The following is a 144,179-nucleotide window of genomic DNA, read 5'->3' on the forward strand; positions in this document are numbered from 1 at the left end:
ACACATCCATACCCGAGGCAGGATTCGAGCCTGCGACCGTAGCGGTCGTCCGGTTCCAGACTGTAGCGCCTAGAACCGCACGGCCACTCCAGCCGGCGCTGGAGAACAAATGAAGCCTTGAGCGCTAAACACTTGTACTGTTTTTCTTAAGTAAGACGGACGCAGATTTGTGGCGGTCTGATCTAATTTTTTACTAAATAAATAAAAACGTGTTCCGTCTAAGTTTGAGTGAAGTGTAAAAAGAAGAACTGTTATAACTTATCGTGACGACGCACGTGCGACTCAAGAGGACAATGGCTATATAAAAGAGCGCTCAATGGACATAAAAATCTACCGTCATTGTAGTACTAAGCATAAGGTACGATATATGGTTTAGTTATAATAAATATTTGTTCTGGAAATATTGAATCTTTTAGCAATGCTCATTCCTATCGTCTCCTCAGTATTATTTTCATTTTAATTATGCATTTTGCTAATATTACAGACACCAAGATCAGCAGTCCAATGTGCGTGTTACATTGACAAAAAGAAAACTTTTTTATCGTCATCTTGCATCAGCTTTAATATTGAATTTCCCTTTTGTGTGATATTATAGTTGTTTTTGCGCCCTTAAGAACTTTCAAGACCCTTAGGAAATTGTTTTGTCATAACAATAACTTCACAACCGCGTATGATCGTATCTACGATCATGAAGTAATTAGAAAGACGATAATGCAATTTCTTAATCAATAGCACGCTAGCTGTGACTGCTTCAAGCCACGCGAAATTGCAAGTAAAGACTATTCACATTTCGTAATGCAATATTTTATGGTCAATCCATGATTCTTACGCCAATTGTGACTGATAAAACAGTAAGCGAAATCTCAAATTCCAACTTTTCCGTTGAATAACAACATCATTTTTATTTTGTTACATCACAAGATGCAACGGGACAATTCTGTCTTCCCGTAAATAGAATTTCTATACACATAACTTCCAGCTTCACCTGGTGCGTGACGCCTGAAGATATCGTGCTAATGAGTAATGATCTGTAATTACTGCCCAAATGGGGGCTCCAAACCAAATGCAAAGACGCCCCAAGTGATTTTACTGTGTCGTCTGAAGTTACTCACGAGTATCACCATCAGTTGCCCCTTGTTCCTGTTGACGGTACCCCAAAACGGCAACAGTAAACGGTGAACTCTTTGTATCTCTGGATGAGGATCTCAGCCGGGTCACGGTTCATCTCTTAACCGGCCATGGACCATACTCTACTCGTGTCATAATCCATTCATCAGCTGCATGTAAGTCTCGGTCAGAGTGCTGATTGTGTCTGTAGAGAAAGAGATACCCCAGAACACAAACTTTTGTACTGTGATCGCTGGGCGCAGGAAAGACGATTATCGCGCTCACACGACGATGTAACTTAATCGCTTAGAGATCAGACATTGCGGACCGTTCCGAAAGACTGTGCAGACAGAGTGTCTAAAGCGCTGCGTAAAGAGTGCTTGCAGCGGCGCAGCAACGAGCGCAGGCGACAATGACTCCACAGACAATAACAGCCAGACACATGAAAGTAGCAGCGGTGGCAGGTCAAACGACAACGCCACAGGTACAGACAAACAAACATAGAATAAGGACCCAATGTGAAGTCACAGAAGTGTGACGAAGACAAGTGTTCTTAACACTCTGATACTGCATTGTGAGAGAAATGGAGGACAGCATTTGATGCTATGTAGACTAACCTAAAGTAGATGTAGAATCACAGCATTTGATGTAGAGACGCTCAAATTATTGCTGACGCACTCGCCCTCAAATGGCCAGTAGTCGTAGATGGGGTGGAGGCTCCCCAGGGGCGAGAGGCCCATGGCTAAGGCCACCAATCCCAGTCAAAAGCCAAGATAACCACAGTCCCGTGATCCCGTTTAAAAATAAACAGCCTTTAACGTGTATCTACGGTGCATCAACGTTGACAACAGTCAGCAAGCCGTCTTCAGTCAACCGTGCATTTGACAACGGTAGACTCTGTGTACTGCAATGGGAAGCGCCCTGGAGATGCAAAGTTATTAACAGACATGAAATTGCATGGACAATCGCTGGTGAGTGACTTCTTTGTCACATGCTCTCACTTCCGTGTTTTCCGTCAACAAGCACAAGTGTTTATACCTACCTTTTTTTTACGCAGGGGTCCGTTCGTTTATTTGGCGAATAATGTAAAATAAAAGAAGAACGCCTAATATCTTGAAGGGATAGATCTTGAACTGGTGGGGTCATATTCATCTGTTCTTGAATATAAAACTGACGGCTGCAGTTTACAAGAGGAACATGCAATTTGGTCACATGTGAAGGCATAATTTGATTCTACTCTATTTACATGTGGTCAGAAATGGATGAACTTTCTGGGTTCACCTTAAGTATAGCAAACGGTACACGATGCCTTGAGTGTGAGTGTACTTCAGATTTTAGTTTTAAATTGGAAGGTGTTATTGATATACAATTGAAATATATATAGGGCTATCTACATTCACCATTAGAATTGTTTTGTTTGTTTTAAATTGAAAATCTAATGCCATACTACTTTTTACTAAATGTTATATCGCAGGATGCCTGCAAAAACAGGACCATCAGGTTCTGGGACTGTAATTGACAATGTGTACAAGAAGAGAGTAGAAATACAGCAGGCACAATTATATATGAAGAAGGCAGAACATATGGAGGAGTTGAAAATAAAAACTTCGAAGAATCTCACCCTAAGAAAAATATCAAGATATTGGAAGAACAAAAATGCCGATAACGTGTGAGTTTTTTGTGTGACATTGAATTTTTTAAAACTTTTTTACTGTTGTGTGGTATCACAATGTAATAGAGTTGTCTCGCAGTTCAAATTGTTTCTCTGTGTTTATCTCATTAGTGATAACTGCTATCATTCTGATTGTTGCCTGTCTAATATTTACTTATAGCTTATTTGACATTGAAGTAAGTGCCATCCAACCACATAAAATTACGATTATTCATACTTACTTTACTTCCTCGTGTCTGAAACTGTAAATTTTTCGGCCCAGTACTGGGCTAAGTCAAAAGCTTCGGGCTTCCTTTGGCAGAGGTCACTTAGTGAGCAGCGTGCAGGACTATATCGGCATGTGAGAAGATGTTCCATGCTTTGTATTTCTCCACAGTCGCACTTGTCGTCATCAGCTTGTAATAGGCTTCGTTTTATCAGACTGGCAAGGTGTTACACCAGTTCTGATACGGTTTAGCATTTTCCATGACCTACAGTCTCATTCAACGACATTTGCTGACCGTTCTGAAGTAAGGTAACAGACAAGGGGCTCATGCAAACTCTAAATGACAGCTGATAGCTTTGTATTAGCCTTTTAAATCCGTAAAGGTTACTGTACAGTGAAAGCCGCTCATCAGACCTCTTTTTGAACGCTTGTTATATTCATGAGCTATCCTACAAGACTAGGGACTGCTGAAACCTAAAAAGCTTCGCAGAAATTTTCCAGTGGAGTAGGCTTCATGCATCCTGTGTCTAGCCTACAGGTTTGTTTTGGTTTATGTACAGCTTTGCGTGTGCCGATGTAGACCAGACGGGGCACGCGTACTCAGCTGCGGAAAAGCAAAGTGCTACAGCTGTGATTCTGTGCACAGAAGATATAGCGCCCCACTTACTGCCAGTTAGCTTTCTAAGGATGTTACTCCCTGCAGCTATCTTATATCAGATTTCTTTCCAGTGAAGCTTGTATGTGATGGACCTGTAAAGCGTCACTCGGAGGTATGTCGGCTATTCTGTGCGCTCAAGGGTAGATCCATTCTAATTAACGTGCAGCTTTCTAAGTATTTGCTAGGCGCGTGTGCAGGATTATTCCATAAATAATGCGCAGGTTAGCAACACTGCTGTTTACGTAAGTCAGCAATTGTAAGCTACAAGTCATTTGCAGCCTTGTACCCATAATGTGAGGGGCCAGTTTCTAATTACATTACCTAAGGATGAAAAAAAATAACAGTAATAAGATATGTTTATCACTCTAACATTAAACTGAAACTGATATGCACTATATATACAGTAACAGTTATTTACGTGACATCCATTGTAGTCAGGTTGTGCATTATTTACACCGAAAATATCCTAACACATTATTTTATGAAGGAAAGTGCTCCAAACCATAACTTCGTGTGAGCCTTTTTTCTACCACTAGTCTGGCTCTGCTGACGTTTATAATGGAAACCCTAACGTGTATCACAACAGTATTTGTAGCGACACATTTGTCAGTAACACATGACTATGATGATGCACTCTTTTCTGCAGTGGTGAACACAGCATTGTGTGCCTTTTCTAGCAGTACGCTGTACCTGCTAATGTTTGTAATAACCTTTATCACAACAGTATTTGTAGTGAGATAGTTTTCAGTAACAAATTGTTATGATACGGCACTCTTTTCTGCAATAGTTAGCATAGCATTATGTGCCTTTTCTAGCAATACTCTGTACCTGCTAATGTTTATAATGGTGACCCATAACTTTTATCACAACAGTATTTATAGTGAGGCATTTTTCCGTCGCAGTTTGCTGTGATGGGGAGCTCTCTTCTCAAAACGTGAGCATTAAAGATGTGAAAAAACTTAATCAAAATCAGTGACGGGAGGTATTCTCCTCCATAATAACTTAAAATATGATACTTGTTACAGAAAGCCCATTAGCATTACAGTTCCACTTTAATATCTTGAAATAGCACACTCCTTAACTAATTACAGCTCATGTATTCCCAAAATGTTAAATGTTACTACTCGTAAAACTCCAGTATCTTTTGTGGCAATGTTAACTTTTTTTGTGGCAGTTTATAAGTACAGTTTTTTCTTAAATTGCTTCCAGTTTTCTAATACTACGCATAGTCGTACATAATATTGTGAAAAGTGCTTTATAGGCATCACTGGCTAGAACAAATAATACTTTAAATCAGTTCTTTGTACATATTTTTTGCCGTTCATTAACATTTTTCTAGTTATCTACAATCTTTCAGCAGCACACACGTAGGTTTGAAACAAATTACACTGTAAACAAAGAAAAGTGATTCATAAATAAACAATCCCAGACTAACATTTTATGTAATTACATAACTGATTATTTATTTTGTGCCTTGTACATATTCACACATTTAAGCTAATCCACGCAATAAGACTGTATTGATAGAGAGCAGAAGTGTGATAAAGTACTCTCAAAACCGAAAGCATCTCATTATAAGTAATGTGCTCTCTTAATATTGTTAGATTGTTGGATATTCATAAATTTGTTGTTTTAGTAGAAAATTAACAGATGTTTAGGATCTGTAGTGAACATACTACAAAACTACCCCATTACATTTTATCCATCTCTCTCTTTCATACTCACACTCTCTCTAAATGCAGTGGAATTACTCGTTATCAAACTTAAATGCATACTCAGAAACTGAACATGTATATAAATAACAGAACACTGCATTGCTTTCACAACCAATGTGACATGAGAAATACATATTTAATAAATAATTAAGGGTCCGTAATTATTCCGTAGGCTGAACATCCTCTACCTGACAAGCCACAACCTCAAATTTCTCAATATGCACGCAGTTCAGTGAGTACTTTTCGTTCACGCTCAGTGGATAACAGAAGAAAAATATATTACATGCTAAAATAAATGGAATAGTTAAAAATACGGCGAAATCCGGTAATTATAATCGTAATTTTCTATTCTGAACGATTTCTGAATTTAACAGTTACCTTGCTGAAAACATTCATTAATTATAGCGCGAGGAACTGCACTTCTTGCTACTGTGTCATCGCGGTACATCTGCTGTCCAGAGAACAGCGGTTCGTTATCTCGTATGTCGAGGCCTCTCTCACCACGTAACTGATTCCAAAGTCGAGCAATTTCTAGATCTTCTGGTAGCGTTTCGCTGCTCTTAAAAATGGTTCAAATGGCTCTGAGCACTATGGGACTTAACATCTATGGTCATCAGTCCCCTAGAACTTAGAACTACTTAGACCTAAATAACCTAAGGACATTACACACATCCATGCCCGAGGCAGGATTCGAACCTGCGACCGTAGCAGTCGCGCGGCTTCGGACTGAGCGCCTAGAACCGCTAGACCACCGCAGCCGGCACTGCTCTTACTCGCCGGCCGAAGTGGCCGTGCGGTTCTAGGCGTTGCTGTCTGGAACCGTGAGACCGCTACGGTTGCAGGTTCGAATCCTACCTCGGTCATGGATGTGTGTGCTGTCCTTAGGTTAGTTAGGTTTAACTAGTTCTAAGTTCTAGAGGACTAATGACCTCAGAAGTTGAGTCCCATAGTGCTCAGAGCCATTTGAACCATTTTGCTCTTACTCCTGGCAATGTTACGCAAGACAGCCGTACTCATAATTATTCACATTGTTTTCTGTGGATAAAATTTTATTTCTGTGGATGAAATGGTAAATCTTCTTTTCCAAAAGCCGTATTTTCTCTCAACGGTGTTCCTAGTTTTAAATTGAGAGCTGTTATATCGCTGTTATGCTTAATTTTGTGAATTTAAAACTAGAGTTAACAAGTGCTATCTATATGCGTAACCACTACCTCCCAATAAGTGACCTTGTGGTATTTCTCCGTTTTCAAATTGAGCTCTGCGAGCGCAGTTGAGAAATATGGTGCTGTCGTGCACAGACCCCGACCATCGAGCGAGGATACCTCTTATTAAAAAATTGTGATCACTAATGGTTTGACAGTTAAAGGAAAAATATGATTTCCTGTTGCGGAAAAGATCCGCAGTATGTCCTCCAGGAAACTGAATTATTATATGGGTACAATCCAAGGTACCAAGAAAACCAGGAAATTCGTGCAGTTTACTAAAGTCATATTTCACAGAGCGGACTTCTATTGAAGGAAACTTTATAAAGCGAGGATGCCATGACGTCCGATATATCATTGATGATTTTGTGTGGTATGTTCCAATGGCACCAAACTGCTGAGGTCATCGGTCCCTAGGCTTAAAAACCCTGTGCTGATGTGCAATGTATGTTATTACTTTTGTTCCGAATAACAATGTACAATGCACCAGTTGAATATGCCCGTAAAGTAATCAGACGTCTATTCATCTGCGAAACTGAGCTTTTCTGGACCACCGTTAAATGTAACCTCCGCCAACTCCCTCGTTTTACTTAGATCGAAGTTGTTGCACCAGAATTTTGCATTCAACAGTGTTAGATGCTTTCTTAAACTGTGGTTAACTTTTAATCGACGTTGGTGCACTCGGACATCAGTATCTTTCTGAGACACTCTCTCCTGCACAGCATGAGTGGTGACGTTCTGTAAATCTAAATTGTTGTATGTGTTCGTAATTCTTTTGCCCTTTTAATCCATAATTGTTAATTCTAAGTATTTCCGATTTCTAAATAGTTTTAAGTTTGGAAGTATTTAAAACTGCGAGACTGTCAAACTTTGTTAAAATAAGAAGAAATCAAACACGCTACGTATGCTGTATATGTACAATTTAAGATGGTGAAAACTCGACCTGTGTAAGTAATTAGGTGGCAGGCCATTTGAAAATGGCAACAAATAAAATAAGAAAACAGTCCTAACTGCCTACGCTGCCATGCAGATGACCAGTAACGTAAACATCCTGCTGCCGAAGAAGAGCTTCACCAATGGTCAACGTAATCTTGTATGATGTGCCTTCTTATTTACATATACTGCTTAGTTTCTAGTTGTTTAACGTTTAAATAATTTTTTGCTTCTTTTAGGCTGTATTTCAGCAAGATCTTCACCAGGTCTTGAAAGCCCAAGGGATATCTACCGGCCGTCGTGTCATCCTCTACCTTGCGGCGTCATGCGGACGTGGCATGATGGAACGTGCGGTCAGCTCGCCGCTCTCCCGGCCGTTTTACAGACTTACCACACCGTGAAGTGGCCACTACTTAGTCAAGTAGCTACTCAGTTGTCGTCACGAGACTGAGTACACCCCATACCAATCTTTCCAAGAAGGAAAACTCCCTGGCAGTACTGGGAATCAAATCCAGGTCTTGTGCATGCCGGCCTTCTACGTCGATCACTCGCTCACTGAGGCGGTTTATGATTTATACTCAGTCCCAACACAAAAAATCATGTTGCGCATTCTCGCTATTTTTGCAGTTCTATAAGATATGATGCGTATTACGTTCTTTTGCGAAATATCTTACTTTTCCTTTATGTGTATTTATATAATGTTCATACATCCTTCCACTTAGCAATAACGACAAAACTGTTTTCATGTTTTCAGGTCACATATGGAGAACCCTCGTATGTAGATTTATTAATGGGAAGAGAATCTACGTGCAGGTAATGTTGCCTATATACATGTATTCTCCTGACCTTTTACTTAACATAATAAAGCACCATACGTTCACTACATGTACCATATGCTGATTCACAGGTATGGACAATAATTTATTTTGTATTATTCTGAAATACGCTTTATAAAGTAGAAGACACGATTTTTTAATTCCGTATGTGTAATTTGGTTTTTATGTTTTTCATTGCAGCTTCTAAAGATCCAGTCATAAGTAAAAGTTTTTTGATTGCTTCTGACAGAAAATAAAATAAATTATGATCGTTTCTGTTTAAAGCTTTTGGAAATACCCTTATTGTTCGAGCACCTGCAGCTCCCTTCCTTTGTACTACATAAGAGCCCTCAGCTCTTCTATCTTCCAGGCAAGTTGTGGAGTTCAGACAGGGGGATTAGTGGAGCTTTTCTCAACTTTTTCTCGGTGCAAATTTCACTAGGTGCAGATTGCAAGATATCATATGCGCTCTGTGCAAATTTTGGTAGTTATCTCCACACGAAGAGAAACTTGTGCAGTCCCTCGTTCTGAGAAACTCTACCATTGTGATGCTTTTCTGTACGTCTAGAGAAACGAAAATTCAAGATGATTAAATTGAGAGTGAATGCGTCTGCAATATCCATCTCTTTGGCCACATTTGTGTCCCATATTTCTAGTTAGGATGGACGCCACCAGACAAGTTACATAACTGTCAAAAGCCATGTCTAGTTAATAATCTCTTCAGAGTGCATGTTGACCCATCTGTGATCTGAAACTAATTTACCAATCTAATGGTCAAGTGGCTCTGAGCACTAAGGGACTTAACATCTGAGGTCATCAGTCCCCTAGAACTTAGAACTACTTAAACCTAACTAACCTAACGACACCACACACATCCATGCCCGAGGCGGGATTCGAATCTGCGACCGTAGCGGTCGCGCGGTTCCAGACTGTAGCGCCTAGAACCGCTCGGCCACCCCGACCAGCTTTCATGGATGGCTCCCTCACTTTCGCTCAGTATATGTTAATGCAACCACACGTTTTACCACACCATACCACTCACGAGCAAAACACGCCTTCATCCCAGAGCAGCCCAACAGGAATAGACCGAAGCAGGACGCCCTGTTTCCCTGCAAAGCAAGCAAGGTATGTGTGGTGACAATTCCCTTGGTAGACAATGTCCGAAGCCACACACGCCTCAAAGACCTCATGTAGATACACCGTGTAGCCGAAGCAACTGTGAATACGCTGAAATCGATCTGTTTACAATGGGAATTGCAGCAAAGGTCGCTCACGAGGGGAAAAAAAGCAGAACGTAAGGAAGATGGCCGATTATAATAGATACCGTTCAGCTTCAGTGTATTACTCAGTTTTTAAACGCGTGCAACAAAAAATACGTACAAGTGCTGCTCAAAATGCAATCTCGTGTCTCACAACAACGAAAACAGCAGAAAATGCCGGAAACAGCTTGAGGCAGTCTTTGCACAAATCCCAACAAGTCAGTCTGAAATCGGTGACTACAGTGAAACACCGACTAGGAAATACCATGTCTTCGTAGACACATTTTCCATAAGATAAAGCATTGTCCCCTACTCAAGTTGTGCCTGGTCTTGGTTTATATGTGATTGTTCCTTCGTGTTTTCACTTCACCACCATATCAGCAACAGTCGACATCGATAGTTATAAAAGATTTCAAATGTCAGTGATGGACTTGTTGCTGAGACGGCATCCAATGACCAGTCCACGGTCTAAGTTACTGACCTCTCCTGGCTGGCTTCTACCGCTTCTCTACTCTCTGTCTCCTTTTAAATTGGTGGGTCTGCCTCTCGTGATATCTAGTGGTCATTTCCATATTACGAATGAATATCCAGACACCTCTGATCTGATAGTTTATTAGGGTTAAAGTTTGGTACGCAGACCGGGGATCTACCACAGCTAGCAACTACCAAGACGCTACACTACTCCGTCTATCTCTGTCATCTGCAGTGACCCAGTTATCCAATAGAAGTGAACCACACCATGCCTACAATAGAGGCTTTTGTTTTAAGTACGCAGCCACCGTTCGATAGCGTCTCATGCACTATCTAGCACACAGAGACCACAACTTACAGAATTCAAATCCCTTATATTTAGATATTTAACAGCTGCATGGAAGGTATGTACCTTGAAGAGTCTCCATATTAGCCCCTTCATAATGTTTATATAAAATTTAACGTTATTTCACGTGACCTTTAGCGCCTTATACTTCCGGTGTATTCAGTAAACATGCCAGGAGAAATAGTTGGCAGTTGAGCATGCTCCAGTCAGCCACAACTGCATACTTTCGCTGAATTCATATTTATCTACGTCTATTTTATATCCATGGTTTGATTTATCGCACATCTAATCGTAGGCTTCCTGTACCTTCCTCACAATTAATTAGAATGCATTTATATTGTACCGCTGTATTTCTTTTCCATTTCTACCATCTTAGAAAGACAGATTGAGTAATGCATATCTATACTGAGTTTTCAGAACGTCTAGTGGAGGGTAAACTTTTTGTCTGCTACTGTGCCAGTTTAGCGAACTCTGGTGTAAACATAGAGAGTGGCAAAGAGTTTTCGTTCCCTTCTATTCGAAGCGCTGTTGTACTTAAGCTGGCAAGATGCGGTAACGGTGTTCTCTGACAACACCCTCTACCTATGTGTGGGGACCCCAATTCAGCCTGGGTGCTGGACACTCGGTCCTGGGATTTTGAAGAGAGTGGTTGCTCGTCTACAGTAGTGAGTGTGGTACTGAGTCTGTGTAAGTTTCAGCCAAGTCGAAGTTTTAATCCTTTTCTTTTCTAGCTTCAGATGTTTACAATCTTGCAATATATTTCATTCGGAATGGGAAGTGGTAGTTTTTTTGTTTGTAATTGTTCGATTTTGCTAGTAGTTACTTTGTTCAGACAGAACTTATAAATGTGGAAGCGTAGTATGCGAACTCTGCTTAGTCCCGGTTAAACTTAGTGTTTCCTAGTGTGAATATGCTTCTTATGTTATTTCTTCTTCTGTTTTGTTAATTTCGTCGGTATTCCGTAATTTATATCTGTTAATACGTGTGCCTTTGTCTGCTCAGTTCCACTTATTCGTAACTGTTTTGGAGAATCTTCAGTTCTCAGAATCTGTTTCATCTTGCAATTATTCCATGACAATTTAATTATACTGGTACTTCTTCCCACGGATTAAAGGATATATATATATATATATATATATATATATATATATATATATATATATATATATATATATTGTCTGACTTTGTGTGGCAAGGGCCACATGTTTGAAAACGAACGAGCCTTCAGCTCGTCCGTTTTCGGTAGTTATTCTATACTTTTAGAGCTTAAATTACATTGACTTCACGTTTGTGCTGCGCTTTACAGACATTCCCGATCTGATCTGCATTTCAGATCCTAATTCTCGTTCAACTCACAGCCTTGAGTTTTCGATATTTTGGGTTAGGCCTGTGGAGCAAGCCTTTTTCCGACTACGTGTGTTTGTGGTGGGTGTTTCAGTTCTTCTAGCTCCTTTTCTATCTACTGTGTGGTATTAGTATGAATTTGAAGTGCGTATGATTCCTTACTACAAAGTGATTCCTATTTTATGAGGCACTAATGATTTACGAGCCCATCAGGCAAGGTATTTTATTAGTTGTTGCACTCACGTGGTTATTTAAAGCAGGCATCAGAAACCGTTATGTTTTTATATATAAGTGTAGCCCTTTTCTAGTTTGATTAAGTAAAATAAATGTTAAATCTAGTTTAAATTAAATTTCACTGTTAATGTTTTATTCCACATATCCCAATCTCTGTTTCATAGGATACATTCTACAGCGTTTGTCCGTTGTGCAATTCATGTAGGACGGTTTGTTTAATTGCATGTTAAGTAAGATTTCACTTTCATAAAGTACATTACCTATTAACAGATCGACTGCCTGACTGAGAACAGAATGCACATTCCCGTTTGATGAGAGAGCTCCAGCCCCCGTGCGGTAAATTAAAATCATTAATTTTTCGCAAAATTTTGATAGATACAGTTCATGATTTTCACAGCCACCCTTCACAAATTATACAGATTCCTCTCAAGCTTTTAGAGAAAGCTTTCTAAACTGTACTGTGGAAAAAGATATTCACAATTCTTAGAAGGTTAAGTCTAAAGTACAGATACAAATTAATTGTTAAAATGCGTGGTGAAACCTTCAACCGTCATTTATTTTTCACAGTTCGCTACTGGTTGCGGCCAGTGACCATTGTCAAGCTTAGCTGGCATAAAGAGCAGGAAAGTTATACCATAATTTGAACAAAAATGATTTGCTCTTTTAAGCCCAACATACTACGTAAAAAATTTCTCACAATAATAACCGTGTAGGATAGTCCCCTTCCAGAAGCAAGTCGACATCGACAGACAGTAACACAGTGATAGCTGAAGGTTTCACTAAGAATTATAAAAACTATTCGGCGTCTGAATATCCCCACCCGCAAACATACATAAACACAAATTAACTGTGTACGACATTTTTAAATCCGAATGGGAACAATAAAAGTGGAACGTCACGAAAGACCAAATCGTATTAAGAATGGAACGAGAAAGGGTTGCAGCCTACTACAAGTTATTCAGTTTTCATGTCGGAGAAGTAACAATGAAAATTAAAGATAATTTCAGAAGAGTAATAATATTTCAAGGGGAAAAATTATCAATGTTGTGGTTCGCATATGTTATAGCCCTTCTGGATATACGAGGTCTGTTCAAAAAATTCTCCAACTTTGTCCACGCTTACCTTTTACCTATTGTGCATGGTTTCCTTCGAAATGCGCGCCTCCACAACTGATACACCGCTCTCAACGCCTGTTCCACTCCCGAAAGTAGTCTTGGAACTCTGTTTTGTGGATAGCGCGAAGCGCCGACTGCGAATTTTCTTCTATCTCGTGTATCGTTACAAAGCTTCGTTCTTTCAACGGGGTTCTCAACTCTGGATTTCGTTTTTTGTGTAACTCTCATGCACCAACAGGGATGAATGTGCGGGTGCGTTATCGAGTTGCAAGAGTCATGAATTGTCTCTACATTTCAGGACGCTTCCTTCTCACCCTTTTCCGCAGGCGTCGCAACACGGCCCGATAGTACCGCTGATTAATAGTTTGTCCCTGTGGCACGAATTCATGATGAACTAATCCTTCAAGGTCAAAGAAAACTATTGGCATGGCTTTGACATTTCATCTGACCTGACGAGCTTTTACTGGTCTTGGAGAACCTTTCCCGAACCGTTGTAAAGATTGAACTTTGGTCTTATCATCACAATCGTAGACCAACGTCTCATCACCAGTTATAATTCCATTAAGGAACATCTCGTTCTCATTTGCACGATCCAAAAGCTCTTCACAATTGCGAAGCGAAGGTTTTTTCCTAGTCTTGGCTCATGAACCGTGTGACGAACTTGGCAGCAGCGCGATGCATTACAAGATGCTTTGTTAGGATTTCATGACATGCTCCGACTGAAATGTTACATTCATCTGCACTCTCTTGGAGAGTCAGTCTTAGATTCGCACGCACAATTAAGTTGACTTTCCTGACATGAGCGTAGTCGGTAGACGCCGAAGGGCGTCCTGTAGCGAGGGTCACCTTTAACTTCTGTCAGGTCATTTTGAAACCGCGTGAACCACCCGTAACAACTGGCACGGCTTAAGACCTCGTCACCGTAGGCTTCCTGCGTAATTTGGTGTCTCTCTGCAAACATTTTCTTGAGTTTCACGCAAAACGTAATACAGTCGCATTGCTCCTCTAACCCTGCCACCTCGAAATTCGAAAACTGTCCGACACAACGTTCTACTCAATGCAGCACTGAACAATAACTGAGAGACATACAACAACGAAACTTACGACAGCGATATTAGAAATGTTCCGGAATTTTTTGAACAGACAACGTATGTTGGGAAAGTTCAGTTGACTTGTTGAAAGGCATGGACGACATAAATAGAACGTAGAATGTCTTCATCATGAACCGAGCACATACAAAGGATATAATAGAGAGGAGAAAGGATGAAACCTCCCCTTTGAAAAATAAACAATGCATTTACCTTAATAGCGTTCAAAAGTCATAATATGTGACATCCAATTAAACAAATTTCCTTTTTCTGACGGACACACGTCCAGATCGTGCTCACACAGTAATCTCTCAAAACTCTGGCATCTCTCTCCCCACATTCACCAGTGCTGGCGGCTCACCTCCAACTGCCCAACGCTACACGCTGTTCACATCCAACTGCCCAACACTACACAAGCGAATATTCCAACAATGAGTCTAACCAGCCACAGACTGCACACACCCCAATCAACGATTTTCATACAGATCACTACGTGGCGTTATCAACATAAAATGAACAGCCTACTTACAAGGAAAAGGGCTACTTGATTATAATCATTATTGGTGACAACATGTCCGTGGAATGAAGGAAAGACTTGTCTTGTCACAGCCGCTAACGTCAGCCGAGGTTCTTAAGTGCGTATTGAAATGTCCTCTTAGAAAAATTATGCATGACTGTCCTTAAACTGACACACAATATTTTTAGCGCAACGCAATCTGACTTTCAAAAATCCCTACAAAAGAATGGCCCTGACTAACATTAACCTATACCTTTCACAAATCACTTACCTCACCAAAAATCTTCCTTACTCGAACTACTGCAATACAGCGAGCGCCACTACTGCCAGCTAAATAAAAGATTCAAACTACTGAAGGCACTAACTACTAACAGGCATAGTTAGCGAATGAAAGATTTTGATAGAGAACAAACAATGTATTTACCTTACTAGTGTTCAAAAGTCATAATATATATAGCAATTCATGACATCCAGTCCTACAAATTTCAAAACTCCGCCATCTCTCTCCCCACCTCCACCACTCCTGGCGGTTCACCTCCAACTGCGCAACGCTACACGCTGTTCACATCCAGCTGCCCAACACTACAATGGCAGACAACAATGCAAACTAGCCATAGACTGCACGCAGCACAGCCTGTGATTTTCATACAGAGCGCTACGTAACGTTGCCAATAAGAAAACATAAACAGCCTACTTACAGTATGTGCCAGTCGCTTGATAGAATCGGAGGTGTAAGATGAATCAAAGTGGAGACGTGACAAACTGCCAGAGACGTTATGTGTTCGGACGTCCCCACGACGACACCATGAATGAAGTTGCTCGATTTGTTAGTATACCAACTCGGACTTTTCAAGATATCTACATGGAATTATAATGTGTACGTCTGGCAGCACTGGAACACAAACTATGACCAGCGGCCATAAGAAGATCCAGTCCGGCAGGGACTGCAGTCGGATTTGAATCATTGTCAGTGGCAATTGTTTTAAAACGGGGCAGCAGTTCCTGCTGTCAGCGAATGCAGATCCAGTTCGACCACTTGCCGGGTGGACACTGCAGTGAGAACTGCATGCAATACGCATTTGAAGCTGGATACCGCACAAAGGGTGATATATAAACATAACTGGTCAACGTTAATCAAAAAGGTAACGTCGCTAGTCAATGCATTACCGAAAAAGTTAACTTTGATAAGTGTCAAAACGTTAGTTTCCAACAGTACTATTGGAAGTTGAATTTAATCGTTCACTCGTAGTAGTAAATTTCATGTTGTGGGTGTAGTGAAATGAACAAGTGAATCAAACGTATTACCGTTGCCGGAATAAAGAAGTTTAGGTAGGACATCGAAGATAAATAAAAAAGTTCTCATCCGGGACTAGGTCTCTTTTAGGACACAAAATACGCCCACAGAAAAAAGTCGTTCGAATACAGTACTCGAGGGTATAGGGGTATAATACTTAATAAATGAACTTACTACTACTGGCTCCGCTCTCCGCTGCCGATATCTGAATGCCTAAGATTGATTCTTCTTTTTGGCATTCCTCGACCAGACCCTGTCTTCACTATTTCTTCAGACTGTAAATACCGCAATTCATATGCTCTCCTTATGTGTTGTTTCAAACGGTTAAGTCTATAAGTGTCATCCACAACTGTTGGCTTTTTAGACAAGCACAGTATAAAATCGAAAACTATTTGTTCACCTGGTCTGGGTACAAAATTAGCGTAACCTCTCAAATGCGCCACAGATTTTCATTGGTATAGCCAGGATTCGTTTCCATGATTTAATTTGCACAGTCGATTCACTAACAAAAAATAATATTTAACGTGACCTCAATAAAAAGACAACAATAAACAGCCACCACCTAGTTATTCTCGCTTGCATTCGATTGCTTGCATCCACCGCGCGCTCCCCGTCGCAGCCACCCACCTGCACCGGTGACAACACGATTTTAGCGTGCGCTACGGCGTCATTTTTGTCGTAGGTAGTAGGTATCTAATTAACGATCAACGTAGTCAAAGGAAGTTAGCGTAAGTTAAAGAGCCCGAAAACGTTTTTTTAATTAACTTAAAAGTTAATCCATTACCTTAAAAGTGAATTTCGTTAATCAACGATTAACAGTCTTCTGTCCAACTATGCACTCGAAGCTACACGTCCTCCTCAGGGGCCAGGCTACCCAGAAACGAAAAATGAGCTGACTGGAGCATTGTAGTGTGTTTGACGAGTCACGTTTTTGCTTCTTTTCAAACGAGTAATGCGCAGTGAACACTGACGGGTCCATCGAGACGGCTCAAAGTAGGCACTTAATCCGCAACGTTCGTAAGTGTGGTTCAGGCTAGAGGTGGGCCTGTGGAGAATTGAGGGTGTTCATAAGCATCAAGAGTTCGGCCCACGCGTTCAGCGTACCGTGAACATGAATCGAAATGCTTATCTCAACATTCTTAGTGACCAAGGGTTCACCTTTCTCGTACATCTCCAAGATGAGTGTGCTGAGGGTATTCCTGATCTCAATGAAAACAACATGCGTCTACACAGGCATCTTACCGCATCTCAACTAGCCCAGTAAATTAGCTGACTTCAGTCTCATAGAAAATGTCTGGGACTACTTGCAAAAGCGAGTGAAACTTGGCAGCCAACATCTCTGCAACTTGGAAGCTCTATGGGTCGAATCGTCAATGAGCACGTTTGGACGGCTGTGGGTCCCTGAACAAATTTGTGTACAATAGGTTTCTTTATAAGTAACTTTTCTGCTACCAGTCAAGATTTCCTTTTATTCATACGAGTATTTCACAGGACGCGTTTCAGGAAATGATTCGCATTTTCAAGTGTGTTTTCTACTTGTACTATGCCATTTTCACGTGAAGTTTTTGACGTGTGAGGTTTTCCTTTATTTAAAAAACATATACTATGTACAAAATCAGATTGTTTGTGCCAATCCAAGAAATGAACAACTAGATAGAATCGCGAATTATAAAAAAGTGAAACTAAGTTAAAGCAGTAAGTAGCATAGGAAAACTTATGAAGCACAAAGCAGAGAAACTATGAATGAAAACCGAAATAATGCAATTACACAAAACGAAGGACTTGCTACTCAGACAACTACTCAGCACGCAGATAGAAGCAGCAAACAGTATGGAACCAATATTTTATGACAACATACGCAAGCACATCCAAGGAGTAGTTTACTATTTGCAATACACATAACAAGAAGCTGCAGACCTTGACATTCAAACAAAATAACGGATCCAACCTTGTAATTATATACAAAGTGGTGAACACATACACTAAAATACGTAACAGTTGCTACTAAAACGCAGCAGATGCTGCAAAATTAATCTCAAATACAAAGGCAGAAACAGGTCACAAAGTAAGCAAGCTTCATGAGAAAGAAAGGAAGAAAAATTTAGTTCTAAATGTATAACAAATAACCCTAAAATCCATAAATAATAAACTGGAAAAAAACAAACCATATCAAAAAGTCAGCCCAAAACAGTATCTTAGATCTGATGAAAGAAAAGGAGCACATAGACAAGCACATGAATTCCTTGCTGCTAATAATATTCAACACATCAAAAAAGGCCCAACAAAACAATTTCAAAGTAAAATTAATGAACAACAAAAGAACACAAATTTCCTGTTAACTGAAACTGAAAAGAAATATCTTACATGCATGAATCCGAAGGCAGCACACCTAAGAGCACAGTCAAAGATACATGAAGAAGGAAATCGATACCTCCCATGGTAAACCCTATAAACAGCCCATCATACAAGTCCACAGCTTGTGCTCTAGTCCTAGCATTGTTACCTCTGGATCACAGGGTCCTCGATTTGACTCCCAGGCAAGTTGGAGATCTTCTCTGCCTCAGGTCTGGGTGTCAGTGATGTCCTCATAGTTCCATCATCATTAGTGAAAGTTGCTAGATTGGACTGTGTACAGATTGGGCATCTGTAAGGGTGCTGATGGCCACATAGTTAAGTGCCCCACTAACCAAAACATCACCAGCATACCAATTGCCAAAGGAACTGAATAACATACTGATGAAAAATTATGCATGCAAAACAACATATTCTATAAAAAATAACATGACACTTGCTAAAGAAGTAAAAGGAAAAATACTCCCCCAAGATGCCCAGTTCTTATCAATTTACATGTATAACAAATACATTATCAACATTTACTGAAACATACCCATACAAGAAACTGTATAGTAATCCAAAGGAACCTCATGGAAATAAGGAACTTGCATGAACAGAGATTATTGACTTCCTGGAACTCCTCCTGCTGACTCTGAATTATAACTAATTTACCTTTAGTGGCAACATTTATAAGCAACCAGATGGCCTAGCAATGGTGTTATCTGTATAGGTACAAGAGCTGACATATACATCAATCACTTGAATCAAAAGTTATTTAGCAGCCAAGAACCCTTCCTAAATATAAATGAATTTCATAGGAGATATGTAGCTGACATACCACTGAAATAACAGCCATGCTAATCTGTTTCAATAATCTGCATTAAGAAAATGTGTTTAACTGGAACAGAACAAAACAAAAGCATCAATTACCTGGATCTAAATATTACAAGAAACAGCAACATACAAGTATAAATATTCAAAATTTGCAGGAAAAATACAATGACCAAAACACAATCACAGCAACATCTTGATTAGATTAGATTAGATTCAGTTTTCGTTCTATAGATTCAAAATTCAGATGATGCTTGTGGATATGGAACAAGTCAGGAAATCTAAATTAAAAAATATAAAATATCTGAATATAATACCCACTACCCTGATCATTTGTCAGGAGATTGTCAAAATATGTGAATATATTACAGTGAAGTGGAAATTTTAATATTTACAGAATTTCTAACTTGTCATAATGAAACATTGTTATGCACTTTTAATAAATTTATCACGCACAAAATAACTAAACTTGACTTGTAACCAGGTGCTGTCAAATCTGAAATATAGCAGAGATTTTTGTTTGAGTTGGTCTAACAGTCGTTGTGAAGATATTCATATACACAGTAGAAGGAGTTTCCCATCATAAAGTCTTTCAAACTCCGTTTAAACTGTGCTTTATCTGTGACCAAGTTTTTAACAGTTGCTGACAATTTATTGAAAATGTGTGTTCCTGAATATTGGACCCCTTTTTGGACCAAGGTAAGTGATTTTAGGTCTTTATGTACCTTGTTCTTATTCCTAGTATTGATATTATGTATTAAGCTATTGGTTGGAAATAGAGACATATAACTTGCAACAAATTTCATGAGGGGATAAATATAATGAGAGTTAGTGGTTAGAATACAAATAATGAGAGTTAGTGGTTAGAATACAAATGTCCTTGAACAGGTTTCTACATGTTCAAGGAGCTTTGTATTCCACATGATATTCTTGAATTTACATCGCAAATTAGTCTTATTGCATTCTTTTGCAAGCTAAAACTTTTTCTCAGTTTGACATGTTACCCCAGAATATGATCCCATGTGACATAATCGAATGAAAGTAAGCAAAGTATGCAAGTTTTTTGTATTTATACCTCCTACATCTGACATCATTCCCACTGTAAATACAGACTAGTTTAGGTACGTTAGCAACTCTGTAGTATGCCATTCCCAACTGAATTCATTATCTACATCCACATCTACATCTACATCTACATTTATACTCCGCAAGCCACCCAACGGTGTGTGGAGGAGGGCACTTTATACGTGCCACTGTCATTACTATCGAGTTGTAATCCCAGTGAATTAACACTGTCGACCTCTTCAATCTGTATATCTTCATATCTTTTAAATATTCTGGAAGAAAACCTCTTACAGGTTCTGCACTGCATATAGTACGTCTTCTCCAAGTTTAATGACAGTGAATTAGCTTTAAACAATTTATTAATGCCAGTGAAAATTTTTTTAGCAGCCACATCTAAATCTGTATTTGACTTGCTACTTATTGCCATATTTGTACCATCTGCAAACAAAATAAACTTTACATCTGGATACATAACAGATGAGATATTAGTAATGTACATAAGGAAAAGCAAATGACTCTAGACGGAACGTTGAGGGACCCCACATGTAATTAATTCCCAGCTAGATGAAGACTAACTGCCTACTCCACGGGTATTTTACAACGACACTCTTTGTTTCTTGTTAATTAGGTAAGACTCAAACCATTTTGCAGCACTGCCGCTGAGACACCATAATATTCTAATTTGCTCAGGAGAATCATACAATTCACACAGTCAAACTCTTTCTACAGGTCACAGAAAATACCAGTGCCTCTAATTTGTTGTCTAATGAACTAAAAACATTCTCACCTTATATGTAAATAGCCTTCTCTATATGGAACCCCTAAGGAACCCAGATTGTGACGGACAATATATATTATTTCCAGTCAGATGTTACGGGACTCTAGAACAGAACCTTTTCAAATACTTATCAAAAAGCCAGCAAAAGGGAAACTGGTCGATAGTTCAACAGTACCTCTTGATCCCCCTTCCTGTTAAGAAGCTTAACTTCACCATATTTTAACCAGTCTGGAAATGCTGGGGTGATAAGAGATTGATTGCACAAATAACATAGCTTGCATGAGCCCTCTTTGATTAACTTCATTGATGTGTTATTGTAACCACTAGGATATTTTGATTTTAAGGAGTTTATGATGGATGCTACTTCTTTGGCAGACATGAGTGTCACTTCCATTTTACTGAAGTTGTTTGTAAATACTGGTCTCAGATACTCCATTGCACTGTTTACTGAACCTGATAACACCTGTCTGTCAGTAACAGAAACAAATTACTTGTTTAAGAGGTTTGCAACACTACACACCCTTGTTACTAAAGTCTCATTTAATTTTAGAGATATCTGTCCCTCTTCCTTTTGTGGCCCCACCTGTCTCTGCCTTCACTATATCCCACAGAGTTTTTATTTTATTGCCAGATATAATTAGCTTTTTCTCATAACAGAGATGCTTACATTTATGGATTATTTGCTTCAATATTTCACAGTACTTTTTTTTGTAATGGGTTACAGTGCTAACATCAGAACTGTTCCTAAATAGTAAATACAGTCTCATTTTTGTCCCACATGATATCTTTATTTCTTGTGTAATCAATGGTTTGGTTTTAGACTTCTGTTTGATCTATGTTTAGGACAATACTATTTTCAAAAGAGGAAGTATGTTTTGTGTCAGAAGTATTGTAAACATTTATGCAGTTTATGTCTTTGAGCAATCTCCTAAAATTCTCAATTTTTGAATGATTTGTTACCCTCCTGTATTCAGATTTAAGTCATCTAAGTGCTGCTTTGAACAAAATCTATTAATATAATTATTTATGAAATTAAAAAAGTTCCTGAGAAATGTGACAACTCGTTTTTCCATCTTTTCTCTATAGAAGTAAGAAGCTAATCTGAATCCAGTAACATTTAACATATCTATATCAGTTGTCACATGATGTTCAGAGAGACAGATTGTATCAACTGGTTTGCTCAACTCTAATTCTTCAACACAAATAAGCAACTCTTTCTAGCTTACCCCTGAGTCCTTGGATATTCTAATGCAATAAGGATAATTGATTTTGTGCACTGGCTGAATGACAACTGGATAAACCTGGTTCATCTATAAAATTTTTTATATCATCAGTTTCAATCAGGACCTGTTTGCATTAATTCTGTACATTAAAATTTGCTTTCTCGCTGAACGTTTTATGACTCTGAATGTCGTTTTCAGCCTGCCTCAGAACATCTTTTGTTTCTGCGCTACCTAACCCCAAAAAATCACCTGTTCTGTCACTTGTAACTGCTGGTACTTTACTACTTGTGATAGTGACCCCCCTTAAGCTATTTGCTGTTAGCCCAGATAGTATTTCCTGCCCTTTCCTGCTGAGGTGAACGCCACGCCTCGTGTACTCCCACCTATTGATACAGCCAACAGGAAGCACGCCAAAGTGAGACCCCCTACCTGATCCAAGTAGCCGTTCCACCTCTAAATGAAGTCTTCTAACAGAAGAGTTTAATCGAGGTCAGTCATTGCACCTCAGATCAGGCACAAGCTCAACACCTGTATGTCTCGTTGTTGAAGCTATCTATACCATGTCACCCTCAACCGAATAATGCTGTTGCTTGCCCCACCCACTGTTACCACGGTGCCTTCCTTTGTGAAGTCTTTGCAAAGAGTCTATCCTCTAACACCTGACCCAGACTTGCACTAGGTTTAAATAAACTTGTGATCTGCTAACCTGGCCTTAGTTCATCCTGCAACTGTTGGCCAACACCTCTACTATGTGAAGTACCTAACAACAAAACTTACTTCCTCTTCACAACATTTTCAGATTTCTTACGTCTCAAACACGTCTTGAAAGTTTGTTGTATCCTGTTTGCTGTTACATCTGCTTGTTGCTCATCAGTTTCCAACTGTGACAACAGGTCAAATATGTTTTCCACATTGACAAGAAAACTGTGTGGGGAAGTCCCACTCCTGTTTCTTCTATAACGTATTGTCACTTCCCATCTCTCATTTCCTTCTCCCCCCCTAAACCTTCTCAGATCTTGTTTTGCCTTATCTAACTCCACCTGAAGGGCAGCTATCTTCTCCTGTTCCACTACCTTCCTACCTATATAGCGAAACGTACACAACCAAAGAGCCTTGTTTATTTTCCCAATTCCCACGCCGCTACAGTCACCCACATGGAAGAAACTGGAACAACTCTCACACCACACCTTGGAACTAACAATTCTATGCCAAGACGTACCCTTTTCACTGATGGCAAACAAATTTTAGCTTTAGTCTAAATTAAACAAGAATAACATCCTCGAATACTCAATTAATACACTAAGTTTCTGAGAGAGACCTAAAGTTAGGTATTAATTCAGAACTTCCAGATAAATAGAAACGATTAAATCTGTGTTGTTTATGTGATGAAACAAAAGTAAACAATGAACTGAGCCTACAGTATATGAACTTCTCACTTTGGCTACTTATTAGAGAATCAAATGGATAGTGTGTATGAATACACTGACAATACAAACTATGCATTATTGAAATAATCACGTAAGTTACAGAATAAGATAGCGTAAATAAAACCTAGTCCAAAATTCACTTCTATGAAATGTATTCTTTTTCGAAAAATACACAAATAAATGAAAAACCTTCATCAGGTAGCTTACAAGGGGTATTAATTTAACTTATTTATGATGTAATATTGACTTAATTAATTGTCATTACACAGTTAAACACTTATCTTTACGAGAGCTCTAAATGTGCATGAATCGTCAACCAAATTTATTCGACACATGTTTAGTTTAAGACAATAGAAGATGGAGGACATCATCAACCCAGCTAAAAGACGTCACCTGGACATCTATAAGCAGGCAGCATACAGATCAGTGGTACACAGGGCAACTAAACTAGCTCTGAACAAAGAAAACATGCAACAAGAAATACATATAGTTCAACAGACTGCAGTTGCTAATGATTATACTGGTTACATGGTTGACACAGTCCTAGACACACAAGCACAAAGTGCACTACCAAAGAAAAAGACAAAAAAAGTGTATATAGCATCCCGTACATTGGCAATATATTACAGAATATTGCAAATATTTTCAAAAATCATAATCTAGAAGTTGTTGTTGTTGTTGTGGTCTTCAGTCCTGAGACTGGTTTGATGCAGCTCTCCATGCTACTCTATCCTGTGCAAGCTTTTTCATCTCCCAGTACCTACTGCAACCTACATCCTTCTGAATCTGCTTAGTGTATTCATCTCTTGGTCTCCCTCTACGATTTTTACCCTCCACGCTCCCCTCCAATAGTAAATTGGTGATCCCTTGATGCCTCAGAACATGTCCTACCAACCGATCCCTTCTTCTAGTCAAGTTGTGCCACAAACTTCTCTTCTCCCCAATCCGATTCAAAACTTCCTCATTAGTTATGTGATCTACCCATCTAATCTTCAGCATTCTTCTGTAGCACCACATTTCGAAAGCTTCTATTCTCTTCTTGTCCAAACTATTTATCGTCCATGTTTCACTTCCATACATGGCTACGCTCCATACGAATATTTTCAGAAATGACTTCCTGACACTTACATCAATACTGGATGTTAACAAATTTCTCTTCTTCAGAAACGCTTTCCTTGCCATTGCCAGCCTACATTTTATATCCTCTCTACTTCGACCATCATCAGTTATTTTGCTCCCCAAATAGCAAAACTCCTTTACTACTTTAAGTGCCTCATTTCCTAATCTAATTCCTTCAGCATCACCCGACTTAATTAGACTACATTCCATTATCCTTGTTTTGCTTTTGTTGATGTTCATCTTATATCCTCCTTTCAAGACACTGTCCATTCCATTCAACTGCTCTTCCAAGTCCTTTGCTGTCTCTGACAGAATTACAATGTCATCGGCAAACCTCAAAGTTTTTATTTCTACTTCATGAATTTTAATACCTACTCCGAATTTTTCTTTTGTTTCCTTTACTGCTTGCTCAATATACAGATTGAACAACATCGGGGAGAGGCTACAACCCTGTCTTACTCCCTTCCCAACCACTGCTTCCCTTTCATGTCCCTCGACTCTTATAACTGCCATCTGGTTTCTGTACAAATTCTAAATAGCCTTTCGCTCCCTGTATTTTACCCCTGCCACCTTTATAATTTGAAAGAGAGTATTCCAGTCAACATTGTCAAAAGCTTTCTCTAAGTCTACAAATGCTAGAAACGTACGTTTGCCTTTCCTTAATCTTTCTTCTAAGATAAGTCGTAAGGTCAGTATTGCCTCACGTGTTCCAGTGTTTCTACGGAATCCAAACTGATCTTCCCCGAGGTTGGCTTCTACTAGTTCTTCCATTCGTCTGTAAAGAATTCGTGTTAGTATTTTGCAGCTGTGACTTATTAAGCTGATAGTTCGGTAATTTTCACATCTGTCAACACCTGCTTTCTTTGGGATTGGAATTATTATATTCTTCTTGAAGTCTGTGGGTATTTCGCCTGTTTCATACATCTTGCTCACCAGATGGTAGAGTTTTGTCAGGACTGGCTCTCCCACGGCCGTCAGTAGTTCCAATGGAATATTGTCTACTCCGGGGGCCTTGTTTCGACTCAGGTCTTTCAGTGCTCTGTCAAACTCTTCGCGCAGTATCATATCTCCCATTTCATCTTCATCTACATCCTCTTCCATTTCCATAATATTGTCCTCAAGTACATCGCCCTTGTATAGACCCTCTATATACTCCTTCCACCTTTCTGCTTTCCCTTCTTTGCTTAGAACTGGATTTCCATCTGAGCTCTTGATATTCATACAAGTCATTCTCTTATCTCCAAAGGTCTCTTTAATTTTCCTGTAGGCGGTATCTATCTTACCCCTAGTGAGATAGGCCTCTACATCCTTACATTTGTCCTCTAGCCATCCCTGCTTAGCCATTTTGCACTTCCTGTCGATCTCATTTTTGAGACGTTTGTATTCCTTTTTGCCTGTTTCACTTACTGCATTTTTATATTTTCTCCTTTCATCAATTAAATTCAATATTTCTTCTGTTACCCAAGGATTTCTACTAGCCCTCGTCTTTTTACCTACTTGATCCACTGCTGCCTTCACTACTTCATCCCTCAAAGCTACCCATTCTTCTTCTACTGTATTTATTTCCCCCATTCCTGTCAATTGTTCCCTTATGCTCTCCCTGAATCTCTGTACAACCTCTGGTTCTTTTAGTTTATCCAGGTCCCATCTCCTTAAATTCCCACCTTTTTGCAGTTTCTTCAGTTTTAATCTACAGGTCATAACCAATAGATTGTGGTCAGAGTCCACATCTGCCCCTGGAAATGTCTTACAATTTAAAACCTGGTTCCTAAATCTCTGTCTTACCATTATATAATCTATCTGATACCTTTTAGTATCTCCAGGGTTCTTCCATGTATACAACCTTCTTTCATGATTCTTAAACCAAGTGTTAGCTATGATTATGTTGTGCTCTGTGCAAAATTCTACCAGGCGGCTTCCTCTTTCATTTCTGTCCCCCAATCCATATTCACCTACTATGTTCCCTTCTCTCCCTTTTCCTACACTCGAATTCCAGTCACCCATGACTATTAAATTTTCGTCTCCCTTCACAATCTGAATAATTTCTTTTATTTCATCATACATTTCTTCAATTTCTTCGTCATCTGCAGAGCTAGTTGGCATATAAACTTGTACTACTGTAGTAGGTGTGGGCTTCGTATCTATCTTGGCCACAATAATGCGTTCACTATGTTGTTTGTAGTAGCTTACCCGCATTCCTATTTTCCTATTCATTATTAAACCTACTCCTGCATTACCCCTATTTGATTTTGTGTTTATAACCCTGTAGTCACCTGACCAGAAGTCTTGTTCCTCCTGCCACCCAACTTCACTAATTCCCACTATATCTAACTTCAACCTATCCATTTCCCTTTTTAAATTTTCTAACCTACCTGCCCGATTAAGGGATCTGACATTCCACGCTCCGATCCGTAGAACGCCAGTTTTCTTTCTCCTGATAACGACATCCTCTTGAGTAGTCCCCGCCCGGAGATCCGAATGGGGGACTATTTTACCTCCGGAATATTTTACCCAAGAGGACGCCATCATCATGTAATCATACAGTAAAGCTGCATGCCCTCGGGAAAAATTACGGCTGTAGTTTCCCCTTGCTTTCAGCCGTTAGCAGTACCAGCACAGCAAGGCCGTTTTGGTTAATGTTACAAGGCCAGATCAGTCAATCATCCAGACTGTTGCCCTTGCAACTACTGAAAAGGCTGCTGCCCCTCTTCAGGAACCACACGTTTGTCTGGCCTCTCAACAGATACCCCTCCGTTGTGGTTGCACCTACGGTACGGCTATCTGTATCGCTGAGGCACGCAAGCCTCCCCACCAACGGCAAGGTCCATGGTTCATTGGGGGGGAATCTAGAAGTTGGGTTTCCTATATCGAATAAACCTCAGCAAAACTAATGCGTAATACAAAGTGTAATCATGACCTTTGTATGTACAAAATAACAAGCCAGGAATGCTCCACGTTCTATCTAGGAGAAATAGGCCGAAATTTCAATAACAGTTACACAGAGCACATAAAGCCTACACTCACAACAGACACACAACATCAGCAATATCTACACAGACACATAATACAGGACACCCATTTCGAAAGGCTCTCCACCGACTAGGTAAAGGGCATAAAATGGGTTTGTTAGAAGAACAGGAGATATATTCACATTACAGAAAATATGAAGACAAAATATTAAACGAAAAACTTGAAAGCAAATTCTTCAAACACTTCGACAATATGCTTAGGTAACAATACTAACGCATGGAAATAAGAACCATTGTAAATAGATGTAAACATATTGTAATCCATACTGTTAAGATAAATACCTTCTGTACAAAAGCATACCCTACTCAGTGGAAACCCTGTAACATTATCTCTGTTAACTTTAAATAAAAACATCTTGGTAGCAGTTTGTTTATGTAGGTTATTATAGAGGTATACTGTGAACTGGGAGTTGTGCCTCATGTGTTACAAATGTGAGACTCTGCACAAATGTAGCGTAAGAGAACTATAAGTACAAATTCTTCGAAATGTCGCCATTAACTACATATAAAAATCGAAAATTAACTAAAATTACACTTTTCTAAGTATTGAAGTAAAGTCAACAAAACCTCACAGATCGAAAATATTACATAAAAATGGCATAGTACAAAGAGAAAACACACTTGAAAATGGGAATCACTCCTGCAACGTATCATGTAATAAATGAATAAAAGAGAATTGTGACTGGTAGCAGAAAAGTAATTTATAAGAAAATCCATTGTTTCTCAGTCGCAGGCTTTCAGAAAACAATTTATAATGGGCAAAATCAAATGTAAGGACTCTGTTCCTCTTCGAACTGAGGCCGTCGTGAAGACTAGATGAGGAGTTACAATGAAAGCACATGGAATGTTCTGTTATAGAAGAACGTTAAATACACTACTGGCCATTAAAATTGCTACACCAAGAAGAAATGCAGATGATAAACTGGTATTCATTGGACATATATATTATACTAGAACTGACATGTGATTACATTTTCACGCAATTTGGGTGCGTAGATCCTGAGAAATAAGTACCCAGAACAACCACCTCTGGCCGTAATAAAGGCCTTGATACGCCTGGGCATTGAGTCCAGCAGGGCTTGGATGGCGTGTACAGGTACAGCTGCCCATGCAGCTTCAACACGGTACCACAGTTCATCAAGAGTAGTGACTGGCGTATTGTGGCGAGCCAGTTGATCGGCCACCATTGACCAGACGTTTTCAATTGGTGAGAGGTCTGGAGAATGCGCTGGCCAGGGCAGCTGTCGAACATTTTATGTGTCCAGAAAGGCCCGTACAGGACCTGCAACATGCGGTCGTGCATTATCCTGGTGAAATGTAGGGTTTCGCTGGGATCGAATGAAGGGTAGAGACACAGGTCGTAACACATCTGAAATGTAACGTTCACTGTTCAAAGTGCCGTCAATGCGAACAACAGGTGTCCGAGACGTGTAACCAATGGCACCCCATACCATCACGGCGGGTGATACGCCAGTATGGCGATGACGAATACACGCTTCCAATCTGCGTTTACCGCGATGACGCCAGACACGGAAGCGACCATCATGATGCTGTAAACAGAACCTGGATTCATCCGAAGAAATGACTTTTTGCCATTCGTGCAGGCAGGTTCGTCGCTGAGTACACCATCGCAGGCGCTCCTGTCTGTGCTGCACGTCGAGGGTAACCGCAGCCATGGTCTCCGCTCTGATAGTCCATGCTGCTGCAAACGTCGTCGAACTGTTCGTGCAGATGGTTGTTGTCTTGCAAACATCCCCATCTGTTGAAGCAGGGATCGAGACGCGGCTGCACCATCCTTTACAGCCATGCGGATAAGATGCCTATCATCTCGACTGTTACTGATACGAGGTCGTTGGGATCCAGCACGGCGTTCCGTATCACCCTCCTGAACGCACCGATTTAATATTCTGCTAACAGTCATTGGATCTCGACCTACAAGAGCAGAAATGTCGCGATACGATAAACCGCAATCGCGATAAGCTACAAACCGACCATTATCAAAGTCGGAAACGTGATGGTACGCATTTCTCCTCCTTACACGAGGCATCACAACAACGTTTCACCAGGCAACGCCGGTCAATTGCTGTTTGTGTACGAGAAATCGGTTGGAAACTTTCCTTATGTTAGTACGTTGTAGGTGTCGCCACAGGTGCCAACCTAGTGTGAATGCTCTGAAAAGCTAATCGTTTGCATATCACAGCATCTTCTTCCTGTCGGTTAAATTTCGCGTCTTTAGCACGTCATCTTCGTGGTTAGTAATTTTAATGGCCAGTAGTGTATGAAATGTGGATTGGTTTATTGAAACACTTTCTGTAAAAAAAAAATTAACAAGTTGGTGAGAGACCTGATAAGGTGTCCAGCAGTACTTAACGTGGCGCAGCATGAGCAGTAGAGGAGAAAAGTAGTAGTGGTAGAGGAAGCTTAAAATACGAGAACGTATTATTGGGGAGGTTGGATGTAATAGTTACGTAGAGGTGAAAAGTTTAGCTTAAGACAGTGTAAGATGGAGCACATCATCCAACCAGCTAAAAGACGTCTTTCAATAAAATTTGTTTTGCTCTTATTCCCCGTCATTATAAAACACCGAAAGAATTACAGCGCCGACGTTTCGACCGCCTTTGAAGTGGTCTTCTTCAGGGCGAGTACGCTAATCGATTCTGAATGCACTCATGACTGTGTTATAAAGTATTGTATCGGACATCAGGTGACAACTGATGTCACGTGCTGGTATGTCACTGAATAATTCGAAGTAAGGATGGCTCTGAAATGGCGGCTATACGGTAGACTGTTGCTTGTGTCAGGTGCTAGTGTAACAGAGGCACAGTCTACCGTACAGTGCCCTTTCACAGCCATCTCGACTTCGAACTATCCAGTGACATACCAGAACGTGACGTCGGTCGTCACCTGATGACCGATACAGTATAACACAGTGATGAGTGCATTCAGAATCCATCAGATTACTCCTCCTGATGACGACCACACCAAAGGTGGTCGAAACGTCGGCGCTGCAGTCGTTCTACTGTTGCGGCGTTGTCGCGACAGGCTCAATCCTTACATTTGTCGAATGTGAAGTCCACTGTAGTTCTCGAGATACAGTGATAGTAGTACACCGAAAACAAACAGTCACGCAGAAACTGCCAATATCCTCTTCCGCCTTGCAGGGGCTGGCGAGCTGTTGGGTGGCCTCAGTGTTAGGGCGGCCGCCTCACACAGGCTGACAGGGAGGCGGCGTCCGGTTTTCATTACGAGCCGGCAATTGAGCGCTGCGCCCAAACAGCGCGCCTTCCGGCCAGCAATCTGCCGCGCTGACCCGACCTGGCGCCTCCCCTAGGCGCAGGCTTGTTGACACACGGGGCCGCCTCCCGTGGCTGACACAGTCGCTGGCGTTGCGCTTGCCGCCAATGCACCGCAGAGGAACTATCTGAATGGGACGGATATCGGTAGATGTGATATACAAATGACTACAATTTCGAAAAAATAGTATGATTTACTCAGGAGAAAGAGTTTCGCAAATTGAGCAAGGCAAAACGCGTTGCTCCACCTCTGGTCCTTATGCAAGCGCCTCCTTCACATAGTTGTTGCATGTCTTCCTGAGGGGTATCGGGCCAGCTTCTGTCTAATTTCGAGTTAGATCGTCAAAATTCCGAGATGGTTGGAGGGCCCTGTCCATAATGCTCCAAACGTTCTCTGTTGGGGGACAGATCCAGCGACATTTGTGGCTAAAGTAGGCTTTGGCAAGCACGAAGACGGTCAGTAGAAACTCTCGCTGTGTATGGACGGGGATTACCTCGCTGAAATGTAAGCCAAAGATGGCTTGCTGTGAACGGCAACAAAACGGGCTGTAGAGTAAAGTCTAACGTAACGCTGTGATGTAACGCCGCCGTGGATGACAATCATAGCGTTCCTGTTATGAGATGAAATAGCACCGTAGGTTGTGGGGCCATGTTGTGAGCGACATGTTTATATCCCATTGCTGTCCGGGGCGTTTCCAGACACGTCTTCGGCCTGGAATCCCGTTGACTGGAATAGAACCGTCTCCGGTGAGAAGTCCCGGATCGAACTGAGCCCTGATGTCCAGCGAAGACGCATCTGAAGACATATTCGTATTTCTGTTCAGATTACAATTCGATTTCACCATGACTTGGCATTCTTAATCTCAGTTTATAGCCGTGATTAGCATGTTTCAGTGTGTCAAGATATCATATATTTTTCAATGCAAAACGTTTTCTTGTTCAGTTTTTGTTTTAATTTGAACACTTCACGACGACGAAACAGTTTTCCCCCAAATTAACCAAAATAAATATATTCCTGGTGCTGAATACTCTAAAAAATACTGGTTTTTTGTAGTAATGTCTAACTACCTACATATCAAGAAGGTCGTTAATGTTGAAATACACCACTTCAAAATATTACGGTTCTTATTTACCCTACAGTTAGAACATCTTGTCCAACTTAAGCAACTGAAGGTCCAAATTAAGCAATCCGTTTCCCAATTCGGATCATTTACATATCTGGTGGCTGTAATTAAACTTTCCCTATTTAACACGTTATAACACGGAAAATAATTACCGAACGGGTACCAAACTTGGTTTCATTAATGTTAAGGACATGGGGAAGAGAAATAATGCAGAATTAATTCAGTTGCAACCTTTTTAATGTTCTGCTACGGTACATCATTACTATCATTACGTACGCTATCTTTACTACTACAAAATGGGCTCAATATGGCGCTGACCAGTGTCCAGAAGAGTCTGAAAGAGCAGTACGGCATTCTGCACAGCAGAAGCATGTCCGTACATACGCTGGCTACGTCTCTTGATATGCTGCGCTTCAGATCAGTAAATGTGTGAATGTTCCCCTGCTAAACCCTGTCCCTCAGGTAGCCCCACAACCAGAAATCACATGATCAGGTGACCGTGCCCGCCAAGCATTTGGAAACGTTCGGCTGATAATTCGATCATTTCCAAATGTGTTTCGGAGAAGCAGGTGAACTTCACGAGCGATCTGCAGTGGGGCCCCACCTTGCAATTAAACTGTTCCGTTCACTGCGTCTCTCTCCCGTAGGGCAGGTATGACATACTGGCGAAGCATATCGCAGTAACGCTTGCCAACCACATTGCACGTCTTTGGTCTTTGAGCGCCAACCTGTTCAAAAAAGAAAAAAAATGGGCCTATGATGAACGTAGCCGTTAAGCCACACCATACGGTGACATGTTCACCATACAGAGGAACTCCATGCACAGTGACTGGAGGTGAAGATCTCCGCACTCGGTAATTCTGTGTATTCAGTTCACCCGTCAGAAAAAAGTGAGCTTCGTCTGTCCATAGGATGGTCCAGGGCCAGCCCTCGTCAACTTGCGAGAAAGTGGAGAGCGAAGTCAAGACGTCGTTGTGTATCCTGTGGTGCAAGCTGCTTTACGATATTGATCGTGTACGGATATCATTTGAGAATGGTTCGAAGCGCCTTCCATACAGTGGACCACAGGATGTTCAGCTGTCGTGACGCAGCACGTGCACTACCTGACGATCGCGAATTACGCGCAGCGCTGTCTGCCATAGCAACAACGATTTCATCAACCATCCGTGGTGCAACCGATCGTCGGCCTCTTCCTGGAGCGACGCCCAGTTGGTTCAAATGGCTCTGAGCACTATGGGACTTAACACTGTGGTCGCCAGTCCCCTAGAACTTAGAACTACTTAAACCTAACTAACCTAAGGACATCACACACACCCATGCCCGAGGCAGGATTCGAAACTGCGACCGTAGCAGCAGCGCGGCTCCGCACTGAAGCGCCTAGAACCGCTCGGCCACAACCGCCTGCGTGAAAAGTATTAAGTTATGCAAACATCTCAGAGAAGAATTGTATTTACATTTACATTTCTGTCCATCTAAACAACCAAAGCTCTCCACAATGCTTTGAGACTTGTTCCAAAATGGAGTTTTGTTTTGTTACATGTTCTCTGCAGTTCTTAGATTCTAAACGCCTTCTTCCTGCCTTTAATGTTCCCAAAATGTGACGGTGCATGTGATGCAACACGACAGAAAGTGGAGCTTATGACCAATGGAAACATTTTTATTTTTTACTTCTACTCTTCCATTTATGTTTTCGTTCATCCTTTCAATAAAAGAACACCAAGAAACTATGATTTATGTGCTGAAATGGTGTTTAATTTTTGTCTTCTTCTACTGGACGGGGCCACAGATTACGCCATAATCGCAGGAGAATACATACGTGTCGTATTAACCCACATAAATCTACCTGATGAGGCATGTTTCATAACACTCAAATGCGTCGTGGAAGTAAATAAATTAGACTGGATTTAAATAATGCCGATGTAACTCCAGTGGCAGGCACTACAGCAGCGGCACTGTGAATCACATTGCGGTTTATAATTAATATTTCGAGAGTGTACGTTCCTAGAAGAGTCAAATGTCTTGTGAAAATATCACGTTAGAGAGATTCGACCCCACACTGAGTCTCTTAACAACAGTCTTGTTCCCGTGCACCAAACTCAACTGGCACAACGAGGGGGACACGCCGTAGGGTTACCTGAAGAAATGCTTTTTTTGCTTTACGTACAAACACGGAAAAAGGAGCTACGAATTATGCAATATGTGGTAGCTGCAGCGTTCAAAATGCGTACGTCAGAAATGTTGAAGATATACACCGTCAGATAAAAGTATCGAGGCACGCTTTTCTGATGGGGATTGCGATTGTTGTGTGCGGATGCGAGCCGAGTCGGTGACACTTCACTCTAAGCTTCAGGCTGTGATGGCTTCGGTTACACAGCTTGAGGCTGCAGTAGCTGGGCACCACTGTTGTGGGCCGACCGTGGGGATCCAACGGACGTCCAGCACGTCCGAGTCCTCGGGTCAGTCCTCACCGGTGGCCAGCCCAGTTACTGCTCGCACTGAGCTTAACCCCTTACCTGTTGTCGAGTGGGATGTCGCCCTGGGGCATCGCAGGCGGCGAAAGACTTCCCAGGCGGCTGCACTTAAGGCCTCACTGGTTTGTCTGACAAACAGGTTCCAGGTTCTGTCTGTGGCTGACACAGTCGCTGGGCCAGATGCTATCGCCTGTCCTGTTTCAGAGAAAACCTCTCAGCCTGCAAGATCGGGACAATCACAGAGGGTGGGATTATTGATAGTTGGGAGCTCCAACGTTAGGCGCGTTATGGGGCCCATTCGGGACACGGTTTCCAACAAGGGAAAGAAAACCAATGTGCACTCCATGTGCATACTGGTAGCAATCATTCCAGATGTGGAACGGGCCATCCCAGATGCCATGAAGAGCACAGGGTGCAGCCAACTGCAGGTGGTTGCTCACGTCGGTACCAATGATGTGTGTCACTTTGGATCAGAAGAGATTCACTCTGGTTTCGAGCGGCTAACTGGCTGCCATTCTTGCTTGCAAGATGAAAGCAGAGCTGACCATTTGCAGCATAGTTGACAGTGGATTACTCCTACTAACTTTCTTCAATATTGGTGTGATCAGTGCAAGTTTCAAATCTTTGGGTAGGGATCTTTCGTCTAGTGAACGGTTGTGTATGATTTTTAAGTATGGACCTCTGGTACAGAGCCAAGTGGAGGGTCTGAATCAGAGGCTCAGACAGTTCTGGGACCGCGTACGCTGCAGATTCCTCGACCTGCGCCAAAGGGTGTTTGGCTTTCCGGTTCCTCTGAATAGATTAGGAGTCCACTATACGCAGGAGGCAGCTACACGGTGTAACCTCCCCACAAAAATAATAATTAAATGAATTTTAAATATTGTAACCTCTGAATAAAATTGGTTCCTATTTATAATCCCCGTGCAGAAATGCATTCACATTCAATGTACTCACAAAATTCTTTTCTCATATAATGTTAAGTTTGAAACAGAAAAACTCCTAAACCCCGAAATAAAAATATTCAGTAACCTGGTAAACTTTACGACGACAGCAGCGCTGCGCCACGGCCCTGTACTCTGAATAAGAAAGCAAAAAATTCTTACCTCAATAAAAACCGCGAATATATCTGATCTTACCTAAAAATAATTTTTTTTTCTTTTTTTTTTTTCCCCACAGATCCGTGCAATGCTGGCCTATACTTTTGTGATTCGTGAAAGGAATGATCATGCATTGGATAAATTCTTTAAATTGAAATGAATGTTTTTTTTTAAAAAATTACTTTATATTATAAAAATTATTATTGGGGCATTTTTAAAAAGAAATTGGATGACAGTTCACATACATTACTAGATATGCGCAAGGCTGCTTCTTTACCTTCTACAATAATACTCATCGTCCAGAATCCCGATCAGAGCAGACTGCAGACAAGCGCAGACTCGCGCCGACTACTGCACACTACCGCCGACTCACACAGACTACTGCAGACTACTGCCGACTAGCGACAAGGAACAACTAACTACATACTGCTCTCTGGTCAGAGACTCTCCTATGCCTTGCCCATTGCAGGTAGCGCATATAGCGCATACATCTTACAACGGGTAGCAGGGACTGTTTGGCGTGGACTGGGTAGTTTTTTGGGTTAGAGGGTCTCAGGAAAATATAAGAAGGGCTTCAATCACAAAGGGTGCAGTCCGAACACAGGAAGAACGTAGGTACAGGAAACATCGGTAGAACAGTTGTAAATTATCGTAGCTATGTTGGGAAAGTAGCAGAGCTCCAAGCGCTAATAGAAAGCACTGATGCTCAAATCGTTATAGGCGCTGAAAGCTGGCTAAAGCCGTAGATAAGCTCAGCCGAAATTTTTGTGAACAACCTAACGGTGTTCCGAAAGGATAGGCTAAACACGGTTGGCGGTGGCGTGTTTGTTGCTGTTAGAAGTAGTTTACCTCGTCGCGAAATAGAAGTAGTAGTTCCTGTGAGTTAGTATGGGCAGAGGTCATTGTTGGCAACCGGAATAATATAATAACTGGATCATTTTACCGACCTACCGATTCAAATGATACAGTTTCTGACAGGTTCAAAGAAAACTTGAGTCTGATTTCGAACGCGTACTCGACTCATACGATTATAGTTGGTGGTGACTTTAATTTACCCTCTATATGCTGTCGAAAATACATGTTTAATTCCGGAAGTACGCATAAAACATCATTTGAAATTGTGCTAAACGCATTCTCTGAAATTATTTCGAGCAGTTAGTTCATGAGTCCACGCGAATAGTAAACGGTTGTGAAAACACGTTTGACCTCTTAGCAACAAATAATCCTGAGTTAATAACGAGCATCAAAAAGAATACAGGGATTAGTGACCACAGAGTTGTCGTAGCGAGAATGAAAACTGTAATCACCAAACCCTCGAAAAATAAGCGAACAATATATCTATTCAAAAAAGCAGATAAAAATTCACTTGACGCTTTCCTGAGAGACAGACTCCACTCATTGCAAATTAATAATATAAGCGTAGATCAGATTTGGCTTGAATTCAAAGAAATAGTATCGGTAGGAATTGAGAAATTTATACCAAATAAATTAACAAACGACGGGGCTTATCCTCCTTGGTACACAAAACTGGTCAGAACACTGTTGCAGAAACAAACTAAACAAACATTCCAAATTTAAACAGGCGCAAAATCCACAAGATTGGCGATCTTTCGTAGAAGCTCGAAATTAAGAGCGGACTTCAATGCGAGATGCTTATAACAGTTTTCACAACGAAACTTTCCCTCGAAACCTGCCGGAAAATCCAAAGAGATTGTCGTCGTTTGTGAAGTATGTTAGCGGCAAGAAACAATCAATGCCTTCTGTGCGCGAAAGCAATGGAGATACTATTGAAGACAGTGCTGCCAAAGCAGATTACTAAACACAGCCTTCCGAAATGCCTTAACAAAAGAAGACGAAGTGAATATTCTAGAATTCGAATGAAGAACACCTGCCAAAATGAGTAACGAAGAAGTAAATATCCTTGGAGTAGTGAAACAACTTAAGTGGCGTAATAAAAGCAAGTCTTCTGGTCCAGACTGTATACCAGTTAGCTTCCTTTCGAAATGTGCTGACGCATTAGCTCCATACTTAAAAATCATATACAACCGTTCACTCGACGAAAGATCCCTACCCAAAGATTTGAAACTCGCACAGATCACACCAATATTGAAGAAAGTTAGTAGGAGTAATCCACTTAATTGCAGGCCCATACCACTAACGTCGATACGCAGCAGGATTTTGGGACATATATTGTGTTCGAACATTATGAATTGCCTCGAAGGAAACGGTCTATTGACACACCGTCAACATGGGTTTAGAAAAAAACATTCTTGTGAAACATAACTAGGACTTTAATCGCATGAAGTGTTGAGTGCTACTGAGAAGGGATTTCAGATTGATTCCGTATTTCTGGATTTCCAGAAGGCTTCTGAAACTGCACCACACAAGTGGCTGATAGTGAAATTGCGTGTTTATGGAATATCGTCTCAGTTATGTGACTGGATTTGTGGTTTCCTGTAAGAGAGGTCACAGTTCGTAGTAATTGACGGGAAGTCATCGAGTATAACAGAAGTGCTTTCTGACGTTCCCCAAGGTAGTGTTAGGGGCCCTTTGCTGTTCCTTATCTATATAAACGATTTGGGGGACAATCTGAGCAACCGTTTTAGGTTGTTTACAGATGACGCTGTCGTTTATCGACTAATAAAGTCATCAGAAGATCAAAACAAATTGCACAACGATTTAGAAGAGATATGTGAATGGTGCGAAAATTGTCATTTGACCCTAAATAACGAAAAGTGTGAGGTCATCCACATGAGAGCTAAAATGAATTAGCTAAACTTCGGTTACACTATAAATCAGTCAAATCTAAAGGCCGTAAATTTTACTAAATACCTAGGAATTACAATTACGAACAACTGAAACTGGAAGGAACACATAGAAGATAATGTGGGGAGGACCAACCAAAGACTGCGTTTTATTGGCAGGACACTTAGAAAATGTAACAGACCTACTAGGGAGACTGCCTACACTACGCTTGCCTGTCCTCTTTTAGAATACTGCTGCGCGGTGTGGGATCCTTACCAGATAGGACTGACGGAGTATATCAAAAAAGTTCAAAGAAGAGCAGCACGTTTTGTATTATCGCGAAATATGGAAGAGAATGTCACAGAAATGATACAGGATTTGGGCTGGACATCATTAAAAGAAACGCGTTTTTCCTTGCGACGGAATGTTCTCACGAAATTGCAATCACCAACTTTCTCTTCCGAATGCGAAAATATTTTGTTGACACCGGCCTAAATAGGGAGAAACGATCATCACGAGAAAATAAGGGATTCAGAGCTTGTACGGAAAGTTTAGGTGTTCGTTCTTTCGGCGCGCTATACGAGATTGGAATAACAGAGAATTGTGAAGGTGGTTCGATGAACCCTCTGCCAGGCACTTGCATGTGATTTGCAGAGTATCCATGTAGATGTAGATGTAGATGACGTGAAACTGACCTCTAGGTGCCGCAAGAGACGGACCCGCCAGTATGAAAGGAGGCGGAGAGCGTTGTATTATCAACAAAGAAGAAGAAACAGATGGGTGTGTCGTCCAGGAGAGGGCAGTGGCTCCCACGAATCCATCAGGGACATTTCAACACTCCTATTGCTGTGCAAGTCGACTGTGGTTGATGTGGTTGGAAAGTGGAAATGAGAAGGGACAACCACAGCCTACTCTAAACCGGCAGACGTTATATGCTGACGGACAGATGCCTTCGAATGTTGCGTAGGGTGGTTATGAGGAATCACATGAAATCAGCGGAAGCTATCACTGGTGAATTCCAAAGTACTACTTGCAGTGCAGTTAACACAATGACTACACGTAGGGAGTTAAAAGGAATAAGGTACTATAGTCGAGGAGCTCCTCATAAGCCACACATTTCTAAAGTAAATGCTAAGTGCCGCTTGAGGTAGTGTAGAGAATGATGTCAGTGGCCAGTGGATGAATGGAAACGAGTGATCTGAAGAGATGAATCATGCTGTATTGCTGTATCCTGTGGCAACTCGATGGAGGGGCTGGGTTTCGCGAGCGCCTGTAGAGCGTTAACCCTGCCATCATGTGTAGCGCGAAGAGTGAAGTACGGAGGAGTTGGTGCTACGGCACGTTGTTGTTTTCGGTGGTTAGGATGTAATTCCCTTATTGCTCTTAAGAAGATCGTAAATGACAAAGGCTATCAACACATTTCACAGGACTCTGTAAACGAACAGTTTGGAGACGATGATTTTTTTATATGAGCACGACTATGCACCTTGCGTAAAGCATTATATGTGAGGCAATGATAAGTGGACAATAACATCCCTGAAATGGAGTGGCCTAACCACAGTCCTGTCCTGAACTCAATGGAGCACCTTCAGGATGAGTTACAACGTCGACTTAGCTTCAGACCCCAGTGTGCAACATCATAGCCTTTCCTGGTTTCGGCCCCTAAGGAAGAATGGGCTCTCATTCCTCCACAGACGTTCAGACACATAGTTTGCGATACTCGCACTGAGTGACACTTGCACAGAGATGGTACATGTGGACATTTCCACGGATTCTAAAGCACTTCAGGTAGTAGTACCTCGGAACACACTGTTCAGAAGTAGGAGACACCTGCCTGCCAGCTGCTGCCTGCTACTCGTACAACTGGGAAAGTCCACTTCCTGCCCCAAGAACCATGCCCGATTGTCAGTTTAACGACAAACCAAAACGGCTGTGTTGCGTGGCTCCCAAGTTCAGTTCTGTAGTTAGTCTCCGACTGGCAAGGAATGTTACGTCTTCTTAGTGGCGTGAAGATGGAATTCGTTGAAACCACCAAAGATAAGATTTTATTGGTTTAGAATGGGCGTCAGTATTTGTGGATTATAGCAACAATGAAAATGATACACATTGTGGTTGTGCATACTATAGAAAGAGTAAGTGCAGAGGAAGACTATCCAGTAAAAGTACCATAGTTTCAGGCGAATGTAGACATGTCTGCATTCCAAATGAAATGTGAAAACACTCTGAAAGTGCAAAAGAACATGCAAAAGAAACAGACACTAAATCAGTTTAGGCTTAACAACAAGTAGGGCAGCTGTTTACTCTGAACAACAAGTAGGGCGGCTGTTCAGCATCGGCTACGAGTTAGTAACATCGTTTCCGTCACACAGAAGTGTGAAAACAATCGCAGCATCGCATTGAGCAAAATATGTGGGACCTACACAAAATCTGACTGTTGCTGGAACAATATTCTTTCAAGAAAATAATTTACTGATAAACGGTGGCAGCAAATTTTTACTTGCACGTGACAACTGAGAACCGAATGACAGAATATTGGTGTTAACTAGCGGTAAGGGAAAATCTTGTTTACTAAGCTGGAAACATCCTTTGTAAACTGAACGCCGAAGACTTCGAGCAAGCAGTTCGGACAGACGCTGAGCCGGCGCCGGGTAGCCATGCTGTCTAAGGAGCCTTCCCACAGTTCGTACGGCTCCCCCCGTCGGAGATTCGAGTCCTCCCTCGGGCATGGATGTGTGTGTTTTCCTTAGCATATGTTAGTTTAAGCTAGATTAAATAGTGTGTAAGCCTAGGTGCCGATGACCTCAGCAGTTTGGTCCAACAGGCACTTACCACAAATTTCCAAATTTTACAGTTTCTGAGACTTCACGCTGATTTTATAAGTACTTGGAAGGGAACAACAACTAATCCAGCTGTCTACACTTAGTTGCTGGACAGAAAGCGAGAAAAATATGATTTTTTTTGTTTTTTTGTTTTTTTAAATCCGTGGTGGCTGGATGGAATCCTACGCCTCTCATGATGGATTCCGAAATTGCCATCTTCCGATTAGCATCAAGTTTGTTTACTGAAATAGTGAATGTGTGATGCAAATAACCATGTTAATCGGTGTTTGTGCAAACAAGTTCAGTGCGGCGGCCTTGTTCCTGCCTATGAGGAGAATGAAAAGATTCACTGTCACATAAGAATGTCTTCAGCTCTAGTACTTCTTCCTCTCGAAATGTTGGATGACGGCTGGCTGTGCATTAAGGAGGCACACCTGAAAATCAAAATGTTCAGGACTTCTAAGATTCTTTTGTGGACCAGTTGCTCGATAACAAGCATATGTCAAGAACTATATGGAACTGCAGTGGAAGACGCCACGACACTAAAAATGTCGTAGAGGGACGAAAGCGAAGATTAAACACATTCATACCAAAAGTTCAGAGACAGCAAAGGACTTGGAAGAGCAGTTGAATGGAATGGACAGTGTCTTGAAAGGAGGATATAAGATGAACATCAACAAAAGCAAAACAAGGATAATGGAATATAGTCTAATTAAGTCGGGTGATGCTGAGGGAATTAGATTAGGAAATGAGGCACTTAAAGTAGTAAAGGAGTTTTGCTATTTGGGGAGCAAAATAACTGATGATGGTCGAAGTAGAGAGGATATAAAATGTAGGCTGGCAATGGCAAGGAAAGCGTTTCTGAAGAAGAGAAATTTGTTAACATCCAGTATTGATTTAAGTGTCAGGAAGTCATTTCTGAAAGTATTCGTATGGAGTGTAGCCATGTATGGAAGTGAAACATGGACGATAAATAGTTTGGACAAGAAGAGAATAGAAGCTTTCGAAATGTGGTGCTACAGAAGAATGCTGAAGATTAGATGGGTAGATCACATAACTAATGAGGAAGTATTGAATAGGAGTGGGGAGAAGAGAAGTTTGTGGCACAACTTGACCAGAAGAAGGGATCGGTTGGTAGGACATGTTCTGAGACATCAAGGGATCACCAATTTAGTATTGGAGGGCAGCGTGGAGGGTAAAAATCGTAGAGGGAGACCAAGAGATGAATACACTAAGCAGATTCAGAACGATGTAGGTTGCAGTAGGTACTGGGAGATGAAAAAGCTTGAACAGGATAGTGTAGCATGGAGAGCTGCATCAAACCAGTCTCAGGACTGAAGACCACAACAACAACAACAACAACCAAAAGTTCATCCAAATGTTTACTCTTTAGAGAAGATAGAGAGTACCACACCCACCAGTTTGTTCGGTTAGTTTTAACTATCGACCGGAAAAGAAGAATGATGTCAGCAATTAAAATTGACAAGATTACTGAAATGGCCTTAAAACACCCAAAACTGGAAGTAATATAAGATCGATTCTAACTTGTGTGGCCTATCCACAGAAATTATAGTGGTGAAGAAAATGTCACAGTCACTGGAAGTTATGTATGTACAGAAAATAAAGTAATACACATCACACTAATTGACAATCTCGTAAATATTGTAAATACATTTAATGGAGGAAGAAAAGAGAATACTTGCTCGAGGTGTTACATGGAAAGGACACAAAGTTGACTGAATATCTCCTTCGCAATTAGTCAAATACATTGTCCACGTTGGATCTTAGAATTTTTGATATTATAAGATATTCCGGAAACAACAATTTATGGAATACTAATATGCTTATATGTAAATATTCATATGTGAGCGCCCTCTGAGGACGGCGTGGAACAGTTTTACTTAACCGATCACCATGTATTTAAACTAATTACTAGTGTTGTGTCGCAACCTACAGCGTTCTGTGCTGTACCGCTAGACAGAAAACGAATTATTAGTTTCCTCTACTCTCCTTTTGCAACCTAAATAGCCCCAGGCTCCGTGCAAGTTCCTCTCTGTGCAAGTGCCACTTCCTACAAGTGGTCCAACTCCATTGAAGGAAACTCCAGCACAGTAAGTAATCATTAAGACTAAGGGTGGACACACCCAATAAAACGCTCACTAATAGGTGTTTGGATGCTTTTGATTGGCTGGTGAGTATGTTAAGAGGTCAACTGAAGATACGTGAAACCACGAAACACGTCTTGACGTAAGTAAAGCTATACAAAATGTAGCTTCTTGCTGTATTTCTTCAAGTAATTCAATCAACAACCAGAGAGTGCACCTATTATTGACATGGTCAACATAATGTTAACACTCTACACTGCCTAATGGATCAGGAAAGTGGATGTAGAATATTTTACCATATAAACGACAATATTTATATATTTCTTAAAATCTTTGACAGTAAATACCTGCTCATTATTGAAATAGCATGTGAAGCTAATTACAATAGTGAACACCTCAATGCTTTGCATTCGCTGAATATATGGGAACTGGATATACATCCTAATATGTTTCTGGCCAATTTCTCTGTCCAATTTTCTTGTCGCCCACTCTTAGTCCATGTCCTCCGCCTCCTCCTCCTTCCCCTTCTCTCTGTCGATCACCTCCACATCGCCATCTGTCTAGTCTCTTCGTACCCCTGTCTCTCCACTCTCCCCCCGCACTTCCGACCATCTCCTCTAACGTGCTCTCTCTGATCATGATTCTCGTCCCCCCCACCCACTCTGCCACCGCACTTCCGTCCATCTCCTCTAACGTGCTCTCCCTGATCATGATTCTCGTTTCGTTTTGAGGTGAATTTTTTATTTTTTATTTTAATGGGCTTGTAGTCCGGGGTGATATGTTACAATACAGCGTCACCGGTCTATAGCGGTCTAACTGTGATGTTGAGGAGTCGAAAAAAAAATAATAATAATTTATAGAGAGAAACTATTTGTATGACTGCGAGAAATAAAACATAACCACACATTTTTACAGCAGAGCACGCCACAGCAATTTTTTCTCACAGTCGGTTTTAACAGGAAATCTGTACATTGTTGCTTAAAAAGATACATAGCCTCTATTCGGCCGAATGATTATCAGAGCATCGCGTATTTTAAAATATATGTAGGCTATGTCCGTCGAAATATTATTATTTTTTTTGAGTACCGCGTAAAAATTTAAAGTTAATCGATAAAGAACTTCTCGAAATTTTCGCTAGTATGCATATTTATTTACCACATATTTTAAAACGGTATTTAACCTCATGGGTATCGGAATGTTCAATGAATTTTCATCTAGAAATTTGAAGTAAATCAGTGTAGAAATTTTCGAGATGTTTCGTAATGATATTGCCTAGACGGTTTCGAGATTTTTGCTAGTAACGTTGCATATGTAAAACTTCCTGGCAGATTAAAACTGTGTGCCGGATCGAAACTGGAACACGGGATCTTAGCCTTTTGCGCGTTAATGCTCTACCATCTGACTGCCCAAAGACGACTCAGTACGCACTCTCACAGCTTTAATACCGCCAGTACCTCGTCTCTCACCTTCCAAACTCCACAGAGCTCTTCCGCAGACGTTGCAGAACTGATACTCCTGGAAGCAAGGATATTGTGGAGACATGGCTTGGCCACAGGCTGAAGGATGTCCCCTCAATAAAATTTTCGCGATGCAGCGGAATGTGCGCTGAGCTTGGGTAGCTCAAGGACGGATGGTAGAGCACTTGCCGCGAAAGGCGAAGTACCCGAGATGGAGTTCGCTCCGGCACACAGTTTTAGTCTGCCAGGAAGTTTCACATCAGCAGACCGCTGCAGAGCGAAAATTTCATTATATACGAGGGTTGGAGCTTAAATAGTGGCAACTATTTATTCATAACCGATGCAAAAGAGTTACATGTTTGCACCTGTTACTGTCCTTAAAAGTAGTCACCAGAGTCGTGTAGAAGCCACTGCCAGCGATGTGGAAGGCGTAGTATACCGTTAGCAAAGCCTGTTCTGTTGATGGTGCGAGTGGACCGGTCTACCGCATGTCGGACTCTGGAACAGTTCAGAAGCAAATGCCATGAAGTCGTTCGTTCATCTTCAGAATCAAATCAAAGTCACAAGGACTTAAGTCCCGGGAGTATGGTGGATGGTACAGTACTTCCCAGACCAATCGACCGAACAGAGCAGCCACAGCTTGCGCTGTATGCACCCGCGCATTGACGTGCAAAGTGATGGGTGAGTTTCGCAGAAAGCATCGCCGCTTCTTTCGTAAAGCATTATGGATCGCTGCGAAAGTCGAAAGTGCGTCAGAGCTTCAGTATGGTGAAAGTTAGGGTGGTTCTCGTGTACGACTGTGATGGTGTTATCCTAACGCATTACGTTTCTCCACGGCAGACCGTCAGTGCACAGTACTACTGTTAGTTTTTGAATCATCACCTGCGACCAGCTTTGCGAAAGAATCGGCGACACTTTATGTGCAGCCCACCCATCATTTTGCACGACAATGCGCGGGTGCACACAGCGTAAGCTGTGGCTGCTCTGCTCGGTCGATGGGACTGGGAAGCACTTGTGACTTTGATTTGATTCAGAAAATGAAAGAACCACTTCGTGGTATTCGCTTCAGAACTGTTCCAGAGATTCGACAGGGAGTAGACCGCTCTATTCGCACCATCAACAGAACAGGCTCTGCTAACAGTGTACTACGCCTTCCACATCGCTGGCAACGGGTTCTACACAACGCTGGTGACTACTTTGAAGGACAGTAGCAGGTGCCAACATGTAACTCCTTTATATCGGTTGTGAATAAATAGTTGCCACTGTTTTAGTTCCAACCCTCATGTACACACACACGTGTGTGTGTGTGTGTGTGTGTGTGTGTGTGTGTGTGTGGGTGTGAGTGTGTCAGTGAGAAGGACACGCCGTCCATCATTGTGTGTGCCCGGCTGGTGACGCATGCACGGTGCATTCCGCGCATAATGCGGCCTGCCGTTTCCGTGGGAACGCCGTGTCAGGTAGTCAGAGCGCTGAGCGCCCCGCTGAGGGAAAGCTGCAGCCAGTGCCGCCTGCCACCGGATCTAACGCGCCTGCGCGTCCGAGGGGGTCGCCGCCCGCTCCCCCGGGGAAGGACTGGCACTGTGCGCCCAGCACTCAGCGCCTCTCAGGAAGTCCGGCCGTGCATACGGTAGCCGCAATTGGCTGCCGCTCTCAGCGTTCTGCCTTCACTGTAATTCCCCAGTCACCCCCAGACTTTCAGCTTGCAATCCTTACTCATATACAGGGTATTACAAAAAGGTAGGCCAAACTTTCAGGAAACATTCCTCACACACAAATAAAGAAAAGATGTTATGTGGACATGTGTCCGGAAACGCTTAATTTTCATGTTAGAGCTCATTTTAGTTTCGTCAGTATGTACTGCACTTCCTCGATTCACCGCCAGTTGGCCCAATTGAAGGAAGGTAATGTTGACTTCGGTGCTTGTGTTGACATGCGACTCATTGCTCTACAGTACTAGCATCAAGCACATCAGTACGTAGCATCAACAGGCTAGTGGTCATCACGAACGTGGTTTTGCAGTCAGTGCAATGTTTACAAGTGCGGAGTTGGCAGATGCCCATTTGATGTATGGATTAGCACGGGGCAATAGCCGTGGCGCGGTACGTTTGTATCGAGACAGATTTCCAGAACGAAGGTGTCCCGACAGGAAGACGTTCAAAGCAATTGATCGGCGTCTTAGGGAGCACGGAACATTCCAGCCTATGACTCGCGACTGGGGAAGACCTAGAACGACGAGGACACCTGCAATGGACGAGGCAATTCTTCGTGCAGTTGACGATAACCCTAATGTCAGCGTCAGAGGAGTTGCTGCTGTACAAGGTAACGTTGACCACGTCACTGTATGGAGAGTGCTGCGGGAGAACCAGTTGTTTCCGTACCATGTATAGCGTGTGCAGGCACTATTGTAACCTCCCCGCAATAAAGTTTGTCAGTTTTAACTGAATAATAAAATGTGAGCCAAGCGTAACCTCCTTGTAAAATTAAAGAATAATAATGGCCCAAATGTAAACTCCCCACAATATTAACGTTAAGGAATGAAGATTGATCACAAACCCACACAATAATATTGATTAAATAATGAACCATGAACTGACTGTAACATCTCAACACAAATAATTAAACCTGATAAATTTTATAAGGGCAGCTGCGCTGACCTTCGGCCCTGTGAAATAATGAAACCTGATAAATTCTTACCTCAGTAAAACTGCATCTGTATCTGCTCTTATTTTTCGGCATAGCTTCGTGCAATGCTGGCTTATATTTAATTTTGATTCTTGGAGGGAATTCATAGGAAATATTATTTAGCTTGAAAAGAATGGTTTTTCTTCAAAAGGGTGGAAAAATTCTTTAAATTGAAATGATTACTTTTCTTTAAAATATTTACTTTATAAAAAGTTATTATTGGGGCATCATTTTTTGAACAAATTAGTTACAATTAACACACGTTATTAGCTGAGCGCAATGCTGCTTCATTACCTTTTACAATATTACACATCGTCCTGAATCGCGACCAGAGTCGCGGGAAGATCGCGCCGCCGACGCATGCCGACGTCTGCTCGGTACAACTGTCCACTCGCTACAACTACTGCCGACTGACAACTACTGCAGACAGAGTGCAACTCGCAACTCTCTACTCCCTCTGCCGACTCGCCACACACTACTGTCGACTGACTACTACTGCAGAGTAAAACTCCCAACTGTTCCTGCCAACTCGCTACGTGCTACTGCACTCTCGCGCTGTCAAGCGCAGACTAGCAACGATAAATAACTCTCTGGTCAGAGATTCTGTCATGCCTCGCCATCGCTGGTAATGAATACATATGAAACGTAGGCGTTTCACTATCAGCAGCTGATTGGCCTCCACGGGTACACTTCTGCGAATGGTTCATCCAACAATGTGTCAATCCTCATTTCAGTGCAAATGTTCTCTTTACGGATGAGGCTTCATTCCAACGTGATCAAATTGTAAATTTTCACAATCAACATGTGTGGGCTGACGAGAATCCCCACGCAATTGTGCAATCACGTCATCAACACAGATTTTCTGTGAACGTTTGGGCAGGCATTGTTGGTGATGTCTTCATTGAGCCCCATGTTCTTCCACATACGCTCAATGGAGCACGTTATCATGATTTCATACGGGATACTCTACCTGTGCTGCTAGAATATGTGCCTTTACAAGTACGACACAACATGTGGTTCATGCACGATGGAGCTCCTGCACATATCAGTCGAAGTGTTCGTACCTTTCTCAACAACAGATTCGGTCACCGATGGATTGGTAGAGGCGGACCAATTCCATGGCCTCCACGCTCTCCTGACCTCAACCCTCTGGACTTTCATTTATGGGGGCATTTGAAAGCTCTTGTCTACGCAAACTCCGGTACCAAATGTAAAGACTCTTCGTGCTCGTATTGTGGACGGCTGTGATACAATACGCCATTCTCCAGGGCTGCATCAGCGCATCAGGGATTCCATGCGACGGAGGGTGGATGCATGTATCCTCGCTAACGGAGGACGTTTTGAACATTTCCTGTAACAGAGTGTTTGAAGTCACGCTGGTACGTTCTGTTGCTGTGTGTTTCCATTCCATGATTAATGTGGTTTCAAGAGAAGTAATAAAATGAGCTCTATCATGGAAAGTAAGCGTTTCCGGACACATGTCCACATAACATACTTTCTTTCTTTGTGTGTGTGGGATGTTTCCTGAAAGTTTGGCCGTACCTTTTTGTAACACCCTGAATATATAAAACGTGTTGCTTAGAAACATGTGCTTCTTCTTCTTCTTCCCCTCTTCATTGCCCGTTTACAGCCTCCTGGTATGGATTGTGAATAAAGGGCATCCGTCGCTGTCTGTCTGTCCACCACTCCTCTGCTTCTTTAACTGCCTTCTTCTCTATGGGTTTCCTCATCGTATCTACCTGTCTCTTTCTGGGTATCCATCGATGTCTCTTTCCAGTTCACCTTTCAGGAAACACTGTTCTCAGCTCTCTTTTCTTTCAGATTCCAATCAGTCCAAAACCTTTATGAATGAAAAATAAAAGTTAAGATGGTGTTTAAACTCAAGTGTTCTCACCCCACTTGAATACCACGCACTGATCGTTCATAAAACCATGTAATACTGTCTGAGAAGTCCTGCTTTTGGATATGCAACTCGTCCATCACAATGGCTGTCGTTGTACCAAAACGTCTTAGAATGGAAACCTTCGTTCCTTCTCCATCTCGACAGTGAACTGGATGTTCGGACGTATGCTGTTCATGTGATCCATGAATTGTTCGAGGGCTTCTGCACCGTGTGGCCAGACCATAAAATATTGGCATTAAACGTTAATTTTTCGTTTTATCAGCAAATACTTGTTTTTCGAGATCTGATATCACCTCATACACCACCATAAAAAAAAATATAAAAAAAAATTGTTCAAATGCTTCTGAGCACTGTGGGACTTAATATCTGAGGTCATGAGTCCCCTAGAACTTACAACTACTTTAACCTAACTAACCTAAGAACATGACACACATCCATGTCCGAGGCAAGACCGTAGCGATCGCGCGGTTCCAGACTGAAGCGCCTAGTACCGCTCGGCCACTCCACCCGACGTACAATTCGGAGGCGGTAGTGTTATGGTATGGTAGTGGTGTAGCAGGCCCAAGTTTTTCAGAATGGTGTAGGGGAAGACAGGTATACACTAGACAACTGTGTCACTGACATTTTCAGATGTTCATCAACATATTTTCTCACGGCTTAAATCATGTATTTTGTTAGGTGGATCAGAAAAATTAATAACTAGTTAATTACAAACATGGCGATCTCTTTCATGCAGTGAAGCCGTAAAGGTAACTGCTGAAGTACTTACACACGAACAGTCCATTACACGTCATAATTGCCGCGCGGGATTAGGCGAGCTGTCTCAGGCGCTGCAGTCATAGACCGTGCGGCTGGTCCCGGCGGAGGTTCGAGCCCTCCCTCGGGCATGGGTGTGTGTGTTTGTCCTTAGGATAATTTAGGTTAACTAGCGTGTAAGCTTAGGGACTGATGACCTTAGCAATAAAGTCCCATAAGATTTCACACACATTTGAACATTTTCGAACACGTCATATTTAATCAAAACTAGCTCGTGTTGGAAACCTTTGATAGAGTTCCGGTTTGGAGTAGCTGAAACCGTCATGCATTCTTTAGATTTTGTTCAGATTATGTTTTCACCTAACTTCAATAGTATTAAAGATTCCTGCATGTAAAAAATTCGGTAACATCATCAGAAAAGGCATTTTTGTAAACTGTCGATAATCGTTTTCATAATTTACTACCGCACATAAAACTAAAGTCGAAACGTGGTGTAGGTCTTCCAGAACACACTGAAGCGAGTTCAAAACTTGCACACTGAATAGTTTCCCTGTTTGAGCGAGTTGAAATAAATGTGAGATTACGTGTGTGTTTTGTGGTGGACGCGGCAGATGATACACACCGAGAACCTTCTCAAAAAGAAGCGTAGGCAGTGAGAAAACTCCCTCATCTGACAACGCGCTTCCAATTCTTTATTCATACGAAACTTATAACTTTCTCAGAGAATGTCCTTTTGCTCTAAGAGTCTTCTCCAGCATATGTTCTTTTTTTTTTTTTTTTTTATTCATACGATCCCATGTGTTGATGAATTGTGGTAACCTTGTTATGTTCATTATCGTATTTTGTCTATACCTGTATTGTATCTTCTGTGACGGAAAATGAATAGCAGTTCAGTATTTCCTCAAACCAGCCTAAAAAAAGGAAAAAAAACACTTTATGGCTAGCCACGCATTTCGATACAGGTCTGGCTCACTGAATCCATGACAACTGCGCCAAGTGAAATTTGCTTCCAACCACAAATCTGTGAAATCTGCGCCCAGTACTCGCTCTCATTGTACCGTCGCTCAGATTAACTGCGACCGGACCGTCCTAATTTCTCTAAACTACCTGCTCCAGAGACACGGCCGAATTGCGCCCCGATAGACCTCGTCCGTCGCGGTACCCGACTGTCTGACAGCCTCAGTGTCGTAGAGTTGAAATCGTGCACTTGAGTACTGCTGTCAAAATAGTTCCGATACTGAAGTTTCAATGACAATTCGCAAAAGCCCTGTTACCACTATGAAAGTTATCCGTACAGGGTGAAGATAGCCAAAGAAGACGGGAGTGTGACCTAGTGCTGTTGAAGACGGAAAAGAAACCACTGCCGAGGAATGCTTAAAACCAAGGATTCGGCTGTGCTTTTTCCACTCGAGCACCAGTATGGAGCTCCGGATGACGCTCCGTATGAAGTAAGGAAGACGTTGGACCAAACAGAGAAAATTGCACGAGGGGAAGAGACTTCCATTTCTAAACTATATTCAGAGGAGATAGGTTGCCTGAATAACCGAGGGTACGATTTTGTCAATGAAACGCAAGAACAGCAAGCAATGAACAGAACTTTATTCTACAAGCGGGAAAAATCGCAGGGTACTGAGAGAGGTTAACGGTTAAGAGAAGAAATTGATCTCAAAGCTGAGTTACTAACTATGAATGATAGCAGCAGTTTTCTGCTAAGCGGTGACGAATTAGTAGAAAGGATAGTATTTTTTAGAGGAAGAGAAGGGAAACAAGTTCTAGGAATTAAACAAGACTTTTATATAGATGGGACATTCAAGTGATATAGCAAACCGTCTTCGCAAACACAAACCATTCACGCCGACTTTGAGAGTACAAGTAATGAGGCAAGCATCTGTACAGTGGCTTTTGCATTATTGTCAAACATACGTACGTCTTTTCCGAAATTTGCCTCTTGGGGTAGCCACATGGTCTAGGGCGCCTTGCCACGGTTCGCGCGGCTCCCCATTTCAGACGTTCGAGTCCTCCCTCGGCCATGGGTGTGTGTGTTGTCCTTAGCGTAAGTTATTTTAAGTAAGATTAAGTAATGTGTAAGCCTAGGGACCGAAGACATCAGCAGTTTGGTTCCATAGGAACTTCCCACAAATTTCCAAATTTTTCTGAAATTTGGTAGAAAATATTCCACAATGGAAATCTGCAGACGTGATCGTAGATCTCGAATCAGCAGCGATTTCTGCAATTGAAGTTGTACTACCAACAGCCGAAGTAGATGGATGTTATTTCTACATGAAAAAATCTCTCTGGAAAAAAGTGCAAGATTTATAACTTACGAAGACAAAGAAAATGAGGAACAGAGACAACAAATTTGCATGTGCACTGCGCTGGCATTATTAGGGTCAGAGATGCCTGGCACCGAATATCCTCAGGCTTTCTGCCTTTTTTTGACTAATTTATAGATAGCTGGCTCAGAAAATGAAGAAAACTCTATCAGCCTTTGGAGCTGCTACAAACTGCGCCACTGAGCGACCAACGCTGTAGAAGACTGGCTTCACAAAATTAATAACATGCTTTGCTAAACCAAATCCTACAATCAATAACGTAATTAGGTCAATCAGATGCATCAAAAGAGAAGTTGAAAATTCAGCATTAATGAAGTGAGAACTGAGTATGGAAAAAAACAGTCTACATGAAACAGGATGAAAAGTTGCAAAGAAATAGTAAAAATGTACGGAGAGGATGGTGAGATAAGGGCTTTCTTGAAAGCTATCTCCCACCTGAACAAAGTGGACTACATTTATCGGAAGGGGTGTACAGATAGAAAAATGTACAAAATGTAAATAGCAACTTACAAATAACAAAAAACGCACAGTTTAATTGATTACCAAGGAAGCAGAACAAGTAACCAAAGATTTCCCTACCGACAGGTGACTAGAACATAACTTAGAATGTCTTCCATCTTTTTCGGCTGACAATTTTGAAATTGTCTTATCAGTATCGGTATCTTTATTTAGATTGTTTTTTCTTGATTAAATGCTTAATTAGTCAGTCATGACTGACTCGTAGTGGACCCGAGATAATTCTTAATAAATTTGATTTTTGAAACAAAGAATTCTGTTACCTAACGCTATCGAAACACGCAAAGCTTAGAAAAAATCTTACGCCAAAATAAAGTTGGGAACAGTATCAGGAAATATCTTACCCGTGAAATTTGTGCTAGGATACTGTCTTCAGGAATCTCACGATAACTGTCAACAATTTTTTTTTTTTTTAATAATCGTGAGAAGTTCCGTTTCTGAAGCTTTAATCAAACGACTAGGATCTGAAACAGCATACGTTCCATGGTTTTGCAACGTTTGCCGATTTCCTGGAGAAAGCTGTCGGCGCACTCTTGACCTTGTCGGTTCGTAGTGTTGTCTATTGTATAGCTTGAAAATGCGAGTTCGGACACCTCTACGTAGCGTCCCTCAGCTTTTCTACCTGGCGGGCAAGAGGATTAGTGGACCCTTCCTCGACCCTTTCTGGGCGAAAATTTCAGTGGCCGCAGTTTTCAGTACACCGTCTCACTGCCGTGTCCTTTAAAGCTATCACGCAACGCATTAAGCTATACTAGCGAATCTAATTGTTTAGTGTTACCTGATTTAATTCGACTACATTCCATTATCCTTAGAGAGACAGTCCACGTTATATGGAATGCTATCGTGGCGCGCAGTAGTAAGAAGAGCTACATTGTCTAAAAGATGATTAATTCGTTACTCTTGCCTTACTTTAGTTGATATTCATCTTATAACAGTATTTTCCAACACTATCTGTTACAGCTTCCTGTTCATCCGTGACTGCAGTGTAGGTCAGCAGCGAGACAGAAATGTATTCGAAGTTTGTGGTGGAGAAGACGGATGTTTTCTTGGGTCTCTTAACATCCCTCCGTCAGCGGGACGTGGGGAGGCGTTGAATGGTCCTGTAAATCACGGCACGGTCGTGCTCCGTTGCCCCGTTTACAGCCTAGCAGCAGCCATGGAAATCAGAAGCCGGGGTGAGGGGCAGTGTTGGGCTAGGGCAGTGCGGGGTGAACGAACCCCTGCCGCCAGCCTTGGACCCCCAGTATCCGTAGCAGGTAGCCAGCGCGGCACCCAGGATCGCTCCCCCGGGGTCGGGGATCCCTGCCGTCACACAACAGTAGTGCAGATGCCCTTCTCAGAACCACCGGCCCTCCGTTATAGTGGCCCACCCAATTTACAGACGTCGTAAAGTGCCTGGGGAGTCACTTATGCAGTGAGGAAAGCTTCTCCTTCGTAGGCCACGTGCACTCACACAAACATGCAGCGCGTTTCTGCCAAAATACGCGTAGCTCGCAGTGCAAGTATGGACCTGTTTACTAAACTTTATGAGGTAAACTAATGGTTCAAATGGCTCTGAGCACTATGAGACTTAACATCTGAGGTCATCAGTCCCCTAGAACTTAGAACTACTTAAACCTAACTAACCTAAGGACATCACACACATCCATGCCCGAGGCAGGATTCGAACCTGCGACCATTAGCGGTCGCGCGGTTCCAGACTGAAGCGCCTAAAACCGCTCGGCCACACCGGCCGGCGGTAAACTAATCCTCCTCTCCTGATACGATAGAAATTTAGAAATAATCCAACATAGTGATGGAAGATTGATGATGATACTACTAGAGGGTAGTTAGAAGGTTGTGGAATACATGCCAACCAGCCATCATAGAGATGTTGAGTTGGGAGAGTATTATGTGAAGATTCAAGAAATTACGGAGAAAGAAAACAGAAATCCCTACATTATCATTATGGGGGACTGGAATGCAGTGGTGGGTTAAGAAAGAGTCGAAATGACAATAGGATGATTTGGATTAGGGATTTCTTGTCAGAATGGTCACAGTTCATAGTAATTGATGGGAAGTCATCGAGTAAAACAAAGTAATATCCGCCGTTCGCCGAGGAAGTGTTATAGGCCCTTTGCTGTTCCCGATCTACATTAACCATTTAGGAGACAATCTGAGTAGCAGTCTTAAAGGGGCTCTGAGCACTATGGGACTCAACATCTGTGGTCATTAGTCCCCTAGAACTTAGAACTACTTAAACCTAACTAACCTTAGGACATCACACACATGCATGCCCGAGGCAGGATTCGAACCTGCGACCGTAGCGGTCACGCGGTTCCAGACTGACGCGCCTAGAACCGCACGGCCACACCGGCCGGCGTAGCAGTCTTAGATCGTTTTCAGATGATGCTGTCATTTACCATCTTATGACGTCATCAGGTGATCAAAACAGATTCCAAAACGATTTATACAAGATATCTGTATGGCGCAAAAAGTGGCAATTGACTTTAAATAATGAAGAGTGTGGAATCGTCCAAGTAAGTGCCAAAAGGCATCCGCTAAATTTCTGTTACAAGGTAAACTAAAGACTGTAAATTCAACTAAATACTTAGGGATTACAATTACGAATAACGTAAGTTGGAACGATTACATTGATGATGTTGTGGGTAAAGCAAACCCAAGACTACGATTTACTGGCAGAACACTGAGAAAACGCAACAGGTCTACTAAAGGGACTGCCTACACTGTGCTTGTAAATCCTCTTTTGGAGTATTGTTGTATGGGATCCGCATCAGATACAGTCGCCGGAAGACACTGAAAAAGTTCTAAGAAGGGCAGCTCGTTTTGTGCGACAGCGAAGCAGGGGAGAGAGCGCCGCGGATATGATACTTGAATTGGGATGGAAATCATTAAAACTAAGGCATTTTTCGTTGCGGCAGGGTCTTCTCATGAAATTTCTGTCACCTACTTTCTCCTCAGAGGGTGAAAATATTTTGGTGGTGCCCACCTACATAATAAAACGAGATAAATCACAGCTCGCACGGAAAGATTTAAGTGTTCGTTTTACCGCGCGCTTGTCGAAATTGGAACGGTAGGGAAATAGCCTGAAGGCGGGTCGATGAACGTTCGCCAGGAACTTAATTGTGATTGTAGAGTAATTAGATGTGAAAATGAGAGAGGTGAATGGTTATTTAACTTTTGCAAAGAAAACTCACTAGAGGTGGGTAACACAAGATTTGAAAATCACAAAAGGAGACGTTATGCATAGATTTCAAATTTGAATTGAGAAAGGTATCAGCCGAACTACACCCTGAAACATGAAAGGCTTACGAACTGTCCGAAGAATGCCAAAGCTTACCCAGAAGCAGACATAAACTGAGACCCCACCCCCTTAATCGGAGAAATACAAGTTGAAGAAAATGTGATGAGGTAAAGCAAAAAAAAAGTTTATACTTGAGACATTGAAGGAGGTAGGCGAAGTTTCAGAGTTGGTTTAGGAGAAAATGGTAAAGAGATAGTATTAAAGACTACGTAAATGATAAGTGGATGTAAATGAGTGATGGACTCAAGGACTCTGCGAAAGAAGTACTAGGAATTACAGAGTCCGAAAGTATCAGAAGAGAATGGATACCAGAAAACATGGAGAAAAAGATGGAAGAATGCAGAAAGAACAAAAATGTCGAAAATGAGGCATGGGAAACTGAATAACGAATTAAGAAGAATAAATAAAGAAGCAAGAGAAACATCGATGAAAAGGGAAATGACAGAAAATAATGAACACGGAGAGAAGAGGAAAGTATGAAATGATGTTCAGATTGGCTAGTAAAGTAGTTTTTGATATACACGATACACAGGAAACGTACAAAGTGACGAATGTTCTGAATTTCTAAGCTCATTAACACATAAATGACTATAAATTGCGAACTCGCTTGAAGCGCGTTGATTCGCAGTAATTATTCCTGCAGAGTGGAAAATAGTTCATTGCTATAAGTCTTGGCTCTAAGCACTATGGGACTTAACATCTAGGCTCTTCAGTCCGAAGCCGCGCGACTGCTGCGGTCGCAGGTTCGAATCCTGCCTCGGGCATGGGTGCATGTGATGTCCTTAGTTTAGTTAGGTTTACGTAGTTCTAAGTCTTGGGGGCTGATGTCCTCAGATGTTAAGTCCCATAGTGCTCAGAGCCATTTGAACTTAACATCTGAGGTCATCAGTCCCCTAGATTAAGAACTACTGACGCCTAACTAACCTAAGGACATCGCACACATCCATGCCCGAGGCAGGATTCGAACCTACGACCGTAGCAGCAGCGCGGTGCAGGTCTGAAGCGCCTAGAACCGCTCGGCTACAACGGTCGGCGCTATAAGTCTTGCCCAGATGTCCACTTTCTTTGTACAATCGCTGTGCATGGCCCAACGATCCACTAACAACGCAGTCACTTCAATAAACGAAAAGATATCCTAAATGTCTGAGATGCATATTTCAGAACATTGAGACAACGGTAAAAATATTATCACTGAAGGAAAATCGATTGAACAAACTAGAAACTTGCATGGGTGAAAATTTTAATACGTACCTAATACAAAATAAAGTGTGGAGCATGTCCATGTGTGACTCACCTGTTTCTAAGGTCGCAAGTGTCTTTCCGAGAGATCTCGGCTCCCTGATCACTCGCAGCTATGGAGGAGGCAATGTGCGTCAGAGATGCTTACCGTGTCATGACCATCTTCACGAAAACACTCTTTGTCTACAACCACAACGAGCTGTACAGGTAGCCTTTCTGTTCACGAACTAATATTTTACGATTGACAAACCTGCGTTAGCGGATACGCTGGTCTTCACCCAAAGAACAGACCCAACCTTATTTTGAAATACTTCATTTTCACAGCTACAAATGAGGTGCGAAGTAGGAATGAAGGTACAGTGCTCACTCTGTTACGCATTCAAACTGAGTTACACACAAGTTGGGGAGGATAGGAGTTGAAAGACGTATACATTGCCGGCGATGGGCGAGGCATGACAGAATCTCTGACCAGAGAGTAGTTTATCGTTAGCTGTTGCTAGTCTGCGCTTGACCGCGCGAGTCGACAGTAGTAGTTGTCAGTCGACAGTAGTAGTCAGTCCGTGCTAGTCGGCGGGAATCGGCATGCGTCGGCTGTGTGCTCTGATCGCAACTCTGGTCAAGACTCTGGAGGATGAGTATTGTTGTAGAAGGTAAAGAAGCAGTTTGCGCATATTTAATAATGTATGTTAATTGTAATTTAATTTGTTCAAAGAAATGTCCCAATAATAATTTTTATAATATAAAGCAACTCTTTTAAAGAAAAGCATTCATTTCATTTTAAAGAATATTTCAAATGCATGATCATTCCTTCCAATAATCAAAAAAATATACGCCAGCATTGCACGAAGCTGCGCCGAAAAATTTCAACTTAAGAGCAGATATAATTGCGGTTTTTGTTGAGGTAAGAATTTTTGCTTTTTTTATTCAGAATACGGGGCCGAAGGGCAGCGCTGCTGTCCTCATAAAATTTATCAGGTTACTAAACTTTTTTATTATTTCTGGTGTTTAGGAATTTTTCTATTTCGAACTTGACATTAAATGAGAAAAGAATTTTGTGGGAATATTAAGTGTGAATGCATTCTTTGCACAGAGACTATAAATGGGAGCCAATTTTGTTCAGAGGTTACATTAAAATCAACTTTGTTCTGAGGTTACAATATTAGAAAAATTCATTTAATTATTATTATTCTTTGGGTAGGTTACACTTGGCTCATATTCATTAATATTTAACATTTTTCGTGTTGAGAGGTTACACTTGGCTCACATTTTCATTATTTGCGGGGAGGTTACACTTGGCGACATCCGGCCAGGATCGTTTTTCTTTGTGAATCTTCTGATAAGTAGTCATATATCTGCTCTTATTTACTTAAATGTAGTTTGCATCTGGCGCAGCGCATTTACTAATTTGTCACTCTTTCTTTCACAGATCATCGGCAATTTGTTGCTCTTTGTATTTTTGTTTGTTGCATTTTGCATTGTCTTTGTTTTATTTGTGAATAATTTTGATTTGTGAAAAATGCCGCGAAAAACTGTTAACAGTACATCGCGATGTGTAATGAGTGAAATAGCCGACTCGAATAATTTGACCGATAGTATTTGCGACACTCAGTGTAATGATGATAATCCCCTAATTGTAGACAATCAGTGACTACCGACCAGTAATGTTGATTTTGATCCTAATGATGAACAAACGAATTCAATTGTGTCCTTTGTTAATTTAACGAAAATTGATGACGCGGGACGTTCTGTTACGATGAACGCTGCCCAGCTTGACACTTCCGGTTTGCAAAATTTACGTAATGAACAGACAAATTTTTGTAACGAAAATGAACAGAGTACTCAAAATACGACAGATTTATTTGATTCCGAGGTAGTGACTAACAGTGCACATCCGATTAGCAAACATTTTCAAGAATCACAGAATATCCAAATGGATACACAAAACGTGACAATTGCAGATACACCGTCACACAGCACAGAGAATAGAGTTGCTAATTTTAACTTGGATCAAATTATGGCATTGTTGCTACAAATGAATGAACATAATAAAATACAAGACGAGAATTCCAAACAACAGAATGAAAGACAAGACAACTTTAACAAACAACTTCGTGAAATTTTCAAACAACTTAGTGAACAGAACAAACAACTTAATGAAAAACTAGACAACAATTCCAGACAGCTTAGTGAACAGATTACAGCCGTTGCCGCGCAATGTCATGATACAAAAGAACAATTACATGAGGAAATTAAGGCTTGTGTTAGGAAAAGTAGTGAAGAAATTAGATCTGTTGCTCAAGAATTAAATAATAGACATGCAGCAACAACAGAATCACTTAGAGCCGAAATTAGTGCAGTCGGTAAACAATGCTCTGAAAACGCAACACAGTTACGCGACGAATTTAAATTAATGTCAGCAGAACTTTCGCGTACACTAGATGCAAAGGTAGACGCGAAATTCGACCAACAGAATAGCCAAATTGACGAACGTTTTAATCATCACCTACAAAACAGTGATACGCGTTTCCGTAAATTTATACAGGAACAGAATAAAGTAAAGCGACAAGTCATGGAAACAATTACCGCACAGAGACAGGAAGATAAACGTAAATTGTTTACGAAAGCAAAAACATACGTAGACAACACTGTTGCTACAGTATCAGACGAAATTAATACTATCAAACAATTGAACACCGAATTGCGTGATGAAATTTCCGATCTTAAAACAAAAACAGACACACACACAGCAGACTTTCAGACAGTGACCGACAGACTTGAACAGTTAGAACTAATTCAGGATCCCGAAGTCATCAAAGCTGACGTTAAAAAATTGAACGAAACCACACGTAAAATACAAAAACAAATTAATGCTTGTGACACTAAAAACGATGAACAGGTAAAAATACTGACTGGAAAATATGATGAACTGGCCAGTCGTATTGACGTGATCGAAAGTAATAATGACAGCAAGTCAGACGATACTTCACCGATTTCGTGAAATCAAACACCTGAATTCCATAATTTACAGCAGACAATCAGTGAGATAGATTCGTCTAATAATACATTACGTAGAAGATTGTCAACTTTACAGCAAGAAGTGACAGAGATAAAAAATATTTCAGTTAATAACACGTCACAGCATATGGCACATTTCGAACATTTCTCACACTTACACAGCCAGTATAATTTGGGTAATTTACACATAGTACATGACTTAGATTCCGATCAATCACAGACAAATAGATTCTCATACAATCCTGAACTTGTTCAGACAAACAGAGACGATAATTTTGATTACAAACATTTTCTATCAGTGAGAAAATTTAAAGTATTTAAAAATGACGGAACACCGATTCACCCCTTGGATTGGATACAACAATTTAGCTTTGCTTTTCCACCGACTTGGCCTGTAACGCACAAACTTGAATTTATTTGCAGTTTTTTGGAAGGCGAACCGGCAACTCGTATGAGACCGATCGCGAGACAATGCTACTCGGTAGAAGAATTTCAGAATGTTTTTCTGTCATCGTATTGGTCGAAGACGACACAGCGCGGAATTAAGGATCAATTAATTAGTTTACCGAATTATGAGAACTCGAATTTTTCCACTGTCGCGCGATTTTTTGAGCATATGGTCCAACAAAACCAGCACTTAAGTGAACCATACAGTGAATCTGCACTTATTCAATTATGTATTTCTACATTACCACAATCATTACGAGTGTCTCTTTTAACGGGTCACCAGAAAGAAAATATTTCGGCATTCAGAGATCTGTTACAGCTTTTGGAAGTGCAGCAATCGGATTATTCCTTTATAAACAAAAGTTTTTCATATAATAACCAAGGTCAACAAACATACAGCAATTACGATCAGCCACGCAATTTCAATAGCAAAGCTAATAGATGCTTCAGGAACGACAACCACCAGAATTTTAATAACAGGCAAAATTTTAATTATCAGTATCGTCAAAATTATCAGCAACAGGAACCACATTTTGGTAACAATACAGGTTTTTCTCCGCAACAGCAACAAAACCAACCGGTTAACATACCTAACCAACAATGTAGTGCACAAGGTCAACCAAGCTTTAATGTTTCGCCGCGTACGCGTATAGCGTCGGCCCCAACAAATAGTAACGCACAGCAACAAGGGAATCAGTATGTACAGAAAACACACTATTTCAATTCCTATCGCAATGCGCCGTATAGAAATGACTATCATGACAGACGTAAAAATAATGAGCACAATTTTCAGCGTACATTTAATGACAGTCGATCTCATCAGCAACAAGAACATCAGCAACAACATATTATCATGAATGAACCACACAGTAGGTATCATCAAGAGCGTAATACGTCTGGAAGAAATAACAGAACAATTCAAATAGTCGAAATGCCACAGAATCCTCCTTCAAATAATAACACGTCAGATAGAATTTGACTAGATAGAGTACAGGTTGCATCTTCCAGCAATGTAAGCAATACTTCAGATACACAGAATCTTGTTGACGAAAATGTTGTTACTTTTGACGACATCCGAGACACTCTTTTGCAGGAAAGACCAGTTGTTCAAAAAAACCATTTCACACCCTGTTATCGAAGTAAAAATAGGATCATCGAAATTTTCAGCAGTAATCGATTCTGGATCACCTATGTCAGTTATAAATGAAGAAACTTTCAACGAGTGTAACAAAGAGAATACCTATCCTACGTTACCATTAGGCAAAACGGAAGTGAAAGGAGGAGTATCGAGTAAAGGAGTAGACGTAAAATTACAGACACATTTATCATTTTGTATTGCAGGTCACACATTTCACTCAAATTTTTGGATTGTTCCCTTATTGACAACAGACGTTATTTTAGGTACGAATTTTCTGGTATAACACGACGCAATTATTGACTTTCAAAATTCCTATTTAATGTTAAAGGATGAAAATGTACAACTGGCTTTAGAATTTCAGCACTCTTTATCTGTGGAAGAACAAACAATTAATCGTACAGAGGTCATTTCCGTATCACGTAGCATAGACTGTAATTCCACATTGTTCACAGATACGTACGTACACAACTATAATACTCCAGACGAAGCTGACTATGACGTTATGCAGATGATTTCTGATAAAGTTAAACAGAGCAGTGCAAATACAGACGACGAACGCACGCAACTAAACAAAATTCTTTTACAGCAAGCTCCAGTTTTTGACAACGTTCCTGGTACTATGTCCGGTTTTATGTATGAATTTCAAGTTAAACAGCACGACACATTTAAAGCCACACATTATCCCATTCCGTATATTCATAGAGAACAAGTTAAGAAAGAATTGCAAGCTATGCTTGACCAAGGAATTATTGAACCGGCAGTTAGTCCGTACATAAACCCGCTCCATATTGTTAAGAAAAAAGATGGTTCACTTCGCCTCGCACTTGATTCGCGTCACATCAATGACATTATTATTAATGAAACAGATCACCCACACACACTAGAAGAACTTCTACAGAAATTTTATGGTACTGCTATTTATTCCACATTAGATTTGAAATCGGGATTTTGGCAAATTCAGCTCCATCCGAACTGCAGAAAGTAGACAGCATTTCTCTGTTTTGATGACTTATCAATTTTGTAAATTACCATTCGGTTTAACTATTTCTTCAGCAGCTTTTATTCGCGGTTTGAATACAATACTTCCGACAGAACTTAAAGACAGAATCACAACGTACGTAGACGACATTCTTATTGCAGAAGCTAATTGGTCTGAACACAATCTGATTCTTGAACAACTGTTTTAAACTTTTCGTGCACAAGGACTCACAGTTAATCTCAGTAAATCGCACTTTGTTAAAACTTCTATAAAATTTCTTGGACATGTAATTTCAGCAGAAGGCATTATGCCTGACCTGGAAAAACTTCAAGCTTTACGTGACATTACTGTTCCTACGACGAAGAAACAACTACGCAGCTTTTTGGGTTTAATTACCTTTTTTCGTAAATTTATTCATTACTCTGCTTTAGACACCCCTAGATTAAGTCAATTGACAGGTAAAAACACTATTTGGTCCTGGGATAAGCAAGCACATTCTGAATTTATGAACCTGAAACATGCTTTGTTGAATGCACCACTTTTATCACATCCAGATCTTATCAGAAATTTTTCCATTGCCACCGACAGTTCTAACACCGCTTTAGGCGTACATATTTTTCTGGAAATTGAAGAAGATGGTTGTACAGTAATTAAAAACACCGCTTTTGCATTCTGTCACGTGCTGAACGAGATTATTCTGTAACAGAACTTGAATCATTATGTCTTGTATGGGTATTTACGAGATTTCGGCATTTTCTTTATGGAAGACATACCACCGTTTACACAGACCATAGAGCGATACAGTTTTTACTTTCGGCTAAATTTACACACGACAGATTAATCAGATGGAAACTTTATTTACAGGAATTTAATTTTACAATTCTTCACATTCCTGGTACACAAAATATTGTAGCAGACACACTATCCCGTTCTCTCAGCGACAATCAGCAAGACATCGCTACCAACTTCTGCAAAGCAAATTTCAGCGTCATGTACATTCAACAAGTTGCATTTGAAAATTTCATTTCGTCGTCATTAAAAGACATAGCACAATAGCAGAGTAAAGACAATGTATGGAAAGAGATTAAACACCTTTGGCAAGATAGGAATAATGTTACCATTAGAAACCATTACACTGTACGCAATGACATTCTGTTTCGCCGCTCTCATCCTGACAGCAACAATTGGTTATTATGCATTCCTGATGAACTTGTTAACAAATTAATTTGGTATACTCATTTAAGTTACGCACATTATGGAGTCAGAAAATGTTTTCTTATACTGAGACAGAACTGTTATTTTGCCAACATGGAGAAACGTATTCGACAAGTTTTAGCGTCATGTAAAATCTGCCAGAAAGCTAAGTCAGATACGACTATACTATACTATAATTAGATTAATTATGTATAAATGCTATGCCAATAATTAACTCATTTTGAATGATCACTTCTAAATAATACATCAAAAAAATGCTTTGTAACTGGCCAATGAATGACACTGATTACTGTAATAAGATGACCTATGATGCCAATGATTACTATAATTAAGTGAATTATGTTAATACTATGCCATTTATTAGCTCCTGTTTTGAATGATGACTTCTGATGGATTGCAGCTGGGCAATGAGTGCCAATGTTTTCTGTAAACAAACGATTTATGAACATTATTCTGTAATACTACATACATGGTACAGAAATGTTGAGTAACTTGGTTATGAGTGCCACCAATTACTCAAATCAGTTGGTAGACTAGTGTAATTCTCAATGAAGACTACTATGTGACTTAATGTCCTTCACCTTCTGACCTAATTACCATAAATTGCTGCAATATCCATTTGTCCTGTCTACCCTCATGATCATGGAGCACTGTATTTGGTTTTTGCACTAATTCTACGTTGGTGTACTCTACAAGAACGTGGTGTTGACACGACATGCTGTCCACCACCTTGAGCGATGGAGATGTTATAATAGTCCCACTGTTTGGTGTACCTAATGTACTACCAAAATGATAACATGAATATTACTACGACAGTTCAGTGTCTTGGCTACACTGATTAATACTTCAAGGAAAAGAACTTCAGATTGTCTCACTTGGTGTTGTGCTTCTATAGAAAGATATGGTCTTTCAGTGCAGCTGCGTGCAACCTAAAGTGCTACAACCATGACGCAATCCTTCCCATTCCTATCCTAGTCCTTGTAAAATGGTAAACACTTATACAATGCGTTTAAATTCTTGTAAAATGATAAAGACTTATACAGTGTGTGTGCACTTTCTTTCACTCCTTGATATGTTTATTTGTTGTAAAAATGCTAAAGAGTACTACAGTGCGTGTGCACTTTATTTCATTCCATGATACGTTATGTAAAAATGCTAAAGATTTCTACAGTGCGTGTGCACTTTATTTCGCTCCTTAATATGTTTATTTGTTGTAAAAATTCTAAAGAGTTCTACAATGCGTGTGCACTTTATGCCATTTGTACTCATTACGTATACATTTTGAAATTCCCAGATATGTTCTGTACTACAGTGCGTGTGCACTTTCGTCATTTTGTTAACATGATTTGTATTCATTACGTATACATTTTGTGATTTGCTGATATGTTCTGAACTACAGTGCGTGTGCACTTTTGTCATTTGTCAATATGATTTGTACTCATTATGTTTATTTGTTGTAAAAATGCTAAAGAGTTTTACAGTGCGTGTCCGTTTTTGCCATTTGTTAATATGTTTTGTATTCATTGTGCATACATTTTGTCATTGCCTGATATGTTCTGTACTCAGTGCATGTGCACTATATTTTACTTCATGTTCTGCACCTATATATCTGTATATATTCTGTGATTGTAAAGTTAGATAATTAAGAAAAATTTGTTGCTCATGGCAAGTCCAACTGACTCACCATCGCTGCCAAATTTTTGCCCCCCCAGTGGAGGGTTATGAAAGACGTATACATTGCCGGCGATGGGCAAGGCATGACAGAATCTCTGACCAGAGAGTAGTTTATCGTTAGCTGTTGCTAGTCTGCGCTTGACCGCGCGAGTCGACAGTAGTAGTTGTCAGTCGACAGTAGTAGTCAGTCCGTGCTAGTCGGCGGGAGTCGGCATGCGTCGGCTGTGTGCTCTTATCGCGACTCTGGTCAGGACTCTGGAGGATGAGTATTGTTGTAGAAGGTAAAGAAGCAGCCTTGCGCATATTTAATAATGTATGTTAATTGTAATTTAATTTGTTCAAAGAAATGCCCCAATAATAATTTTTATAATATAAAGCAACTCTTTTAAAGAAAAGCATTCATTTCAATTTAAAGAATATTTCAAATGCATGAGCATTGCACGAAGCTGTGTCGAAAAATTTCAACTTAAGAGCAGATATAATTGCGTTTTTTATTGCGGTAAGAATTTTTGCTTTTTTATTCAGAATACAGGGCCGAAGGGCAGCGCTGCTGTCCTCATAAAATTTATTACGTTACTAAACTTTTTTATTATTTTTGGTGTTTAGGAATTTTTCTATTCCGAACTTGACATTAAATGAGAGAAGAATTTTGTGGGAATATTAAGTGTGAATGCTTTCTTTGCACAGAGACTATAAATGGGAGCCAATTTTGTTTCGAGGTTACATTAAAATCAACTTTGTTCTGAGGTTACAATATTAGAAAAATTCATTTAATTATTATTATTCTTTGAGTAGGTTACACTTGGCTCATTTTCATTAATATTTAACATTTTTCGTGCGGAGAGGTTACACTTGGCTCACATTTTCATTATTTGCGGGGAGGTTACAGAGTAATATTGAAAACATTTTTAAATCAGTGAGAGAAAGGGGTATCGACAACACAGACATGTTAACTACCGTGAAGGGGATCTAATGGTAGCTTTTCAGTACAATTAATGGGTACATACAGCCGCTGGCGGGCATAAAGGTACATTACGTACACAGTCAGTTTAAAGTTTAAAGGTTTCAATAAAATTCAAACTAAATCTCTCTTTTGAAAGTTGTGCTTAGACATTAAACAGACAGGAAACATAAAACTCAAAAGCTACAGCCCTTTCAAACTGGTATTCAGTCTTCTAACTGGTTCGATATGGCTCGCCACGAATTCCTATTGCGTGCCAACCTCTAAGCATTTGCAATTTACGTCCTCAATCATTTGCTGGATGCATTAAAATCTCTTTCTTCATCTACTGTTTGTGTCCTCTACAGCTTACCAAAGTACGATGGAAGTTATTCCCTGATATCTTAATAGATATCCTACCATCTTGTCCCTTCTTCTTCTTCTCGGTGTTTCCATATATTCCTCGCCGATTCTCTGGAGAACCTCCTAATTCCTACCATATTAGTCCACCTAATTTTCAACACTCTTCTGTAGTACCACTTCTCAAATGCTTCGATTCTATTCCTTTTTGGTTCCCAGAAATTTCTTGCTCAAATTAAGATCTATGTTTGAGACCAGTAGACTTCTCTTGGACAGAAATTTCCTTTTTGCCAGTACTAGTCTGCTTTTTATGTCCTCCTTCCTCCGTTAGTCGTGGGTTATTTTGCTGCTTAGGTAGCATAATTCCTTAATTTCATCTGCTTAGTAATCACCAATCGTGATGATAAGTTTCTCACTGGTTTCATTTCTACTACTTCTCATTACTTTCGTCTTTCATCGATTTACTCTCAAATCATATATTGTACTTATCTGACTATTCATTCCATTCAGAAGATCCTATAATTCTTCTTCGCTTTCACTGTGGAGAGTAATTTCATCAGCGAATCTTATCGTTGATAGCCTTTCACCTTGAAATTTTAATTCCACTTTTCAAAACCTTTTTTTTTTTTTTACCACAATATAGCTGCCAAGATAACCACTGAACCAGTTAAGTTTACCATTGGAAATTTTATTCTACTCACAAAACATTGTTTATAAATTGCACTATTGAGAAAAGGAAATATATTAATACAGGATGATAAAAACCAACTGCGCTCAACAACAATGTGAACGAATATTCCCCGAATGGGTTTCCAAGTTCTACAATGGATCGAAGGATGACCTATGCCTTATCACATCTATAATCTAGATTTAAGTTAAGTTTAATAAAAGAGAAAACTATCAAAATGGTCTACAGTACCCTCAATTATCTTTAATTATTTATCTAAGTTGTCATAAATTGCAGTGGCTGATGTGGCTTCTCAGTAATTATATAACAAAAAAATCATCGCGTTTCAGATTTTTACTTCAAGTAGCAAATGTGAACACCATGAGATTTAATTGACGATCGACACTAGTATTACGTAAAAAGGGGGTTAACAGATGAGACTTTTGCAGTTCTGGGTGAAGCTTTATGTGCCGTTATGCGACATCGCGTGCATTCATTACCTTGTCGTTGGTTAGGCAGCATCAGGTGGCGGCGGGCGGCACAGCTCCACACCTCGCCGTCTCGGAAGCAACTCTCACCTAACTTCTCCTTACTACAATTTTCCGAAGTTGGTTTAAAAAAACTATCTTGCTGTGTTTTCAACTGACCAGTCAGGGTCTCAATGTTAAACATAAGCTCTGCCTACAAAAATTCTGTCTATCCAATGAGAAACGCTATACTTTTCGTGGTGGGACAATGTTTTTAACGTTTGCAACGTAACAGAGACGCGAAAAAGTCTGACGCTAAAACTTGCAGCTGGTGTGGCCCTTTTAGTGTTATCGTAAGATCTATACTGTTCTTCTGGAGGGCTCTATCTTTTAACATGGGCTGGGGGGTGGCTCTGGCGGTCAGCGCGCGATGTGGGTGTCCGTCCCTTATCGTAGGGCCTTCTAGTTTAACACGGGTCTGCTCTCGGCTTCTGTTCTCATTTCTTCCCTCGTAACTGTGACTGTTTCACAGCGGGAAGGTGTGACATGCATTTAGGCGTTCTTGTGTTAGTCTGTGGTATTCCATTTGCTCACTCGTTGATCGTTTTACTTTGGTTAATTTTATGTCAGGATTTATTCGGAGCTATGTGACATACTGCCGGATTTGCTTATCATGTCAGGGTTTTCATGGAAGGTGTTGGATTTGCCTGACACCTTACAAAATGATACCAAATATTGTTATTTTTTTACCTGTTTTTGGTAGGAAATATTACTGGAGGTGTTTAGTTCGATGTGGAGCAGAGGTATAGTTGACATATTCTCATCACTCCAAAACGATTACTCAAAGGGTTTTTCGACTGGTAGTATGTCCCGTGTCGGTCTTTTCTTTTTTCGCCAGTAGCGTTTCCCGACTGTAATGAATCCTTACGCCTGTTTGCACGCAGTCTGCAACATTTATTTATATTAACTTTCAACTGCCAATACACACTAGTGTGCGAAACTAACTGGTTTATGCATGCGTATTCAAATACAGAGATACGTAAACAGGCAGAATACGGCGCTGCATTTGGAAACGGCTATATGACAACAAGCGTCTCGCTCAGTTGTTGGATCGATTACTGCTGCTACAATGGCAGGTTATCAAGATTTAAGTGAGTCTGAACGTGGTGTTATAGTCGGCGCATGAGCAGTGGGGCACAGCATCTCCGGTTAGCGACGAATTGGGAATTTTCCCGTACGACCATTTCACAAGTTTACTGTAAATATCAGGAATCCGGTAAAACATCAACTCTCCGACATCGCTACGGTTGGAAAAAGATCGTGCAAGAAGGGGACCAACGACAGCTGAAGAGAATCGGTTAACGTGACTGAAGTGCAACCCTTCCACATATTGCTGCATATTTCAATGCTGTGCGTTCAACATGTGCCAGCGTGCGTACCATTCAACGAAACATCGATATCTGCTTTCGGAGCCGAGGGCCCACCCTTGTACCCTTGACTACTGCAAGACACAGAACTTTATACGCCTCGTCTGGGCCCATCAACACCGATATTGGACTGTTGATGACTGGAAACATGTTTCCTGGTCGGACGAGACTCGTATCAGATTGTATCGAGCGGATGGACGTGTGCGAGTATGGAGGCAACCTCATGAATCCATGGACCGTGCATGTTGGAAGGAGATCGTTCAAGTTGGTGGAGGCTCTGTATTGGTTTTGGGCGTGTGCAGTATGAGTGATATGGGATCCCCTGACAGGTGACACGAACGTAAGCAATCTATCTGATCACCTGCATCCATTCATGTCCATTGTTCATTCCGACAGACTTGGGCAATTCCAGCAAGACAATGCCCCATCCCACACATCCAGAATTGCTGCAGAGCGGCTCCAGGAACAGTCTTCTGAGTTTAAACACTTCTTCTGGCCACCAAACTCTCCAGACGTGCACATTATTGAGCATACCTGGGATGCCTTGCAATGTGCTGTTCAGAAAAGATCTCAATCCCTTCGTACTCTTACGGATTTGTGGACAACCCTGCAGGATCCAAGGTGTCAATTCTCTCCAGCACTATTTCAGAATCCATGTCACGTCGTGTTTCGGCCCTTCTGCATGCTCGCGGGGGTTCTACACGATAGTAGGAAAGTATTCAAATGGTTCAAATGGCACAAAGTAAGCACTATGGGACCTAACATCTGAGGTCATCGGTACCCTAGACTTAGAACTACTTAAATCCAACTAACCTGAGGACATCACACACATCCACACCCGAGGCAGGATTCGAACCTGCGACCGTAGCAGCAATGCGGTTCCAGACTGAAGCGTCTAGAACCGCTCTGCCACAGCGGCCAGCTAGGAAGGTGTACCAGTTTCTTTGGCTCTTAAGTGCATTCACCAACAGTCGATGCTTTACAGCTCTTCCTGCATTTCGCTACAGTTTTCTTGCGTTACTACCTTCCTGTGTACATTCTCCCATTTTTATCATACCACTTCAGTCGAATTAGTTTCTGACTGGCTTAAAAAAAGTAGACAAAAATTAAGATGCTGGTTTTAAACCTTCAGTTATTCTACATAGTTTTCCAACCCCGAACATGAAAACAACCCGCAGAATGTTCATAGGTCAATGTGAATTTGACAGAAAAGTCCTCTTGGGTTGTTGCTGTTGTTGTGGTCTTCAGTCCTGAGACTGGTTTGATGCAGCTCTCCATGCTACTCTATCCTGTGCAAGCTTCTTCATCTCCCAGTACCTACTGCAACCTACATCCTTCTGAATCTGCTTAGTGTATTCATCTCTTGGTCTCCCCCTACGATTTTTACCCTCCACGCTGCCCTCCAATACTAAATTGGTGATCCCTTGATGCCTCAGAACATGTCCTACCAACCGATCTCTTCTTCTGGTCAAGTTGTGCCACAAACTTCTCTTCTCCCCAATCCTATTCAATACTTCCTCATTAGTTATGTGATCTACCCATCTAATCTTCAGCATTCTTCTGTAGCACCACATTTCGAAAGCTTATATTCTCTTCTTGTCCAAACTATTTACCGTCCATGTTTCACTTCCATACATGGCTACACTCCATACAAATACTTTCAGATATGACTTCCTGACACTTACATCTATACTCGATGTTAACAAATTTCTCTTCTTCAGAAACGCTTTCCTTGCCATTGCCAGTCTACATTTTATATCCTCTCTACTTCGACCATCATCAGTTATTTTGCTCCCCAAATAGCAAAACTCCTTTACTACTTTAAGTGTTTCTTTTCCTAATCTAACACCGTCAACATCACCCGACTTAATTAGACTACATTCCATTATCCTCGTTTTGCTTTTGTTGATGTTCATCTTATATCCTCCCTTCAAGACACCATCCATTCCGTTCAACTTTCTCTTCCAAGTCCTTTGCTGTTTCTGACAGAATTACAATGTCATCGGCGAACCTCAAAGTTTTTATTTCTTCTCTATGGATTTTAATACCTACTCCGAATTTTTCTTTTGTTTCCTTTACTGCTTGCTCAATATACAGATTGAACAACATCGGGGAGAGGCTACAACCCTGTCTCACTCCCTTCCCAACCACTGCTTCCCTCTCATGTCCCTCGACTCTTATAACTGCCATCTGGTTTCTGTACAAATTGTAAATAGCCTTTCGCTCCCTGTATTTTACCCCTGCCACATTTAGAATTTGAAAGAAAGTATTCCAGTCAACATTGTGAAAAGCTTTCTCTAAGTCTACAAATGCTAGGAACGTAGGTTTGCCTTTTCTTAATCTGTCTTCTAAGATAAGTCGTAGGGTCAGTATTGCCTCACGTGTTCCAGTATTTCTACGGAATCCAAACTGATCTTCCCCGAGGTCGGCTTCTACTAGTTTTTCCATTCGTCTGTAAAGAATTCGTGTTAGTATTTTGCAGCTGTGGCTTATTAAACTGATTGTTCGGTAATTTTCACATCTGTCAACACCTGCTTTCTTTGGGATTGGAATTATTATATTCTTCTTACGACGTCAAAGAGTTGACGCTTCATTTGCATTTCTGCACTTTGTCGTTTTATCGTAGGCTCGTATTGATAACACCAAGTCCCGTCACGCGCCATGGTTTTTTTCAGAAAAGATGTGTCGACGTGTTGCATTTCAATTAAGACGCTACCGTCGTCCACGGTAGTTGTTTTTGTTTGTCAGTCAAGATGCGGTGGAGAGACTTTGCTCAAACTCCTCTCTTCAGCAGGACATCCTGGAGAATGTCTTGAACACTTGATTTTGAGATGTTGGCTCCACTGCGATTTGTGACAGAGCGACTTTGAGTACCTGCAGCCGAACTTCCACTTCTTAAGATAACACTGCCTGCTCACAACAGACTAGTCGAACGCACAAATTTATGTAATTCCAAAATTTTATTGGTAAAAGACCAGAAACTTAAATCTGATTATTATTAATTCAGAATTCTATCACAGTTGCGTAAAATTTGTTGGTGGTGATTATATCCGAATGTGAACGTTCGTTTTCAAACCACTGCTTCCATTTCCAGTGCTTGTCAGAGTGTGCAAATGTATCAGAGTAATTATGTTCTAACAAACATTTAAACTGCAGACCATGGTTTGAGAATGAACGTGAACGTTCGAAACTAGTCACTATGAAGAAATGGTACGCAACTGTGACTGTAACGTGGCTAAATAACAAGAATGCACATCCATTATTTGCAGCTGTTAGTTCAAGCTGCCACGGCAGTTACTGCCCTGACATCGCTTATAGCCAGCAATAAATTCAGTTTCGGAACATTTTGAACGGATGGTGCAGGACAGTGTCATTAGCAAATAGATGGTATTGTTCACTAAACGGCAGAACAATAATGTATCGAGTGTCTATAGGAAACTAAGGAACACGCCATCAGCTTGAACACCCTTGTCCATTAGACTCTGGATTTCATGCACGAACGGAGCGAGCAGATTTTCGTCATTAGGCAGTTTCGAAATCAATGTTAATTTTATGGAGGTGATTTTCATGCCCCATAAATATCATGATGTTCCACAATTTTACAAAAGACTGACCTCAATGACATAGGCCCTCTGTTCGACTACCTTTCTTGGAAATGGGAATGACCTGCATCTTTCTTCTCCAGTCGTTCGACACCTTTCATTGTTCCTGTGACATACGATAAACTGCTGCTAGAAAAGGATCAAGTTCTGTTGCATAATCTCTGTAGTCTCACAAATGAGTTCTATTTGTTAGATGGTGTCACAACAGAGTCGCTGCGAACGGTTTTGTTCGCGGGCCGTGGCCCGTGACATCTGTGTGTGTCCTCGGGCTGTTAGAGCTGTATTCGGGGTGTGAAGAGTCCACCCCGCCACTGTGCCGTTAGGCGCCAACTCGCTAATCGGCTGGTGAGGGGAGGGTGGGGGTAGTTCACACAGGGTGCGTGCCACTCACACTCGACTGGGGATTTGTCTCCCCGGAAATGACATCCGCCCAAATCCCTTCCATCTGACGACCCAACATCCAAGTTTCACGCTGGAACTGCAGGAGGCTCAAATACCGAAGAGAAGGGAATTGTCATCTCCTTGAAATAGGAAGATCTTGACGATCTTTTTCTGTTTTTGTGAACTTGATTTGGGTTTTTAAAATCCCGCATTCTGTAAAACACAATGTTTTTACTTTTTACATTCATTACCCAAACATATTTCGACGCCTATGTGTCATCTTAAACGGGTCTTGCTTTATTTATGAAACTACATTAACAGTGGAGATGGAGCTATAAAGGTTAGTTCGCTTGCTTTTATGCCCTTTTGTGACTTGACTGCAAGTAAGTGGATTGAAAAACAGTAAATGTAATTACAACGAACAAAGAAAGAACACGAAAGACGCAGTGATGCGGAATTGATGGGAGAAACTTTTAAGATAAAATGATAAATGAAAACATAAGAGAGGAACTAGGAATAAATTCTTTGGAAGAAAACCGATAAACTATAGAAATGATTGGAGACAGTCTGTTGATAGAATGCCGAAGGATAGGGTCCCAAGAGGAATATTTTACTATAGCCCTAAGGGAAGTAGATATTCGGAAAGACCAAGAAGAAGATGGTCCGATATGTTTTGAAGCCAGAATAGGCAATACTGCTTAATACATGGAGTGCAGTAGAAAAAGAAGAAGAAGAAATGCCATCTTTACCTCGGCACGACTGCTTCTGCCGTCATACCAGCATACTGCATGCATACAGTTTCCAATAGGTACGTACGTTTCACTCCTCACTGTATTTATGACCTTTTTAATGCTTTCAGTCCTACATAAAGCTTTGTTCGTAGGTGGTACCTCATTGTCCGTATACTTTCATGTATACTTTCACACATCTACACACATTTCTTAGAATTCTTAGGTGTTTTCGTGAATAACTCAAAGGTTTCCTCACACAGGACGTGAAATGGAACGTGAGCGTGAAGCTCAAATTTTGTGACGTCACTACGTGTAATTCCACGATTCAGAGGCTACCACGCCTCAAAGACAGATCAGGAAGGCCAGATTCTTTACTTCGTGGGGGAATGGGTGGCTAATGAGTTGCATTTGTCGCTTCCTACGTCACTTGATATCCTAAATGAATTATGCCGTTAACAGCAGAAGCACTTGTTTGATGGTTTGTATGTTATAACTTACGTGTTATGAACAAATATGCATCAAAATGCATTGAGGATCTCTCAAAAACGCGTCCTTTCCGGCTCGATTTATTATATTAAAAAGAGGGATAACGTTATCTGGATGGTCAAAGGTTTTTCTTATTTTATATCGTTCATGCTATGAAAGAATACCATTTCAAGGCACCGGTACATTGAAGATGTACCAAAAATGCTTCCGTTTAGCTACGATTTGTTACAACGAAATGCCTGTTAATAGCGTCTCGGCGGCTAAAATCTTCAAGAAATCATAAGATCAAAGACACAGATAGTATAACATTCGTCAACTATGTAAGTCCACTGTGTTTAAATACAATAAAGATGATGATATGTTTTCCCTTTAATCACGTTCACCACTGCAATTTCAGCATTCTCTACTCCTGGTCTTCAACCAACAGTTTCGTAGCTGCTTGTGATGCAGTTATGTTGATGTTGTCTATTAACTGGTACCTTCTTCTAACTGTTTTTCTCTTTCCAGTCTTCTGTCCTTCTAGTGCATCATTTTATTGCGCAGTCACCTGTCATTCACTATCCTAGCCAACTTCTGTTTCTTCCTCGTATTTGTTCCCTGTATTTCTTTTTTTCTCTTTCACCCTTTGTAACGTGAGTACAATCTCATTCTTATTTTACGTTTCCATTTCCAACCTTCTTCAAATTCAAACCTCAACAGCCTCGCAGCAGTTTTCCTTTATGCAATGCAGTGTCCATATTTCCGCACCATACAGGGCAATAGCCCACACAAATCACTCTACTTATTTTTTTTAACTGTTTATTTAATAGTCTCCAGAACATGCCCTTCCTTCTGTAAACATTACTTTTGCAGTAGCTATTGCTTTTATTTCTTGGCTATATGTCGTATTGCTGGTAATGTTACATACTCGATACCTGAAGTTATCAACTTCTTCCACGTACTCGTTACAAATTTTCATCTTTACCTGCCTTGTAATAATCATTGCCTTGATCACATTTATCTTCATTCCGTATTTTTCTTATAATATACTGTTAGTGTTGCGGAGTAACGACAAGCGCCGGTACGAAGATGAACGCAAGAGCAGAGAAGCTGCGAGACGACGCCAGCCAGTAGTACGTTCACTAGGACCGAAACAGCGGCCTCTGTCTGAAGAGAAATAAGCGCCGCTCTTGCCCGCCTTGGACGCACAGGAGAAGACGCGCACTGGCAGGGGCACTAGCAGACCCGGACTAGAAACCACACACTACATATATTCAGGAAACAATTAACAAATGCAGGACATAACTTTAGAATAGGTCCTTAAAATTACTGAAATAGCTGCGGCGAGCGAAATCTGTTTGTTCGTTTAACATCGACTCTGATTTTTTGATTTTATAGAGGTATATCTCTTGTTTAATAATTATATCTTTAGCCTTATGAAAAATTCATCTTTGACCACAGCATGTACGAAAACATCTGTGAAGTGTTTAAAAACATGTGTATGCGAATTGTCTCTTGAATGAAGTGATATTTACAAAAACGATGGAGAAAGAAACGTATACGGTTGCTTAAATGTTAAAAGCGCTTTTCTTCGATTATTTGGTAAGTTTACACTGTTCATCTTTTCCACTATTTCGTACATTTTACCTCGTTTGACCTATGAAATTCTTAACCTAACATCAAACCTATTTGTGACAGCAATATGCATTTCATCTAATTCAAGAGAAAAAAAATAAAGCATGTGTTAAGACGAATTACACCTGATGATGGACCCACAGAGTCCGAAACGTATACCGACCAAGGTGGTGCAGTGATTAGCACACTGGACTCGCATTCGGGAGGACGACGGTTCAATCCCGCGTCCGGCCATCCTGATTTAGGTTTTCCGTGATTTCCCTAAATCGCTCCAGGCAAATGCCGGGATGGTTCCTTTGAAAGGGCACGGCCGACTTCTTTCCCCGTCCTTCCCTAATCCGATGAGACTGATGACCTCGCTATTTGGTCTCTTCCCCCCAACCAACCCGAAATGTATCGTGTACTGAATAAAACACGAAAGTTGTGACTGAAGGCGTTTTTTAAATCATACCTCGAGTGTACTGAATACAGCTACGTTTGAAGCTGCGAAGTATGGATAAAATTAAATATTTCAAACAATTTCTAATGTTTCAAAATGTAGTTAATCTTATATCGGTTTGAGTCAGCTGGAGTGGTTTAAGTGTATCTGCTTCTTCTATGGTGCTCATACAACGTATTTTTAGTAATTAAGAAGTTTATCTCGCAGAACGTCTTTCAGGAGCTCTTCTTGCTCATTCCTTTCTCGTAATCTGTATTCTCCATCAGTACATCCATCTTGGCTTTCACCAACTACTGTATTAAATTCGCTATTACCGCTAAATTGGCACCCTTCGTTTTGCCTCTATTACATAGTTAATATTACCACAGTTTTCGTTTGCTTCCACATAGCAGTATGGCTGTGCCGCTTTGAGCACAGTCTGCAGTGTTTCCAGTTTCCCCTCCCCTCATATCATCATCAGTGACATCATGAAGTATTTCCAGATTTATCCCTTCCACCCTCCACATATCACTGACGTCTCACGCCAAATTCCATATGTACAAAACGGCGCGAAATTCTAAATTAAGTTGGGAAATTATAGATAGGCAAGTGTGCTACGGGTTTTTCCCCAATCCTGTAACATCACTGTGGAAATAGGGAAGTTGTCCTAAGTGTGAAACAGTGGGATATTCTAAAAAAGTAAGGTGAGCCAGTGTCCTGTCCATCTAACGTTAAGAAATCCAACATGGTGGCCCAAGATGGTCCACATGGGAGGAAGATCGAAGCTCTATGACATTAGACTTCAAGACGGCGATCCAAGATGCAGGAGCCGGGTATACAGGCAAAGCCTGCATGTTTTTCAGATTTCACTCGTCTATGACATCAGAATTCAACATGATAGTTGAAATGGCTCTGAGCACTGTGGGACTTAACATCTGAGGTCATCAGTCCCCTAGAACTTAGAACTACTTAAACGTAACTAACCAAAGGACATCACACATATCCATGCCCGAGACAGGATTCGAACCTGCTACCGCAGCGGTCGCGCGGTTCCAGACTGAAGCGCCTAGAACTGCTCGGCCACTCCGGCCGGCCTCAACACAATAGACCTGAATGCTATGAGCATAGCCTGCATGGTTGTCAGATTTCTTGAATTCTAAGTTTACAGTCGTATTCTACGTGTATAACGGCGGTAAATTAAAAAAAAGTCAGTGGTTTCTCCACTTGCATGAAATTGTAATTCAGTTGCCCTAAATTTAAGAGACCACTAGCCCAGATATCTTAAGTTCAAACAACATTAGCAAGAGACCCAGAAAATGAGTCAAGAAGAGGGTGTTACTTATTCTCTAATGAAAAAGTTGTTGGAAGTTATCTTTTATAGACCGAGAGGACCGGCATATTTATTACATTCAAGTTGTAACGTACCACCGGTTAATGAGTAGTTAAAAATGGTTTAAATACCTGTGAATATCTTGCCTTCGGTGTCCCTCGACAACTGCATACAAGAGCTAAAATATGCCTGTTCAATAAATACAGGATACCATAATAGATTTCACAACAGTGATGTAGGCCACAACTGAAGTAAGTACGTAGATTTATTCACTTCAAAACCTGTATCTTATGAGCTCATGATCAATCTTCGGTGTAATAAGCCTCGTTGTTACTACTACAGCTAACCGATGGTAGCACATACTACAATGGCGATATTAAATAGTACAGATGCAGTAATCTGATAGAAATGCGTGCGTGAGGTCCATTGCACTAGTACTCAAGAAAGTACGAATATTAAGTCACATATCATTCTGCCTTTTGCGATATCAAATCAAACTGCTTAACACTCCGAAATAACTCGTCACGGCACTGTTCTAATATGCTGTTTTAGACAATGTCCAACACACGAGTTGCTCTACTGTAAATCCAAACCTGAATCATGCACCAAGAATCTATCTCAACTGTACACACAGATCTGTCCTCTTGTGGGTCCAACACTCATCTGCCCTAACAGTACTAGAGGCCGAGTATTTATACTCTTCCTACAATGTACTACTGGTTATAATAATGCAAAATATAATTTATAATATGAAACAGTTCAACAACATTATCAAACACTCTATAATATTCCATACTTTGCTAGAACAAGTTTAAGACAGTTTCTAAACACATAAAAATCAGATTAATATTGAAATTGCAGAAATAAGCATTCTAACAATGCTAAACGATCAATTATCTATATTTTGTTAATTAGGCTCGAGATTTAATTCCTACCATTTACAGATGATGAGAACGAAATATATTATTCTTTTATCTAAACATTTTACATATACTAATTTTCTGAATCTGATTTTGATTGTTTATGGTGCAAAGGGCGTTGTAACTACTACTGTTTGGTATTGCTATTATTCTTCTAAAAGCCATTTTTTTATTATCTAAAAGTAATTGAATTTAATTGTAGCTGTAGATATAAGAGTATTGATCTAGTAATACATAATGCAGGAGTGCTGACCATAAACCTGGAATGTTACAAAGTGTGACAGTCGGCAAGACTATCTTGTTCCGACATTTTGTGAAACTTGTAATTTAGTGGGACACAGTGCACCATGTGACAGATTTGTACCAGCAACATGTAGCACGTATAGAAAATACTGTCACGTAGCACAGATATTCGTAGTGTAGCTGGTAATGATTCGGCGTAGAAATTAGATATACACTATCTGATCAAAAGTATCCGGACATTCCCAAAAACATACGTTTTTCATATTACGTGCATTGTGCTGCCACCTACTGCCAGGTATTACATATCAGCGACATCAGTAGTCATTAGACATCGTGAGAGATCAGAATGGGGCGCTCCGCGGAACTCACGGACTTCGAACGTGGTCAGGTGATTGGGTGTCACTTGTGTCACACGTCGGTACGCGACATTTCCACATCCCTATGTCCACTGTTTCCGATGTACAGTGAAGCGGAAACGTGAAGGGACACGTACAGCACAAAAGCGTACTGGCCGACCCCGTCTGTTGACTGACAGAGACCACCGACAGTTGAAGAGGATCGTAATATGTAATAGGCAGACATCTATCCACACCATCACACAGGAATTCCACATTGCATCACGATGTACTACAATTACTATGACAGCTAGGCGGGAGGTGAGAAAGCTCGGATTTCATGGTCGAGCGGCTGCTTATATGCCACACATCACGCCGGTAAATGCCAAACGATACCTCGTGCGGTTGTAAGGAACGTAAACACTGGATGATTGAACAGTGACAAAACGTTGTGTGGAGTGACGAAACACGGTACACAATGTGCCGATGCGACGGCAAGGTGTTGATATAGGAAATGCCCGGTGAACGTCATCTGCCAGCGTGTGTAGTATCAACATTAAAATTCGGAGGCGGTGGTGTTATGGTGTGGGGGTGTTTTTCGTATAGGGGGCTTGCATCCCTTGTTGTTTTCCTTGGCACTATCACAGCACAGGCCTACATAGATGTTTTAAGCGCCTTCTTGCTTTCCATTGTTGAAGAGCAATTCGGGGATGGCGATTGCATCTTTCTTCACGATCGAACACCTGTTCATAATGCACGGCCTGTGGCGGAGTAGTTACACGACAATAACAAACCTGTAATGGACAGTCCTGCACATAGTCCTAACCTGAATCCTACAGGACACCTCTGGGATGTTTTGGAACGCCGACTTCATGCCAGGCCTCACCGACCGACATCGATACCTCTCCTCAGTGCAGCACTCCGTGAAGCATGGGCTGCCATTCCCCAAGAAACCTTCCAGCACCTGATTGAATGTATGCCTGCGAGAGTGGAAGCTGTCGCCTAGGCTGAGGCTGGGCCAACACCATATTGAATTCCAGCATTACCGATGGAGGGCGCTACGAACTTGTAAGTCATTTTCAGCCAGGTGTCCGTATATTTGCCGGCTGAAGTGGCCGAGCGGTTCTAGGCGCTACGGTATGGAACCGCGCGACCGCTACGGTCGCAGGTTCGAATCCTGCCTCGGGCATGGATGTGTGCGATGTCCTTAGGTTTGTGAGGTTTAAGTAGTTCTAAGTTCTAGGGGACTCATGACCTCAGAAGTTAAGTCCCATAGTGCTCAGAACCATTTGAACCATTTTGTCCGTATATTTTTGATCACATAGTGTAATTGTTATATTTTTGCAACTGTGACTATTGAGTTTTTGTCAGAAGTAATACCAGTTTGACGCATGTAAAGGAGAGTAGGGTAAACTGCTCAAAATGGCAAAGACATTGTCAACTAGTCCTAAGAAGGCGATAGGAGCTCTTGCGGACCAAGTTGTTAGAGGATAACGATCAGCTTAATGAAGAGCTAAGCCAGCATTAGAAGCCTTATTGGCAGAACAGCAGTCACAATCAGATTTGAATGAAATTAAAGCTCTAGTAAATGTTCCACCTTCATCTGTTGATCCTTCAGCCGCAAATCTCGTAACTCCGTTCTCGGGGAAAACAACAGAGGACGTTACCGTGTTTACAGACGATGCAGTAGCTATATCTGCGTTAATTAGCAGGCCAGATTAAATATATATGGATGGCCAAGTTACGTACCACGGGAAAGACAAAAACCTATATCTGGTCTCATGTAATACTTAATAAGATAACCACATTCAGCGGAATGCTTGTACCAGAGGTGTAGAAAACAGTGCAGTACACCGTTATTTTACGAAGAATCTCAATAGGTAATACAGAGGACGAATGAAACAGTGGAATCATTTTCTGGTAGAATATACAAAATCAATGCACAGACTTACGAGCTGATGCACAAGCCAGATGCAGACAAAGTCTGGCTCAAAGAAGTGGAAAATAGAGCGTTGGACATGTTTCTCACAGGGATTTATCCAAATTTTCCATGACTGATGCATATGGAAAACTCTGAGGACTTGGCCACAGAACTTTAAATTCTCTAATGAACTGTTGCTTCATAACTTGGATAAATAAAAGGAAATATAAGTTTTTAGTAGATACTGGGGCATGCATATCAGTCATGAGTCTGGTCCCCGGAAAATCCTAAGATACTGATTGCGTGTAATATATTCAGTGGGAACAGCACAGATCAAGTTTAGGATAGGAAACATATGGTTGCAGGAGAAAATGGAAGTGGGGTTCACTCTGGGGAAGGAATTATCTCCAACCTCGGAGTAGACTTACTGGTTTGGCATCAAGCTAAAATTTAACTTCACCTGTGTATAGTTCAACTCAACAGGGATTCGTTTTCAATGGTGTAAGATGGCAAGAACTATGCCTCTTACATCAAGTCATTAAAGATCACCTAACTCACGTTGAGCAAACAGTAGAGCTGAACAAAAAATGACTGACAAGGCACAATGCATAGTGTAGAGGGTATAGTATGGACGTATTGGAATAATTAATGTCGGGTGAAGGTTTTAAAGTAATTCATACGACAAGAAAACTTTGTGGAAACGAGTCGATTTACTGGAAACTAGTTTACCCCAGGGAAGCATTTAAGAGTTGACCATGGCCGGCTGGGGAATGGCAAAGGGAAGCGACAATAGGCAACTTAGGGCGGCTCAAGCTCTGAGAAAGTGGTAACGTGGCGCGGCCTCCAGCTGCCTTAAGATGTGTGACAGTGAGTGGGTGGTTGACCCTGACTCCATGCTGGTGTACCGGGAAACAGACGGAGAACTTGCACACCTGTTGATAAATGTCTGTCATCTCGTTTTCTGTGAAACATGCGACAAAGCTGCACAAAGTTACGGTGGAGTGGTCAACAAAGGTCAAAATATGCGTGTTCGTGACTATAGCAACTTCACGCTGAATTCACGGTCCGCAGAGCCTGAAGTAAATCAGGTGAAGAGCGACAGCATGAAATACGCCGGCCTCCGATAGGAACGTAGGACCAAGGAATATGAAGTACTCTCCTGGGAGTCAGAATTACCGAAAACTTGGTATTTGTGCAGACGCTAACCTCGATGGGTGGGAGCTAAATAGCAGAAGTTGAGAGGAAGGGAAATTTTGTGGGAATTTGTTCACTTCCCAGAGCAGGCATTGGTCGGCGCTGGGAAGTGGGCCATAATTAACGCGACTTGCACTGCAATAGGTGAAAGTGATTTTGCTGGAGGGGAAACCGAGGCGAAGAGCGGACTGGCAGAAGTCTCAGTAGAAGTCTTCCGTTCCCAGCTTGCCTAGAGTGCGGACGTGACGTTCTTTACTCAGCTTGCCTGAGAAAGAGTGAGCATCTCTGCAGTTTAGGACTTAGCAAATGGAAGGATTGAGCTTGGAGATAGAAAGTTTTGGTTCAGCTATGTAATGAGGAGGATAGCTAGGAGTGAATAGACGAGCACAGCTTTGCAGCACCACGAGGTCGGCCGACGTCCACGCAACGACGCCCCTCTGCCACGCTGTATTCGGTAATATTGCGCCCGCTCCGGCCACTGATTAATTTGTTGGATCAGGTCGGCAAAGTTTCCACGAGGGTTTCATGGGCCGTGTACTGTAGAATTCTTCTCGCACTTCGCATTATGCCTGTGTCAGTCGATAGGAATTACTTTTGAGTTATCGAGCTTTACTCCACGCAAACGCAATTTATTACCACTGCCTGGTAGGAGAGTCATGTAATGTGATGATTGAAGGTCGTGAGTTAAAATAAATTTGTGATAATCAACTGCATCTGCTTTCAATCAAGTAGTTGAAATCCCAAGTCACTTTCTTAATTAATTTTATGTTCAACATTTGCATCTGGTGTTCAATAGCTGCATATAACATCAATGTGCACCCCTTTTTAATTAAAAGTGATCAATTCTGAATCAATTAATGTCAACACTACCACTGCAGTTCAATCAGGAGTCACAGGGCCTTATTACTTTCTTTGCGTTATCCGATATTGCGGGAGTTTTGCACTCTCTGTTGATCTGCTAGTCAATTAGCTGGGGTGAACACACGCAAAAACCAGATAAGTGATGGGTGGGGTGTTACAATGGATGCAACAGTTGCAAACATTTATGTCTCACAAGATAAACCCATTGCTAAGGTGATACCAACAAAACCGTGTACAAACGCATTAAAAGTTGTTTCGCATGACAGAATACTAACAGTTCCAGGAAAGATAATTTGGGTTACGGTTGATCTCGATGTTTCACAACAAGCTTTATGTTTAATAGAACCCTGCCAAGTAAAGACGTGTGGTACGAAAAGCATTGTTTTACATGAAGAAATAGGGCTCAAGCTAGGAACACAAATCGGCAGGTTGTGGTGCAAGTAAGCCTGGACAATTAATGATTGTAAGTGGATTTTTAGTTTCTAACAATTTTCAAATGAAGACAAATGAATTTTTGCATTTCCCACCACTCCAAACTTATAACACGAGAATTATTAATACTCCATCATTTTAAAGAGAGTAGGGCTTCTTGGGTTATAAACTTAAGGTGGCAATCTGAGATGTCAGAGGGGTGGGGGGAAATTATTTAAACTTAGGACAGCTGGCCAACCATGATTTTAAACTTAGGGAAAAATGAACTGTAGTACTATAAGAGTGGAGGAAACTAAGGATTTTTTATTTTAATTTAGCACCATGCTACCCTTAGAACAGGATTCTAAACCTGGAACATAAGAAGACTGACAACACTGCGGCCTGTGGACAATCTCTCACGTCCACTATACTGGATTCTGATACCATAGGCTGGTGAATTCTGACAACCATACAGGCAGCATCCATATTCACAGGCCTTCCATCTTCAACTGAATTGTGATGTGACGGTACTTTGACCCTATTCCCCAGGTCCACCATCTCGGATCACAATCATAAATATTTGAATTTCACACCAACAGCACATTGCCCCATACTGGATTTTTTTAACTTCCCGCCATTTTACTCTTAGGACAACTGTCCTACTCCCATTGAGATGAAACAGAAGTGTGGGTAAACCCTGTGACACAAATGGACTATTTAAAAATCTACCATTACTTTGACTTTCCTACCATTTTATATTTAGGGCAGTTGGCCAGTGACATCATAGAAGTGGGGGATGAGGTATCAGCTTCTTATTATGTTGTCTGCTGTGTAGCTATTATATTTCTATTATCATTCGATTTTGTTCTTTGGATATTCAGTTCCACCTACACTGGAACCATATATGTCACTCACATTCTTCTCTCCTTGTCATTTTGTCCTAATATTTCACCAACAGCACAAATTTTATTACATGTTGCTACAGAATAAAATATTCTGATCTCGTCACTTAATAATTCTCTGTTCTGGTGCCATCTCATTTCAGAGGTTTCCCATATATTCACACTGGTTTTTCTCATTATCTCCTTCAGCTTCTCGAACTTCATTGCTTGCTTGACGTTCTTAACGATCTATGTTCCTATTTTCAATCTTCTGTTCTTTCTCAATTCGATGTGACTTCTTCTAGCATTTCCCAGCAAGACATCCAAATGGGGAGATATTTTACTTCCAGAAATTTAACCTTAGAAGAACTCATCATGCTATTTATGCAGTTTTCCTGGGGACTTCGTACAATAATAGACTATAAAGAAAACACTGCAGATTTTAGTTTGTCAGGTTGCTGGTTCGTATCCTTCTTTTTCCAAAACAATTTTTTTATTCATCTTCATGGTTTCTAAATAGTTCAGATGCTGTCTCATTAATTTAAATGACGTATGTTCTGGAATACTCTGTGTTACCTACACATAAGAACCTTCGTAGCTAAGGAGTGAATCTGATCGATTTTGTGAACCTGCCAAGGTACATGGACCAATGAATTGTACGATTGCTGTCTACATCACTCACTGTTCCTTCGCAGTTCGATACAGTATACGCTACAGGTAGAACCACTTGGCTGGTATGTGGACAAGGGAGCACCTGTGCGTTTTACTGGTTGGAATGTTTGTGTAACGTTAAATGCACCAACTGCCAGAATAAGCATTGCCGAACCAAGACGTTTCCCTTTGTATTTGAAAAACTAAAAGGTGAGTAGGCCAGAGTTAATTACTGCTAGCGAATGCCATAGAATTATTTTTAAAATATGCATCGTAATAACCTGTTCGATCCATCGACGTGTCCACAAACATCTTCACATTTTCTCCGCTGATCTTAGACGTTCACTAACAGAACTGAGATATGAAGATGGTATCTGTTCTTTCGGAAATGTCCGAAAGAACAGATGCAGCGTTCTAGAATGAAATGATAATTAAATCAAGACCCTACGCTGCCGACAGGCGTTGACATACATCAACGGGGACAATTGAAAATGTGTGCCCCGACCAGGTCTCAAACCCGGGATCTCCTGCTTACGTGGCAGACGCTCTATCCATCTTCTTTATCTCATTTTGTTCGTTACAGTTTGTTCCATTTGTTCGGGGTGGACGTCCTATTACGTCCGTTTAAGTTCTTCGTTGATCCATTAGCCCAGTTTTTTTAAAATTTTTTTTTATTGCAGAGTCCAGCTAACCCTCTGACCGAGCACGCTGAGCTACCGTGCCGGCAATCCATCTGAGCCATCGGGGGCACAGAGGATAGTGCGACTGCTGGGATTTATCCCTTGCACGCTCCCCGTGAGACCCATATTCTCAACTTAAAGTCCACACACTACATTCCTAGTGTCCCTACCCATTACACTCATTACTAGTGGCAGACAATCTTACCGAGTCCCGTAAGAGTTGGTGCAATATGTGTACATCCGCACAGAAGAAGAAGGCAAATGGCTGTTTAACCTTAACTATATGAAGATGGCATCTGTTCTTTCGGACATGTCCGAAGAACCTGCTTTCCAATTGAAAGTAAAAAATATTAAGGAAAGTCCACTTTTGTAATATATGCACATCCATCCCAACCCATTTACTGTGCTTTGAATGTATGCTATGAAATGTCCATAGTTGTAACATTTATTTATGTACGTCTGGCCCTCATAATTTACTTTTGTTCCAATGTATACCGTAATATTTACGTAATATCACTGCAGTAACACTTTACTTGTTTATCTTAATTGTAATCAGTTCCTTTCAAACGTAAATAGTAAGTAACGTAACATTAGCAATTTGAAAATATCTACTGTCACAATCATGTACATAATGAAATATCTCTGAGAGTGGAAGTATTTGGCATTGTTATGATTGTAATATCGCCATCTTTTACCTTCATGTGATACGTTAGAGGTGCAAGATATATATATATATATATATATATATATATATATATATATATATATATATATATATATATAACGTGCATTATACAGTTTTCGATGTTGCACTGGAACATAATGGCGCGGATTCTTCATTGGCATCCCCACCCCAAGGAAGCTTCGTCAGGTGGGGAAACAAAACACGAAATGTAACGTAAAACGTGACATTTTCGACTGAAGATGAACCTATCGGTATGAAACCGGTAACGGCGCTCTTTAAATAAATAACTATCATTATAAGAAAGATATCGAACCCGATTACTTTGGATTCGTAGTCTGGCACTTTCCCACTTTTTTATCTTTCAGTTTTAAATAAAAATACTTTTGACATTACTGTCCTTCAAGATCTACAGTTCTTGTTTCACATACACGGATGCTACATATACAATACGAAGCACATCAATAAATACTCGTATCACAACATCAGCACGTTACATTTATCACACGAGAAATAGTGGAGCATAATTTAATCTCATTAAGAACACTGCAACACAAATTCAAGCACCTTATCTAAGTAAGGAATATTGTTCTTTAGCACTGTTGTCGAATAAAACTTTTCCTTAACACAATGAGTAAAAAATTGGCAAATCAATCTTTAAGGCTCCTCGTCCGTTAAAGTTTATGACTCTCTGTCGTGACGTTCATTCAAAAGTTCTGTTCACTGTTCTTTTCGTTCACCAGAATGTAACACACAGCGTGGTCCTTTAAGCAATTCACTACGTTTCTCTTCGTTTCGGGGAAAGGGCTATCATCTGGGTTGCGGGAGTCCGCTGTCGATATGGCATGAGGTGCAGTCCTCTTAATAGCTCGCGTTTATACATGTAAATCTGTGTTCCTGAATGTCGATAGGAGAACACGTGGAGCACAAGGATGAGTCGGTAAGGTGTTTTGCGTCTAGCTTAGAATTCCAGTGTACCACTGGGCCCTTACAGACGTTGCTAAATGTCGGTTATGAATGTTGTTTCACATCGCTTGCCAGTTTGTGCTCTTGTATTTCTCTTCCATGATGTTCCCAGCTTTGCGTTCCATTAATAATTTATAGTACAGTTCGTATACGTTTGTCAGTTTTTTATCAGGTGTTGTCACTTGCATATGACTGCGTTTTACGAGGGAGTGTTTTAAATGATCGAGTCCGTTAGGTATGTGGTTGATGCTGATAAGTGGAATGAAGCTGGCCAATGCTATTTCATTACTGAGCCACCGAGCCACACCTGACCAATGTAGGCTTTGATATATTGGCATGGTACTCTGTCGCCTTCATTAGTACATCAGTTGAATGAATTCTGCTATTTTGACGAATGATTTGGAACACCGAGTTCCCGCAATTCTAAAGGCGATGTGGCTGCAGTATCATCGCCATGCAAGCGCCTGCAGATTCTCAGATGGAGCAATATTCAACTGCGGTAATACATGCGCACATGTCTGTTTTCGGTGTAAACGCAGCGACATCTGCACACCTGCCTAGTTGTCAGCAAAAACATCGCATCAAGATATCAATGTCATCATTCTAGAATGATGACTTGATATCTTGATGCGATATTTTTGCTGAACCTTCATGAAAAATTCTATTTGTCGGTATCCTTCAATGTGGAATTTTTGATAGTGAATATTTTTCTACACGTATAGCTAACAACGATGAACGTAGGAGCTTATGAAATATACGGTAATCGAAAAATAAAAGTGGTTGAGAAGCTATTTCAATACAGTTGGATAGCCTCTGCAACGTATTCAAGTTTAGGAGGAATACCAAAGAGACAGAGGCGCGAATGGGAATTTCGATCGAGGGGGAACGGGTGCTAGGGTAATCTGTGCAACTGTGCCAGGGTGGCGTAGTGGTTTGGGCATCTGTCTGGCGAGCAGGAGAACCGGATTCAAATCCCAGCATTGGTACAAGTTTTCAATTGTGGCTTCAGTCTGAACGTATATTACACGTTTTTGACTTGAGAATGACTGTGGAACCTTGTGTGTTATCCTAAGACGGAACCGATTCTTTGTTTCTGATTCGTAAGAAACAGAAAACGCAAGTTGAATAGCACACAGTATATTCGAACTGAAGGAATTGTGACTGAACTGGTGAAAGTATTCTGTTATGCTTTTGGAACATTCGGAACCGCTTCTCGTAATTGCTGAGAGCACATCTTCACCTCTTGCTTTTTAAAATATGCGATTAGTCGGTAATCTGCCCAGTTTACTTACTATCTGAGAATTTCAGAACATTTCTGAGCCAGAAACACTGATATTTCCACACAATACTCATTTTACTGCATGTGAGAAGTAATGTGAGTCCTGACGTTAATAATAATAATACATCTGTATTGTAGATGTAATGTGGATCAACTGAAAGCCAATCCGTTCAGTAACAGCAGGAGGGACAGCAGAAATGTTGTCACAAGGACAGACCGCTGCTGTTGGCCGCTTCTCACGTTTTTGCTTGCGCGACTGCACCGCCGTTATTGTAATTTAGAGCTCGAGATAGCGCTGCGGACTGTGTTAGTACTCTGATAGGCGCACTGAGAAGTGAACCAGACTCCCAGCGAAGAAGCAGCGACAGTCGGTTAGTAGCTGCCACGGCCGTTAGAGTAACTCAGTAGGGAAGCCCTTGCTATTGGGAAGCGGAACGATTTCATTTAATACGAACGAGCATGGGTTCCAAAACGTGATTTGTTTCCTGAAAACTGTGACGTTACTTATACTGTTTCATTACGTACTACTCCGACTTAGATTGGAGGTACCTCTCGAGTCCAGCCTGTGCTGTTATGAAACCTACTGTCAGATTAAAACAGTCTTTCGGACCGAGGACTCCATATCTTTGCCTTTTTCAGGCAACGCTCATACTGCAAACAGCCATTGTTAAACCGTTGTCGGGCTATTCTGCACATATACGTTCGCCAAAGACATTAGTTCAGAAGATGTGCAGACTTTCGGTGGATTTTGGTACTCGCAATTAGCGGACAGACATTGAAGCTTTGAGTAGAACTGTGAGGTGTGTTCGGATGGTCCTGTGGCATGCATAGTGCCAGCGAAAATTTATTCTATCGACACATATCAAGAAGAAAAAAGAGTTTTACCACTTTTAGAATCATTCACTAATAGTCAACAAATCGCTCGTTGCGAAATACTCTGATAATGAAGGGTTCAAATGCTAGTAAAATTTCACCACGCCATGGTCCCCTTCGTGTTAAGCAATCACCACACCAGTTTTCTGTGAAACGTAATGGCGTTTTGTGAGCACGCAAATCATATAAAAAAGAAAGACAACAGCAACTTAACAAACCTTTATCACCCATGATAGGTTACCTGCAGCATACCAGCTGTGGTCTCCAGCCCAACTCCAACAATGACCTAGCGAAATGACGTATTTAAACATTACAGTCTTTCGTTTAAGAAATTCAAGAAAAATTAAGTTTGACAGGAGGAAACCGAGCAACATGGCGCAGTGGTTAGCACACTGGACTCTCTTTCGGGAGGACGACGGTTCAAATCCGCGCCCGGGCTTCCTGATTTAGCTTTTCCGTGATTTCCCTAAATCGCTTCAGGCAAATGCCGGGATGGTTTCTTTAAAAGGGCACGGCCTGCATTCTTCCCCATCGTTCCCTAATCCGATGGGGTCGACGACCTCGCTGTTTTGTCCCCTCCCCCAAAACAACCAACCAACCAACAGCAGATGCCGTGTCTTTCTCTAGCAACCTACCACACGTTATCGATGACAAATCGCTATACTATGTTTCGAAGCACAGTTATTGCCAACGGTCCAAGTAACTAGTGACTAAACTCCATTGCGATGTCATAGCGATAGAAACGTGAGTCTGTGGTTACGGCTGTTTAAAATGGGATGTGAGCTAAAATGGCATAATTAAACATATCATTTAGCTGCGACTGACATGCAGATTATTTTGCATACATAATCAGAACAAAAAAATCTCATGTTCGCCTGGAAGTCAAATTTTCTCCACCCATTGAGTACGAGGAGGACCCTAAAAATTCAAATATTTTCGCACTGTCCAATGCTTATAGATTTTCGTGTATTACAGATCACACAGCATGCTTTAAATATAAAATGATAGTTTGAACATTTAATGTTCAACATATCTGTATACCCTTATCTGCACTGTTTTACCAACTTTATGCGCTTGGAAAGCAATGTGAAATTACTTTGAGTGTAGTGTATAATACAGCGCCAGTAGTGTGAAAACGTAGACAGTCACAAATTAGTTTATTAACATTATACGACGCGCATAGTGATTCTCGATTACATTGTCTATAAATTCTTCATGAGGTTATCATGAGCCCTGACGTAACGACGTAAGAGTACGAAATATGTCTGGGTGTAAAATCGGTGGGGATGCATTATTGTAAATTACAGAACATTTTTACCATATGCAAGAGATGACTCTCTTTTTTTTTACGTGATTCAGCAGTTTATGTGTTATCCTCAGTCCTCGGTACTGTTTTTGTGATTATTATTTCGCTTTACACAATTCTATCAGTTGTTTGGCGCTGATAGTGCCATATGAAACATACTGCTACTGCTTGTATTAGTTTTTGGTGTTGTCTCTTTAATTGTTATACTAGACGTGCTAAAAACCCTACTTTGTTAACTATCACAGTTTTTCTATTAGACACACACACAAACACACACACACTTATGCTCCTGATTTTATTCACGAAGAAAACACAAAGTTTATGCAGTCAGAATTCTGTTTTTATGGGAAATAAAATTAAAAGTATTCGCATGCATGTGTAAGTGTAGAAGCAGCGACAATCAGCAACGCGTATCCTGAGGGCAGAATCTTTAACTACGTCAAGCGGAATGTTTGTTTAGAAGACTGTTGTTTTCCTTACACATAATCATTGTTGATAATGTCCTATTCACTTCGCTTAGCGCATTGTTAAAGTTAAAGAGACATTGTATCTCTTAGCAATACCTGTCAAATTCTTGTTGGTTTATCTTGACCCAACAACACTTATAGTTATTTCAAGCTTTCTCTATATAGTAAACATCTTTCGGTCTTCGTTGAGATAATTTGGTAGTTCTTATCAGGAACATTCACAAGTAACAGAATCACTTATGTATTTCGCATCGATTCAAAATAGTTTTATTGATTGTCTTTCTTCAAATTGCTAACAGTAGCTTTAGTCGCTGTCACGACTGATAAGCGGCAATCTTATTATAACAAAACATTCTTCTTCTTAACATCACTACTTTGTGAAAGACACCTATTTTTGGAAGACTATTGGACAAATCTTCTGCCAGAGATTCATGACTATATAGATATTTTCATTCCTAAACCATCGCCCGGGCACACGAAAGAGTAAACCTAGAATTTATACCGTATATCCAGGTACCAAAAATTATTGCCTACTTACTTTCAGTCCCCAGTACTCTATCATTTGTGCAGATGGTCATACACTCATCAAAAAAGCTTGTTATCAAAGCACGTGAGTAAATATTCTAACGTGTACTATGTGATATCGGTGATATCATGCACTATGTAGATGGCCGAAACCGGTATGATAATATAACATAATCTTTCTCCAAAACATTTGTTAGTGCTTACAGGTTCCGGTAATAATTGTTAACTGTATAGTTTTCACGGAGTTCGCAATGATTCATATCGATTACACAACGTAACCATATAATTCTGGGTAAGAAGCAGTCTCAGTAAGAAACAGTTTGTTAATCATACGTAGTTGATTCATTCTACGTCTCAGCAAAATGCACGAAAATACAATCATTCTCAGGCGCTTCGTCACTGATTTGGTTTTTCCCGCTTGTTGCAATATATAAGTTACTTACATTTTAAGCAGAAAATATTCCCTTAACAGGAAACAGAGTCAATCAAACGCGTCGTAGGTCTATAACTATATTGTTCATCTTATTTCCTTCAATGATACTTTTTTAGCTTTACACAGGCATTCAGATTTCCATAATTACAGTCATTATTGTGAACCATTTGATTCTTTCCAATTGTAATCAAACTATTATCTGTTTCTTTTATTTTAATATTCAGGGTGATTGCAATTAAACTTTCGTCACTTGAGGGGGCCTCCATGAAAAACAAGTGATCGTAGAACAATGAAACTTTGTGGCTAAAAAAAAAATGGTTCAAATGGCTCTGAGCACTATGGGACTTAACATCTATGGTCATCAGTCCCCTAGAACTTAGAACTATTTAAACCTAACTAACCTAAGGACGTCACACAACACCCAGTCTTTGTCGCTACATTTGTATCAACATGTGGAAGAGAAATAACGAATAACTCATTGAAAGAACTACATTTTTATCTGTACATGAGGAGGGAACATTTGTTACTTGCGAACCATGTTTACGATCCAGGCTACAAACGTTGCTCAAAGTGGTAACCATCTGCGCCCACAACAGCCTGGAACCGCACTAGAGATTGCTCTACTCCTCCGGTGAACCACGGAATGTTCAGGTGTCATGACACAGCTCTTTCACTGCTAGAAGATCGCACACTGCATCCAGCATTCTCAGCCGTGGCAACAGTAACTTCTTCAGAAATTTATGACGCAATTGGCGATTGGTCTCTCGCAGGATCAGTTGCCAAATAGCCAGTTACTTCGAAATTCCGAATCATACTCTCCCAGTGCAGAAAGAGGACTTCTCTGCATTCCTTTAATGCGTGGATATTCGCGAAGCAGGAACTCTGTTTCTGCTGTTTTGAAAAGCAGTTTTACGAATAAACGTCTGCTCACATTGTCGACACCCATGTCGTCTGTCTACAACTGTAATGCACATTGGTGGCTGTGTTTCAATCATACGTCGCCGTACCAGCACCGGCGGCTAACGACAAGTCGTTACACTGTCACTACTAACAACACAAATCATGCAGGGTGCAGTCTCAATATCATTTCTATAAAGTTATGTACCCATACGGTAAATAGTTTTCCGTCTGCAGTGAATCAAGTAATTAAAGTTTAAATACAATCACCCTACAGAAATGAGTCTCCAGTTGAAAACCATTCTTATGATGCAACTCGGTGCAGTAAAGTCCCGAAAACTGCCACTTCTGTTTAGAGCAATTCATGAACCCCTGAAGGAACATGCTCATTTAAAAGTTGATTCGCAGACAATATCCGTTATCTGACTACACAGTACAAACATATGTTTAATTGTTTCTGAATATGTGGACACATAACCCATTACAGAATCATCTTCTTTATTGTCATTCCGAAGCTGAGAGGCCGGTTTGCAAGGTTTCCTTATATAAACCCTTCATTTTGTGAATGTCTTTTAGCAGTATTTTCATTGAGCCTAATTACACGTTTTTATTGATTGGTAATCTTTGTATGACTAAAGCTCCTAGTATTTCTTTTGTGTGCAAATAACGTCAGCCCTACTCCCAGGTTTCGTTTATAGACTTTCTACAGTTGTGGTTTTTTTTAGTGTTTTTAATGGTTCTCTTCTACTTGCGTAGTATATGAAGTTCAACAGTCTCTTTCGTGGCAGTGATCTTATTAGAAGCGACAATCCCCTTTAGTGCTTTCCTCGCTATATTTTGCACATGGATTCTTGTATGGTCCTGGGCGCTAGATACAGAATACAGTATACTTAAAACAGTTGTGACTGATAAATTAATTAAACTGGCATCAGAAAGTTTTGATTCACTAAGTAAGATCCTGATACGGTTCCTCATTTCAATGCTCACCAGAAAGTAGAACTGACAGACGTTGCGATAAGTGATCACGAAACCGAAAATGAACTAAAATAGTTCAACAGTGGAATGGCAGTTCTACACAATTTGCAAAAAAGAACTTACCTCCTTTCTAGCTGCAGGTCACTGGAGCAGTGACGGGTGCCAAGCGAGTGGAAAAAAAAAGAGAGAGATCATTCCCTTCTCTCAGAACGGCCGTCCGACGGATGCTCGTAATTATACGTCTATATCAATAACGTTAGTGTCCGCCTTCGGTAGCTGAGACGCCGGCACGGTAGCTCAGCGTGTTCGATGAGAGCGTTAGCTGTCCTCTGTAATAAAAAAACTGATTTAATGGATCAACGACGAACTGACACGGGTGTCTTGCGATGTCCGCCCCCAGCAGATCCAACGAACTAAAACGAACACAATGAGATTAAAAAAAAAAGCGTGGTCATCGCGACAGAATGTCAATCCTAAGGGCCCGGATTCGATTCCCGGCTGGGTCGGAGATTTTCTGCGCTCAGGGAATGGATGTTGTGTTGTCCTAATCATCATCATTTCATCCCCATCGACCTGCAAGTCGCCGAAGTGGCGTCAAATCGAAAGACTTGCACGCGGCGAACGGTCTACCCGACGGGAGGCTCTGGTCACACGACATTTATTTATTTTTAATAACTGGAATTGTGGAACATTTTGTATGGTCTCACATGATGACGATTTTGAGAATGAAACTTACCTCTGTATAAATCAATATGTGTTTACAAACGTAAAACTCACCTATTTCTGTTAGTCCGCGAAATCCAGAGTGCCGCAGGCAATAACGCCCATGTTTATGCCGTATTCTTTCACTTCTGGAGGCGTTAAACATGATCATATATAGGCATTTAGTGAACAAAACTTTAATTTACCTAGTATCGGACCAGTTTTGTAAACGTGTTCAGGAACTCCCATTAGACAGTACTCAGCACCTGGTTCTCGACGAGGTGCTTTGGGTATATCAAGTACTTTCTGTTTTCAAAATAAAAAAAGAGAAACACACAGCAGGCATAGCTGGAGGCCCATGTAACTTCGTACACCTTCATCGGTGGGTAGGTAAATGATTAGACTTGTAATTCTTTGTGACAGGTAGAGCAGTCACCAGAGTTCGTTGCTGTTGTTCGTGTTTTAAGTTCTTACTAAGCCGGGTAGGGAATTTAGCAGGCGTAAACTGCGCCAGATGTTGAGTGATTACTATGAAGGACGCGGAGATGCTGTGTGTTGCTGCGAGACAGCATTACTAACGCCTAACAAGAGATTGGAAGGGGCTTCATTGTGGATCTCCATTTTGCCGGCTGGTCAGATCATGCAATATCGCGAAATGTTAGGAATTCGGATGCAACAGTGGTCCCTTGTTGCACTGCATGGAGACATTAGGGCAGGCATACTCGTCAAGGTTCCGGTCGATCTCATCTGTCCACCACCAGGGAGGATAGCCGCATTGTGCACAAAGCACATGGTAACACCTTCGCATTATTGCCTGACGTCCGAGAACAAGCAATGGACGCCCTACAATATTCTGTGTCGTTCCGTATCATTAAAAGTGGACTAACAGCAGCCGGTCTGGGGGATTAGAGTACCATGCGAAGGCTACCGTTAAAACCACAACACAAACGGTTGATGCCGTCACCGGGAAGCATGGACTGCTGATGAGTGACGTCGCATCGTGTTCAGTGATGAATCGAGGCTCTGTAGCACCCGAGACGAGCATCATTGGCGACTATGAGGGCGATCTGGGATGAAGTGCCATTCTTACAGTGTTGTGGAGATGCGGGACTATGTTATTCCTGGCGTCATGGTATGGGCAGCCATCGGACATGGGTACAGGTCACGGCTGGTAGGTACTGAAGGAACACTGACTTCACAAGGGTAAGTCAAAGATATACAACGACCTCACGTGTCACCGCTCATGCACCAGTGTCGCAGTGCCATTTTTCAGTACGAAAACGCTCGACCACACACGGCACGTGTTGTTAACAATCGGCGTGATGTTGAGGCACTCCCTCGCCCAGCAAGATCGCTAGTTCTCTTAGCGATAAAGCAAGTGTGAGGTCACCTCGTACATCAACGTCGCCACCCAGCCAATAACCAGGATATCAAGGACTGCTTTCAAGAGTCGTGGACCAACTTGCCTCAGCAGAGGATGAAACTGTTTTGCGACACTATAACCAACCGAATCAGTTCGTACATCCAGGTTGGAAAAGGTGCAAAGTCATACGGATAAGCGGGCTCGTACAGCCAAATTGCGGTGGCCGAGCGGTTCTGGCGCTACAGTCTGGAACCGCGCGACCGCTACGGTCGCAGGTTCGAATCCTGCCTCGGGCATGGATGTGTGTGTTGTCCTTAGGTTAGTTAGGTTTCAGTAGTTCTAAGTTCTAGGGGACTTATGACCTCAGCAGTTGAGTCCCATAGTGCTCAGAGCCATTTGAACCATTTGAACAGCCAAATTGTAAATCTGAACCTACGAGGGTAATCCCAAAAGTAAGGTTTCCTATTTTTTTTATAAATAAATAGATCTGTTTGTTTGTCCGCAGCTCGTGGCCGTGCGGCAGCGTTCTCGCTTCCCACACCCGGGTTCCCGGGATCGATTCCCGGCGGGGTCAGGGATTTTCTCTGCCTCGTGATGACTGGGTGTTGTGTGATGTCCTTAGGTTAGTTAGGTTTTAGTAGTTCTAAGTTCTAGGGGACTGATGATCATAGATGTTAGGTCCCATAGTGCTCAGAGCCATTTGAACCATTTTTGAACCTGTTTGTTTCTACAATGGCTTACATCAGTTTACAGCTTGAATATTTAGCTATTTTTCGACATAATCACCATTTCTCTTAATGCATTTTTGTAGATGCTGTGGCAGTTTTTGTACGCCCAACTTTCGCCATGCTGTTCAGAAAGTTATGAACCGCTTCTTTCACCTCGTCGTCGGAGCTGAATCGCTTTCCGGCTAAACGTTCTTTTAACCTAGAGAAGAGGTGGTAGTCACTGGGCGCCAAGTCAGGACTATAGGGTGGGTGGGTGATTATGTTCCACTGAAACTGTTGCAGGAGAGCAACGGTTTGCCGAGGGATGTGTGGGCGAACGTTGTCATGGAGAATGTCTACGCCCTTGCACAACATTCCTCTTCTCCGGTTCTGAACTGACCGTTAGAGTGTTTTCAGAGTCTCACAGTACCTGTCAGCGTTAACTGTGGTCCCGGTGGGCATAAAGTCGACCAACAATACCCCTTTCCTATCCCAAAAAACGGTTGTCATGACTTTCCCGGCTGACTGTGGTTGGTTGAATTTCCGCAGCTTTGGCGAAGAAGGATGCCACCACTGCCTTGGTCTGAAGTGTAAAGTAGTATGCATAGGTTTCGTCACTCGTGACAATTAAGTCCAGAAAGTTGTCCAGTTTGGCTGCAAGGCGGTGAAGAAATGCACGGGAAGCATCAACTCGTTGCCGCATGTGGTCCTCAGTCAGCATGCGTGGCACCCATCTTGCTCACACCTTCCGGTAGTTCAGTGTTTCCATTAAAATTCTGTGAGCGGTGCTTCGCGAAACCTCAGGAACCAACGTGCAGAGATCATCCAGAATAATCCGCCGATCTTCACGCATGCTTTGCTCAACCTTCAACACTGTCTCCTCAGAAACTGACGGTCTCCCGCTCCTTTGTTCGTCGTGAATTTCGGTCCCACCAGCTGCAAACTCTCTACACCACTTACAAACATTTTTGACATCCATGCACGACTCACCATACACTTCCGTCAATTGGCGATGGATTTCAATCGGCGCATTGCCCTTTGCGTTCAAAATCGAATAACTGCACGTAAGTCGCTCTTGGCGGTAACATCCAACGGGAGCTCTATTCTCAACGGCTGCCAAGCCAAGACTGAGCGCCTCAGCGCTGCGTGCTCATGTTTACAGACAGCGCGTGAAGCACTCTTCATAACAGTGTGACCAACTGCTACCCAAACAGAGTTCTGTACTTATAAAAAAAATAGACCTTAGTTTTGGGATTACTCTCGTATATTGAACAAACTGAAATCATATCACATCACATATCCTCTATGTCAGCCGTTCAATTCGTCTCCTCCTCTCTTGTGGATCTTCACTTCTTTTGCCAGGCAGTGTATATAAATAATCTTCTTCGCCTAAAAGTCGAATGCTAAGTGCCTCATAACACTGTCCGCTCCTAGCTGTTCATTGAAACCGCACCAAAACAAATGGCTCAAATGGTTCTGAGCACTATGGGACTTAACATCTGAGGTCATCAGTCCCCTAGAACTTAGAACTACTTAAACCTAACTAACCCCAAACACATCCATGCCCGAGGCAGGATTCGAACTTGCGACCGTAGCGGTCGCGCGGTTCCAGACTGACGCGCCTAGAACCGCTCGGTCACAGCGGCCGGCCGCACCAAAACACGCTGGCTTTCCAATCACGAGGTTTGTTAGAAATTTTCTCAGTAGGAAACCTCGCAACAAAAACTGCCCTCTCTTCCCCGAAAATACTGGCCAAATCCTTATTTCACCAGCTTCTGAATGTCATTAACTGCTGTTTCTGAAAATGTGCATCACATTGCTGTTTATCGCTGTGTTTGTGTAGCATGGAAACGCATTATGCATAACCAGACAATTGCATACTTGCCTGAAGATGGCAAGTAAGAAACTTGCTGAAACGTTCCTGTAGAACAACACATTGACTCGGCTGTCAACCCGATAAGATTTTATCACAGAGAATTACATGTCTTATCACTGTGGCGAGGAGTCTTTACGCTCACTATTTACGTCATTATCTCACGCCACATCTTCTGGAAAACCTTTAATTTCTTAAAATTTTGCCACGGCTAGTACTTGTGCTGCCCTGGGTGTGGGCCCACGTTGGCCGCGTCCAAACACAGACGTTAACAACCCTACTCCATTGTTTCCGTGTGCGAGTGTATTGACCCTCTCGCCTTGTTACTCTGACCGCGTCCAATGCGCGACTACCCGCCAACAATACTTTGTTGCCGTGGCCACACACGTGGCTGATCTCCCAACACTTCGGGGTCGTCGCCCCTGGTCGGACGTGCGCCTCCACGCGGTCTCGGGTCAGGGAGCGGCCGAGCCGGACCACCCTGCCCCACGGGGGTGCGCACAGACGGGCCGACGACCCCGGGGTCGACGTCACGGCACAATGCGCCCCGACACGCCCCTAGCGAGCACAAAGAGGCATCTGCGGTACAGCTCTGCCAGGACTGTGACCTGCTATCAAAACAAGGGCTACGTCGACACGCCGCCTTAAGGCGCGCGCTAACTCTTAGGGCAGTCTCACAAAGCTGTGACACGCCCACTTAGAGGGTTGCGAGTTCCAGCTTACCCTAGCTTAATACGTCAGCCAGTCGGAAAAAGGAGCCGACGGCGACCGAAGATGAGTGTGACTTCCGCAGGGTAGACGCACTGACCTTCTATTCTTTTCCTTGCTACGTCCTGTTCCCAGTGGAAACGTAACAAAACGTCCATTCGAGGGGTGTTTTGTTCGCTAGGAAAACCTCCCACGCGAAACAAGCAAATGAGAATCCGCTGGAGTTTTCCAGTCAGTTTGTTACATACGACGGCAAGCCAAAAATTTCTTGGCTTTTCAGTGGAAAACCGCGTTCACTGCCTGAATAAATCAATACTTTTCCACTTACGTTTCTTTCAAGACCATACTTAGTCCAGTATTTTTTTAGTAAGCAGCTACCATTACCGTATCCTTTACAGTGATTTCGAAGCATATGTTTCTTTAGAAATGCGCATGAGGCAAAGTTAAACGCGGTTGGTCATAAAGTTTTGTCATTTCGAAAAGAAATTATGTAACTAAGTGCGTAAGGATCCAGTGTCACTGCTTAAAGCATTGGTTGATTATTAGGACAGCTGTCTCGCAAGATTCCCGTTGTCAAGTACCTGCGTCTACCAAGTTTGACAATTACAATGTGCTATAGTTCTATAGGAATTTTAGACTTTTTTATAAGTGAAGAATTTCGTTAATTATTGACGTATAACTGAAGCTGCAGTCATAATTTCCATTGTCACGAATTACACAAACAACTACACCACTGGCCATTAAAATTGCTATACCAAGAAGAAATGCAGATGATAAACGGGTATTCAGTGGACAAATATATTATACTAGAACTGACATGTGATTACATTTTCACGCAATTTGGGTGCATAGATCCTGAGGACTCAGTACCCAGAACAACCACCTCTGGCCGTAATAAAGGCCTTGATACGCCTGGGCATTGAATCAAACAGAGTTCGGATGGCGTGTACATGTACAGCTGCCCATGTAGCTTCGACATGATACCACAGTTCATCAAGAGTAGCGACTGGCGTATTTTGACGAGCCAGTTGCTCGGTCACCATTGACCAGACGTTTTCAGTTGGTGAGAGATCTGGAAAATGTGCTGGACAGGGCAGCAGTCGAACATTTTCTGTATCCAGAAAGGCCCGTACAGGACCTGCACATGCAGTCGTGCATTTTCCTGCTGAAATGAAGGGTTTCGCAAGGATCGAATGAAGGGTAGAGCCACGGGTCGTAACACATCTGAAATGTAACGTCCACTGTTCAAAGTGCCGTCAATGAGAAGAAGAGGTGACCGAGACGTGTAACCAATGGCAGCCCATACCATCACGCCGCGTGATACGACAGTATGGCGATGACGAATACACGCTTCCAATGTGCGTTCTCCGCGATGTTGCCAAACACAGATGCGACCGTCATCATGCTGTAAACAGAACCTGGATTCATCCGAAAAAATGAGGTTTTGCCATTCGTACACCCAGGTTCGTCGTTGAGTACACCATAGCAGGCGCTCATGTCTGTGATGCAGCGTCAAGGGTCACCACAGCCATGGTCTCCGAGCTGATAGTCCCTGCTGCTGCAAACGTTGTCTGACTGTTCGTGCAGATGGTTGTTGTCTTGCAAACGTCCCCATCTGTTCACTCAGAGATCGAGACGAGGCTGCACGATCCATTACAGCCATGCGGATAAGATGCCTGTCATCTCGACTGCTAGTGATACGAGGCCATTGGGATCCAGCACGGCGTTCGTATTACCAACCCACCGATTCCATATTCTGCTAACAGTCCTTGGATCTCGACCAACACAATGCAATGTCGTGATACAATAAACCGCAATCGCGATAGGCTACAATCTGACCTTTATCATAGTTGCATTTCTCCTCCTTATACGAGGCATCACAACAACGTTTCACCAGGCAACACCGTTCAAATGCTGTTTGTGTATGTGAAATCGGTTAGAAACGTTCCTCATGTCAGCATCTTGTGTGAATGCTCTGAAAAGCTAATCATATGTATATCACAGCATCTTCTTCCTGTCGCTTAAATTTCGTGTCTGTAGCTCGTCATCTTCGTAGTGCAGCAATTTTAATGGCCAGTAGTGTATGTTGTAATTGATTTTTATGTCGCAGGTACTTGAAAATGGAAATCTTCCGAAACAGCTGTCGTAATAATCAATAAAATATGTTTTAAGCTGTGATACTGGAACCTTACTTACAATGTCCTTTCAAGACATATAGTTCACTGCAGGCCCAATCATAAAGAAACTTATGTAACTAATTTTTACTTTGCGTGCAATTACATGCCTGAGGTCGTGGCAGACACCGAAATCCCTGCGCCGCAGTGCTGTAGCAGACCTTAGAGAAGCCAAAACAAAACGGCTGGACACAGTCATGAAGCGGTGCTTCTGCGTTAATTATTTTGGCCTCTCTGGGGCGCAGGGATTTCAATGTGCACTACGACTGCAGGCACGTACCTAAAAGCAAACAAAAATTAATTAGGCCTACATAACATAAATTTTTTGAGGTAATACTTAAACATTACGAAAATTGCCCGTAGTGTGCTTAATTTGGGAAATAAGGTGAATGTTACAACAATAAGTGCACACAATCTCTCAGTTTTCTCGTTCCCAAACGACCTTTGCGGGCTTTTGCACTGGCTGAGTAAAAGAAAATTGTTCGTTCCTTTCCTGCTAATAGCTCTTCTCTAGCATTTTTCAATCTATTTACTCCAGAAGATTATCTAATACCGGTTACTGTTTTATATCCATCATCATCATCATCATCATAAAGCACTTCGATCACTTGGCGGTGTGGCCTCTTTGAGTCGGCGTGCAACGTAGGATCACTGCAGATTCTTTAATGTTGAGCTTCCGGTTGCCAATTCAGCCGGACTGCCTCTTGTTAGTCTCATTGTCCCTTCTGTCCAGTAGTCTTCCCCTTGGTCGTTTTTTGGTAAATTGGGCTCCAGCCTAGTACTTGTTTTGACTACCAGACATCTTTTCTTCGAGCGATATGACCAGCTCACTGCCAGTTCAAGTTAGTCACTGTTCTCTTTACGTAATTGATCTTTGCTGTCTGCTTGATATCAACTGCTTTCTTTCTATCTTTCTTTGTGTAGCCCAGCATTGATCTTTCCATTCCTCTTTGAGCTACTATTAGTTTTCTTACAATGAACTCATTTAATCTCCACGGCTCACAGCCATAAGTTATTACTGGCCGTACGCATTGGCCAAAACCTGTTTTCTTCAGCTCGGCCGGCATCTTCAGAACTGAGGAGTATCTTCCATAATCTTGCCAGCCTAATTTAATATATCGAAATACTTCTGGTTATACGGCTCCTTTCATATTTAGCAATTGATCCAGATAGACATATTCTGTGACCCTTTGTAGTTTCGTACTTTCAACAGATATATTTCCCTCCGGTGTCCATTCATTCATCATGATCTTGGTTTTAACATAGTTTATTTTTAGGCCAACTTCAGAGCAAACTGACGCATGTTCACTAACCAGTATTTAAAATTCTTCTATGCTATTTACAAATAGTACAATATCGTCAGCGAACCGTGGGTTATTTAATCTCTTTCCCCGAATTTGGATTCTCTTCGCTTTCCAATCTAATTAAGATACTGTTTTTTCTATAACCGCTGAAAAAATTTTTTGGGAGTACAGAGTCACCTTTTTTTACGCCCCTTTTTGATGGGAAATTCATTTGTTTCCTCAAATACATTAATAAAAAACGGAGATTGTGGAGATTTTGCACATGTTGTGTAAAACTTTAACGTAGGCTTGTTCCATTCCATGTCCTGTTAGAGCCTTAAACACAGCTGGATGACTGACTGAATCGAATACCTTTTCAGAATCTATGAAGGCAAGGCAAAGAGGTAGATGCTACTCCTTCGTTCTACTAACTGTTTCGGGTAGAGTGAGAATATCATCGATTTTACTAAATCCTGTGCGGAACCCAGCTTACACAATGGGTTGGGCGAGGTCAAGTGTAGTGTTCAATCTGGTAATCAAATTTCTAGTAAAAACTTTGTACAGTATGGATGGGAGGCTGATAAGGTGATCTTTGTATCCTTAGTACCGCTTTTCTTATATACACTATATAATCAAAAGTATACGGACACCTGGCTGAAAATGACTTACAAGTTCGTGGCGCCCTCCATCGGTAATGCTGGAATTCAATATGGTGTTGGCCCATCCTTATCGTTGATGACAGCTTCCACTCTCGCAGGCATACGTTCAGTCAGGAGCTGGAAGGTTTCTTGGGAAATGGCAGCCAATTCTTCACGCACAGCTGCCCTGAGGAGAGGTATCGATGTCGGTCGGTGAGGCCTGGCACGAAGTCGGAGTTCCAAAATATCCCAAAAGTGTTCCATAGGATTCAATTTAGTACTCTGTGCAGGCCAGTCCATTACAGGGATGTTATTGTCGCGTAACCACTCCGCCACAGGCCGTGCATTATGAACAGGTGCTGGATCATGTTGAAGGATGAAATCGCCATCCCCGAATCGCTCTTCAACAGTGGCAAGCAAGAAGGTGCTTAAAACATCAAGGTAGGCCTGTGCTGTGATAGTGCCGCGCAAAACAACAACGGGTGCAAGCTCCCTCCATGAAAAACACCACCACACCATAATACCACCGCCTCGGAATTTTAATGTTGGCACTAAACATTCTGGCAGATGATGTTCACCGGGGATTCGCCATACCCACACTCAGCCATCGGATAGCCACATTGTATACCGCGATACGACACTCACCAACGTTTTTCCACTGTTCAATCGTCCAGTGTTTAGGCTCCTTACACCAAGCGAGGCGTCGTTTGGCATTTGATGTCGTGATGTGTGGCTTATGAGCAGTCGTTCGACCATGAAATTAAAGTTTTCTCACCTCCCGCCTAACTGTCATAGTACTTGCAGTGGATCCCGATACAGTTTGGAATTCCTGAGTGATGACCTGCATAGATGTCTGCCTATTACACATTACAACCCTCTTCAACTGTCAGCGGTCTCTGTCAGTCAACAGACGAGATCGGCCTGTACGCTTTTGTGCTGTACGTGTCCCTTCACGTTTCCACTTCGCTATCACACAGGAAACAGTGGACCTAGGGATGTTTAGGAGTGTGTAAATCTCGCGTACAGACATATGACACAAGTGACACCCAATCAACTGACCGCGTTCAAAGTCCGTGTGTTCTGCCTTCTGCTTTCTCACGATATCTACTGACTACTGAGGTCGCTGATATGGAGTACCCGGCAGTAGGTGGCTGCACAATGTTTTCGGGGGCCTACGGGTACTTTTTAATCACACAGTGTATTACGATTATTTTGGTTTTACTCCAATGTCTTGGTAATTTTCCGCTGTGCGAATCAATTTAAAATTATTTTAGCTAAATGCTTTATAGACCTTTTACCCATTAAATGTAGTTAACATAGGTAAAGTACTTGATATTTTAAAACGCACTGGCCGTGAATTTTCAGTCGCGTTAAATGAATTTCATCTTCTTTGATGCAGGTTCCTCTGCTTCCAGCCGCTCCTATGATTGCTAATTTGTTTCTCATGTACGCTGATGAACGCATGTGCCACTAGGCCTTAAAATTCTTAAAAAGTTCTGACAAATTCGTATCCCATATCGATTTGTCACCGTTCAGCAGTCTTGTACAAAGCTGTCTGATTGTTAATTCCTTGTGTGGAGCATACTGTGTTCCTTCTTCTGATGTCGGTATGGCGTCAGCTACATCAGCCATGTATAATCGTTAGTCTCTAATACGATATCATGCAAATTCTCTTTGTTTTTGTCTGATGATTGTGAGAGATATATGGCTACCTTTGAAGTCAGCCGTATAGTGCTCAACTATTGACCAGGAAGCACTAAACTTCTTATAACTACTCACCATTATCGTACAACTTTCAGCTGGTGATAAACAGTCGGTAAAAAAGAATTTTATGATGCCTTTGCATTACAGTTTATGAGTTTTAACGAAATATGGACAGTACAACTACTTTGAAAAAGTGATGTATAACAGACCGTCACGAAGAGCTGGTTGACATTTGGTTACTGTCATACAATAGGTGCCAATGGCTTTTGTTTGCGAGAAACCAAAATTTGGTTGATATGAACACCATCTCTCTCACTGAACGATAGCTAGACAACATTATCTTTTAACAAACAGGGCTTATAGTCACAAGCCTTTTTTTATATACTAAGTAGTCATCTGTAGCTTCGTCCAGTTTCACGTAAACATGGTTGCACGGCAACAGTTTTAATTTTTACCAACAAAGGGGCGGACGTAAAAAATAGCTAGCATGATCACTGTAAAATAGGAGAACAGATGGATACTATTACACAGCCCCCCCCCCCCAAAGCTTTTTATTGGAATGTGCTGGAGGAACATGAGCATTTAAAAACACCAAGAGAACTGATGAAAGAGCGAAGTGATTTTGGAAAAGTAATTATTGTGAGATATTTAAGCGCTAGTTTTAGCGTTTAGCAGCGTACCGCGTTGTAGCTGGTCGGAACACTTCATTGCGCGTCTGCTACGTCAGCCCGCAAAAAAATGTTCAAATGTGTGTGAATTTTTAAGGGACCAAATTGCTGAGGTCATCGGTCCCTAGAGTTACACACTTCTTAAACTAATTTATGCTAACGACAACACACACACGCCCATGCTCCAGGGAGGGCTCGAACCTCCATCAGGAGGGGTGCGCAATCCTTGACATGCCGCCTCAAACCGCGCGGCCACTCCGCCCGGCGTCGGCCCGCTGCGCATTGGCAGGTGACACGGCGGAAGGAACCTCAGGGGGCCCGCTGCTTTCGGCATGAGAATTACGCAGCTCCCGCTACGATGGTCTAATGCAATGGTTCTCAGCCTTTCTTAGACCATTAGTCTGAGTGCAACTAGATACTAGCTAGAACCCCAGCCCTGCCTCGCCCCCCCCCCCCTGCCCCCCCAGTGTCTGCCGTCTATTGCCGCCCTTCCCCCAAATTATCACAAACTTTAGCACCTAAGCAAACTGTAAAGTGAAAGACCTTTCTTGGAACACTTTTATTTTCAGACTGATGAAAGATGAATGGTATTTAGTGTGTGTGTGTTTGTGTGTGTGTCAGGATGACTGATGAATCAATCTGCAGTGCATCGCAAATGCTACCCACAACTCCTTCTCAGATATGATACCTAACTATCCACAATGAGCGAAGACACCTGCTACAAAACATGCGCCCCCTGCACTACTCCTCTCGATTGCGGCTCTTGCTTGACCGGCACACTTAAACCCCACTTAAAATCAGACAAGTTCAGATGTGTGCGTTGTACTGAACTGTTTGTGAATCACTTGACTGCTGGACGCCTTACTTCTGAACTGGCACAAATTAGACGACTTCAGACTGTTAATGTTTATGTAAACTGCTGAGCTCATCGGTCCCTAAGCTTACGCACTACTTAATCTAACTGAAATTAACTTACACTAAGGACAACACACACCAATGCGCGAGGGAGGACTCGAACCTCTGACGGGGGGAGCCGCACGGGCCGTGATAAGGCGCCCTACACCACGCGGCTACCCCGCGCGGCAATGCTTTATGTCTAACCTATCTTATAATAATATTGTGTACAGCCTTATGTAGTTACTACTGTGTCGTGCTGTCAATTAATTCACTTATCTCTTTGTAAGCGAGTATAGAAGCAATTTCTGGACTGCTGCAGATGCTGGAGAAGACATTTTCTTGAGATATTTAGCATTTGTTGCGTATATGTCTCGCTTTCATCATCAGCGATGTCTGGGACAAGGCACAACATACGTGTGCAGCGGGTGGACTATGTGAGGAACCTGTAATCTCCACTGAATTAATGCTTCTAAGTGAGAACCAGTAATTATTGAAAATTTATATAAACAGTATTAGAGTCTTCCAAAATTGTGATAACAGTAATGATCTTTTGAAAATAATTCAACTTCGTGACTAAAACAGAACCGAATCGTTTAGTTTTTACCCCTCAGAAAATTTCATTTTACTCCTCAGAAGGTAATTACTCCCACTCTGGGAACCACTAATCTAATGGGCGGTGCACAGGACTCAGTACAGTTTCCTTTTAAGTTTTTCCATTTAACAAAAAGAATGTTCGCAAATCTAGGGCGTCCTCATTGGTGATTTATGTATAATACTCTGGAATAATATAAGTACAAGTTATTTGAGTTTTGTTAGTATCTGCAAAGGGGGCTCTTCAACCAAAGGAGCATTTTACACCAATTAATTTTTTCAAAACATTTTAATATGAAACGACCGTGTGGAAGTGCGCCGATAATACACAATAAGGAAGCTGATACTCCCGTTAAGACTGTTAATTTGTAATTAAGAGATGCGGTATGTTATACAACTTTTGTGTTGTAATTAGAGAGAAAAAATTTTTTCTATCTAAGATCGCAAACACAGGATTAGAACCCAAGTGCAATTCATTTTTATTATTTAAAAGATCTGGAGATAGGTCACATTCTCCGAAACCGATCATTTTAAAATAACGATCTGCCGAGAGCAAATAAGTGTAGCGCTAACTTAACAGTTCTGCCTCGAGTCGTTTCGTGTAATATCTGATAGTCACATTCAGGTTTTCTTGTTGCCTTGGTTCCGTCAGCGACGAATTTGTAGAAAATATCGCAGGGCGCAACAAGGTGAAATCGGCATGTGGTTCACCATGAGAAATTGGAATCATCAGGCGTTTCAAAGACGGCGCTGTACTTGATTATGTAGGGACATTTAGCTTCGAAATTATTAGTTCCCAATGAAATTCACATAATTAAACTCAAGATCTTGTATATTCGTTGGTTCAAAATGGTTCAAATGGCTCTGAGCACTAAGGGACTCAACAGCTATAGTCATCAGTCCCCTAGAACTTAGAACTACTTAAACCTAACTAAGTACAGCACACAACAACCAGCCATCACGAGGCAGAGAAAATCCCTGACCCCGCCGGAAATCGAACCCGGGAACCCGGGCGTGCTTGTATATTCGTGTAGGGAAGCCTACCGAGGAAACGCAAACTCCGCATACTCGTAAAACATCGTAATAGGATACGAAACTTCGCATACACACTACGTAGTAAGGAAAGACGTGGTTGTATATCAATGTAACTCCTTACTCGTACACACCATCGGCAGGTGCGTAGATGATTACAGTAGCAATTTTCTGACAGGTAGAGTGCATTAGTGTTGCTAGTGTGTCGTGTTGTTTCCGGTCCCGCTAGGACATACGAGGGGCGTGGACCGTGTCAGACACTGAACACTGCGAAGGACAGAGAGATGCCATGTACTCGTCTGAGACAGCCTTATCAGCACCTGACAGAGTATGAAAGGGACCTCACTTTAGATCTCCATATGGCCGGACAGCCAAGTCCTGCAGTTTCCAGATCTGTAGTGCGTTCGAAGGAGCCAGTGGCCGGATGCTGAACTGCACCTGAACGAGAGGGCAGGTATACCCTCCGTCCAGGTTCTGGTCTACCATGTTTGACCACCACAAGAGTGAGTCACTGTATTCTCCACGAAGCACATCTTAACTGCTTCACATCTGCGTCTGCCAACCCAGAACAAGTAATGGACTCATGCAAAATTCTGTATCATTCTGCACCATTGTTCGGAAGACTAACAGTAGCCAGATTAGGCCATTACCATCCCATGATTATGGTGCAGCGAACACCACAATAGAAATGGCAGCATACACACAGCTGATGAATGGCTTTGCATTGTGCTCAGCGTTTCTACACTACGCCGTATGACCATCGTTGGCTAATATAGCGGTAACTTGAGGAAGATTCCAATTCTTCTAATGTTTTAGAGAGACACGGCTGTTATTCCTGGCGTCATTCGCCACGGCGTAACAGCACATCATTCAAATCCTACGTCCTGTTGTCTTACCCCTCGCGCGACAGTATCGTGTTGCCATTTTTCAACATGGGAGCGCTTGTCCACAAATGCCACGTGTCTCTATAAATTGCGTGACGTTGAGATACTCCAGTGGCCAACAAGGTCTCTAGATTTATCAACTACAAAAGATGTGCATGAAAGACGTCAGCTATCCCAACGCCCATATCCAGGATATCAAGAACCAGTTAACACAGTTGTTACCCAGCTTGCCTCAGGAGAGGATGCGACGACTTTGACATCCTTCCCAATTGAAATAGTGCATGCATTCAGGCCAGAGGGGCAGACTGATAAGTGGGCTCATTTTTCCTAGCTCAGTATTGCGATCACTGGGATCGCATATCCTCTCACCTGTGAAGTTTCATTTCAGTTCCTCATCTCATTGCAGGTGCCTCAAACCACTTCGGCGAGATATTTACCGACACTAAAGAAAACCTAAATATGTAGAACCAAACAGGTAGTTAATCTATAATCTATGCCCCTCACGTGCTGTCTCTCACTATCGGTCAGAAGTAAATCCAATGATCCGATTCTGGCAGCAAGAATATTAGGTTGACGAATTTGTGGATATTGAAGGCAAGAAAGTTTATATAATATCCTAAGTGTGATTTATTACTAATGATTTAAACTATTCGACGCCACAAATGATAAGATGCTTTAGTCACATCTTGACGATAACTGTACAACCGTAAAATGAAACATTGCACCATAATTTTCCTCGAAGAAAATTACCTTCGTTCTTAGAATGAAATTTTCACTCTGCAGCGGAGTGCGCGCTGATATGAAACTTCCTGGCAGATGAAAACTGTGTGCCGGACCGAGACTCGAACTTGGAACCTTTGCCTTTCGCGGGCAAGTCTCGGTCCGGCACACAGTTTTCATCTGCCAGGAAGTTTCACCTTCGTTCTTATTTCAATATCTCACAGTTTGAGAAAATTTTTGTTACTTACTGTTACGAAATGATTCTTTATGCCCTTTGCGTGATGTGTTAGTAAGACATTGTTTTCCCGTGGTTACCTGAAAGAAAAAACGGAACTGTTAACGAAGATAGTTCATAAATGAAGGCTGTCGTTCGTTCGAAACCCCAGTTTCCTCAGATACAAAGTAATACTCGATAGAGCCACACAAATCGAAGTCAGATTGTTCTATACTGCTGCATCTACCTCTTGCAGCTAGAATGCGATGTACACTGCACGCGCTTCGTTGACACTGGAGTGTCCGGCTGAACTTGACTGACCGACTGAACGTGAATGTGTATCATAAGAAAGTGAGACAAAGTCAGACAGGTGGGAGTCAGTAGAAATCTGACCGTACCTACTTTATATGAATGTACGTAACTGGAAAGAAAAACTACTGAAATAATCACATGTACAGAGGATGTTAAGCTTCGGAAATGGATGAAATTATAAGGAACTCTGAACAAAATACAATTTAAAGATTCGTCGGGCTGATGCTGAATAAAAGAGAGATACTTAGATATCTTTTCAGATCCTTTAAGGAAGGAACATTTGTGAAAATATTCGTGTCAATAATCCAAGACGGAAGGAGCAAAATAGTGATATGCCCACCAAACTATCTAATAGTATCAAATGCTGTATCAATCCATCCATGCAGAATGAAACTATATTATAGTCAAGAAACATAAACTTAGCAGCGTAAGGTGTGCAACAAGTCAGTGAGTCATAAGAGTGGTAAAAAGATTTTACCGGAGTTCATTCCAGGTTTCAGAGCAGTTCACTAAAAACGGGCTCATCTCTGGGTAAAGTAAAGCTCACATACACAACATATCATTACTGCAGTTCACCTTGCTATTTAGACCGGGATACTGGGTTAATAGTTGGTGGGGTGGTGCAGTGTTTGTCAGCATTATTCGTTGGTCTGATCTATGTAACCAATGGTTGTTGTTTGTTGTGGTCTTCAGTCCTGAGACTGGTTTGATGCAGCTCTCCATGCTACTCTATCCTGTGCAAGCTTTTTCATCTCCCAGTACCTACTGCAACCTACATCCTTCTGAATCTGCTTAGTGTATTCATCTCTTGGTCTCCCTCTACGGTTTTTACCCTCCACGCTGCCCTCCAATACTAAATTGGTGATCCCTTGATGCCTCAGAACATGTCCTACCAACCGATCCCTTCTTCTGGTCAAGTTGTGCCACAAACTTCTCTTCTCCCCAATCCTATTCAATACTTCCTCATTAGTTATGTGATCTACCCATCTAATCTTCAGCATTCTTCTGTAGCACCACATTTCGAAAGCCTCTATTCTCTTCTTGTCCAAAATATTTATCGTCCATGTTTCACTTCCATACATGGCTACACTCCATACGAATACTTTCAGAAATGACTTCCTGACACTTAAATCAATACTGGATGTTAACAAATTTCTCTTCTTCAGAAACGCTTTCCTTGCCATTGCCAGCCTACATTTTATATCCTCTCTACTTCGACCATCATCAGTTATTTTGCTCCCCAAATAGCAAAACTCCTTCACTACTTTAAGTGAGTCATAAGAGTGGTAAAAAGATTTTACCGGAGTTCATTCCAGGTTTCAGAGCAGTTCACTAATTAGACTACATTCCATTATCCTTGTTTTGCTTTTGTTGATGTTCATCTTATATCCTCCTTTCAAGACACTGTCCAGTCCATTCAACTGCTCTTCCAAGTCCTTTGCTGTCTCTGACAGAATTACAATGTCATCGGCGAACCTCAAAGTTTTTATTTCTTCTCCATGAATTTTAATACCTACTCCGAATTTTTCTATTGTTTCCTTTACTGCTTGCTCAATATACAGATTGAACAACATCGGGGAGAGGCTACAACCCTGTCTTACACCCTTCCCAACCACTGTTTGCCTTTCATGTCCCTCGACTCTTATAACTGCCATCTGGTTTCTGTACAAATTGTAAATAGCCTTTCGCTCCCTGTATTTTACCCCTGCCACCTTTAGAATTTGAAAGAGAGTATTCCAGTCAACATTGTCAAAAGCTTTCTGTAAGTCTACAAATGCTAGAAACGTAGGTTTGCCTTTCCTTAATCTTTCTTCTAAGATAAGTCGTAAGGTCAGTATTGCCTCACGTGTTCCAGTGTTTCTACGGAATCCAAACTGATCTTCCCCAAGGTTGGCTTCTACTAGTATTTCCATTCGTCTGTAAAGAATTCGTGTTAGTATTTTGCAGCTGTGACTTATTAAGCTGATAGTTCGGTAATTTTCACATCTGTCAACACCTGCTTTCTTTGGGATTGGAATTATTATATTCTTCTTGAAGTCTGAGGGTATTTCGCTTGTCTCATACATCTTCCTCACCAGATGGTAGAGTTTTGTCAGGACTGGCTCTCCCACGGCCGTCAGTAGTTCCAATGGAATATTGTCTACTTCGGGGGCTTTGTTTCGACTCAGGTCTTTCAGTGCTCTGTCAAACTCTTCACGCAGTATCATATCTCCCATTTCATCTTCATCTACATCCTCTTCCATTTCCATAATATTGTCCTCAAGTACATCGCCCTTGTATAGACCCTCTATATACTCCTTCCACCTTTCTGCTTTCCCTTCTTTGCTTAGAACTGGGTTTCCATCTGAGCTCTTGATATTCATACAAGTCGTTCTCTTATCTCCAAAGGTCTCTTTAATTTTCCTGTAGGCGGTATCTATCTTACCCCTAGTGAGATAGGCCTCTACATCCTTACATTTGTCCTCTAGCCATCCCTGCTTAGCCATTTTGCACTTTCTGTCGATCTCATTTTTGAGACGTTTGTATTCCTTTTTGCCTGTTTCACTTACTGCATTTTTATATTTTCTCCTTTCATCAATTAAATTCAATATTTCTTCTGTTACCCAAGGATTTCTACCAGCCCTCGTCTTTTTACCTACTTGATCCTCTGCTGCCTTCACTATTTCATCCCTCAAAGCTACCCATTCTTCTTCTACTGTATTTCTTTCCCCCATTCCTGTCAATTGCTCCCTTATGCTCTCCCTGAATCTCTGTACAACCTCTGGTTCTTTTAGTTTATCCAGGTCCCATCTCCTTAAATTCCCACCTCTTTGCAGTTTCTTCAGTTTTAATCTACAGGTCATAACCAATAGATTGTGGTCAGAGTCCACATCTGCCCCTGGAAATGTCTTACAATTTAAAACCTGGTTCCTAAATCTCTGTCTTACCATTATATAATCTATCTGATACCTATTAGTATCTCCAGGGTTCTTCCATGTATACAACCTTCTTTCATGATTCTTAAACCAAGTGTTAGTTATGATTATGTTGTGCTCTGTGCAAAATTCGACCAGGCTGCTTCGTCTTTCATTTCTGTCCCCCAATCCATATTCACCTACTATGTTTCCTTCTCTCCGTTTTCCTACACTCGAATTCCAGTCACCCATGACTATTAAATTTTCGTCTCCCTTCACAATCTGAATAATTTCTTTTATTTCATCATACATTTCTTCAATTTCTTCGTCATCTGCAGAGCTAGTTGGCATATAAACTTGTACTACTGTAGTAGGCATGGGCTTCGTATCTATCTTGGCCACAATAATGCGTTCACTATGTTGTTTGTAGTAGCTTACCCGCATTCCTATTTTCCTATTCATTATTAAACCTAGTCCTGCATTACCCCTATTTGATTTTGTGTTTATAACCCTGTAGTCACCTGACCAGAAGTCTTGTTCCTCCTGCCACCGAACTTCACTAATTCCCACTATATCTAACTTCAACCTATCCATTTCCCTTTTTAAATTTTCTAACCTACCTGCCCGATTATGGGATCTGACATTCCACGCTCCGATCCGTAGAACGCCAGTTTTCTTTCTCCTGATAACGACATCCTCTTGAGTAGTCCCCGCCCGGAGATCCGAATGGGGGACTATTTTACCTCCGGAATATTTTACCCAAGAGGACGCCATCATCATGTAATCATACAGTAAAGCTGCATGCCCTCGGGAAAAATTACGGCTGTAGTTTCCCCTAGCTTTCAGCCGTTCGCAGTACCAGCACAGCAAGGCCGTTTTGGTTATTGTTACAAGGCCAGATCAGTCAATCATCCAGACTGTTGCCCTTGCAACTACTGAAAAGGCTGCTGCCCCTCTTCAGGAACCATACGTTTGTCTGGCCTCTCAACAGATACCCCTCCGTTGTGGTTGCACCTATGGTACGGCTATCTGTATCGCTGAGGCACGCAAGCCTCCCCACCAACGGCAAGGTCCATGGTTCATGGGGGGGGGGGGGGGGGGGGAACCAATGGTTAGCAACAACAAATATTATGCCGGAGAAATTACAGAGTTTAAGGCTACGCCTTACCTTCATCATTCTCTAAGCCCCGTGAACACACAAGACAACAGAATGTACATATTTTATTCATGTATTGTAATTTCGGCTTGACGCCCATCACAAGTAAGAACAACCAAAATCATGATCAAAAACATAATAAGCGAAATTTACACCTTTTAATTATTGAAAGGTTTGTCCAAATATCTCTCAAGTAAAGCAATTCAAATGTTTGCATGAGATTATAGAACTGGGAAGGCTAGATCGTAAAATGAACAAAGAAAGAATTGCAAAACTATAAATAGCGTAAAACTCGCTTTGAACAGATGTAGTAAAAAACTCTGTTAAAAAGACAAAACTACGACAGAGTAATACAGTTACCGAAACATAAATACTTTAAGGTTCTTAAAATATTTTAGTTGGTCATAGATATCAAATAAAAAACTTTGAAAAGCAACACACAATAATTCTGAGAAATCCTACAACCGAAATGTGAAAATTGAATTTGAATGCAGAAGAAATCAGTTACGGAAAAATTACAGATCAAGTCAAGAAATGATCATTACAACTTACGCTCACTTTCATAGAAAAAATAATAGGTTCTCAAAGAAAGTTAGTAATTTAGCTTTATATATAAAGAACTGAAACTAGCGGGTAACAGAAATGTACAAAGCACTATAGATTATATGTAAAGTCTAGGTCAAACAGAAATATCCGGTAGCTACGACGAAGACTGGTTAATCGATTGAAAGCCAGAGGCATACTATGCCAAAACGGATTGATCATCGAAGTCCGTCCAGGAGCGCTTGTATAATTAATGTGACTGGGTAAGTGTTATTCATTTCGGTTTGTACCAGTAACTACAGTCCAATCCAAAATGTTGTAAACCCACACCGCATGTTTTGTAAAGCCCTGTCGATATTGCTGTTGAAGCCGAGGTGCCACTATTGTTATGGTAGGCCGAATTTGTAAGTCCGTGAAGCGGCTTCTGGTGCAATACACACCTAAGACAATTTCTTCATGCCATTATTACACTGCTATGCCCCAGGGTCACGTAATAGGACAGGAGAACGAAGGTTCTACAACACTCATACAAATTAGTAACAAAGTCACACCAATGAGTTAAAAAATTACTTACCTTTGTGACTAGTTGAATAAGGAAAGCTGCAACAATGCTTTTAATGTAACGCGAAAAAAGGTCCACAATGGCTAAATGCACATAGCCGTAGGTAGACTTCACAGTACATTGCAAGTGCAATTTACAACTGTCTGTTCACTTCTAAGAGTTCACTAAACGACATTCTCTGTCTATATATGTCCTGGACTATGATCTATAACGGTGAGGGCGAGAGCTGCTCTTATATTTTTCAAGTAGGCTTCTGTCCGCTGTCATTCGTCGTCCAGTCGTTGGCGGATTTTAGTCGGCCGAGGCGAAGTCGATGTCTTCATCCTCAGCGCCGCCCGTGGCGCTGGTGGAACTCGCGCAAGTTGTGAGTCTCTATGGCGCTGGCACCAGCTCGCACCTTTGCGCCTGTGGTGCTTTTGCCCAGGCTGAGTCTTGTTCGGACGACACAACACAAAGCATCCATCGAAGTTAATTATTTGCATGAGGAACCTCGAAAAGAATTTGATTAAATGGAATTCAAGCTCAGAGAAAGTCATAACGTAACGAAGAAGCAGAACATAAATGGAAATGAATCATTATGAGAGACGAGGGATAAATTTTAAAGCAAAATTACACCTACAGCGCTTTTGAAAGAACATTGGAAAGTTAAAGTCGTCTGTGAAACCAGTTGGTGTCACATAATGGGGAAAGTTTTTGTGTGCTTTCGTAAGACCTCTTCTCGGTACAGTCAGGCTGTAAGTAGGTTGTTTATGTTTTCTTATTAGCAACGTTACGTAGCGCTCTGTATGAAAATCACTGGCTGTGCTGTGTCCAGTCTGTGGCTAGTTTGCATTGTTGTCTGCCATTGTAGTGTTGGGCAGCGGCAGCTGGATGTGAACAGCACGTAGCGTTGCGCAGTTGGAGGTGAGCCGCCAGCAGTGGTGGATGTGGAGAGAGAAATGGCGGAGTTATGAAATTTGTAAGACTGGACGTCATGAACTGCTATGTATATTACGATTTTCCAACACTATTAAGGTAAATACGTTGTTTGTTCTCTATTAAAATCTTCCATTTGCTAACTATGCCTATCAGTAGTTAGTGCCTTCCGTAGTTTGAATCTTTTATTTAGCTGGCAGTAGTGGCGCTCGCTGTATTGCAGTAGTTCGAGTAACGAAGATTTTTGTAAGGTAAGTGATTTGTGAAAGGTATAGGTTAATGTTAGTCAGGGCCATTCTTTTGTAGGGATTATTGAAAGTCAGATTGCGTTGCGCTTAAAATATTGTGTGTCAGTTTAAGCACAGTCATGTATAATTGTTCAAAGGGGACGTTTCATATGTCGATCCTGGCAGGGTCGACATATGAAATGTCCCCTTTGAACAATTGTACATGACCGTGCTTAAACTGACACACAATATTTTTAGCGGTACAGTCAGGCTGTAAGTAGGTTGTTTATGTTTTTAGCGCAACGCAGTCTGACTTTCAATAATCCCTACAAAAGAATGGCCCTGACTAACATTAACCTTTACCTTTCACAAACCACTTACCTCACAAAAATCTTCGTTACTCGAACTACTGCAATACAGCGAGCGCCACTACTGCCAGCTAAATAAAAGATTCAAACTACGGAAGGCATTAACTACTGATGGGCATAGTTAGCAAATGAAAGATTTTAATAGAGAACAAACAATGTATTTACCTTAATAGTGTTGAAAAATCATAATATACATAGCAGTTAATGACATCCAGTCTTACAAATTTCAAAACTCCGCCATTTCTCTCTCCACATCCACCACTGCTGGCGGCTCACCTCCAACTGCGCAACGCTACGCGCTGTTCACATCCAGCTGCCGCTGCCCAACACTACAATGGCAGACAACAATGCAAACTAGCCACAGACTGCACACAGCACAGCCGGTGATTTTCATACAGAGCGCTACGTAACGTTGCTAATAAGAAAACATAAACAACCTACTTACAAGGCACCATAAAAGCCATCAATATTATTTCATCTCATTTAACGACTAACTTCTCCATTGGAAACGGCAGTAATCTGCAAGAAAATAGTCGTCTCCTCAGGGTCAGAATTGTGCCACACTGGCCGGAGCACCAGGATGGCTATTCGCATATCTTGCGTCATCGATAACTGACAACAGACTGAAATGGACACCTGTTCACTTCACGTAAACACGGGGCACACTGAATATTGTTGAATGGCTCCAGAGTACACCTCAACTTTTGCTCAATAGTCTCCGACTGTAAACTCTCTCTTTCGAAGCAGTAGTCCCGACGTTTCGGGGTCTGCTGTTAAACGCTGGTTAAACGGACTGTCTGCAAGCGAAATCAGTATACAGATATTCAGCTTACATGCTCATCCAAGCCATGGCTCGCTTCCCTTTTAGTTACAGGAAAGGATTATTATTAGGAAACGTAGTCTGAATGAGCTCGTTCGCTGGATGTTTGTTTTCCTAGTTTCTTACAAGTGTTCTAATACTGTGAGCAGAGAAGTTGCTTTGTTACAGAGGACACGTATTTCGAAGAAGGCAACTGCAAAAGAATACCTAGACTTGTCCCATTTTCAGTATATAAATGCGTCTAGTTAAATGTGTTCCATTGAGACAGCATGCCATAAGTACGGCAAGTGGGTAAGCTTTTGTCAGAGAAACTACCAATCATATGGACTAAGTCGTTCCGAATAGGCCTGGGAAGGCCCAAAGGCACCGACTGACCGCCATTTCATCCTCTGCTGATAGGCGTCACTGGATGACGACTCATCCAAGTGTTAGCTAATCCCGATGGCGGTTTGCTTTTGTGATCTGACAGGAACTGGTGTCGCCACTGCGGCAAGGCCGTTGGCCGTACTAGCCATTTAGGATGTATCAAAAAACACTTAGAAATTATGAAAATTTGTACAGACGTATTCATGCAGCTTACAGAACGTAAACGAAAATACGAGGTGAATTCAAGTTCTAAGGCCTCCGATTTTTTTTCTCCGGACTGGAAAGAGATAGAAACATGCGCATTGTTTGAAAATGAGGCCGCATTCATTGTCAATACGTCCCAGAGATGGCAGCACCGTACGGCAGATGGAATTTTACCGCCAGCGGCGAGAATGAGAACTGTTTTAAATACTTAAAATGGCGACGTTTTCCTTACTTGAACAGCGTGCAATCTTTCGTTTTCTGAATTTGCGTGGTGTGAAACCAATTGAAATTCATCGACAGTTGAAGGAGACATGTGGTGATGGAGTTATGGATGTGTCGAAAGGGCGTTCGTGGGTGCCACAGTTTAATGAAGGCAGAACATCGTGTGACAACAAACCGAAACAACCTCGGGCTCGCAGAAGCCGGTCTGACGACATGATCGAGAAAGTGGAGAGAATTGTTTTGGGGGATCGCCGAATGACTGTTGAACAGATCGCCTCAAAAGTTGGCATTTCTGTGGGTTCTGTGCACACAATCCTGCATGAAGACCTGAAAATGCGAAAAGTGTCATCCAGGTGGGTGCCACGAATGCTGACAGACGACCACATGGCTGCCCGTGTAGCATGTTGCCAAGCAATGTTGACGCGCAACGACAGCATGAATGGGACCTTCTTTTCGTTGGTTGTGACAATGTATGAGACGTGGATGCCATTTTTCAATCCAGAAACAAAACGCCAGTCAGCTCAATGGAAGCACACAAAAAAAATTTCGGGTAACCGCCAGTGCTGAAAAAATGATGGTATCCGTGTTCTGGGACAGTGAGGGCGTAATCCTTACCCATTGTGTTCCAAAGGGCACTATGGTAACAGGTGCATCCTACGAAAATGTTTTGAAGAACAAATTCCTTCCAGCACTGCAACAAAAACGTCCGGGAAGGGCTGCGCGCGTGCTGTTTCACCAAGACAATGCACCCGCACATCGAGCTAACGTTACGCAACAGTTTCTCCGTGATAACAACTTTGAAGTGATTCCTCATGCTCCTCCCTACTCACCTGACCTGGCTCCTAGTGACATTGGCTTTTTCCAACAATGAAAGACAGTCTCCGTGGCCGCACATTCACCAGCCGTGCTGCTATTGCCTCAGCGGTTTTCCAGTGGTCAAAACAGAATCCTAAAGAAGCCTTCGCCGCTGCCATGGAATCATGGCGTCAGCGTTGTGAAAAATGTGTACGTCTGCAGGGCGATTGCGTCGAGAAGTAACGCCAGTTTCATCGATTTCGGGTGAGTAGTTAATTAGAAAAAAAATCGGAGGCCTTAGAACTTGAATGCACCTCGTAAATCAACTTTAGAATGTCTCGTAAGAGGTCCGGGATTTCCTAAATGTCCTCTTCCCACGTAAGAGAATATCCCGAGGTGCGCCAATCGCAGGGCCCCAACGTTCACTGGCTCTGGCGCCTTTTGACTGTTTCTTTCAGGGCATCATCAAGGGTACTTTGTGATGACGTAGATTTTCCCAGGGTAACAAATGCTGACGCTCTTCACAGGTATGCAGTCGGATTTCGCAGTCCTACCGGCACGATATTTCGATGGTCGAACAGGACACCATCTTCAGGTGAGACTGATGTGAGGTAACATCAGATGCGGTGGCTCCCTTATACCCCGGGATCAACAGCTGCGCGTGCGCGACAAACGAAGAGCAGAATTGCAGCGTCGGCGGATGTAGAAACTAATAAAAAAGCGATGAATCGTTAATTAAGATGCAGCAAGCAAAACCAGACCGTTGTTGTTTTAAATGTAACAAAATAGGATTCCACATTTTGCTTAAAGGAAAACATTTGTCTCTGTTAATAATGTCATCGGACAATCGTATTTCTATGAATTCCTTAAGAGCACAATCCCAGTAACGGAAGGTAGTAGGATTAATTTGCGTCTCTTTCAACGACATATTATAGCCTTCACTGAGACAATGTTCGGCGAGAGCAGATTTTTCGGGCTGGAGTAAACGTGTCTGGCGTTGTTGTTGATATTAAAGGCCTTCATTCACACATCAAAGTTTCGATGGAAATTGAAAATGATGGCAAATTAACTTTACTGGATGTTTTAGTACACAAAGAAGAAAAAGGGACCTTGGGTCACGGTGTACCAGTAAACCTACGCTTACGGAGCGCTACCTGCATACTGCTAGTTGTCATCCAACACGCCACCGCACTGGAGTTTTATGTATGCTACTGCGAGTTCTGGTAAATTTACGTAAGAACTCGATTACCTTGAGATTGTTTTCAGGCAAAATGGATTTAATGATCTTTAGTTTGTTCGTGATTTCCTATTTGGATCTCCATTAAACGAACAAAGGACACTTGTAAATCATTTGCTTTTTCACCCTTTGATGGGAGAATTTCTTCGAAATTTTCAAGAGACCTCGGAAAATACGATATTAAAGATGTCCTTTCGCTTTTGGCCATACTAGAGCCCTGCTTGGATCTGTTGAAGGTGGTTTGCGATTGAGGAAACCTGGAGTAAATAAAGTTCCCTGTCATTGTGGAGAGGCTTATAATGGGCAGACTATTCGTACGCTTCATGGCCGATTTGTGGAACACCACCATCACACACGTTTGCTCCAGAATGAAAAATTTCAGTCGCTGAACGTAGCCTTAATGGAAGGCATAATATGCCTTTTAAAGAGACACAAATTATAGCTCCAGCTTCCCGCTACTGGGACTGCTTACTTGAGGAACTCATCGAAATACGATTATCCGATGATATTGATGTTAAAGACAAAGCTTAACCTTATTGCAAGATGTGTAATTTTATTAGATGTAAAGCAACAATGGTCTGGTTCTCGAGCCGCTTCGCCTTAATTTGTGATCATCGCTTTTTTTAGTTTCTACCGCCGGCGGCGCCGCAATTCTTCGCTTCGCAGAGGGCAGCCCCTCCGCTTCTCGCTTGCGCGCGGCGGCCTGTTCCCGGGGTGTAAAGGACCCGCCGTATATGACGTTACTTCACTTCCGGCGTGGTTATCCACCTGCAATCTCACGTGAAGATGGCAGATAGTTGGACCGACGCACTATCTTGTCTTCCAGACAATGAAATCAAGCTGCATACATAATCTAGGGTACCTTATTTGTTCCACCGTTACCAGGTTCTCTATCAAAGGTAAAGGCTGGAACCTACTTCCCTACCTCGCAATAAACGTCTGACATGTTGCAGTGCGTCTGGCAAGAAATAGATTTCAGGTGGGATGCATCCCATATAATCGATAGAAGTCACTTTCAATCCGTCTAGGTACATGGGAAAAAAACCTGACTTATTTTTTCTGTGAAATGACACCAGAACCATGTCTGTATGTTAAATGCATAAGCCAATATGAGGTTTCAAGGCTGTAAAGTGTTCCTGATACCTCCTACACATGATGGGTGGTAGCCTATGTTTAGCCTTGCGTAAGTAACTAGTCCCTGTTAATGGTACGGAATGTTCAGTTTGTTATTCTGTTTCACCAATCAGCCAAATTTCTGTTGACACAAAGCCGTTCTTCCTGAGAACGTAGCCATTACTCTGTCTCTTCATTCTCTTGGCTCACCAAATCAGATTAAGAGAAATACTTCGCACTTTCGTAGACCCTCGATCGACAAGTCACGAATAACATCATGTACGTTTTCAGTCTACTATTAGTTGGAAACCATTACCCATAAGAGACAAACAATGGTTTGAACTTCCTCATTGAGCATGTGTGATAGACTATTTGGCAGAATTCTGGTCCGAAATATTTTACACCCGCGAAGTTAAGTTTCTTTCTGGCCTAACTGATGTTCGTAGGATGCTACGTGACTTTGTGCGTCTTATCCGAAAATCTTGGTTCTGTACACGAAAATAGGAGACTGAACTAGAAACTTGTCTTGCAAGGTTAATAAACTGCTCTGAGGCTGGTAATGCTGTCGGACGACCTTGATCCAGCTTAATTTACAAAGCCGAAAGCGGAATCTGAATCAAGCGAAAGGCACAGGCTCCATCACGGATTCGTTCAGTCTGCCTTACAGCGTCACAGAAGTGCTTAATAGACTGCAATGTGAAACTCTGCAAAAACGATGCGGAACCTCGCAGAGATGACGTACACTAATAATTACTTGAGCTCATGATTCAAACTGAGTCAAGAAAAATACTACGCCCTCCGACATACAACTCGCGAAATTAACACTACGATAAATTTGAAGATACTTGGACGTATAGACGTGGATAACGACAATCTTTCTTCGCGTATACCGCCCATGAATGAAATAGGAGGAGGGAGAAATGATGCCTGTAAGCAGGGACTATAAAAAGGCATGCCCACTGCGGAAGAGTAAGGGTGCATTGTCAGAAATAATTTCGTGTTCCAGGTTTCATACAGGCACAGTTCTGCTGCGGTACAGATAACAGGTGCACCACAGTGTGCACCTGGAATGGCGCGGTTATGGGCAAGACTTCTAATTTACACACAGATTTACTGTGAAATTTCGACGGTGTATGGATCAAATGCAACGTCTGTCCAGAAGTAGTGAAGTGGTGGTAACAGTTTGATCGAGGCCACACAGACGTGGATGATGCTGATTGGGAAGGTAGGCCATAGTCAATGATCACAGGCGATAAAGTTAGGATATCACAAGTTGAAAATATATTTGTGGAGGGGGAGAAATTTTCCAGGAATGACGACTTTCACTCTGCGGTTCTCGAACGGCTCCGAGAGGAGGAAGCAGATTTTATCGTCAAGGAAATGAGCGATTTGTAGAACTCTCCGACCACTGTTTGAGATTTGGTGGCTATGTTGAAAATTAGGGTCACAGATCTGAATCATTTTCAAGTGAAACGCAGCGTTCAATAGAAGTTACTTAGCCTGTCATAGTAATCTATGACTTGCTTTTACAGTGCCCTCATACTTCGTGTATACTCCGTTTCGCACAGTTGTTTACCGAGAACAGATTTGCACTTGGATGCATTATTAGTTTATGAACAGTACAGACAAGAAGAGGTTAGATTTTGAAATTTGATGTTACGGAGGAATGCTGAATATTAGGTGGGTAGATCGCGTAACTAATGTAGACTGAATTGAATGAGGGAGAAATGAAATTTGTGGCACCACTAAAAAGTAGTAATCTGTTGATAGGACACATGAGACATCAAGAAATCATAAGTTTGCTAATGGTGGGAAGTGGAGGGGTAATAATAGTAGGGTACGACGAAATTTTGACTATTTGAAGCTGTTGCGAATGGATGTACGTTGCAGCAGTAATGCACAGGTTTTGGACTGAATACCAAAATAACAATTGACTGTTGGCCTCAAACCACAGCGTACCTGCAAAGGCCAAAAAGAAAAGTACTGAATAACTTCTGCTAGCAGAGATTTTACTCTTCCCGGTTGATTATACTGCAGTGTTGTTTACTTTTAGTTGATGCTGTTAAAAGCAATATGAATGTTTCGTGCTCGAAATCTATCGTTAATGATAATACGGAATTTAAAAGTACTTTTGTTTTGCGTGTTGTGCAAGCAGTTTCTATTGTGCATCCCACAGCGTTAAGATGGGAAACGTGCAGCTTTCTTTCCCTTCCCACGGTGCTGTGGCGGACTCCGCGGATTCCTGCGGGAGAAATTCTAACGGCTGCGGCAGTCTCCCGGGAGCCACCGTCCATTCATCTCTGGAGGCTGTGCAGCAGTTTTCGGAGGTCCCGTTGGCTCCTCGTCGATCATGCGGGGTACCGTTAGCAGCCCTTTGCGGCGCGGCCGCTACTTGTGTGGTGGGCGCCTTCATTTGTCTGCCGGAGATCCGCCGTTTGCAAACACCGCCTCCCCAGAGCGTGGTTAAAGCGCCGACTCCCAGAGGGGCACCGGCCGCGGAGCTGTAGGTCCGGAGCGCTGGACCACAGTCTGTGTGGCTGTGCCGACAAGGACTGAGGCGTACGAGTAACTAGTACGATGCCCAAAACAAACTCCAACCCTCTCTTAATACCTGCAATAACGACATACAATTGCAGAGAATCCCCATCCTGGCAAAGGAAAATAGCATGTATAATGTGACTACGCCTTACATTTGCTTCTTATTAGCTGAATATCCAGTCCTGTTAGTTCATTTCCTCCTTCTCCTTCCGTTCATCTCAACGCTGAGACGCTTGAAAAGAAAATGCCACATCTTGAATGACGCTTTACAATATTATGTCTTTACTACTAACTGATGTTCACCTACATGCATAAGAAGAAGGGGACACTAGAACCTGCTTTGAATGTTGAGGAACTACGAGAAAGTGCCATTAAAGAACAATATGCTATAGAAATCAAAAACCGTTTTGAGGTCGAAGAGACCCTAGAACCAAGAGAGAACGTTGAGGAAGGTGGAAAGAAATAAAGTCCACGGTACTAAATGTAGCGAACGATATATTGGGAAGAAATAAGATAAAGAAGAAGAGGACATGGTTCAACGAGACATGCCAGAAGGCTACAGAAAAGAGAAGGGAGATGAGAGAGAAGTGGCTAGCTGACAGGGAGAATGAGCAGAAAAGAGAAAGAGATGGGGCCCCTCCACGCCCGCACCAACGTGGTGACCAAACCAAAAGTTCTACTGTCACCTCCGTAAACATGTTAGTTATCTAGTAAGTGGATCACAGGATGCTGGACTGTGATGTTGTCCGTGCGTCTGGGTAAGGCTACGCATTAACACGGTCCATCAGGTGATAGATAGTGGACGAAACGCGAGTGAGGGTAGCGATTTGAAGAGCAGAGGGAAAAAAGTGCCATGGCTCGTGCCGTGGGAAAAAAAACCTCTGCGACAGTGGGATGGGTGGTGAGAGCAGTAGTGGCTTACTAGCTGTGATAGTTCAAGCAAAGTTGGATTTGTTAGTATGGGTATCATGCATCATTACCGTGACAAGCGATGGCGATGTGTCCCAGTTGCTGCAGCTGCTACATTCCTGGAACAATCAAGATCGTTATACAGTAGTGGGAGATCGGCCATAGATCATCTCACTGTGTGGGGGATGTGTGGAGCTTGTTTGCATGCAGTGTACGGTCCGGCTTCCCTGTGTGGTGCCAGTTATTCGGCAGTGTATTTCAGCTGGATATCCAGTAATGGCGTCTGATTAACAGAGGCTCGCCTGTCCCGTTATGTTTGCGTATGCTTGGCCATAGATGTTATGTCCTTACACGTATGTCTTTTGGTCTTTTATGTTTCCATCTATGGTTGTGGTCGTAGTTCCCCAGATTTAGAATAAACGTGTTCTGCGAATGTCTGGAGTTTCTGTACAGTCTTGTGGTGAGTTTGTGGATTACCTCCGTGAGAGTCTCAAGTCGGTGTTCCCGGTGAAGGTCCGCGATGCGTGTGTATCGTGGAGCATTGCTTATGATTTTGAGTAGTTTGTTTTGTATGAGCTGCATACGGCGCAGGCGTGTAGGCGCAGCGTATCCCCAGACAGGAGCTGCGTACGTCATCAGGGGTCGGATAAGTGTCATGTACATGGACCTCGATACCCTTCTGTTCAGTGTGCTACGCCTGTTGAGCATAGGATAGAGCTGTTTGAGCCTCGCGCTAGCTCGGTTGGTCATGTGTTGTATGTGGTCCCCCCAGAGTAATTTCCGGTCCAGCCAGACACCGAGGTATTTGACTTTCTCGCGGAAACGTATTGGACGTGCATGTAGAGTTATTGGTCTGCAGTAGCGGTGTTTGCGCAGTTGCTTCGGTCTTCTAGTGAACAGAACGGCTTCGCACTTGTCGACGTTTACTCTAACACGCCATTTCTCCAACCAAGGCTCGGCCACTCTGAGTGCAGTCTGTAGGCGTGACGTAATGTTTGACGGTTTCCAGTCTTGTACAAGGATGGCTGTGTCATCCGCATAGAATGCCATCATTGTGTTGTGTGTGGTTGGGAGATCGTTTATGTAGAGGTTAAACGGTAGGGGCCCTAGGATGCTTCCCTGGGGTACTCCCGCGTGTATACCGTGTCGTGTTGATTGTTTTCCCTGCACGTCAGTGTTGAAACTCCTGTCTGTGAGGTATGAGTGTATTAGACGCAGCAGCCCGTCGGGGAATCCCGCGTCGCTGAGTTTGCGGATGAGGCCGTTATACCATAGACGGTCGAAAGCCTTTTCGAGGGCCGGCCGCGGTGGCCGTGCGGTTCTAGGCGCTGCAGTCCGCGGGACTGCTACGGTCGCAGGTTCGAATCCTGTCTCGGGCATGGATGTGTGTGATGTCCTTAGGTTATTTAGATTTAAGTAGTTCTAAGTTCTAGGGGACTGATGACCTGGGATGTTGAGTCCCATAGTGCTCAGAGCCATTTTGAACCTTTTCGATGTCCAGGAACACCGCCCCTGTAGCTTTGTTTATGTTGAAGCCATATGTTATATGTTCAACGACGCGTAGGAGTTGTTGTGTTGTGGAGTGGTGATTCCTGAAGCCGAATTGCTCCGGTCTCAGGATGTCATTTGTTATGCAGTGCCTAGTGATGCGTTTGAGAATCACCTTCTCAACAATCTTACTGAGCGAGCTCAGAAGGCTGATGGGTCGGTAATTTTGTGGGACACTGTGGTCTTTCCCCGGCTTCCTGAACACCAGGACCTTGGCCGTCTTCCAAAAGGCGGGGAAGTGTAAAAAACTGAGTAAAGTATGTGTAAGAGTTGCCAAACATTAATGTATACAAATTTTCTGGAAGTGAAAAATAGAAATATCTTGTTTTTGGAAAAGGAGGTGAACTTTATTGTCGTCGTCGCCTATCAATCGACAGAATTGTAACTGTACAAAGTTCAATAAAATACAGGAAAAGAAATGCATCCTCTATAGTTTTCATTCAATAAGTAACAACATCTCATAATTTCTTAATTACAGTAATTGGACTATGTTCTTGTACAATAGTATGGTGCTGAACTCCACTGACCAATTTTGAGGTAGCAGGACGTGTAGATTGAAGGAAATTTGTGTGCCAAGCAATCTCTTTTTCTGACGAAAAGCAGATTGCTGTTTGATCTTATTTACTTCCAACAGTGATCCCTTAGGTATGAAAAGCTACGAAAACTTGGGCTCAAAGCTATCCGCAATGTGGCCAAGTAACTAACAGAGTCGTATTTTAAACCTTAAAAAACGATAACTTCCTCCAAATTATAAAACGTCACCAAATGGTGCAGAAGCTGATCATTCAAGGGGGCAGCAACCAAAATTCAGGTACCAGTTACGACTTAAAGTAAAAATCTCAATCAAAAATCAATCTCTCTCTCCAAACACATACATAAATATTCATATTATTAAGATACAAGTCATTTTATAACGTCACATGTTCAACATCTTTCATCCACTTTGCGAAATTGCTAAATCTTTTATTTATTTATTTATTTTTACTCGAAAACGAGGGCGCACTTCGACGAATGGCTGCTGGGTGCTCTACTTGGGGTGTAACCTAGAACACTGTATAGCTAGTTTCTAAAAGTCGATCCCACCCCTGGCGACATCTCCTTGTAAGAGATGTGTATGACACTAGGCGTTACTTGTCGACTGCGAGAAGGACGCGGCTGCAGTCGAGCATACTTCCGTTCACAGCGGCGCTCCTGAGCACGTTTCGTTGTGTCCGCGGCTGGTGACCGCTGCCCGGAGCTCGGCAGAGTAGCGGGGTCACAGCGGAGGGCGGCCGACCGCGCCGCGGGCGGCTGCGGTCCAGCGGGGTGACCTAACGGCACTCGGCCGGCCAGGGGTGAACGGCCGCGCCCGGGTCCGTGTCCGGGGTCGCCTCACCCCGCAGCCCGCGCCCAGTTCCCACATGGCAGGTGACACGCGAGCGCCACGCCCCCAGCGTTTCGGGGGCGGCAGCCGAGAGCCGCCGCCGCGTCGGCCCCTTTGAAGCGGACGGCACACATCCCTCTGCCAGGCCGGCCGGTCCAGCGGGCACACGGCGGCGGCGATTTCACCGACCCGCCCCCGGCGGCCCTCGTTAAGCCTCTCTGTGGCAAATCCTCCGGAAAGGTCAGAAAACACCTCACTTATCAGGCTGCCAAGCACGAGGCAACAACCTAGCTTTCCCCGAGACTATTTCTACCTGGAGTTGGACAACCAAAACACTTCAGAGAAGTTGCGTAACACAGTGAAAATATTTCCTTCGTAAGCTAGCTCACCACCTTCCGCCGCTACATCGTCTACAAGTAAACGTCTGTGCGTATAAGCTTCCCGCACCCGCACCGCATCAATTAATATTTCAGTCGCATCCATTTCCACAGATATTAACATAGAGCACCTTAACTCGTTCGAATCGTTGGAGTTCTGACGGTAGCCTTGTGCCTGACCTGATTTTCCGTCTGCTGAAGTCGGACCTCGTAATTTACACAGCACAGATGATAAAAAAAAAACCTCGCACCGTCAGAATAAAGTTCATACTTTACATGTTTTCAGTCCTGAGACTGGTCTGATGCAGCTCTCCATGCTACTCTATCCTGTGCAAGCTTCTTCATCTCCCAGTAACCACAGCAACCTACATCCTTCTGAATCTGCTTAGTGTATTCATCTCTCGGTCTCCCTCTACGATTGTATGAGACAGGTGAAATACCCTCAGACTTCAAGAAGAATATAATAATTCCAATCCCAAAAAAAGCAGATGTTGAGAGATGTGAAAATTACAGAACTATCAGTTTAATAAATCACGGCTGCAAAATACTAACGCGAATTCTTTACAGACGAATGGAAAAACTGGTAGAAGCCGACCTGAGGGAAGATCAGTTTGGATTCTGTAGAAATATTTGAACACGTGAGACACTACTGACCCTACGACTTATCTCAGAAGATATATAAAGGAAAGGCAAACCTACGTTTCTAACATTTGTAGACTTGAGAAAGCTTTTGACAATGTTGACTGGCATACTCTCTGTCAAATTCTGAAGGTGGCAGGGGTAAAATACAGGAAGCGAAAGGCTATTTACAATTTGTACAGAAAGCAGATGGCAGTTATAAGAGTCGAGGGACATGAAAGGGACAGTGTCTTGAAAGGAGGATATAAGATGAACATCAATAACAGCAAAACGAGGATAATGGAATGTAGTCGAATTAAGTCGGATGATGCTGAGGGAATTAGATTAGGAAATGAGACACTTAAGGTAGTAAAGGAGTTTTGCTATTTGGGGAGCAAAAAACTGATGATGGTTGAAGTAGAGTGGATATAAAATGTAGACTGTCAACGGCAAGGAAATCGTTTCTGAAGAAGAGAAATTTGTTAACATCGAGTATAGATTTAAATGTAGGAAGTCGTTTCTGAAAGTGTTTGCATGGTGTGTAGCCATGTGTGGAAGCGAAACGTGAACGATAAATTGTTTGTGCAAGAAGAGAATTGAAGCTTTCGAAATGTGGTGCTACAGAAAAATGCTGAAGATTAGATGGGAAGATCACATAACTAATGAGGTGGTATTGAATAGGACTGGGGAGAAGGTGAGTTTGTGATGCAACTTCACTAGGAGCAGGGATCGGTTGGTAGGACATGTTCTGAGGCGTCAAGGGATCACCAATTTAGTATTGGAGGGCAGCGTGGAGGGTAAAAATCGTAGAGGGAGACCAAGAGATGAATACACTAGGCAGATTCAAAATGATGTAGGTTGCAGTAGGTACTGGGAGATGAAGAAGCTTGCACAGGATAGAGTAGCATGGAGAGCTGTATCAAACTAGTCTCAGGACTGAAGACCACAACAACAACATTTTTTTAATGTAACACCATGAATGTGAGAAACCCTCTCAACGCTCTTATTCAGGTTTTATTATTTACTCTCTTTCTTTCATCTTGCAGCGCAGCCTAACCCCAGGTTAGCTTCGCGCTTCCCTGTTCGTGCAATCAGTAATCAGCTGGTACAGGCCCGTAGGCGTTCTCGTCGTGATACGTCGGATGCATATCTAAGACCCATGATTTTTATCATTCGACTTGTTTTGTTTTCGTTGGCTTCTTTTTATCTCCTGCCCGTCTCATTTTCATTTTTGGATCCTGTAGGTCTCTACAGTTTATACGATTGTGTAGCTTTCATGGTACTGTTCATTTCGCGGCCCTACACAACAGTTATGGTTATGTTCCTCCGAAGTTTTATCCGTTTCTTAGTACGGTTGATATATTTTATCATATTATTCTTCATGTTTCTTGTCAGAACTTCATTCCGCCATTCTTATTTTGGTTACCGTTCCTTTTATTGATGTCCTAACACTACTTGACGCAGTCCAATGATGTCTACGTCTCCCTGTAAATCATTTGAATGTATTTCAGTTATTGTACACCCGATTCTCTTGTGGGATAGTGTCCATTTGGTATATTTAGTATCTAAACAACACTGAAGTTACATACTGATTTCACAGAACATCTTTCTAACAAATTTTTAAATTTCTCCTTCAATCTGTTCTTGTTCTATTCAACTTTAAGTTGCGAAGCTGGTTGTACTAACAACGGCTTTTTCAGCAGCTGCTGCACTTTGTTTAACAAAAATATAATCGTTAAGCCGGATTATGAACACAGTGTAATAATAATCGTTCATATTATCGATAGATTCCCTAAACGGCCTGCACACGTTTAATATTTATTAACAATTCTAGTTTGTCAAACTTTCAATATGTCGAAGTGACTGTCACACCATCGTTAATAATTTCGCCAATATTGTCAGACGTCAGCTGGCAACGTGATTAAGGACGTTAACAGTGATTTCCAACACCCAAGGTAAGAGTCAGCCACACTTTTATTAGCTACTGTTGGCAAGAAGCAGCAGGAAAAAAAAGCAAAAGAGGAAATGGGTCCAAGAATACTTGCAAAGGAGCGACTTGTCGCATGTTAAGTAACTGACTCAGCTCAAAACCACGGACGAGATTGAGTTCATTAAGTGTTTTCGGATTACTCCTGCATTACGAGACAACTTATTATTGTTGATACGACACAGAACAACGTAACAAATTACTTGAAGAAGAGAGGTAGGCGCAGTCGTCGAGAGATTAGGAGCAGCTTTGCATACCCTGGCGAAAGGTAGGTCACTCGAATGCTTGAAGTTTAATTACCCAGTATCAGCAGACACAGTTGGAAAAATTGTAACTGAAACCCGTGAAGCAATTATATATTATATTGTAACAAATAAGCCCTCGGTCACAAATATTAAGTCAAAATTGACCTGGTTTCGACGCTACTATGAGCGTCGTCTTCAGAATTAGACTAACTGTACTAAAACATTAGGTATATAGTACATTAATAAAATTAACGTTTGTACTGACTCGAAAAGATGCAGTACTTACAAGTCTTTTGCAACCCTTGTTCACAGTACGATCAGCCCTTAGCGGCTCGCCATCTCTCAAGTGTTCATGACGTCGCCTTTCCGGCTTAGATCTTTTTTAATATGTGACTCTTAAGTACTGCATCTTTTCGAGTCAGTACAAACTTTAATTTTATTAATGTACTATACACCTAATGTTTTAGTACAGTTAGTCTAATTCTGAAGACGACGCTCATATTAGCGTCGAAACCAGGTGAATTTTGACTTAATATTTGTGACCGAGGGCTTATTTGTTACAATATAATTCTGACACGGTCACTGAACCTTAGCAGCTATGTTCAGAGTTTTATAATTATATATTCCCTGTTATGACACGTTCAGGAATTAAATGTATAACTTTTCCTTTCATTACTACATTTTGTCAGAAATTGGTGAGAATGACAAGCATTTCACAAGCATCTTGCTAGTCACTGCTTGTATATGGTGTACTCTTAAATGTAGAAACATTTTTACTGATTGCTGTGTAATTCAACAAGGAATTGTTGTTTTCAAATTAATAAAAAAATAAGTGCTATAGTTAACTTGATGACTATCCCAACACTGGCCAATTAAAAATTTTGCGTTAGAAAACTACTTGAAAAATGGATCTGAGGTATGATATGCACAAAGGCGAACTGAAAACGGTGCTCACTAACACCATGTGGCTGGTTAATGACGCTCTCAACATATGAATGGCGAGAATTGTCAAACGGTCAATACTCGAACTCACATGCTGTATATGTTGACAATATCGTGAATATTTCTGGGGACATCAATACTGCTCATCGATATTTCTGGTACTGCAATACGTTAACACCCAGAGAAAGACTCTCCATACACTGACGGTTCGACAATATTATTAACTGCGTGAGGGACCCTTAAGATACACTTTCTGTCGTAGTTGCTCAAACGGAACCCTTGAAATTTTCCTGAGCAATATTTGCTCAACATTGGGAACTCCGATGAAGTTGTGTCAAAAGTTGTTGCCACTTTCTGCATATTCTTAAAAATTAGCCATACAGTTCATTTCTCAATTGTATTGTGTTAAAATGAAGTTACCACGCTACAATTTTCGATCTAATGAGCACAACATTTGTACTTTCAAGAGAAACATTGACTGAATCATGATTTTACATACGATATTTTTCCCAAAAAAACATGAATGAAACCGTAAACGAAGATCCAATGGACTGGATAAATGTCGCTTTGTTCCATCTTTCGGTAATCACGTAAGTGATTTCTGTTTGCGTGACGGAAACGGGAATGGCAGCAGCTGGTACAACGAAGCAGAGTGAACATGTAACTATGCGGAAAATGAGGAAGATCGGCATGTCGCCCCATCTGAGACCATCCACACATCAACAACTCATCTGCCATCGCGAATTCGAGCCAAAATAGGGACATTCCATCCAAAGTGAGTAATAATAGTGACTAAGGCAACAACAATAATTATTATCGATCGCTTGCAATAACAAATAAACTGTTTTCGCTGTACTGATACTATCCTTTAACTTGCAGCCACAAAGTAATTATACTTGCAGGCCTTTAGGCGTTAATTCATTACTACAGCGAAAATTCATAGACATATTAGCGGATACACACATCGCTGCAGCCCTCTTGATTCGATTCAAGGAGGTGGAACAAATTTTCGTCATAATTTTGTACCTGCAAAGGGCAAGAGGTGATCATCCCTCTGGACGCTAGTTTCCTGTAAGAAATTCTAAGCTTTCTCACAGTGTTCAGTGGAATTAAATTACTGGACACTATTGAGGATTAAGCTTCAGTTGCACGAGATCTTCAGAGTTCGTGACCTAGTCTGCATCTACATCTACATCCACACTCAGCAGATCAGTGAGACGTTATTGCAGAAGGTAATTCCCATTGTAGGGCATATTAAGATTCCTTACATTTGCGTGCACGTTATGCATCGTGCGAGTAATGTGCCGCAGTTAGTCTACTCTTACATTCGCCGTCCTCACATAGTAGTTTGTAGCCTATATGTCCAGATTCTTCACTTGATAATAGTTCTTGAAACGTTGTAAATAGGCATCCGAAAAGCAGCTGATGTCTGTCTTCAAGAGCCTGCCACTTCAGGTCGTCCAGCATATCCGTAAAACGACCCCGTGCGTTAGACAAATTTGACGCTATTCGTGCTGCCATTCTTTGTACTCATATACGTTCAGTATCATGTGTCCCAAGATGCTACTCCAGGCGGGTGAAAAATGAATGTGCGCAACGGAAAATACTAAACACGAAAATGAAGATTTGGTCCTGTTTGACTGCCCCCTGAAGCAGATCTTATTATCTCTTAATGGTGATATATCTCCTCGTTTTTGCTCTTTAACATATAGATTACAACATAAACACAAATGAATGATTAAGGGAACTAGTAACTACTAAATGATAAATGTTATTTGTGCTTATACATTTATTGTAGATTAAAACCCACTTATACAATTACAAATGTTTATATATCAATGTGCAACGGACATAAAGAGATACACATGTATTTCCTAACTAATATGATTGATCAGTTGCCCAAATTTGCCCCTTTTTATGGCTACCCGATCTAATATAAGTAACACGAGATGACTGACATCACCCACGTACCAAACACTAGAAGAAACTACTTTCAAAGATAATCTAGAGTGGTGTGCATCCTCAGTGGAAATAAAATTTACGTAATCACAGCTGTTTAGCTTTATAGCCCTAATAAACCGAAGCAATTAGCAATATCACCGTATGTACTGCATCCGGTGCGTCGGAGTGATGGTTCTCATACACGTCTGCGACGACAGAAGAACTACAGCAACAAGATATACAAAAAGCCTCATTCAGACACTAGGACGGCACAAAACGGTCCTCCAACTAGTATAATCTAATTCTATCTTCTTCTGTCTGTGTTCTACAGACGAGAAACGCGACCTCCCAGCCACAAGGACGGAGTTCAGATAACGACTCAACGTGAGTATAGGCAGAAGAAGTGCTCTCAATCACTGAACGCTGCATACTCACGACGACTCCCTACCCGGAGGCGAAATCCAGAATCGTGTAAGTTCTCAACAGTATAGTGCTTAACCGTTCTAACAAATTATAAAATCTCCCGAGAGCGAAGATAGCGAGTCCGTCTGTACCAACAAAAGCTGATACTGACAGACCGTCAAACCCGGGCACTCAAAACGGAAGACTTCTCCACTGCTGGCTTCCCAGCAAAACTCGACTCCCCTCCCTCGTAACTGCAGAAGGCCAATCCTATTCTCTAAACCACGGAATATTCTCCCTCTCTACAGATTCTTCCTGAGCCGTGGTAAAATTTGCTGTTTTGAAGAGCACGCCGCAGCGCGTAGCGTGGAGCAGTCGCCCTCCGTTTCTGGTGGTGGCGCCGCTGTGGCAGTCGCAGCTTTGGTGTCTCCCTCTGCTGGAAAAGGGGAAAGGTTGCTGTTCACGTGCATTTAAGGGGCGCTATGAGCTCGCAAGTGGCAGTTGGTCAGTCGGAGTGAGGCCGGTCTCGCGTCACCAGTTGCTGGTCTGTCTCTCGTTCGCATTTGTTAGGCAGTTAGTGTCTGTCTGTCGTCGGAGTGCTAGTGTGTCTGTCATTTGGATCAAACTTTAAAGCCAGAAAATGTGAGTTTTGCCACTCCGCCCGTAACAGAACCCAGCTAGTGGTCGTCTAGTCGGGACTGAGTTCCTGCATCTGAGTCTGCGCGTTAGGCCGTCAGTCTGCTCGAGTTGCTCGGGCAACGGTCTTTGGCGGTTGGATTGATCGGTTGGTCGGTCGCGCACTGAGACACAAGATGACTTGTCCGCCTTGAGCGTCGGCGCATGTGAGGTCCCCACGTGAGTCCCGTGGGCCACGCCGGATAGAAATGGGTAGTGGCTTAGCAAATGGTTCAAATGACTCTGAGCACTATGGGACTTAACATCTGTGGTCGTCAGTCCCCTAGAACTTAGAACTACTTAAACCTAACTAACCAAAGGACATCACACACATCCATGCCCAAGGCAGGATTCGAACCTGCGACCGTAACAGTCACGCGGTTCCGGACTGAGCACCTAGAACCGCTAGACCACCGCGGCCGGCAGTGGCTTAGCGGTCGACACGAGAGCAACAGGCGTCAACCCACGACATCGGGCTGGCCGATGCGAGCTGCGACGCCGCGAGACGGAAGATCGGCGTGCCTTCCTGGGTCCGTTGAAGCGGCTGGCAGCGGACGGTTCGGGAGAGCGTTGGGGGTGCTGCGCCAGGTCTTCGCCAGAAATTGCAGTTTATTGGAAGTTAAGTGATTGGACATATGTTGTTTCATTTACTTGCTAAATTCTACTTGTTTTCTTGGTGAGGTCGCCAGCCGCTTTGTTTTGGGGTCGTCCCACCATTCTTCTCTGTTTGCCCACCCGCGGGTAGGTGGTTATTTATGAATTGGGTGGTCCGTTTTTCCCTTGTGGAGTAAGGGCGGGTTAGAGCAATCTGCGGTTAGGGTTGTTCAGTAATCCCCCTGTCAATCCGCCATACGTTAATCGCTGTCTTTGTCATGTTTGTCGGATTCGATGTTAACGAATTTATTGCTTAGGGTGTAAAGGCCGAATTCCTGAAATATGGTTTTATCTTGCCTATCATCTTGAGAGGCGGTATATGTGTAATGAAGAGCATGTTTGTACATTTTATGTAAGACTGCATTTCATGGGTTTTTATTTAAATGGTCATTATAGTATATAAAGTTGCCACCCTTCCACCGTAAGATTTTTCTTTTAAAAACAAGTTGCACCTTCGGTGGCAAGTAATTTTTTTTAATGTGCTTGTTTTGTACCATTTCCATCCCTCCTACGGGGTGCATAGTTCATGTGTTTGTGTGAGTTGTTAAAATTTTTAGCTTAAGATAATCTGGTGTGTTCAGTTTTGCTCCAGTGTAGTTTTCCAGAGGTTGTTGTGAGCGGTCGTGACTACAGCCGTGTTAAAAGGAGCGGCAAGGTTCTCAGCCTGAAAGCTCATACTGTCAAAAAAAAAACAAAAAACAAAAAAAAAAGAGTTATTTCTGCAAATTGGTTCAAATGGCTCTGAGCACTATGGGACTTAACATCTGTGGTCATCAGTACCCTAGACCTTACAACTACTTAAACCAAACTAACCTAAGGACATCACACACATCCATGCCCGAGGCAGGATTCGAACCTGCGACCGAAGCGGTCTCGCGGTTCCAGACTGAAGCGCCTAGAACTGCACGGCCACACCGGCTGGCGTTACTTCTGCATCTGAATAAATTGTAACTTGATATTTAGAAGGTGTTTCTGAATATAATTTTTAAATCTCCTTTTTTTTTTTTTAAAAAAAAAAAAGGAAGGGTTTGTAAGGTGTCAGGCAAATCCAACACCTTCCATGAAAACCCTGACATGATAAGCAAATCCGGCAGTATGTCACATAGCTCCGAATAAATCCTGACATTAAATTAACCAAAGTAATACGAACAACGAGTGAGCAAATGGAATACCACATACTAACACAAGAACGCCTAAATGCATGTCAGACCTTCCCACCGTGAAACAGACGCAGTTCCGAGGGAAGAAACGAGAACAGAAGCCGAGAGCAGAACCGTGTTAAGCTAGAAGGCCCTACGATAAGGAACGAACATCCACATTCCGGCTGACCGCCAGGACCCCCCCCCCCCCCCAGCCCATGTTAAAAGATAGAGCCCTCCAGAAGAACAGTATAGATCTTACGATAACACTAAAAGGGCCACACCAGCTGCAAGTTTTACCATGAGACTTTTTCGCGTCTCTGTTACGTTGCAAACGTTAAAAACATTGCCCCACCACGAAAAGTTTAACGTTTCTCATTGGATAGACAGAATTTTTGTAGGTGGAGCTTAAGGTTAACACTGAGACCCTGATTGGTCAGTTGGAAACACAGCCAGATAGCTTTTTTTAAACCAATTCGGTAAATTGTAGTAAGGCGAAGTTAAGTGAGAGCTGCGTCCGAGACGGCGAGCTGTGTGGAGCCGCGCTGCCCGCCGCCTCTGACGCTGCCTCTACACCGACAAGGTAATGAATGCACGCGATGCCGCATTTTTGAGCGCATAATGCTTCACTCAGAACTGCAGCAGTCTCATCTGTTACATCCCCTTTTTACGTAATACTAGTGTCGATCGTCAATTAAATCTCATGGTGTTCACATTTGCTACTTGAAGTAAAAATCTGAAACGCGATGATTTTTCTATTATATAGTTATTGAGAAGCCACATCAGCCACTGTAATTTACGACAAGTTAGATAAGTAATTAAAGATAATTGAGGGTCACTGTAGACCATTTTGATAGTTTTCTCTTTTATGAAACTTAACTTGAATCTAGACTGGAGATGTGATATGGCATAGGTCATACTGCGATCCATTGTAGAACTTGGAAACCCATTCAGGGAATATTCGTTCACATTTTTGTTGAACGCAGTTCGTTTTTATCAACCTGTATTAAAATATTTCCTTTTATCAATAGTGCAATTTATAAACAATGTTTTGTGAGTAGAATAAAATTTCCAATGTAAACTTAACTGGTTTTTCGACGTTATTTTACCAGCTAACTAAAAATAGGAAAACCTTGAACCCCTTCCACTAAATTTAATTACTATTAAGATTCTTTTACAGGGAGTGCAGTGGAGCTGATGCCGAAATCATTAAGTATTTGATTATATCATCGCTAGTCTCACTGAACGCTTCTGAACTCTACATGTCATGTATGTGCTGGCGTCTCCTTACCAGCAACAGGTCCCAGGTTCAAACTAGTCAATTCCCTAAAAAAGACGCTCAGAACGTCGTTGCGCGGAAGTGGTAGGGAGACACGACTTAGAACAAACAGAAACCACGCAGAATGTTAGAGAATGGCGACCCTGCCAGGATGGTAAAATACCATGATTGAAGATCGACCACATGCTCAACTAGATCAGAAAAATATCCTGTTAAAAAATTTACGTAATAAAATTTTTTTTGAAAGGCATAAATAGTTGAAAACAATAGCTGCAACGATAGATAGTAAGAAAGTATTCAATAGAAAATGAGACATTCTAGCAGAGACAATAGCATAATTAAGTTATGAATTTTAATATTGTTAGAATTAACTTTTCTCTCCAATGCAAGCGCACAGGTGGCGGATACATCGTTGACAAGTTGGTTCTGACCCAACAAGTTAGTGAATGGATTGTCAGTCTTCGGTATAATAAGTGTCAAGTCGTGGGAGCAAAAAGTTTATGAAACGCGTGAGATCGTATGAGCGCATGTTGACGCGAAGTAGGGCGCGTGAATTGCTTTTAAAACAGAAAATAAGGGATTCGGAAAGATTAGCAACGGCAGATCGAAACATTGACCGAATTGAGGTAGAGACCCAGCATGAAGATGGACAGAAAATAGAGGACAGTACAACAGACGATGCAGTATCGCGAGAAATAGGACAGATAACGCACCATAACGAGGATAATGTACGCAAAGGCATAGAAAACGTAGGTCAGCATACGACAGAGGAGCAGGAAAGTAGAGAGACAGTCGATGAGTATTCTAACTTGCGTCTTGAAAACGTAGAACCCATAGTACAAGTAATCAAAGCTCCCTCACCACAGAGTACAAGGATTTCGAGCAGAAACGTGTCATCGCACAGTTCAATGCAATCGGTTGCAAACCAACACTTGGGCGAAAGTACAGAGCGTAGGGCGTCGAAAGAAAACGCAATAGGACCCATCAATCTGGCAGAATTTTTACAACAAATGACGGAAACCATGACAAGACAAAATAAAGAAATTGCGAACCAAATTAAAATTCAGAATACAGAGACGACGAAACAAATTGCAGAAACTACGAGACAAATGCGTGAGATTAAAGAACAAAACAAAAAAATTCAGTTACACCTAAGTCATATTGAAGACGAGGCAAAAGAATCTCGAGAAGTGATAGGACACTTAATAACAGGTCACAATCAATTAAGAACAGACATTGTCAAGGTAGAAGCGGACGTACAAACATTGCGTAATGACACTCAGGACGAGATCAAAACATTACGTAACAACACCCAGGGAGAAGTCAAGAAACTAGAGAAACAGATAAACGTATTTACTAGACAAGCAGCAGGCACAGCGAGTGAAATCGTTGAAAACAGTGTGTTACACAAACGTATCACAAAAGCAGCGCAGAAAAGATATGATAATCGCATAGTCAAAATAGAAGCGCAAACGAAGCAACAATTTCAGAAATTGCGAACAGAGTTGTTGTAAACTATTGAAGAGCGTAGTGAACAGGATCGAACAAGCACTGAGTTTGCAACCACATCCGTATCTGTAACAGCACCGGAAAAACAAGCAATTAACGAAGATATTACGCATTTGCGATTCCAATCACAGGCGGAATGTAACATACGTGAAATCAGACCACCTGCACAGCAACAAACACGTTTCGAAATTCTTGATGAACAAACGGCACCACAAACAAAAAAAAAACGGTTATGGATTTAGAAGAGAATACGGCAATAACTATAATTCACCCAGGAACGGCAACAACTATTACAGAGGGAACAATGACAATCGGAACGGGCATTGGAGCGCCAACAGACCGACAAATTGTCAACAAAGAAACCAATACCAACAAGCGGAGCAATAAAAGAGAATACAGATAGAAGAGGTGGAGGTAAGACCACCAAACCCCGAAACACGTTCGAATTGACAGCTAAGCGCCCATGCGAAAGAGAATGACGCACCGACCCAGGATAACTGCAGCACCTTCAACAGAGAATAAATACCTTATCACCAGAAGAGAAGAATGAAGAAACAAAAGCGCAGGGACCAGATGAAAACGAAGACAGGAAAATAACAATATCGTGTTGGGACGAAATTAATTGAGTGAATACTGACGAGGAAGATGTATTACCAGAGGCATGTACAACGAATGTAGGAGGAAAGGACGAAATTATGAGTATTGCAGAGCTATTTGAGATGGAAACCAGGGAAAACGAATTCAATGAGGATAATGCGCAGTAAACAGAAGTTGAAAATAAATTACTAGTGGGCACACAACCCAACGTATATTATAAAGGAAGTTATGAAGCGATAATTAGAGCATTTAAATGCGATTATGTGGAAGTAGTGACGAGAAGGAGAAGATAGTCGAGGATGAGGAAAAAGTAGAGGATGTTGAAGAAAGCATATATGAAGGAAGAAATAGAGAAGAGGAAATAAAAGAGAGAGAAGTAGCAGTCGAAGCTTATCCTACAGAAAGTTCGAATTCACAAGGGAAATTCCTGAAAAGACTCACGTATGATTCAGTGGAGGATTCGTTGATGCCAGAAGAAGAAGAACAGAACCAACCCTTTCAAATTCAACCAGTTGTGAAGGCCATGGTAAAGCATATCCCAGTCAATATTGTAATTGATACCGGAAGTGAACTGACGGCGATCTCAGAAAATTTATTCATGCAGTGTAATGCCAATGAGGAATTGCCAGTTCTGAAAACACGTAAAATTGAAGTATGAGGTCCTATTAGAAACAATGCTGCGGAAGTTACGAGACAAGCAAGGTTAACTCTTTCGTGCCAAGGTCAAAAGATCGAAGCCAACTTCGCGATTATACCTAAACTAACTGCAGATTTGATTAAATGAGAGACGAGCGATAATAGATATGGGGAAAGGTAGCGTAACATTCGCGAATGTCACACTTCTCTTTGAGCAAATGCTAAAATTAGAAGACATACCAGTTATAAACAAACAATTAAGAATGATGCGAGATAAAGAGGATGAAGAATTAGAATGGTATGTACAAAGTACAAAAATTCTGTCTATCCAATGAGAAACGTTATACCTTTCGTGGTGGGGCAATGTTTTTAACGTTTGCAATGTAACAGAGACGCGAAAAAGTCTCACGCTAAAACTTGCAACTGGTGCGGCCCTTTTAGTGTTATCGTAAGATATCTTTTAACATGGGCTGGGGGTGGTCCTGGTGGTCAGCCGAAATTTGGCTGTCCGTCCCTTATCGTAGGGCCTTCTAGCTTAACACGGGTCTGCTCTCGGCTTCTGTTCTCGTTTCTTCCCTCGACACTGCGTCTGTTTCACGGTGGGAAGGTCTGACATGCATTTAGGCGTTCTTGTGTTAGTCTGTGGTATTCCATTTGCTCACTCGTTGTTCGTTGTTGTTGTTGTTGTTGTTGTGGTCTTCAGTCCTGAGACTGGTTTGATGCAGCTCTCCATGCTACTCTATCCTGTGCAAGCTTCTTCATTTCCCAGTACCTACTGCAACCTACAGCCTTCTGAATCTGCTTAGTGTATTCATCCCTTGGTCTCCCTCTACGATTTTTACCCTCCACGCTGCTCTCCAATACTAAATTGGTGATCCCTTGATGCCTCAGAACATGTCCTACCAACCGGTTCCTTCTTCTACTCAAGTTGTGCCACCAACTTCTCTTCTCCCCAATCCTATACAATACTTCCTCATTAGTTATGTGATCTATCCATCTAATCTTCAGCATTCTTCTGTAGCACCACATATCGAAAGCTTCTATTCTCTTCTTGTCCAAACTATTATATTCTTCTTCATCTAAATCCTCCTCGATTTCCATAATATTGTCCTCAAGAACATCGCCCTTGAATAGACCCTCTATATACTACTTCCACCTTTCTGCTTTCCCTTCTTTGCTTAGAACTGGGTTTCCATCTCAGCTCTTGATATTCACACAAGTGGCTCTCTTTTCTCTAAAGGTCTCTTTAATTTTCCTGTAGGCAGTATCTATCTTATAGTGAGATAAGCCTCTACATCCTTACATTTGTCCTGTAGCCATCCCTGCTTAGCCATTTTGCGCTTCCTGTCGATCTCATTTTTGAGACGTTTTGAAACATCCCCTTAGAACATTTATACATGACTGTGCTTAAACTGACACACAATATTTTTTTTAGCGCAACGCAATCTGACTTTCAATAATCCCTACAAAAGAGTGGCCCTGACTAACATTAACCTATACCTTTCACAAATCACTTACCTCACGACAGTCTTCGTTACTCGAACTACTGCAATACAGCGAGCGCCACTACTGCCAGCTAAATAAAAGATTCAAACTACGGAAGGCACTAACTACTCATAGGCATAGTTAGCAAATGAAAGATTTTAATAGAGAACAAACAGTGTATTTACCTTAATAGTCATAATATATATAGCAGTTCATGACATCCATTCTTACAAATGTACTGTTTCTGATGGACACACGTCCAGATCATCCGCTCTCAAAATTGCGCCATCTCTCTCCCCCACATCCACCACTGCTGGCGGCTCACCTCCAACTGCGCAACGCTACGCGCTGTTAACAGCCAACAGCCCAACACTACAATAGCGAACAACAATGCAAACCAGCCACAGACTGCACACAGCACATCCAG

The sequence above is a fragment of the Schistocerca piceifrons genome, chromosome 2, assembly GCF_021461385.2.
Source record: "Schistocerca piceifrons isolate TAMUIC-IGC-003096 chromosome 2, iqSchPice1.1, whole genome shotgun sequence".
Classification (NCBI taxonomy): Eukaryota; Metazoa; Arthropoda; class Insecta; order Orthoptera; family Acrididae; genus Schistocerca; species Schistocerca piceifrons.